Source organism: Rousettus aegyptiacus, unplaced genomic scaffold (assembly GCF_014176215.1).
Source record: "Rousettus aegyptiacus isolate mRouAeg1 unplaced genomic scaffold, mRouAeg1.p scaffold_m13_p_1, whole genome shotgun sequence".
Lineage (NCBI taxonomy): Eukaryota > Metazoa > Chordata > Mammalia > Chiroptera > Pteropodidae > Rousettus > Rousettus aegyptiacus.
The window spans coordinates 9,152,005-9,272,282 of record NW_023416284.1 but is presented as its reverse complement, the minus strand read 5'-3'; the positions used below and the strand labels follow the sequence as shown (position 1 = coordinate 9,272,282).

Here is a 120,278-nt window from a genome sequence, read left to right as displayed (position 1 = left end):
CCAGGCCCTCAGTTCGCCCTCCCAGCACCCCGGGAGCTGGGGACAGATCACCATTGTGCAGTGATAAATGGCGGATCAGAGAGATGCAGTCACTCGTCTGAAGTCACACAGCGGACCTGGATGGTGTGGCTTTTCCCCTACCCAGAGCTCCTCGAACTCCTGTAGCTGAATCAATCAGGGCAATGTTTGGGGGCAAAGCAGAGGGATTTTGTAATATTCGGGCAAGAGATCTGGGGCGACTGGCCTCTCTACCTCCCCTAGACAAAGCACCCCTCTGAAAATCACGAGGCCCTTCAATGACTCGTTAGAATCCTGGGACCCTGTGCTGCCCTCTGTCCCTAGATGCCAGGCCAAGTCAATCCAAAACGGGAGCTCGTGTGCGTGTTGAATGTGGGAGGTGGGGTCGGGGCTTCTGCTCTGCACGGGCCAGGGCCCACTGTCACCTTGGCCACCCCAACCTGTCCACTGCGCACCACCGTAACAGGATAACCGGCAGCCCTGTTGACATCCCAAACCATCTCTGGCCTTGGGCGGCTGCCAGCCACCACCTCAGAGCCGGCGGCAGCCAGCACCGCATGCCCACGCCCTCACCCTCCTGGCTCTGTCAGTACCAGGAATCCAGGAGGCGGGCGGCAAGGCGGTGCGGTGCCCGCGACGAGTCCCTCCCGAAGCCGTTCCCGCCACACGCCGGCCCCTCGGCTTCTCCCTCCTCTTCGCCGAGCACCGGCGGCAGTGGAGGGTGAGGGCAGGCTGGAACCCATCACTCAGGGCCCCGGTTTCCTCTTCTGTCCAATGAGGGGAGCCTTGGTCGCGCCAGTCTCCCAGAGCCTGGAACAGTGCCTGGCACACAGTAGGTGCTCAATAAATATCTGCCGCATGGTGACTGGTTTCTCAACACCGGCCTGTGGGCTGGCTATGTGAGGAGCTGATGAGAACAGATTCCTGGTCCCTTCCCAAGATCCCAGATCGGAATCTTGAGGTGCAGGGTAAGATTCTGTGTTAATTAAAAGTTCCCACAGGTGACTGGGATGCTCTGGCAGGTGTAGGATTGAAGGCATTGGATCACCCCTAAAGCTCCTTCTATCCATGGGATCTAAAGGGAGAGACATGCCCAGAGACAGGGGAATGGCCTTGATGACCTTGCAGGGTCCTTCTGAAGCCAGTGGATGTAGCATATGTGCGGGTGAGGCCTGGGGGTGGGGGAGGGGGAGGGGAACGGTGGGCAGGGGTGGGTAATGAGATCTGACATCCAGGAGCAGTGACTCAGGCCCTCAGCACCATGACAGCGTGTCTGCATTTAGCCACTGGCTCCTACTCCCCTGGCGGGCAGCAGGCTTCTGGGCCCCCTCCCCCTCCCCCACCCTCTTCCCCTCTCACTGCAGTGCTGGGAACTTCCTGGCAGCCCCCTTGGCCAGGGCAGGTGACATGGGCCGGGCATGACTCTCCACTGGAGTGAGAGACCCTTCCTGCTCCAGTTACTGCCTTGGCCCCACTTCGTGGACCACCAGCACCAGTAATTACCCCTGTAGATGGAGCCTCCCCCCCCCAAAAAAAATGAAGCTCTGTGGGAGCCAGAGAAAAGAGAAACAGTTCCCACCTTCAGGAGCCCCCAGTCTAACGGGACACAGGTGAATCCCTGCCCTGGAGGCATTGCGGGTCTGACAGATGAGCGAGGACAGCAGAGAAATCACAGACACAGGAAGACCAGGTCACAGTGCCAGGCGCTGGGGGGGGGGGCGGGCAGAGAGAGGCGGTGCTGTGGGCATCCGGGCCACTTGTCTGGGCTGCAGCAATCAGAGAGGCCTCCACGGGGGCCGAGGCAGGGTTTGGAGAGGAAAGCAGACGCTCGCACTGCAGCCCGGGCAGCAGCGGGGTGTCCGCCCACCTAAAGGGGCCTTCCCCTAGCCTTGCCGCCTAGCCGCACCTGACCGCAGGCCCAGCTCTGCTGAGCTGTGGGCGAGCGGAGAGGGGCTTCTCGGGGTCCTCCGAGCCGGCCTGTCTCCATACACATATGTTCCGGTCAGCCGGCCCCCTGGAGGCCTTTGGATCACGTGCATCTGGGTTCGAACGCCAGCTCTGCCACTTAGACAGTGCAAGCCCACCTTCTCTGCCAGGCTCCGTTTCCCCATCTGTAAAATGGGGGTGACACCTCCTCCCAGAGCTCTGGGGACCCAATGGACCGAGCTGGAAAGCTCAGGACCAGAAGAAGCCCAGCAGGCAGCCCAGCAGTCAGAGCTGGAGTAAGCGACTTCTTCGGGAATCCTCTGCCTCGCACTGAACCCCTCCTCCTCCACGGGCCCAGGCACCTTTTCTGAACTGGACGTCAGGCAGTTGGTTCTCGAGAACATAACCTTCTAGACTTTTAAGGACATTTACCGAGTTACCTGAGTCGGGGCCCAACCCCCAGTCCCGCCTCAGGCTGGTAGCCTTGTCCTCTTGGGGCCCCAAAATGTTCCAGAGTGTGCTGTGGGAGGGAAGACGAGCGTGGAATCTGGGTCCCGGTGGGACCTGGCAGGGGGACAGGTGCACATTCTACCCCCACCCCCCACCCCCGACGCTGTCTCAGTCCTTCCTAAGAGACTCCGTGAACATTATCTGCCCTGAGGGAAGGAGCCTCTCACCCCACACAGGGTCACAGGTAGGGGGCCTCCACCCACGCCTGACCTCCTGACCTGGCATCTCCTGCGATCCCCAGATCCAGGGGTCGCGGCCCCTCTGCTTTGATCCCCCGCCACCCAGATCTTCAGGAGAGAGGGGCTGGGAAACAGAAAGCCCTGGCCGCAAGGAGCTTGTGATCTGATGGGCGAGGCACAGACCTCGAGAGCCCCAAGCTGACGGGGAGATGAAGGCACAGAAACCACCCCCACCCCCACCCCCGCCACCATCACCACACACACAGCGTCCTGGGAACGAGGGTCTGAGGGGCAAGGGAACAGCTCTGGCCCCCTCCCCACAGCCATGCCGGGGGCCCCGGGGCTGGAGCACCCGGCCTGGAATGCTGGGCCGTGAGCTCAGCCTCACGGGCCTGTGTGTGTTGGGCTGTCAGCAGGACAATCTCACTGGAGAAGATTTCCAGCCCCCTCTGGGCCACGGTGAGGCCTAAATTTAGCTGGTAGACAAGGGCCTGGCCCCGAGCCCAGCGGCAGTCGGGCCTTATAAAGCACCGGCAGTCAGGGCTCGGCATGCTCCCCCGGAGCCTGTCGCCCACACCCTCTCCTGTCCGCCCCTGCCCGCCTGGCCAGGGCCCGGCCGCCCGCCCGTGGATGAGCCACAGGACCTCCTCCACCTTCAGAGCGGAGAGAAGCTTCCATTCCTCCTCCTCGTCCTCCTCGTCCTCCTCGTCCTCCTCGGCCTCCCGCGCCCTCCCGGCCCAGGACCCGCCCATGGACAAGGCCCTGAGCATGTTTTCTGAGGATTTCAGCAGCTTCATGCGGCCCCACTCGGAGCCCCTGACCTTCCCAGGCAAGTTCTCCGGGCTCTGACGGGAGGGGAGACTCACGGGTAGGGGACACCTGCTCTGGGGCACCTCCGAGTGTGGCCGTGGCTTTGAGCTGCCAGGAACAGGTGCTGCACAGCTGTGGCCACATGTGGCCACCAGGACAGATGTGGCCGCAGAGACAGATGTGTCCGTGAGAACAGGCGGGTCTCCAAGGAGCAGGTGTGCCTCGGGGGTCAGCCATGGCGCCAGTGGCCAGGTCCTCCCTGGAGCCCTGCAGGGCTGCTTGGGGTTGAGGAGGAGGATGCAGCCCCTACTCCAGGCCTGGAGATGGTGTCGCATACACACGCACACACCTGCCCCCACTCCCCCCCGCCCCCGTACCTGGCGAGGCCCCATCCCCACCATGGAAAAGGTGGGCTGAGGGAGGGGTCGGAGCAGCAGCTGAGGGGGAGGCCAGGCCCGGGGGGCCATGCCTTTCCCCAGAAGAAGGAGCCGAAAACCTGGGTTCTGGGTGCAAGCCTGCCCGGTGCTCAGCTCACCGCAGCCCCCTCCACAGCGCGTTCTGGGGGGCCAGGCAACATCAAGACACTTGGAGACGCCTACGAGTTTGCAGTGGACGTGAGTGACTTCTCCCCCGAAGACATCATCGTCACCACATCTAACAACCACATCGAGGTTCGAGCTGAGAAGGTGAGCCAGCCCCTCCCCCTCGGCACCCAGGCTCCGCACTTACACCCTCGGCCCGCTCCTACGTTCCATCCTGGGACCCCAGACGCTGGCCAGTGTCCCCCCACCCCGACTCCAATCTCCCAGGGCAAACTGGAGACCTTGCTCCTGGAGCTGGTGAGGCTCAGGGCGCATTACTGCCGCTGTCGCCCAAAGCCGGACCCTTTCTTCAGGAGCCGGGGCAGCGGAGGGAGCCACAGGGTACGGGAGGGCACGGTGGAGGTGGAGGGATGCGGGCAGGGGCCACCTGAGGGATGAGGCGCGAGGACGCAGAAGAGACAGTGGCTGAGTGAGGACAGCTCTTCCGGCAGACGGGGGTAGGCGGGGGCTGACCTGCAGGTAAGAGTTCCCTCGCCTGACACCCTGCAAGCCCTCTGCCCTCCAGGGCCCAGAGGCCCAGACCCAGTTCAGAGGCCCCTGAATTGGGCCCAAGGCTGGGCAGAGGCCCTGCAGTTCAGGGTCGCGCACTCCAAACCCGCCACTCCCTCCACCCAAGGGGCTTCGGGCCACTGGGTCACTGAGGTCTCTGAGTCCCAGCTCCCAGGAGGCCTGCACCCTGAAGGAAGGTGTGGCTCAGCTTGAACGGGGATGCCACCCCCGGTGGGCCACAGCCACAGGTGCCCGTGAAAGGGTCTGCCCAGGGCTTCCGACAACCTGACTCATCCCTGAGCCTGGGAGGCCGGATGCCCGGGTGCCCCAGCTGGGGGAGCCAAAACCTGTGAGCACCAGGACCAGCGGGCGCACGTGCCAGCCCTGCCGCCCCGCCAGTGACTCAGCCACCCAGGCTCCTCTGGACGCTATGTGCTGGCCTAGTCATGGGGGCAGGGCCGCCAGCCCGGCCCTGACGGCAGACAACCAATGTGTCTGGGCGTCCAAGAGGGCTTGGCTCTGCCCTGGGCCACTTTCTCCTCCATGCTCAGAAGCCCCGGATTCCGCCACCAAGCCTCCTCTTTCTCTGAGTTCCACCCCCACCTTGTCAAGCCCCTTGCCCCCCATTAGGAGCCCAGGAGTTCCTTTAAGCACCTCTGCACCCGCTCCTGCACAGCCCTCGGCCTGCGGCCGCCAGTGCTCTGAGCGGCCCCTCCACTGGGCCTCCGTACCCCTCAGCGTGCGGGCCCCTCAGCATGCGTACCCCTCAGCGTGCGGGGCCCTGGCTCATCCTGGGGAGAAGGGGCTGTGGTTCGACGTGAGCGGGACGGGGGCAGGAGGCGGCCTGCCCTGACCCAGAGCCCTTCCCCAGCTGGCAGCCGACGGCACGGTCATGAACACCTTCGCTCACAAGTGCCAGCTGCCGGAGGACGTGGACCCCACGTCGGTGACCTCGGCCCTGCGGGAGGACGGCAGCCTCACCATCCGGGCTCGGCGCCACCCACACACAGAGCACGTCCAGCAGACCTTCCGGACGGAGATAAAAATCTGAGGGCCGCCCCCTTACCCCGTCTTCTCCCGACCCCCCCACCTGCTCCCCCACTAGCCTGCCAGAGTTTTCCCAAGCCCCTCATGACAGCTTCCAGGACATCTCAGCCCAGGTTCTAGCCCTGACATCCCCCAGACCCCAGGTGGGTCGTCCCCCCCAAAAAAACTGAGGCCTTCTACTCTGTCCAGAGCATGCCAGGGAACCCCTTGCCTAGCCTGTGGCCCCATATTCCAGATGTGGCCTCTTCCACTTATCTAGCAAAAAAGGGATTAGGGTGAGGGAAGGAAGACCCCACTCTGGGGAAGGGGAATTGGGACAAGCATGCTCTCTGGGCCGCTAATCTCCAGGACACACAGATGGACAGATCCTTTGATCTGTGAAGTCTCTGCAGGGCAGGGGTTGGGGAGGGAACCTGGGAACTCCTTGGCCAAGGAGGATGGGAGAGGCAGAGGGAGATTACAGGCAGAGGTGCCTACCTAAATCAAACTGCCCGGGTGCACAGGGGGGCCAGCGGGGATAGCCATGGCGGAAGCCTTCCCTCTGCTACTCTCTAAGCCCCAAACCAGCTGCCAGGCTACCTGCTCACCTGGTGCCCGATCCAGCCAGCTGTGTCAGGGCAGGGCCACATTTGGTCTGTATATAGTTGGAGTTTTTCCAATACAGCTGGGTCATGATAAACTGTGTGAAACTCCCGCCTCTGTTACCTGCTCTGTTCCCCCAGGGAAGGCCAGGCTGAGGGGTGGGGCTGATCCTCCTCCCTCCCACCCCCAGGCCTGGGCTCCAGGCGAATGTCTCCACTGAAGACAAGGTAACCCAACAGACGTGGGAGAGAGAGCATGGATGGGGCTTGGGGTCTCAAGGTTAGACCAGTGTCTTGCCAACCTGCCCTGTGGCCAGCTGCCTCCCCATCCTCCCCTTACTTAATCTACGAATCTATAGGTTTGGGGTGTGTGCACCACATGCGCACACACACACCTGTTGTCCTGTAAATACTAAGTGTTACCATTAGTTGAAGCCAGATTCAGAACATTCTAAAATCAGACTTCGATGTCCATTTTCATCAATGGGGAAACTGAGTCTCTGAGCATCTGTGTGACCAGCTTGCCCGCTGAAGGTTGGGCACGAACCCAGGAAGTCAGACGCTGCTCTCAAACCGCCCCCCACCCCTCCCTGCATCTTCCTGCTGGAGAATCCCTGAATCATAGACAGAGCCCCCAACCCAGCTGCCTCCTAGTCCCCAGGCCAGAGCAGGAAACTCCAGTCAGCCTTTATTCTGGGGAGCCCCAGGTGTCCCCAATAACCCTGGCTCAGTCTTCCACATACAAAAGCAGAGGTGGGGGGAAGGGTGGGTGGTTCGGTGCATCCTGGGGCCCCCGGAGCAAGTGGCAGAGCCAGACTCTGCTCTCGGAGCCCCTTGGGTCATTGTTCTGTAGAGTGGCCTCTCATCCCTGCCTTCTGGGGCCTTTAGGGGACAAATGGGGGCAGGGGAGAGGGCGTGGGAGGGCCCTGGCATTGTACCCTGCACACATAATAAAAGAGAATCACAGACTTCTGGAGATCACCTGCCTGAAGTTCTCAAACTTGGGGTGGGGTTAGAGGCAGCTGGGGGAACCTTCCTTGAGATTTTGGAGTAGGGGTAGTAGCTCAAGAAAAGCTCAAGACCTCACAGAAATGTGGGTGTCCTTCGGCCTCCTTTCTTGGCTCCCAGACCCATCAGGGCAAGACTCCCCAAATTATTTCCTTGAAAAACCTTTTGGTGCCTTCTCTTTCAATGGCCAGCCGGCCCCCGCCATTATGCGCTAGGCTCTGTCCCAGGGACAGGGACCTCAAAGGTGGGTCAGCAGCATTAAGTCACCGGCCTTCTTAAAACCTTCTTAAAACCACATGGGCTCTGAGAACCAGAGAGGCTGAGTAACCAGCCCAGGGTCACACAGCCCCTGGGGCAGAGCAGGGCTGGAAACTGGTTGGGGTGTTGGCTAGAGTCTGGGTTCTCTCTGGAGGGAACCCCCCCAATACCGCACACCCCATCAGGCGCTACAGAAGTTGGAGTGCCAGGCACTGGCCAGTGCGAGCAGGGGAGGGAGAGGAGGCGCGGTATTTCCAGCCTCCGTGACTCACTGATTCCACTGGGCTATTTGCAGCCCCAGCACTCATCGCCGCGGGTCTGGGGGGAGGAACTAGACCAGCTTCCCCACCTCCCCCGACCCCCGCTTGGGGGTCGAGCTCACCTTGGCCTTCTGACCCCAGCAACGCCTCACTTGGGCGCGGCTGGGGGTGGGGAGCTAGACAACCGGGCTGGGAAAGGAGCCAGCTCCCCACGTGGCCAATGGGGCCACCTCTTTCCCACCCCGACTCCACCCCCAGGCCCCAGCTACCCGCTCCCCAGTCCGCGGTTTAGGGGATGAGGGTTTCGCAGGCAGCGAGCAGCAGCCGGGGACTGGGCACGTCCGCAGTGAGGGAGCCCTCCAGCCAAGGTGACCCTGCGGACGAGGAGGGCAGGGCGCTGGGGACGGCGGGCGGGCGGGCTCTCGTCCGCTCCGCCCCCCAGGCGCCTGGGCCGGCAGCAGCGCTTTGTCTCCTAGGGCCCCCCACCCTCTCCAGGCTAAACATAGGCCTGGCTGCTGGCCCTGCGCCCCGCCCCCGCCCCCTGAGAAGAATAATTATAGCAGCCCCATTCATTGAGAGCCTAGAGGGTGCCAAGCACACTGCTCATCCCCACAACGATCCAGCAAGATGGGTACCAAGAAGGACAGGGAAGTTCAGAGAGGTCAAACAACAGGCCCAAGGTCACCCAGCTTGGAAGTGGCATGGCTTTGGAATCCTTGGCGGTGACTCTGGAAAGCCCCCTGCAGGTCAGCTCTGATCAACATCCCCCACCCCGGGGGTACTAGGAGGCAGCTCCCCCTCGATTCCATCCTGGCATCCTGTACAACGAAGGGGACTCCTGTACCTCACAGCTTTTGGAGCGGGCCTGAGCAGGAGGCAGAGGAGGTTGAAAAGATACCACCCTCGAGAGCTAGAGAGCTGTGAGAAGGTCCAGGTCGGGTGGTGCCTAAGACCCTGAGTGGTGCAAAGGACCTAGAGGGTTCCCTCGCTTTTAAAGACCTAGCCCAGGCCAAAAGCCTCCTCCTCCAGAAAGCCCTCCAGAGCTACCGGCTCAGAGTCAGACAGAGCCCGAAGAACCTTAGGCTCACCACCTTGTCTTGGACAGAAACTCAAACTCAGATGAAAAGAGCACATGTATGGGGGGAAGGAAGACCTTGGGGCCCTACCCACTTGGTCGGCCAGTTCTATCCTCTTAGGGAGTCACTCCGAACTCCTTACAGTATGACGGTATGACGTGGAAACTGAGGCCCAGGGAGAGGTAGGGCCCAGGGTCACACAGCAAGTCAGTGGCAGAGATGGAATGAAGACCCAGAACTCCCAAAGGTCAGGCCAGGGCTTCTCTACTAGACCAACTCCCCAGTCCCTATGGCCACCCTTCCCAGGCCTAGAGGTAACCCCCGCCTCGACATTGTATCCCCCACTCCCACATCTCCCCTCTCCCTCCATCTGCTCCCTACCTGCCGTAGATCCCAGTCCTGCAATAGCAGAAGAATAAGGCCTTATTCTGCCCCCTTGCTCGCAAGTGTTGCATGGGAAAGGAGCTAAGCAAATGTTTGTAGGATTGTTTAAAAAAGCTAACAAGCTTCAATAAGGAGTGGAAGGTAATGCGCAGACTCTGGAGCCAGAAGCGTGGGCTCTGCTGCTGCCGAGCTGTGTGATCTTGAGCAAATAACTCAGCCTCTTTATGCTTCGGTTGCTCCACCTGTAAAATAGTTCCAACAGGATCTACCCGCTGGAATTGTTTTGTAATGCATGTAAAAGGCTTGGCACTTGGTAGTGACGCAGCTCACATGTGCCATGCATTGAACTGCCCAGTAGGGCTCAGCTCATTTCATATAGATTTGGATCCTGATGTCCCCAGCTACACCCATGCTCTCCCTGGCACCATCAAGCCCAAGTCGTGGCTGAAGGGACAGAGGAACTGCCTTGGTGCCTGGGGACTTCTTTCCAGGAAAAACAGGTGAGGACGTTTCTGGGAAGAGCCTGTCTGGGCCCCAGGGGTGGAGGTGGGAGAGGGAAGCCTCTGGAAGCCTTAACTTCCCTCATCTATAAACAAAGAGCAGGCACCATCCTCCCAGGGCTGCTGTGAGCATGTTTTAGTATGAGCTCAATAAATGCTAAGCTTTTGTTAAAACTGTTGTGGTTGTTTTCTGAACAAGGAAAAGTAAGGTTCCGCTCACCTTGGCTCTGCCCTCAAACAAGAGAGGGTCCTGAGGCGCTGGGTGACTCGGGTGACTCGACCTTGCTGGAGGGGTGCCCAAGGCAGGGGCCTCTGGGCAGGGCAAGGTGTTGTTTATAGTCAGCACAGCTGGCTTGGGGCTCGCTGGGAGCAGCCAGCCAGGCCAGTCCCAAGCTCTGGGACCTTCGGGACCTGGACACAGGGACACTCTTCCAGGGAAGTCTGGGGGCTACGAGACTGGGTGGGGGCCCTCTGGATGCCTCCCTGCAGGTCAGAGCACAAAGCAGGGCCTCGGGCCCAGGGGACCCGGAGAGGAGAGTGCAGGACAGTAAATCTGCCCCTTTCTTCTTTCCTTTCTTCCTCCCCTCCTTCTCACAGGATTCTTGACTATTTACTGTGTACTGGGCACTTTAAGGCACTGGCAACTGCTAACTTAAAAATAAAAAGATTCTGCATTGCAATTAAAATGGCCTTGCTGTCAGTTGCTACAGACTTAGATTATTAGGGCACCTTAGACTTCTCATCTTTCATAGGTTGTCAGTAGGCAGTATTTATCATATAACTAACTTTTGGGGCATTGGAACCTATCTGAATGAAGAATTATTTTGTCTTATATTTGTCTTTTTACTGATTAAAATAAAGAATCCTGTCTTAAAAAATAAAATAAAAAGATTTTTCAAAGAGAGAGGGAACAGGCATTTATTCGAGATCAGCAGAGTTAGCTGTTTGAGAAGCACCGATTCAGGCAGAAGTCCCAATAATATTCTGATTAAGAACAAAGGCAAAGAGGTATTTATGAGAAAGGAAAGGGGAGCATTTACATCAGTAGAAGGAAGGCATATCTATTGGTGCGGATAACCTAACAGAGTGACGTTTATTCTAAAGAATGTTTTAATGTTTAGTTCGGTAGCCATCAGTCTGGTGGTTATAACGTCTGCTTTATAGTTGTCTTTGCAAACGGTTCTCTGGGGCATAAGGATGCTTTAGGCCCAAGCCAAAGGTTATTTTGCCCTGTCGTCCAAAGGTTTGAGGTGTAAGATGTGCGAGGCAGTTCCTCTATCACGGCAGCTTTGCCTCTATTTTTAAGTGGCTTTCTTCTTATTATTATTATTTTTATATTTATTTATTTATTTTTCGACAGGACACATACCTGAATTAAGCATGGCTGCCAACCTAGGAACACATTCACTTAACCTCAAATCACCACTGGCTTAATAGTCTTTCATTTATTGATTGATTTGTTCCCTCAGCTGTAAGTCCCTACGGCGTGGTAGGTAGATAAAGCTCTGAGATCACACCACTTCCATTTAAAGCCTGGCGCTGCCACTTACTAGCTGCACGACCTTGGGCCAGTCGCTTAACCTCCCAGAGCCTCAGTTTCCTCCTCTGTAAAATGGGATAACATCTCACGGGATAGTGGTGAAGGGACTAACTGAGCCATTCTCCTCTCCCTGTGTGCCTCATCTCAGTGACGGCCCCGCTCATCTGTTCGGTCCCTCAGACGCTCCTCCATGCTGCCAGGCCCTAGGCTGGGTCCTTGGAAAATATGTATTTTTCCTTCATTTACTCATTCAACAAACGTGCACAGAGCACCTGCGGCATAGAGCAGGGTTACGATGCCGTGACCATGGGTGCATAGTCACATCGTCCGGGATTTGGATTTAGGCTCTGTCTCTTCCTGGTTGGTGACCTCAGGCAATCACTTCGTTTCTCTATGCCTCAGTTTCCTCATCTGTAAAATGGCAATAAAAATCAGACCACCTCACGTGTCTGGTATGAGAGGAAGCGAGGCAGCATGTGGTGCATATAAACATGTCAACAATCATTATTCCGGATGAGAGGGGTGTTGGTTACATTGAAAGTCTGGCTTCTGAAAACCTGGACCCCACTGGGTCGCTGGCCCCAGGTGTCCATGCCCAGCCGGTTCCCGCCCTCCCCACCCAGGTGGGAGCTGAGTGCACTCCAGTCTGAGGATAGGGCGACACCTGCTGGTACAAAGCTAGATCTGCAGCCACAGACCTCACCCTTCTAGTCCAGTGAGTCTTTCTTACTCCAAAAAGTGAGAGGAACGGGGGCGAATGTCATCCAGATTATTCTATCACCATCTTTCTAGTTCAAACCATCACCCCTCTTTTCCTGGACTAAGGTGTGGCCTCCTAAGCTTCTGATCCCAGCACAAGATCTAGAGGAAACTTCTGAAACGCTAGGTCTGGTCATGTCACTCTCTGCTCACAATTTCCAACGGCGCCCGTTTCAGAATAAAATCTAAAGATCTTTCATCAATAAACTAACATGAACTATCATTAAACATATTTATTAAAAAAAATAAAAAGCGAAAACCTCGTCACGGTCTGCAAGGCCTCACGTGATGTAGTCCCTGTCACCTCTCTGGCCTCTGTTTCGTGTGTGTGCATTGCTAGGGAGTAAGCACTTTCACGACGGGGCCTCATCTGTCTTATCGCTGCTCCATCCCAGGGTCTAGCTCAGAGCTTGGCACACAATGGGTGCCCAATAAACACTTGGCGAATGAATGAATGAATGAATGAATGAATACTCCAGCCAGACGGAATGACTCCGTTCCTTCCTCCTGGAACACTCCCCATCCCTGTCCCCTTGCCTTTGTATGACTTACTCACTAGCCAGCTCTTTATTTTTTCTCTCGTCTCAGATCTTAGTTTAGACATCACCGCCTGCAGAAAGTCTTCCCTGATCTCCTCTCCCAGAGTGGGTTAGGCACCCTCCTCCAGCCGCCATGGCATTCTACGTGCCCTGACTGCTACACTTATCGGAAGCTACGACAATCGATAACCACCTCCTTTCTGGCCTCCCCCATCAGGCTGTGAGCTCGAGGACAGGGTCACGTTTGTTCTCTGGATCCTCTCTGCCCAGAAGAGACCTTGCCTGGACGAGAGGCCATTGGCCCTGTGGTCAAGAGCAAGAACTTGAGCACCAGGTGTGGCTGGGTTCTAATCACACCTGTACCAGTCCACGGGGACTTGAGCATGTCCCTCAACCTCTCTGTGCCTCAGTTCCTCAATCTGAGAAATGGGTGCAAAAATAGTGTTTTCCGTACTGGCACAGAGCATATGGTCAATACACGTGAGCTACCAAGTCTGTAGGAACTTGGTAAAGCCAGTCATTGCATAAGTGAACGTTCAGCAATTGTAATCTGAGAGCCTTGAGATGCTTCCTCAGATGGGTTGATTTGGCGTTTCATACAGTACTGTGCGTATCTTAGACCTACACACACCAGTGACCCCACTTCCTCCTGGAGAACGTGACTACCTCATAAAGAAAGGATCGACCCCTCCCCCACCTTTTTTGTTTGTAGCTCTAGGGGTCAGCATGAGCCTGGTATGCAGTAGATGCTCAATAAATATCTCATGTTATTTGTTCGAACATGATACTCCATTCCCCTTCTCTGGTTCCCTTTATATACGGTCTCAGATTGCCAGGTCCCATGGGGTCCTTAAATGTCCCCGTTCTGTGTTCCATGCCGCCCAATGACCTCCACACTTGTATGTGAGCTGAGGTGACAGCAGCCAGGGTACTGCCTGTCTTGGCAGGGCATCCTGACCCCACTCTGGTCTGCCATGGGAGAAGGTGCCAGGCAGGGGGAGGGTGGTTCTCAGTGCCGGCTCCTTCTCGTTTTTTAGATCAGAAAAGCTCTTCGCCCCAGTCACTTCCCATCCCAGCACCCTGTTTCAGTTTCTACACAGTGCTCGTTTTGTCGATGTTCGAAATCATCTTTATTTATTTGGTCGTTTAACCCTTTTCCCCTCCCCTCTCCCCCTACCCACCCCTACTCCAAGAAAGCTGTGGCTTCTTCCCTGGCATTTTGCAGAGTGTGGAATGTAGAAGATGCTCCATGAGAATTTGCTGTATGAATGAATTAGGATCTTTCCACGTGGCTGTACTTTATTCTGCTTCTGCTGAAAGGTTAGCAAAGGTAGGGAGGAAGGAGGAAGTAAGGTGCTCTTGAGTGCACACTCGGCAGCTTCGGATGTCCTTTAGTGGGTCTAATGCTCCTTCCTCCTCGGCTAGGGCATGAAAGACTCCTGCGGGCTGTGGAAGAGGGAGCGGGCTCTGGGAATTGCAACCCTTGGGCACTCGAGCCTGGCATGCCAATCCGCTGCTCATGGGGTCAGGCTCTTCAGTTAATCTGCCTGCCCGCAGACACAGGAGGAGAGGGCTTTGAGAGAGCCTACGACTGTTTCCCAAGCTGAAGACCTTGAGGGCCCCGTCTTCAAGGGACTCCCCTTGGCTTCAGGAGCCTCCTGTGAGCAGAGTGTCCTGCTTGAGGAAGGACCTAGGGCCACAGTCCCTCGGCAGGGTGGCAGGGTACCCCCAGCCTGGGCAAAGTGTTCCCCACCCAGGGAGGTCTCCTGAGTCAGATGGGGCTGGCTTTCTCCACAGAACAAGATATAGGTCTTCATTAGAGGGGTGACAGGTCCTAGATTGGGACTCAGGGCTCTGGGTGGCCCTGGGGGTGCTGCCAGGGAGAGCTGTTTCCCGCGGGTACAGTCAATAATGAAAGTTAGGTGAGCTGTGGGGACAGCCTTCTGATGGTGGGCCGGCTTCGCACCTGGAAGGAAAGGACCAAAGGTTTGTGTTAGCATGACGCGGGATGCTCCTGCGTTAACTCATCTGTTGGTTCACTCACTCCACGAGGGTTTCACTGTGGTTTGGGTGACACATGAGGACGGAAAGACGGTGGGGTCTGAGAGCGTGGGATTCAGCACCAGAGACCTGACTCTAAATCCTGCCTCCCCCTCCCCATCAGCCGCCTGCCTTCCAGGAGCACAGACCACCGCCTCAGAGCCTCTCAGCTCCCCTGGGCTCGGGGACAGCCTGGGCATCTTGTCAACATGCAGGTTCTGGTACAGTGGCTCTGGGGTGGGGCCTGAGGTTCTGTATTCCTAACGAGCTCCCGGGGGATGCCAGGGCTGCTGGTCCAGGGGCTACACAGTGAGTAGTGAGGTCGCGAAGAAGAGGAAGAGCCCCCGCCACCTTGTACAGATGAGGAAACCGAGACTAAGCCTGAGCAGATGTTGGAGGTCCCCGGGCAGCACTGTGTTGCTCCTCTCTCTCCACGTGACATCAGAGCCTCAGAGGACAACATCGGTGCCCCCGGTGCGACTGCCCTGGGAATCCCTGTTCTGTCCTCCCTACCCCACTGAGGGCCCAGCACAGGGAGAAGCAGCCACACACCGATCAATCGATTTATCAGTTAAGCAGGTACCAGAGCGGGTCTCTCTGAATCTAAAGCCTGTGCCCTTAAATAAGAAAGGTTGCAAGTTATCCCAATAATAAACACATTCATGCCCTTAGCTACATGCTCTTCACCATGACACAGGCCCAGGAGGAAGCTTATTATGTTTTGTTAGGTTGGTTAACGCAAGAAATAAAAGTGAAGGCCCGGCCTGAGAATCCTGGCAGCCCCACAGAAGACAGCTGCCCCGTGCCCCGCGCCGCCCCAGCGCCCCCAGCGCCCCCAGCGCCCCCTCGGCCTGTCTTTCTCCAGGACGGAGGCACCCTCTGCCACCTCTTACCTGAACTGATCTCTCGGTCTGCGTCAAGGCCCATGATGTTCAGGCCAGCCGTCTGGTCTCTGGGGTCTTCCGAGGGGGCCATGGCAGCGGCCACAGCTCCTTTGCAGTCTTCCACAGCTTCTTCCAGGATATAGTTCCCCACCCAGGGACCGGGCCTTTCATACTTACAGGGCCCGGATCCGGATCCTCCGAGTGAATTCCACAGGAACTGGCCTCGGGGCAGTTAGGGGATTACTTTGATCCACAGGGTTATGTCAACAAGACTGTCGTTGGATCTTTGGGAGGCTGCCCTTTTTACCAAACAGTGTTTCTTCCAACTTCAGCTGCTTCCCCACTTGGGGCAGGACTCGGAACCTTCTCATCTGGACCTCAGTTTCCCAAATCTCAGTCATTGGCTGCATTACCAGCTGTGTTTTATTATGTTTTCTTTCTTTCTTTTTTTTTTTCCCCCTTACCTAAGAATTATATGGAATACTACTTACTTAACATGCCATTTGTTTTAGTCTGTCTGGGGGACCCAAACGACACTTATTTCTCACAGCTCTGGATGCTGGGAAGTCCGAGATCAAGGCCTCTGTGGGTTTGGTTTTTGGTGAGGACCTGTGTATTGGCTCATAGACAGCTTGCGTCCTTACCTGGCAGAAGGGACAAGGGAGCTCTTTTTTAAGAGCTCCACCCTCATGACCTAATCACCTCCCAAAGGCCCCCACCTCAATACCATCACACGAGGGGGTCAGGTTTTGAAATATTGAATTTTAGGAGGACACAATCAGTCTTAGCATCCTTTAAGTCAAATCAACCGTTTTTACTGAATAAGAAAAATATTTTGAAAAGAAGATTGGTATTGTTTCATTAAACGGAAATAGTATTACTGTAATTAAGAAGTAACTATGTACAGTAGAAGAATAATGCTCACCCCAAGACGTCTATGCCCTAACCCCCAGAACCTGTGTATGTTCCTTACATAGCTCCAGGCACCGGTGCTCCTATGAGGATCTAACGCCTGATGATCTGAGGTGGAGCTGAGGCGGTGATGCTAGCGCTGAGGAGCGGCTGCAAATACCGATGAAGCTTCTCTCCCTTGCCTGCCACTCACCTCCCGCTGTGTGGCCCAGTTCCTAACAGGCCATGGACTGGTACTGGTCTGTGGCCCAGGGGTTATGGACCCCTGGCAAAAGGGACTTTGCAGGCATGATTAAGGGTATTCTGGTTCTGACACCAATTCTGATGTGTGTCTTTTTTCCCCAAGTGACTAAGCAATTAACTCAGTTCTGACGCTATTTACCACAGGTTAAGGGCTCAGTCCTATAAGACTGCCGCCCTCCCACCCCCTTCAGATGTCAATCTCAAGTCCAGGTTCTCCTTGTGCTTCTGATATACAGATTGGAGGTTCCCACAACCCCCTCCTTCAGTTGATTAATTTGCTAGGGCAGCTCACAGAACTCAGAAACATTTTACATCTTAGATTACCAGTTTATTTTTAAAGGTGAAGAATGAGTGAAGAAAGCAAGATGAAATCAGCATAGCTGAACTAACTTAAAATGGAGTCTGTACAGTCAAGTTGACAAAACTGGTTCAGACCAGATGGGCTGAATCATGAGGAATAGATTTGATTTTACGTTAGCCTAAAGACTTAAACTTTATATATAAATAAATAAATTCCTTTGAGCTAAGCTGATGACATACGCCGGGGAGCAAGATCTCAAATGCTCCTGAGGATTTAAACTTTTGAACTTTTAAAAAAATTTTTTTCAATTACAACTCAGTCAATATTATTTTATATTAGTTTCCTGTGTAAAGCACAGTGGTTAGATATTTATATAATTTAAAAAGTGATTCTCCCTGATCGGTCTAGTAACTACTTGGTACTATACATAGTTATTACAATGTTATTGACCATATTCCCTATGCTGTATTTTACAACACTGTGACTACTTTGTAACTACTAATTTGCACTTCTTAATCCCTTCACCTTTTTCATCCAGCTCCCCAAACCCCCTCCCATATGGCAACCATCAGTTTGTTCTCTGTATCTATGAGTCTCTTCCTGTGTTTTTTTTTTTAATTTATTTTCTTTAGATTCTACATATAAGTGAGATCATATGGTATTTGTCTTTCCCTGTCTGACTTTTTTCACTCTAGAGGATAGCATAATACCCTCTGGATTTATCCATATTGTCACATAAACTATTTTTTTAAATGCCAATTTACTTATTTTTCATACTATATATACATATATTTTTAAAATTCTTTTTTATTTTCCCCCTCCCTTCTGGTAACCTGTCACATGAACTTTTTGAACTTTTCAGTTATGCATCAATGCCTGGGGAGATATATAAATCCTGTAGATAACCCTCTGAAGAATTTAGGGAAGAATGTTCACCTGTCCACACCACTGGACATCCATGTTGATGTAAGAAACGTCCAAACCTGTAGAGAATTTTTATGAATTTATTTGAGCCAAACTGACAGCATAAGCCGTGAAGCAAGATCTCAAATGCTCCATGGAATGACAGTTCTGCAGCTTCTTTCACGCATTTGATGAAGGGAACTCGGGAAGAGTGCATGAAGGTGTGAGAGCAAGGCAAGTTACTGGAGAGTTAACAAGATTATGTGCTCTCCTGAGGCTGTTTACCACTTATTTCAAAGACCTGTTAACCTCGATGCACAGAAACAATGGATAGGACTTGCTTAAGGCAAAGATAAACCTTTTATTGAAAAGTTATATGCCTGGGGTGTGACTATCTACCCTGACCTGCCCAGTTAGGAATTTATAATCAGATCAACCTATAAGGTTAATTCACATAGAACCCCTTTTTTCATTCTCATACATTATCCAGACCACCGGACATCTCGATTACCATCTCAGACCAATCCAGAAGCTAAGAATACAGGACTGATTCTTCTCAAGGATGTACTTTTTACTATAAGAACGCTCAGCTTTTCTTTCTTCTTCAGAACTCTCTGGATGTTGCCTAGTCGTGTTTCTGATTTGCAAATCCCTTAAATAAATCTTTGTCATTTATTTCTAGTTAAGCCTCTTGATTCAGTTTAACAAAGGATACAACTCAGGTACGATCAGATGGAAGAGATGCATAGGGCAAGCCAGGTACGCGGAAAGGGACAAGGAGCTTCCATGCTCTCTGAACGCCTCTCTCTCCCAATCTGCACGCGTTCACCAATCCAGAAGCTCTCAGAACCCTGTTCTTTTGGGTTTTCATGAAGGCTTCATAACAGAGGCATGATTGATTAAATTATTGCCCTTTGTGATTAAACTCAATTTCCACCCCTTCTCTTCTCTGGAGTTTGGCTGGTGGGTGGGACTGCAAGTTTCAACTCTAGAATCACTAGGTTGGGTCCCCCCCCCCCCATTCTCAGGTGACCTAGGGGCAGTCCAAAAGTCACCTCATTAACATAACAGAAGAGACCTGTCTGGTTCTCCTCACTTGGAGAGTCTAAGGGTGCTAGGAGCTCTGTGCTGGGAACCAGGACTAAGACCAAATATGTATATTTACATGTTTTATAATATCACCATATCATAAGAATGGACTTTGAGATGGGGAGATAATCCTGGATTATCTGAGTGAGCACAAACTAATCGTACTAGTCCTTAAAATAGGAGAACACTTCCTGGATGGGTTAGAAAGAGATATGACGATGGAAAAAGGCCAGAGACAGATGATGTGAGAAAGACTCAACCTTCCATTGATGGTGTTAAAAGATAAACTGAGGCATATAAAAAATTTTTAAGAGTCTATTTGAGCAAAAATCCATTTGAATTAGGCAGCATCCAATCTAGCAGGTAGAAAGGAGTTCTGAAGAGCTGTACAAAATAAAAGACTTATCAGCAAAAGGGAGCAGGAACAAGGAAGTTATACTAGGCAAAAAAGCAAGTTGGTTATTGCAAGGTTCCTCCCCTTTAGGGGATGGCAGTAGTCAAACAGGGAGTTTCACTGGATTTTGGATTTGGTGAGCCTAGGAACTCAGTCATTCGCATCCACCCAAACATATCCATTTTGATTCCTAAATGCCCCTCATTCTCATTCAGTGCACCTGGGCAAGCTGTTAATACAACCCAGATTACAATTATATTACAATTCAGAGACCCACAGGGTCAGCTCTGTTCAATATTTCGCTATATAAAGCCCTGTGGCTACAAGAGATAAGACACATTTTTTTTTTTCTTTCATGGTAGTCAGGAATGGCCCTGGTTCTCTGATCCTGTCTTGAGCTGAGAATTTAAACCCCACATATTTATTTTTTGAAAGTCTTCAGTGCGATTCTAAATAGCCAGCCCATCCCCCAGCTCTTATAGTCCTTATTTCCACCGCAATGGCCAAATGCAGCAACTGCTCCATCTACCAAAGCCTTGCCTTCATTAGCCACTTTCCCCAAGGCAGTAATATTTATGGTAATAACTCATTCAACTATTTTTTCCCCTGCATGAACTAAACTAAATCTGTATCACCTTCAAATCCAACGCCCTGATTTCCACCCTTGAGGGGCAGTGTCCTACATAAATAGAAGCCTCGCTGGGCTTCCTCTTTAATTAAACTTTTATTTTGAAATAATTGTAGGTTCACGGAATTGTAAGAAACGATACAGAGCGTTTCCCCATATACTTTACCCAGTTCCCCCCAGTGATAAGTCACATCTTACAAAACTACAGCACAATATCACAACCAGGATATTTACGCTGATGAAGTCAAGACAGAACATTTCCATCACCCAAAGGATCCCTCATGCTTCTAGGCTTATTTTAAGCAGAAAGGGATCTAATGCAGAGAATTAAGTGTTTACAAAATGATTGGAGGGGGTGAAAGAACGGTCTCCAGATTGAGCCTCTAGACTGGGCTCCCAGAACACCATAGAACTCACCAATCAGGAGCTATGACTCTTGCCACAGTCAGGAAGATGGAGAAGCAAGAGGCCGCCACTGGGATTAGTGCATTCAAGAACATACCACCAAAGCAGGGCTCCATGGACCTAGATCTGGGACTAGAAGCTGGTTTCCAAGCACGAGAATGCTGAATTTGGCTGTCATCATCCCACAGATCCTTCTGAACACTCATAAAACTGGAGACTGGCCACCATGCCCTGCTGCAAAAACCCTCAACGATCTTACTTGCCAGCAGAAACGAGGCCAATGGCTACTTCCTCACTTATACCTTCTAAATCTTACGAGCTGGCAGAACCCATCCGTATCTGGGATTCTAACTGCAACTGAGTCTGGGAAATAAAATTTTAACTTTTTAGATTCCGGAAGGGTCGGGTGCTGAGTCGTGACTGACTGTATCCAACACAGATGAACACAGAGTAGATTAGTATACTTCGGAAAGCAAGAGGGTTCTTATCAGATTTACTATTGTTTTTCTGCAAAGGAAAGGGTGAAGTCTACTGCTGGTGAGTTTTTTAGTTTCTCTAGTCATTGTGAAGAGAGGACTAGTGAGTTGGCTAGACTTACATTTGTGAAAGTCCCCCTTAAGGCTAGTTGTCATGAATTTGTAGGGAAGTCTGTCTCGTTGGGTACTTTCTTCAACTGTGCTTGGCTGTTTGGGTGCAGGCAAGAGAAAAGGAGTAGATTCACCTAAGGTTGGAACTCTTACCAAATCCATGTGACAGAAAGACAAGGGCACAAAGAAGTTTCCGCTAGTGGCAAGAGTGTTGTTAAAGTTAAGGATCACGAAAAAGAAACAGGATCAGAAGTGAAGAAAGGAGAAAGCTCATGAGGAAGTAGAGAAGTCAATGGCCTGAAGGTGCTTAGAGTTGGAAAGAGGCCACAGAGGGACTGTTGAAGTCTCCAGACACTTCCTGCAATACTCATTTTCCAGGCATTGTCATTCACACCCAGGCTAATCCTGGATCTGCCCTAGGGAAAGGAGTAATGATTGGCTGGAAAGAGAGAAAAACATAATCTTTGTTTTAAACCACTAATGACATTTTCCCACCATCACTTGTAAGATGCATGACAATGATCAATTAATCTCCCTTTTCTGAGCCTCCGTTTTCCTTTTCTCCAAAAGAAGGGGACTAATACTATGTTAAGGTGGGTGAGCTTTAGTGAGATAATGCATGTAAAGCGCTTAACATAGTACCTGACACACAGTAAGCGCTGAACTGGTAGGAGCTGTTACTGTTATATCTGGAATAGAAACCCAAGTAAATGTTACAATGAGAACTATTCCAAGCGCTGAAGTTAACGTAGAACTTCTGGGTAGCTAGGCGCATGCGCCTGTCCGCGGGCCTCAGGTAGCGTGGGCGCTGCGCATGCGGCGGAAGTTGCAGCCGGGAAGCCAGCGAGGTCGGTTCCGCCCGACTGTAACATGGCGGCGCCCTTTGTCTGCTCTGAAGTGCCGTCCCCGGCCTTCTCTCGGCCGTGATGCACCTCCCTCGGCGGTGGGGTCCGGGACATGGCAGGTGAGGGTCAGCAAGCGCCCGGGGCTGGGGGAGTCCCGGGAGCCAGACGGAGGCGGCGGAGGATGGGGCGCGGCGAGACGCCAGAGACGGTTGTGTGGGGGAGGGGAGAGAAATGGAATAGGAAGGAAACTCGGACTGGGGGACTCCGGGGGCAGGAGGGCGCGGGGCAGCTGGGCGGGAGAGTGGGGGGTCACCGTGGGGGGAGCAGGCGGGGAGTAGGCGGGCGGACCGGATGTCCCGGCCCGGCAGAGGAGCGAGAGAGACCTCTCCGGCTGGGTGACACCCCAGCTGGTAGCATCTCCGCCCACGCCTCCCGGCTGTCACCGCCCCATGACCCCGCGCGCCGCAGCGGGTGGGCGTTCTGTGGTTGAGAGGTGGCGGGGTCCCGGGGGCAGCTCACATCCGCCGGCCGGGCGAGGGCACCCTCTGGCCAGGGCCTGGGAGGTGCTGGCAGAATAGGAGGCAGACGCTGCCCCTGTATACCCTTCTTTCATTCATTCATTCGTTCCGCAGACGGTGGTTCAGCACTTGATAGGTTGTGAGGATAGAGCAAAGGATCCAAGCTGTCATAGTGATTACAAGTGTGAACTGTGGAGCCAGGCAGCCGGGCTTCTGGCTCTGTGCTTGCCAGCTGTGTCCTGAAGCACCTTCGGTTCTCGATCTCAGAGATGAGAGTTAAACTAAAGCAGCAGGCTGTGGTGTGGTCCTCCCCGGCCTTGTAAACCTAGTCATGGAGTTGAAATTTCAGGTTAATGGGAAGCCATCTAAGAGAGTCAGATTTGTGGATTAGGAAGATCACTCTGGCTATGTGAAGAATGTGTTGAAGAGAGTGGGTCTTAGAGACCAATTAAAAAGCTGCTAGAATATTTCAGGTAAGAAATGACGGTGGCCCCAATAGGCCAATAATGATCCCGTTTAACGTTTATGGAGCACTCGCTTTGTGCCAGGCTCAGTGCTCTGCATTTGCCTGTGTTTGATGGATGAATGAAAGGTCAGCTTTTAGGGAAGCTGTTACCCTTTGGGTTCTCATCAGATTTTCCACTTGGGTGTCTTTGATTCAGGTAATGAGTGGGAGGAAGAGAACCAAGCTGGAGTTAATGCAGACAAACTGTCAGAAAAGAGTAGCCTGGGCTACTTGGAAATCTGAGGTATGTCTGTAATACTCAAGGATGAAACAAACCAGGAGGTCAGTTTGTCCTTTTCAAGGCTCATCGTGACTCAAATTGCCCTTTCAAGATAACTTTTTCTTTAAAATTGTACAAATGACAAAGTCTTAGTTTGTGGGAGGTTGTTGCTATTATTGTTGTTTTACCAATAAAGACCGAACCAAGTTAATCTCTAGGCAATATTTACACCTTGTTTTAAATAACTACAGTCTTAAAATGCTCCAGCAAAGCAATCCCAAAATATAGTGACTGAAACAAAACGGAAGTTTTGTTCCTTACCCCTTAACAGTCTGGAAGTAGGTCCAGAGTTGGTAGAGCAGCTCACTCTGTTTCGTGAAGTCATCCAGAAACAGGGTTCCATGTGGCTCCCCTTGCTCTTTCTTATGGTCTAAGCTGCCTGTTCCAGCTCCTGCCATCATGCATGTGCTCCATAAGACAAAAAGGGAACGACAGAGTGGGGAGCACACACACACTCCTTTTAAGGTTCTATTGTTTAAAGATACATATTTTTGTAGACTGTGTACCCATACATAGGCATCTGTTATACAGCCAAAGAGTGAATCATGGCTGCCCCAGTGCTGGAAGGAGAGCTGGCTGAGAAAACCTGTTCGGGCCCCTGTGTGCCTAGATTGCTGAGTGGGGTTTGGGCCCAGCCTGAGGGGAAGTCCCCTGCATTGGTGAAGGAGGGCTGGGCCTGCTCCCAGGCAGGCTGATCTGGCTTTGGGTGGGTTTTTGTTGCTTGGTCCCAGGGAGTCCAGGCTTGCTCCTGTGTCCAGTCAGATACTGCTGGGTGCGAGGGATACAGTAAGGCTGGAACTCTTAGCCATATGGACAATCACAGTACAATGCAGGAAACACCATAGAGATCTGTTCAAAAGTCTGGTACACAGAAGGATGACTGGTGTTGGAATGCTCTACTGAGGTGAAGATTTAGAGGGACCATGTTTTGGCTCGATGACTGTAAAGGTCCCCTTAGGTGGAGGCAGCGAGGACTCTGGTGTTGAGTGTGAATCTCCACTTCCCTGGGTAGTGGCACTATGTCCTGAGGTCCAGTTCCTTCATCACTCACTGTGTGTCAGTTTCCTCATCTGTAAAACAGAGATAACATTATCTACCTCACTGAATTGTTCTGAGGGTTTTGCAAGATTAAGCACATGTTTCACAAGGTCTGCTGGGCAAATGTTAGTTACCTCACACTGCAAGGTGCAGGGTGGTTTGAAGCCAGAGAGGCCAGTTAGGATTGCGATCAGGGAAGGCCTGAACCTGTGGGGAAGCCAGGTCGCTGTCCTCCCTTGAAGCAGGAATTATCTGGGTCGTGCATAGAGGATCAGGGACTGCTCTGTGCCCTCCCTATTTCCTTAAGGGTTCCATCGAGTTTTCTAACTGAAGTTGCCAACCTGTGGATTCTGAGACCACATCCTGAAAGGTCTCATGAAGGGTCTTTTGAGAAGCCTTGTCTGAGCCTTACCCAGCCCCCCAGTGCAGGTGAGTTTGGGGCCCCTCCCATGTGATTTCTTAGCATCTTGCATTGGTCTCTCAATGTAGTCTCACTTCGTACTATAATCATAGGCTTCCTTGTCTGTCCCCCGGCTAGACCCCCAGCACCAGCACCAACCAGAGACAGAGAGTCTGGTTTCTCCTGGTATTCCCACTGTGTAGCTTATTTCCTGGAACCTAGCTGGTGCTCAGTAAACATGGTTGGATGGATAGATGATCGCTTTTGATGGACTGAAGAGGAACTGGCAGTTGGGGCTGGAGACAACTCCAGTGTGATGTGGAATTGGCGTGCTGTTGATTGAAGAGAGAGGAGAACCTGGTGGTTTATTCGGTGTCTGGCAGAAACATGGGATGGAGGCTTGGAGAACTATGACCGAAACTATCAGAGGTTAGGTCAGAAGATAGTCTCTCTGTCTTTCTGTCTTTGTCCAGTAGAGCAGGGTCTCTCAACCTTGACCTTGTTGACATTTGGGGCTGGGTAAGTCTTCTTGTGGGCGGCAATCCCATGTACGTTAGCAGTTTTAGTAACATTTGTGGCCTCTACCTGTAGATGCCAGTAATACCCACCTACTTATAGTTGTGACAAGCAAAAATGTCTCCAGACATGGCCAAAATCTCCTGGGGCAGAATCATCCCCAGCTAAGAACCCGTGCAATATAGGATACTAGTTAGGAGCATGAACTTTGGAGGCAGACATACCTGGGCTCATATTTGTTCTTAAACTTACTGTACTTATACTATGTGCCTTTGGGCAAAGTACCCGACCTCTTTAAACCTTGATTTCTTCAGGTGTAAAACGGGGGATAATAACACAGAACCTTATTGGGTGGAATTATTGATGAGGTAATGCATATAGCATGCTCAGTCGAGTCCCTGGCTCCATAATTGGTAACTAACATTATGATGTGTTCATTAGGAGAAGACCCTTGAGAGAGCCAAGAAAGAAAGTGGGTAGAGTAGAGGAAAGTTTGGTGTAGGAATACCTGCACGAGGTATAAAAATCAGAAGGTTCTAAAGAATGGAAAGTAAGTCATCCACCCACACCTGACCCAGTTTCCCTTCCAGGTAGCTGTGGATGGTATCTGTCCTTCTAGAGCTGTTCTGAGCGTGTGTATATATCTGTACATATATCTAAGAGGAGAACCTGGTGGTTTATTTAGTGTCTGGCAGAAATATGGGATGGAGACATGGAGAACTATGACCTAAACTATCAGAGTTTAGGTTAGAAAGTAGTTTTTTAAGAGTCAAATGCACATATAGTGAGCCCTCCCATTTGAAGGCCAAAAGGGCAGCCTCTGTGGGCAGAACCTCAGGGTAGTAGCATTTTGCCACTTGAAAGGTCAGGTGGCCCATTCTCTACTGTCCTGGAATTCCCCAAAGGCTGGTGGTGCTTGCATGAGTGTCACTGAAGTACTAAGACATGCTGTCTGGCAGGGTGGCACATCGTTGGGTGATGGACACCCCAAAGGGAGGAGCCCCAACCTTAGAGAAAACAAAACACTCCAAGTACATTTTGTGCACAAAGCATATTGTCCTGGAGACCATAATCTACTTCTTTTGCTGGCCACGATTTTAAAATGATTGAAATACTGCAGGTCAGGGAGTACGTGTGTTAGCACTGAGTGATTTCAGCATTTGATACAGATGTGTGTTGAGTGTCAGCGTAGGTAGCTGGCACTCTCTAAGGTCCTCGTGGGTATCAATCGCTTAACAGTCCTAGGGCCAATTAAGGCTGACCTCAGTAATGTAATCACTGCCGATACACACCGAGAGCCAGGGCTTGCCCTCCTGGATTCAGACCTGCTTGTTAGCAGTTGGAGAGAGAGAAGCCTTGAGCTTCAAAGGAAGGAAGCGGAGGGCACGGTTAGGATGAGAGTTGCTCGCTCGTGTCCAAACGGCAGTGTGCAGCAGCTCAGAGGTGGCAATTCCAGCCGAGTGGGGACCAGGCCAGAAAGCAGGCTTGGTGGGTTCATTGTAACATCAAAGTCATACTCAGCTTCTGGTTTTCAAGACCTTTTAAAGGTCCGGCAGCAGAACCTGTTGCCCCTACCCCACCCTCACCACTTCCTATGCTGGAACTGATCATCTAAGCAGGCCCTTTCCTGTTTTGGGGGGCCGGCTCCACTGCCCAGTGGGAAGCTGCGTCGCCCCAGCCCAGAGGCCAGGCTGGGGAAGTGCTTCTCATTTCGGTAGCCTCAGGGCTGAGTGAGCACCTGTCAGGGACTTTCCCAGTTGACTGTAACTCAGCTGCCCAGGTTAATGCTTCAAAACGTTGTTTAAAGTCAGAACGTTGTAATTTGTGAAAAAGTTTTCGTTAAATGTTGAGCAGATACAAAAGAATATATACAGTGTAAAGAATATGGATGCAGGAGCACCCATATACCCATCACTCAATTTACAAAAGAGAACATTACACATTACCTTTAGGTGCCCCTCCCTGATCCTGTCCCAGCCCCGCCCCACCCCACCCCACCCCACCCCACCCCACCCAACCCCCAGGTAATCACTGAATTTTTGCCTAATCTTCTCTTTTTATTTTTATTTTTATTTATCCTTTAACACGTGTTTGTATTGTTAAGCAATGTATTGTTTAATTCTGTAGGTTTTTGAACTTAATATAATCATGGTTTTTTTCAGTGGCTTAAATTTTTTACTTAACATTTGTTCTTAAGATTAATCCATGTTGCGTATAGTTGTATTTCATTTTCATTGATGAATAGTGTTCCACTGCATGAAAATGTATTTATCCTTTCTATTGCTGATGGACATTTGGCTACTTTCCAGTATTTTGCCAAGACACAATGCTGCTGTGAACGTGTATGGGACACACATTGCCACTCCAGGGTACATCTCAGGAGAGGAACTGAGTCACAGGCTGTGTGCATCTTCAGTTTGACCAAATAATACCAAACTACTTCCAAAGTGGTTTCCCCAGTTTACAGTTCAACTGAGGATTCTATTTGCTTCACGTCTTCTCAACAATGGTGTTGAGAATTTAAAATTTTTACTAATCCAATGGGGAGTTCAGTGGTATCTCATGTGATTTTGATTTGCATTTTCTTGATTAGTGGGTTGAGCACCTTTTAATATACTTCTTGGTCATTCAGGCTTCAGCTTCTGTGAAACAACTGCTTAAATGTTGTGTTCATTTTTCTGTTGGGTTGTTTGTCTTTTTATTACACAGAGACTTTTTTCTTTTAGTTACTAATCCTCTGTCAGTTATGTGTTGTAACTCTCCACTTCCAGTTTGTGTCTTGCCTTTTCACGGTAGGTTTTTTTAAATGAGAAGAAATTTTAAATTTTAACGTCATTTATCAGTTTTTGAATTTTATGGTTAGCACTTTTTGGTCCTTTTTAAGAACTTCTTCCCTACTTCAAGTTTATAAGGATATTCCTCTATATATTGTCTTCTAAACATTTTGTGACTTTTTTTTTTTTACCTTTTATATTAAGGTCCTTAGTCCATTTCAAATTACTTTTATGTATGGTGTGAGATAAGGAACTGGTTTCTTTTCTCTTTTTTTCTAGGTTAACCAAATTGTCTCAGTACTATTTATTGAAAAAATACATCCCTTTCATGTGGTTCTGTAACATCAGCAGTAGCCATTATCATATATCCTGTCCACAAATGTGTGAGTCTGTTTCTGGGCTCTTTACTATTCTCTCTGTGCCAGTCTCACGCTGACTTAATGCCTAAATTTCTATGTAACGATTCTTGGTATCTGGCGAGGCCTTGGCCTTGGCCTTTGCTCTTGCATCTTCATTTTAGGTTGTGCTTATCAAATTCCATAAAAATTGTTGGGATTTTTTTTTTATTAGAATTGTTTCGAATGTATCACATGTCGATTTGGATAGAGTTGACATTTTTACAATGTTAAGTCTTCTAATCTATGGACATAGTTTATCTCTCAATTTGTATAACTCACAAAAGTCGAACCTTTGTTGTCATTGTCTTTTTTTTTAGTCATTGTCTTTATTCTCTACTCTCAAAGGACCCTGGTACACTTTAATTTCTGTCCTTATTAAAAGTCCTTGGCTTTTATTCTGTAGATGTGCATTTTTTTATTTTATTTTAATTTTATAAGACATCAGTAGTTCAGTATTTATTTAGATTTACTTATTATTCACTACTTTAATTGCTCTCCATTTCTTTTTGCATTTAATACCTTCATTCTGGGATCACTTTTTATCTTCCTGAAGAATATCTTCTACAATGTGAATTTGAGCTGTTGTCTGGGTGCCAGCTAATGGTTGCAGATTCTCGGGGTGGGGGGGATTTTACTGTCCTTCGTGTGGCAGTTTTCAGTGCAGTCTTCTTTCCATTTTGGGCCCCAGCTTTATGCTGGAAGGCACTCCCGTGAGACCTCCCTCCCTCCCGGGCCAGGGGCAGGGGCAGGAAGCCCCAGCCTACTCAGGTCTGCACATGCCCTGGAGACATAGCCTCAGAGCTCCGCCTGCTCTCTAGATCCCAGCCTTTGCTTAAGTTTGTTTTGACATCTCAGTATTCTTTACTCACTTGCCAGTTCTTTGATTCATTTTAAAAGATGAGTTACAATTTTTCTTCAGCGTTTATAGCTCTTTGCAATGAGAATCGGCCGGGGTACCTGGCCCAAGTAATTAAAATATTTCAGAGCTTTAATTTTGTGTTTCATCTGGCAGCAGCAAACTCCAAAGATTAAAACTAAGACTTAGTGATGTTCATTTTGACTTTTATGAGCTGTTTTGTAGCACTCATTAGGATAAGGAAAGGGCGTTGGTCAGTGCCAGTTAATGACAGAATTTGCCATTTGGGGACAGACTAAGGCTCCGTGGGCCTAGTATTCTGTGTCTGTCTGAGGAACTTTTGTCTTTGGCTGAAGTGGAAAGAGCACACATTTTAGAGTACGGTGGATCTGGCCTTGAACGGGGCGTGCCAGTGAGACCTAGATCACGTGACATCATCTGTAAGCCTTGATTTGCTCATCTGCACAATGGCGGGCAGTCATATTAATACCCTTTTCACAGGATATTGTGGGTATCGATGAGGTAGCTTATGTGTAAGTAGCACCTGGCAGGCAGGTAGCCACAGCAGCTATTTCAGTCCTTCCCTTCATGCCTCTGTTGGGGTGGTCTCCGTGTGCCACTGCCCTTTGGAAACAGGGGGCCTGCCATTTCTCTTGCCAGTAACCTCCCAAGTGTTCAGCACAGTAGAGCTCCTTATTAGCAAGGCTGGATTTTCTCTGGGCACAGTCCTTTACCAGGACTGCCAGTTTCCTTATAGCTGGTGAAATAGCCCATCAGATTGGGAGATCACAGCATCTGCACCACGGGGGAAGATCGCAGCATCTGCACCGTGGGCTCCGTGATCAGCTACTCAAATCCAAGCGTTAATTTTTGCCCATCCAATGAAGGCCTCGGAAGCTTGCGTCAGGGTTGCCAGGCTGCCGTCCACGGCTCTCTGCGCCCCTTCACCGGGACGTGCCCTGGCCCACGGTGGAAGTCATTTCCGTTTCTACCAGCCTGAAACTGGAAGTGGTTTCTGCTGCTTTTTTATATTTCTCTGACTATTAGTGAGGTTGGACATCTTTTTTTCTGTATAGAGTACATCGGACTCTTGTATTTCTTCTTTTGTGAATTGCCCGTTCATTTCTTTGACTCGTTTTTTCTGTTGGGAGACTTTTTGTTGTTGATGAATTTTTATAACATCTTTATTAAGATATTCACTTTTACAGTTCACCCATTTAAAAGGTACAGTTCAGTGGCTTTTAGTATATTCAGGATTGTGCAACCAGCACCATATCTAATTTCAGAACATTTTCATTCTGCCAAAAGGAAATGCACCACCCATTAAGCAGTTACTCTCCATTTGCCTCCCCCCCACCCGCCCCCCAGGCCTAGGCAGGCACTTCTGTCATTACAGATTTGCCTGTTCTGGGCATTTCGCATTAATGGAATTGTGCAACCTGTAGTCTTTTGTGATTGGCGTCTTTCACTTAGCATCATCTTTTCATGTTGTGGCAAGTATCAGACTTTTTTTTATTGTCAAATAATATTCCATTGTGTGGACATACTGTGTTTTATGTATCCATTCATCAGTTGATGGACATTTGGGTTGTTTCCATCTTTTGACTATTGTGAATAATGCTGCTGCGAACTTTTGTCTGTAAGCTTTTGTGTGGACATGCTCATTCATTGTTGATTAATTTTTAAGAGCCTTCTGTATATCAGGATCATTAACCCTTATTTACCACATTGGCTGTAAATATTTTCTCCAGTTTATATTTGCATCTGGGAAGTTGAGAAGATGTAGGTAATAGGAATGAAACACAACATTGAGATTTCTGACCTATCTTTTATACCCCTAAGAATTAAGTTTGTGTACTCAGCCTTCCCCACTGCGGGCCCTCCTAAGTGGTGCCTTGGGATTGGCCTGCATGCATTACAGAGCAGTCGTGGTGTTGCGAGTGCTCTCTCTGTCTCTGTCTGTCTGTCTCTCTGTCTCTCTATCTTTCCGTCTCTGTCTGTCTCTGACACTCACTCTCTCTCCCTGTCTCTCTGTCTCTCTCTGTCTCTCTCTGTCTCTCTCTCTCTCCCTCCTCGCTCTCAGGCTGCCTGTCTTAGGACCTGGAACCAGGCAGCACTTGGTGGTTTCCAAGTTTCTCTCTGAAGCTCGCTTCAAAGCGGCTGGCTGAAAAACCGCTGGTTGCAAGTCATCCATCCGTTAAAAAGGCATTCAGCAGCTTTGCTGATTCATCGTTGCTGTAGGTGGAGGGGATTCGAGGGGCGGGCACAGCAGCACTGTTTCTTCAAGGGTGAACTGGGGTCCCAGCCTCTTCTAACCCCTCAGGGCTGCTGACCAAAACCTGCCTTCTAGAGCAGCACTCAGCCCCTGAACTTGAGGAGGCCAACAGTTTTAAAAAGTCATTGGAAGTTGAGACCCTGAATACTTGACCAGTCCTTATTCAGTTGTAAAGTAAGTTTTTGAGATCCTCAAAATATTCCTCTGAAATACCCTCTTCTACTCATTTAGTTTTTTCCAGTTAAGTTTTACAAATTAAAACTGCTTGGAATATACAGTTCAATGTTGGCTTATATCATTTATATACTTTCACATATAGTTCATAGTTGTTTATGCCCTTTATAATTCACGTTCATAGTTGAAAATCTTAAGATTTCCGGTACAGGGAAAGTTATAAATGAAAAAAAAATCTGCTAAATGCTAAGTAAATATCTCATTTTTATTGTCACTCAGACACAGCATGTTATACTTCCAATGCATGCATTTGTAGTCTGGCAGTCTTAATGAAATCAGAGGGGACCTTAGCAGTCACTAATCCTTGTGAGGAAACAAACTCAGACTCAGTCAAGGTGAAAAGCTACAATGAAGTCTAAATATATCCACCTCCAAACAATGGCTATTCAGCCCAAATGTTTCTTTTGCCCTGAATTGTTGATCTCAGCCAGTATCATGCACGACTAATCCTTCCTTTGGAATTGCCCTGTGTTCAATCTTCTTCCTCAGTGACAGCCTCACCCTCACGGCTCCTCCAGAATCATCACGGTCTGGGTAGAAAGAAGGTAGCTTTTGCCATCAGCTCTGAAGCACCTCTGCCTTGTCCTGGTTACTGTTGAGTGGAGTGAACAGTGCAGTTTGCACGGCCTTCTCCTGGTCTTTTTTCAGGTCGAAACTTCATCTGTGCTGGGTGCCTGGATGACTGATGACATTTTTACATCCACTTTTCGAAGCTAGGGCAAGGATTAGAGCATTAGGTTCCCGTTTTCTTCGATAAATATTATCACCATTGCTAGCCTGGGTTGATATGTAGTAATAAGAATGACGATGGCCAACAACAACTTTATGAAGTCGAAACTTTATTGCTATCCCCATTTTACAGACAGGAAATTGGGGTGCCAAGATTTAAGTGCTCTTGCCCCAGGTACTTAGCTAGCTTGGCTTGATTCCAAGACGGGAGTTTTAACTGGGCCCAGGGAGTCAGTAAACTCCCCGAAGTCGCTTGCAGAGCCATGTGTGTGACTGTCCCTGGGGAGGTCTTCAGGGCCATCACAGTGTCGGAGGGGTTCATCTCTTTCTGAAAAGGGCTACCAGTTGCTCTTCTAGGGGATTTTTAATTTTGTCCCCTTAAGGAATTTTTGCTCATGAAGTTTTCTCAAGTGACACATTCTTTGTGGAAATTACCATAATTTTCCATTTCTCTTATGAGTTTCTTTTCCCCTGTTGAGAAGTTTTTAGTCACCAAGTCTTGTAGAAGATGTCTTAACGGTTTATGGTAAATGGAACAAAGAAGCTCTAACTTTGTGGCCTTTTTTTCCCCCCTCTCTTTTTTCTTTCCTCCTTCCTTCCTTTTTTACTCTCTCAGTTTTAATTTTTAAATAAGTAGCATTTACAAATGGTGAAACAAAAAATCCAGGACGGATCTACAGCGAATAGTGTAACTCCTTCCCCTCCCCACCCGTGTATCCCATCCCCTCAGAGCTGCGAGTGTTTTCTTTTAAATGTGAGTAAACGTGAGTAAGAGGTAGGAATTCCCAGCCTGGGTTTATGGTTTTAGACAAACAGCGTGGCCCAGCTTCCCCTAGGAAGGGTCCGGTTCTAACTGTTAAGGGACTTTGAGTCACTCCAAGAAGTATTTAAAATTTTCCAAGGATGTCGTAATATTTCATGGGAGGGCCGCTTGCACAGGCTGCTCCGCAAGATCCATGTGAGTGTGTGTTGGATCCTGGGCACTAGCTAAACCGTCCCAGTGCCGGTTGTCCTGTGTTTCACACCCCAAGGGTCCAGGGCTGTTGGACTTCCTGACTTGGTTTTCGCTTCTGATTGCCCCTTTTCAGTCTGTCCCGTGTACTAACGCAGCCAGAGTGACCTTCAGAAATGTGAGCCTAGCATGGCCCTCTCTTGCTGAAACCCTTAGCACAGCTCCCGACTGCTGAGGATGAACGCTGAGGCCTGGTGTGGCGGGCTTGGTCCTGCGTGCCTGGCTCTGGCCTGTCCACTTTCCCCACTCACTCATTACCTTGTGATGCTGAGGGGTGCTGCTCCCCTCCACCTTGTCCACCATTCGTGCACACCGTTCTTTGTCATGGACCCATACCATTGCTTTTGCTGCGCTCTGCCCGAACATCCTTCTTGCTTTTGGTCATGTGTCATTTTAGATGTGGCCAGGTACCGTATGCTCCCAGGGGCACCCTTTCAGTACTCATCAGAGGGTAGTGAAAGAGTCCGGGTCTTTTTCCTCTGGTGGAAGGTCCTTGAGGATGGGTGCTCAGATAGGCCTGGCCTTAGGCCCGTGGAGCTGCCAGCTCCCCATAAGGCACCTGCACTAGGTAGTGCTCTGCAGTTGACTTTGACATACATGCCCACACTCTTGCTCTCAACACTCCTAGGACGTCCCAGTGCACTTAGAAGAAACTCCAGAGTCTAACTTGCCTCTGAGACCCTGAGTGACCTCAGCCTCTGCTGCTGCCAAGCTCAGCGACCCTCATGGTCCCTGGGCTTACAGCGGTATGGCTCGCTCTTGCACTTCATTCAGGTCTTTGCTTAAATGTCACCTCAGAGGGGTCCTCCTTGACCCTTTTCTTAAATATTAAATAGACTCTGTGCCTGTCTCCTCGGCTTGCTTTTAGTTTCCTTCACAGCATTTCATATATGATGTGACATATTATATCCGTTTAGTACCTGTCTTCCCCTCTGGCTCAGAGCTCTAATTCAGTACCTAAGACAGGCACAGAATAAGCATGCACTAAATGCTTGTGAAATTCTCGTCTTTTCTGTTTCCTAACTTGTGGGCTGAGGACCCTTGGAGAGAGGGGAGAGCAGTAATTACGGATAGTCGTGCCGCTGTATCACACTACAGATTTCGCCTGCTGGGGGAGATTTCTCATCCATGTACATGGAATTGTTTCTCAAATGCATGTGGATGCTGTTGCAATTAGTAGGTTTAAATTCACTTTTCATAGTGGTTTTTGTCTATTATGTTCTCAGTACCAAAAGTACAATTATTTCTAAAGGGTCCAGAGTATTTTGACCTTGAGTTAGGCCAAGGATCACCGCTCTCGTAGGCCCGTTCCCCAACTTTATTTGTAACCGTTTGTGAGCAAGATCCTGGGGCAGGCGCCATAAACAGCTGTAAGGAAGAGGTAAGAAGCAGTCCCACCCCAGCAGTGAGTTTATTAAATTTGGTGGGGCAGACGAGGCAGCCGCCCGGGGTCATCTCATCTCAGGCCGTGTCGGGGTGCCGCCACCGCAGGGAATATGGAGGTGGGGTTCGGGGGATGTCGGGAGAATGAGAGACACTGCAGAGGTTCCCACATGTCCCCGATTTGCCTTTTGGATAGCACGGCCGTTAACTGACCCCACGTCAAGCTTCAGGAGTCCCCAGAGCAGGTATTGGCATCATGGATTCGAAGCTGGCACGGGCGTGCTGGGTTACAGGGCAGCACTTTGTGCAGGGCCGGCCAGTCTTCCCTCTCAGCCACAGTCCTGGAGTAGTGGGGTCCTCTAGGGGTGAGGGAAGGGGATGTCTGCCCCCTCTTCAGAAGTTAAACTTTAGAGAGAGTGGGAGTTGTATAGTTTGAAACGCAAAGTCAGTATGACAGTTTAATTTTCTATTTAGCCATTATTTGGGGGTTTTAAAAAAATGTTTTTTTATAACACAAACTTCAGCAAAGAAAATACTACTGAATCCTGGCTGGTGGGATTATATAGAGGGTAGCAGTGACTTTCAGGGTGGGGGCTGCTGTCCAGTAGAAGATGAAGTATCAGAATTTGGGGCCTTTTGGGAAGTGCTGTGTCAAGTTCGTATGTTTGTCTAAAGGGGAAATTGATTGTAAAAGTTTGAGAAACACAAGCTTAATAGAAGAGCTACGTTTTTGGAGGAGGAAAGTGTGGAAGGGCTGGTTTTGTTGACATTTGCCTCTCTGCCACATTGCACCAAAAAGGTGGGGTGGGGGGGTGGCGTTGGGTGGGTAGGTTTCGTGCTTGCAAGGCTGACTTGCTGTGAACTTCCATTTCTTTGGCCTGAGCTTATGTGTGCTAAGCTGTATACAGGACCCGCCTGTATTTCTAGAAAATCAGGAACCTTGAGCAACTGGGAACCAAATGGTGATTCCTCTCACCTGCTTCAGTTTCCTCACGGCCCCTGGACTCGAGGTATCTGTGTCAAGTCCAGGCCTGCAGCCCGGCGCAGCCTGTTCTGGGGACCGGGGACTGTTGTTTGTCAAGATCTAGGTCTCCTCGTGGTAAGCCAGTTGTTCCCTGGCTTCATGGCTTCCCTCTGTGTGCCAGTTGGGAAACTCTGCCTGTAGTTTAGCACTGGCTAGTAACCTGGGTAATAGTTCTTGTCTGACAGGTGCCCATCGGGCTCAGATAGATGGGGCAGTGCTCCGTAGACCCACTTAGAGGTCTCGGCAGGCGCTGCAGCCCTGACCCGGGACACCCTTGGGGCTTAACAGAACAGTAGCCCAGCATAAAGTGCTTCCCCAACAGAGAAGTCGCTCTGAATGGTTCCTGCACAGTGCCCTTCCCTTTACTCTCTCCCTCTCCGAATGCTAATCGGGCCCTGGGATTTTTCCAGATTGCATTTAGAAGGAGGAATAATGGGTTATCATTATAACTTCTTAACAAGGTCAAGTCACCCAATAGTTACTGAGTGCACCCGAGGGGCCTGACATAAACGGTTATGTAGAAACCATCCGACATGGTCTCTGGCCTAGAAAACGCTGTAATCTGCACCTCCGCTTCCGGTAACAGTGGTTTGTCGAGTGCTCGTCATGTGCCAGGCCTTCTGCCTACATTACCTAACTTAATTTGTAACGAATGGGGGAAGTCATCTCATTGGCCCTGTTTGCCCAGAGGAGAAGCTTTGCTGGAGACGACCTGCTAGTATGGGAGATGGCGGAACCTGGGTTCCGGTCCTACCTGGCCCAACCCCAGAGGTCCTGCTGCCTCCGCGGTGCCAGAAAGGCGTCTCGAATCCCTGAGTCTTGGAGGCGGCAGTGAGAGGCTCGGCGCTCGGAGTAGCTTGCGCTTCGTTCCTGGGTGATCGGACTGTGCCGTGCGCCTGGCACCACGTCGCCTGGCGTGTTGCAGAGACTGCGCATGCGCCCTTTCCTCGTCACCCGCTGAGATCCAGGTTTCGTTGAACTGAGCATGACTCAAGGAGACCGAACCCTTCCCTATGTCAGCAGTCTGTTTACGGATGTTTTGGAACCGAAGGACAAACAAGACGGCCAGCCTCCCTGAACCCCACTCCCTTGAGCCTTTGTGGCTCGGTCAGCTACTCTGAAACCGAAGGCCCGGGCCCCACTCAGCAGCCTGGCCGGAAACCACGGGGTCTTTGTGTGATCAATTGAGTGTGGCACTTGCACCTCACCGTATAGCACCTGGTCTTCCTAGGTGGCCTCCCATCCAAGTACTAACCAGGCCTGACCCTGCGAGATAGGCAGTGCAGGGTGGTCTGGCCGTGGACCTTATTAAGAATTTAGTTAAATTTTGAGAAGTGTTCCCATACAAAAGTGTGCGAAGTGTACATGTTTAGTTTAAATAACACATCTGGGCGTATCCAAGCCAAGAAACAGAACGCGGTCAGTGTCCTGGGTGCCCTTCTCCCTCCCAGAGGAAACCATTATCCTGAACCGTTTTGTTGGTCATTCCCTTTTGTTTGTAGTTTTACCATCTGTCCCGGTTTTCTCTTGCTGTCAGCAAACCCCCTCAAAGCTTAGCGGCTCAGACTCTCAGCAGTTCATTTCTCTTGGTTTTGTGGGGTGGCCGGGCAGGGTTTTTTGCTCCCCCGAGGTGTCGAGGTCATCTGTACGACAGCACTCCCCTGGTAGCTGGCCTGGAAGGTATGAGCAGGTGTCTCATACCAGAGCCATGGTGCCGTCAGCAGGGGCGTCTCGCTGCTGCTCCACACGGCCTCTGCACGTCGGCGTCTCCTCCGGGGCCCCTCCGTATGTCCTCTCCAGCAGGAGAGCCCGGACGTCCTTACAGTGGGCAGCTGGATTCTAAGAGAGCAAAGCAGAACCTTGGGGTGAGGGCCAGGCCGGGAACTGGTGCAGAGCCACTGCAGCCAGTCCTCGCAGGGCCACCCAGATTCAGCCGGACGCTCATAGCAGGGGTAGTCGTCTCTGACAGGGGCGGAGGAACTGTTGCTGCGGGCCTCGGAGACTGGTACCTGTGCCAGCCACGTCGAATTGCTTAGTTGTGCCTGTTTGGAATCACCCTGCAGAGAGGAGGGTCCCCAGGTCTCTCATTTTTTCATTCCCAAATGAATTTCTTACAAGGCAGGCCCGGGCCATGTGCCAGGCCAGGCTGTTGGTCATCAGGAGGACATCCCAGCTCGGACACTGAGGTCTGCACATTAATCAAGGAGAACACCTGAGCAGCTGGCGGTGTCACGGGAAAGGTGCCCGATTGCGGTCAGGAGTCTGCCGGAAGGTCAGGCCCGCGTCTGAGTGGGCAAGTCTTGTGCCAGCTTGGGGTTTAGTTTTCTGTATCTGACATGAGGACTTTGGGTTCAGCGGGCTGTGTGGTCTTGTTTTGTTTGTGTTTTCTGTACTTCTGAGTTTTTAGGGTCTTTCTTAGAAGTAGCTTTAATTAAGGCCCACTTTTATTGTCCTTCCAGCAAAGATGAAGTAAGGAGGGCGGATCCCACACCTGAGTGCAAGCCTGAGCGAACGGCACCACATACCAAGGGCGGGGCGGTGGGAACCACATCTTATTAGCCACGTCGTAACGAGGGGCAGAGTGGCGGTTGATCTCATTATGGTGTGTAAAGTCTCAGTGACCCCTCATCCCATGCTCTCAGAGACAGCCAGCTCCCGCCTACCTGCCCGTGGTGCCCACATGTCCCACTGTGTGGCCCAGGCAGGCGCTTTGTTTTCCTGGGCTCCCTAAGCTTGCCAGATCCTGATGAGTTCCTTTCACTGTAAAGTATGAGAGGAGACAGGAGGCAGAGCGTTGCCGTCCTTCTAGAGCATGTCACATAGGTTTGGGGGTGGGGCGCCGCCTAATTCCAGCTCAGTCCCTCTGAGGGAAGGACCAAGCCCCTCACCTGCTCAGCATGTCACCCTGGGGGGAGAAGGGCCTGTGTGAGCCTTTGAGCAGGCAGCCAGCCGGCGGTGAGAGCTGCAGGCAGCGTGGGGCTGAGCTCCACCTGCCCTGTGCGCGGGCACGTGCGCGCGTGCAGTTATAAAATTCGCAGTGACGCGGGCGGCATTGCTGTGGATGACACCATTCAGAGCTCGGCAGAGCCCTCCCCGGGCCGCGCTCACAGTCCCTGGGAGGCTGATCACAGGATCAGGCTCGTGAGCATGTGCCTGAGCGCCGGTTATCTATTTATGGAAACGGCCTTTTTCTTTCTTTTTTTCCCCTCAAGTCCCTCTCTTTCCTCTCTTGCTTCTTCCTCCTTCCATTTATCCTCTCCCTGTTTTTTTCTCTCTTCCTTTTCCGTCTTTGATTTTGTCAGAACAGATGCTGTCTTAGGAGTATTTCTCTCTTGGGACAGCTTTGCAGGCTGCCTCAGAGGAATTCAGGGCCTCCGGTTTTCTCCTGCGACACCCACATTTGGGGAGGAGCCGCTTTTGGGCGGGCATCTTGCATCGGAAGAGTGTGGTTAGCGCTGGCTGGAAAACATTACTCATGGGCACACAGCTGCTGTCCTCTGTGTGGGGGCGGGTGGGGGACTGGAGGTGCCAGGCCACCATCCACCCTCTCCCAGGGACCTTTACCAGCCTTCCCCCAAGGCCTTTGAAACTGAGAGCACCCCCCTTGTGACCCGGGAGAGCTGGGCTTTGCTGCCCTTCCCTGCAAGCTCTGGGGTGTGTGACAGACAGCATGAAGGCTTGTCGCAGCCTTGGGTCCCTGGCAAGGCCGATGAATCACCTGACCTTTGAGCCAGCAGGCCGCTTCCACCCTGTTGGCCAGGAGTCTTTTCTCACATTTATCTTCCCAGCAAGTCAGGTCGCCTCCGGCTGGAGGGTTCTGCTTTCAGCAGACTCCAGCCAGCTCAGGGGGCCTGGGAAAACTCTGTACCTCGGGGGGTTCAGCGCATGCTCCCAGGTTATTTCTGGGCCTGGGAGGATACTTCCTCCTGGCTTAGTGTTTGGGTTGGTTCCTGGTGAAGGTGAGGGAGCCGGGCCACCGCCAGGAGGAAAGGGTTCGGACCTGACTTAAAAGGGCGCATTCTGAAGCTGATCGAGGATTTGGTCCTTGTGGACCGGGTGGTCCCTCCCTTTTTATACTCGGGAGATATTTCACTTGGGGCTCCTGAGGACATGGAGGGCGCCTGGTGTTTGGGACGCGGGCCGCCCACGCAGACAGGCACACACCTGCCTGCTCACGTGGCTTTTCCACAGCTCTGGCGGTGATGTGGCCCACTCTCCTCTCGCCACCTGCCTCTGGTTGCGTTTGCACCAGGCCTGGTATGTGTTCCCTTCAGGTCCCAGGCCTACCTGGGTCTTTAACCCATGGGACGGGACACTGGTTCTTTCCCGTGTTCTCCAGAAAACTCTGTTTTAGCTTTTACCTGCTCAGGAACAGACAGCCAGAATTCTCCTTTGTGTTCATTCCTGCCGGCCACAAATGGGAACTTGCTTTTACCAGAAATTGAAGACTTAGAGAAAGGTGCCTTTATGAGGTGTCCTGTGTCAGTGATGGCCTTTGGTTCAGTGGCCTTGTGCTGCAGCTGGCTGGTTTGGCTCGGGAGCCGGTTGTCCAGTTGCAGAGGACCTAGCAGCAGAGGGCCCTGCTGCCTCCTACCTTACCTCTCGACTCTGGGGCTGGCTCCCAGCTCCTGGCTCCTGGCTCCCGGCTCCCAGCTCCTGGCTCCTGGCTCCCGGCTCCCGGCTCCCGGCTCCCGGCAATTCCCTGCTTATACCTAGGAGCTCTGGCTACAGGCTCTTATGGTACTAAGAGGGATCCGAGAAGCCGTGCCTTTGCCTGGGAGTTTGTAAGTGCAGACTGGGACCACGGGACAGTCCTGGGGATGTCAGAGGGAGGGAAAATGTGTTTCCGGGCCCCCAGCAGCAACTCTGAACTTAGGGCTCAGAGGCTGGCACCCTGTGACACAGCCAGCTGTCACTGCCACGTTCCCCCTTACTTGATGGAGCCCTGCCCATCTACTGGGTGATTTCTCCCAGTTCAGTAAATATATAGCCCTGCTTTTGAAAAATTCCCAGACACTACAGGGTGGGTAGGCTAGCTTCCTGTCCTTCAAAGCTGATCGGTGCTGCCCAAGCCACGTGAGGGGCAGGAGTGTGTGGCTTTCCTTGTGGCTTATCACTGCCAGACAGCCATACATGGTCACTGCAGCTCCAGGGCTGCAGTATAGTGACTCACCCCCAAGAGGCTGATGTAACAGGGAGCAGCCAGAGCCAGTAATGGGCTGTTGAAACCTGGTGGCTGGAGCCCCAAAATGTCCCCCTCACCAGCGCAGAAACAGCCTGGGGCAGCTCTGAGCGGACTAGCCTCAGAGAAGAGGCTCTGGAAGAGCTGGAAGAGAAGCCACTGCTGCTTATGATTCTGGGCCGGGCCGGGTAGCCTGGCCCCGTTGGATCTCTGGAATGTGATCCCAGGAGTGGGCACTAACTTTTATTTTGAAATTGGTTCTTTCTCAAAAGGAGGACCTGCTTATTTTCCCTAGGAAATGCTGATCTTGAGACTGCCTGGTGTGATGTTGAGGGGGCGGGAAGAGCTGTTTTAGATACTTATTTAGTTAAGGCTCATGCAGTTCTTGCTCACTCTGGCACCAGGCCATGGAATTTTTCTGAGCCTTTTTACTTAAGACAGTTGTGGGATTTCCAGGCATTAAGTGAGGCTTTTGACAGAGGAACTGCGGCCAGGCCAGCCGCTCTTGGGGTCAGGATCAGAGTCCCTTCTTCCCCCAGGGACAGCCTGGAGAGGTTTCTGGAGGAAGAGGACTCCCCAGCTTAAAGCAGTTCCTGAAGCCCATGAACCAGAGGGACAGAGAGGGAGAGACAGGGAGAGAGCGGGAGAGAGATGGGCCGAGGGACCATACACAGAGCCCTGTGGGCTGATTCCTGAAACGCTGAGTATGAAGCATCTGCCTCCCCAAACGCATGTTTCACGGGTGCATGACACAATGAGAAAAATAACAATATAAAAAGGTTTTCATAAAGCCAAATGTACTGACTGAAAGATCTGTCCTTTATTTTAAAATTATGTCATATATTCTTTTTGTAAGAATGTTAAACTGACCATGTCTTTTCTTTTTTTTTGAAATGCTGGCAGCAATCAATGTTTTGTTTGTTTTTTGACTTTTTAATGTTGTTACCTGGCAAGACGCAAAGGTGGCCGTTTCTTGTGGGTCTTCCGGTGCTTTTTGGTGTTGGGAACTTTCCTGGCCGGTTAACCCAGGAAGCTCGGAGCCGCTGGGCTGGTCTTGGCTGGCAGAGGGTACCTGGAGTTGTTTGCTTTCGCGGACTTTTTTTGATCCCCCCGGTCTCCCTGCATTTCTCACTTGGGAGTTTGGGGTAAGTGTTGTGGCCGGCGTCCTTTCTCTGTGCTAACGCGGAGGCTGTTTGGCTCTCCCCAGCCATGGATTTTCCCCAGCACAGCCAGCATGTCTTGGAGCAGCTGAACCAGCAGCGGCAGCTGGGGCTTTTGTGTGACTGCACTTTTGTGGTGGACGGAGTTGACTTTAAAGCCCATAAAGCAGTGCTGGCGGCCTGCAGCGAGTACTTCAAGATGCTCTTCGTGGACCAGAAGGACGTGGTACACCTGGACATCAGTAACGCGGCAGGTACCCCGCTAGGTCCAGGGCCGAGCTTGTTGAGGGCCGGAAGCTGTGGCTGGCCCTGTGCCATGCCAGGCCCTCCTGGGAGTAGCACCTTCAGGCCGTGAGTTGCACCAGGCCTCCCACACAGAACCCATGATGTGTGGGCACCGAACTCCCACCATGTTTTGTGGGCCCGTTTTGACTGGGAGGGGTGGTTAGGGGAGAACCAGCAGGAAGGGCTCGGGATGAGCTCCTGGAGTGAACACAGGAGCAGCTCATTGGGAGGGACAGAGGATGGGTGGGCTCTGAGCCCCCGGCCCTTGCCATTGCTGAGTCAGTCCTAAACTCCCTCATCCCAGCGCTAACCCGGAAGGGGGTGGCAAGGGTTGGGGCCTGGAGGGCTGCCAGGAAGGCCTTGGGAGTGAGGAAGGAACTGGTCATAAATTTGGGCTCTCGACCCAGAATGGCATGACATGGCGAGGTCAGGCAAGGTCATGTTCCCCCATTTTATAGGTGTGGAAACTGAGACCCAAAGAGGTCAGGTGACTGGCCTGGAGGTCAGAGAGAGAGTTTGTGGCAGAGCCCTGATGAAAGCCAGTGCTGACACACTCTGGTTGGAGTGTCCCCCAGTGGTGAGGCGTAGTTAGTGGCCAGGTAGAGAGTGTACACCCTCTCTCATGCCCTCTGTCTTCCATTTAACCCTATTCTCTCTGTAGGGCAGGTGTTCACACCCTCTGTCCCCCACATAAGGTGGGCATTCACACCCTGTCCTCCACGCAGCGGACTTCACACTCTCTGTCTTCCGTATAGGGTGGGTGTTCACACCCTCTGTCCTCTATGCAGTGGACTTCACACCCCCTGTCCTCCGTGCGGTGTGGACTTCACACCCTCTGTCTTCTGTGAGTGTACCTCTGTTTGGAGGCTGTTGTCTGGGCTGAGAACCCCCAGGTTGCCCGCCTCTGCCAGCACAGGAGATGGGGAGATGGTGGCCTGCCACTCTGCTTTTCACAAATCCCTGGGTCCTGCCGCCGAGTGGAGCAGCTGGGTAGGCTGCTGGTGCCAGGCCTTGAGGTGGGTCCGTGATGGCTGTCTGTGTCCTTGGCAGGCCTGGGGCAGGTGCTGGAGTTTATGTACACGGCCAAGCTGAGCCTGAGCTCTGAGAACGTGGACGATGTGCTGGCCGTGGCCAGCTTCCTGCAGATGCAGGACATCATCACGGCCTGCCACGCCCTAAAGTCACTCGCTGAGCCGGCCACCAGCCCTGGGGAGAATACGGAGGTCTTGGCTATGGAAGGTAAGATTATTGGTAGGCTTTCCTGAGCAGGTGGCTTTCGATGGGGGCTCTGCCTCTGATCCTTTGTGTCACCTCTCTGGGTCTCAGTTTCCTCTTCTGGCCTTGCCTGCATTGTAGGGTGCTGGCGAGGGTTAGCCACAGTAAAGTCTGAGGAAGGCCTCTCTGAGGGGCCGTTCAGCCTCCCCCTTCCCTGCCTTTCACCAGCTTCCCCTGTGTTCTGCGTCCCAGAACTGGGCAGCAGGCCTGGTTCAAGGCCTTTGCACGCAGGTCACTCCTCCTGTACTCTCCGCGCCCTTCCTCTGCTCCCCTACCGCCTCAGAAAAGCCCCCTGATGCCTGGCATGGGCCCGATTCCTCGGTGCACTGTCAGAGAACCACACTCCTCTCCTTGTAAGCATCGACCTCTGATCAGCATCATTGTTCCATGGGCGAGGTCTGTCTCCCTGGCCAGCCTAGGAGCCCCACGGGAGCAGCAGCTGTGACTGGTATTCCTAGGCCCCCCAGCAGCCTGGTATGGAGTAGGTGGCCCTGCGAATAATTTGTTGAATGAACAAACCAAGAAACCACTACCACCAGGGAGGATCTGGAAGAGCTAGCAAGTTCTGGGCCACCTCATCCTTCCAGAGGGTGGACACTTGATGGGAAATGGCAGGTCTGTCCTGTTTTATCTCCAGGAGGGGACAGGAGAGCCAAAGAGGAGAAGGCTGCTGCCACGACGCAGAGTGAGCTAGACCCAGCCGGAGGCAGTCCACCCACGGGCCCAGGCAGGGAGCCCAAAGAGGAGCGAGGTGGCCAGGCGGAGAGTGCAGCCAGCGGTAAGTTGTTGCACTGAGGACCGGCCGGCTGTCCCATCACCTCCCAGGGGCCCCAGGGCAGTGAGGATCCCGGGGAAGGGAGGTAGGCTGGCACAGGCAGCTGCAGCCCTTAGCTCAGGTCACCCGGAAGGGCCCACCGTTTGTTCTGGGGCATTTGTTCCCGCAGAGCAGAGGCACAGGTGGCCTGGGCTTGGGCGTGCCGGCCCCACCTCCACCCCAAGCCACAGCCACGACCAGGGCCTGGTCCAGGAGAGGCCATCTGGCCTCCGGACAGAGTCTCAGTTTGGCCTCTGGCGTCCCCACACCCCTGCCCCAGGTGCAGAACAGACGGAGAAGGCCGACGCCCCCCGGGAGCCGCCACCGGTAGAGCCCAAGCCTGACCCCACGAGTGGCATGGCTGCTGCTGAGGCCGAGGCTGCCCTGTCGGAGAGCTCAGAGCAAGGTACCTGTTCCCAGCGGGGGCCAGTCTGCCCCCCACTCGGGCACCCCTCCATGGCCCCCCTTCTCCTGCCTCCAGCTGACCCCACTCTGAGCCACTCTTCCACTTCAGCCCTCGGGCTGACGCCTTTTCTCATTCTTGAATTTGGACGTCAGCTTCGCGGCCGACGCGGCGCTAGTACTTCTGCGCAGAGCACCGGGGGAGGCCTCGCAGCCACGCACCCCCCAGTACTTGGTGGCCGACGGTGCCCTTCCTGCCATGCAGCCCGCCTGCCTGCGTCCCCCGTGGCCCCCCTGCATCCACTAAGCTAAACAGAAGTCCTGGCCAGCAGTCTATCTTGGTGCTGCCCTGGCCAGTGCTGAGACCATTTACCGGTGGTGCCCAGGCATTCGTTGCCAGGCCCCTGCTAGGTGCCCACGCAGAAAGAGGCGCGTGTGAGAGAGAATGTGGCCAGGTGCGCTCGGCCTCCTGGCATTTGCTTGGCTCCGAGGTCACCTCCCTTTGGAGGCCCCTCCCGCCCCCCCAGGCGCGTCAGTGCCTGCCCTTCTCCTGGCAGAAATGGAGGTGGAGCCAGCCCGGAAAGGAGAAGAGCGAGAGGAGGAGGACACCGTGCCTGCTGTGGTCAAGGAAGAGCGGCCGCTGCTGGAGAAGGGAGAGGCCCCCGAGGAGAGCGAGGAGTCAGCCAGCACGGACTCGGGCCACGAGCTGGGCTCAGAGGCCCGGGGCCTGCGCCCCGGCACCTACGGCGACCGCACCGAGTCCAAGGCCTATGGCTCCGTCATCCACAAGTGCGAGGTGCGGCCCCAGGGGCACCGCCCGCCCCGCCCTCCTGCCCCGCCCCGCCGCCGCCCCCTCACGCCCGCTTCCCGGCCCTGCAGGACTGTGGGAAGGAGTTCACGCACACGGGGAACTTCAAGCGGCACATCCGCATCCACACAGGCGAGAAGCCCTTCTCGTGCCGGGAGTGCAGCAAGGCCTTCTCCGACCCGGCCGCCTGCAAGGCCCACGAGAAGACGCACAGGTACAGGGCCCCCGCCCGGCCGCGCATCCCCGCGGGCCTCGGACCCCGGCGAGCCCTCCTCTCTCCTCTGACCCCCAGCCCGCTGAAGCCGTACGGCTGCGAGGAGTGCGGCAAGAGCTACCGGCTCATCAGCCTGCTGAACCTGCACAAGAAGCGGCACTCGGGCGAGGCGCGCTACCGCTGCGAGGACTGCGGCAAGCTCTTCACCACGTCCGGCAACCTCAAGCGGCACCAGCTGGTGCACAGCGGCGAGAAGCCCTACCAGTGCGACTACTGCGGCCGCTCCTTCTCCGACCCCACCTCCAAGATGCGCCACCTGGAGACGCATGACACCGACAAGGAGCACAAGTGCCCTCACTGCGACAAGAAGTTCAACCAGGTGTGTGGGCACCACCCGCGGTGTCCGGCCCTGCGCGCGGAGCGGGGACACAGGTGTAGGGGGGAGAGTAGGCGGCTGAGTAGAAGGTGACCCCGCCCCCCTCCCGTGGGATGGAGTTCTTGACCACTCTGCAGAAGAAAGTGGGAAGGCAGGTGAAGTCATAGTGGGGTTCGGACCAGAAGGATGTGGGGTGGCGATGGTTGTCCTTCCACTGCTGGGATCTAGAACGTTCCATCAGCCTTGAGGAAAGATGGAGCCATCCACAGGCCCCTGGGAGGGCCAAGCATCAGGTGTCCCCTGGTGGGAAGGGCTGCTGAGGGGGCCTGGGGCCCCGTGATGTGGGTGGTCTTCCTGAGCCTCTTCCCGGCACAGGTGGGGAACCTGAAGGCCCACCTGAAGATCCACATCGCCGACGGGCCCCTCAAGTGCCGCGAGTGCGGGAAGCAGTTCACCACCTCAGGTAGGGCCAGGGCTGCCTGGCTGCCCCGTCCCTCCGGTCCTCAGCCGCCCAGTGGTGCCCCACGCCAGGCCCCCCCCTCGGTCTCCCCAGGGAACCTTAAGCGGCACCTTCGGATCCACAGTGGAGAGAAGCCGTACGTGTGCGTGCACTGCCAGAGACAGTTCGCGGACCCCGGCGCCCTGCAGCGGCACGTCCGCATCCACACGGGTGGGTGAGCGGGGCGGGTGAGCGGGGCGGCAGGGCGGGGGCGGGCACGTGGGAGGACTAGGTGCCAGCACCTTCTGCCCCATCTCCAGGCGAGAAGCCATGCCAGTGCGTGATGTGCGGCAAGGCCTTCACCCAGGCCAGCTCCCTCATCGCCCACGTGCGCCAGCACACCGGGGAGAAGCCCTACGTCTGCGAGCGCTGCGGCAAGAGGTCCTGCCCCGTCCGTCCCACCCGTGTTCAGGGCGCTGTGGGGCCCCCGCTCTCCGCCCGCTGCAGGGGCCAGGAAGCAGATGAGGGTTCTGTGGGACCCTGGGCTGATGGCTGCCCGAGCCCAGGCGTGGGTCCAGGGGTCCCCTTCAGTCTAGGAGATGGGGCAGGAGGCCTCGCCCAGCTCCCCCGGGCCCAGGCTTGGGCAGTTCCGTGCAAGCCCCTCTGCCTATGGCTCTGCAGATTCGTCCAGTCCAGCCAACTGGCCAATCACATTCGCCACCATGACAACATCCGCCCCCACAAGTGCAGCGTGTGCAGCAAAGCCTTCGTGAACGTAGGGGACCTGTCCAAGCACATCATCATCCACACTGGTGAGTGTGTGCCCACTTGCCCATCTGTCCTGTCTCAGCCCTGCTCTTGGTTTGGGGTGGCGGGAAGGGAGGTACCCCCAGATCCCAGCCTTGGGTTCCGGCACTTGCTGCAGGTGCCAGTTCAAGTCAAATGAGGGCCCCATTTTCTTAGAGCTTCCAGAAGGTGCAGGGGCCACTGGAGGCTTCCGTGCAGCTCTGGTGGCTGCCCCAGAGCACTTCCTGCTGAAGAAGAGATGGGTTCCGGGGAAGCTGGAGGCCACTGAGGTCCTCCCCCCTCCCCCAATGGCAGGAGAGAACCTTGCCTCCCCCCTCAGGAGAGAAGCCTTACCTGTGTGACAAGTGCGGTCGTGGCTTCAACCGGGTGGACAACCTGCGTTCCCATGTGAAGACCGTGCACCAGGGCAAGGCTGGCATCAAAATCCTGGAGCCAGAGGAGGGTGGTGAGGTCAGCGTGGTCACTGTTGATGACATGGTTACGCTAGCCACCGAGGCACTGGCGGCAACGGCCGTCACTCAGCTCACAGGTGCGGGCTATGGACAGTAGAGGGTTGTTGTGGGCAGCTTGCCTCTGGGGTAGCAATGAAGGGGCAGGTGCCTCCGGTCTTAGGCTCTGCTGATTCTGCCCACAGTGGTACCGGTGGGGGCTGCGGTGACTGCCGACGAGACAGAAGTACTTAAAGCAGAGATCAGCAAAGCTGTGAAGCAAGTGCAGGAAGAAGGTGAGATTGGCTGCCCGGAGTGTCAAAGCTGGTGAACCCTGAGGGTCCTTCCCATCCTGACTATGTCCCCCACCTCCTGCAGACCCCAACACCCACATCCTCTATGCCTGCGACTCCTGTGGGGACAAGTTTCTGGATGCCAACAGCCTGGCTCAGCACGTGCGGATCCACACGGCGCAGGCACTGGTCATGTTCCAGACGGATGCGGACTTCTACCAGCAGTATGGGCCAGGCAGCACGTGGCCGGCCGGACAGGTGCTGCAAGCTGGGGAACTGGTCTTCCGTCCTCGGGACGGGACCGACGGCCAGCCTGCTCTGGCAGAGACACCCCCTACAGCCCCAGAATGTCCACCGCCTGCTGAGTGAGCCGGCATCCCTCCTCCTGTTTATTTAAGGATGGGTGGCCCCGTTCCCTAGAGAGAATAAATTTGATTATTTTCTAATGCTGCCTATAGCTCCCTGTGAGGGTAGGGCGGGGAGCTGGCAGCTGTGGCTGGCTGATGCCACAGAAGGGCTGCTCCACCCAGAGACCGGCTGGCAGAGGCCTGCTTCTTGGGGAAGCCAGGCCGTCCTTCCTGTGGAATGGGACTGGAGCCCTGGGACCTGTGTAAGTAAGCTGGCTGCTTTGTCCGGGTCAGGGTGCAGGCGGCACGCTCGGGGCCAGAGCGTGTGGCTCCATGCACCCCAACCCCTCATCTAGTCTCCTCTTTGGAGGCTTCTCACCTGTTCACTCTGAGGACCCCACCACCTCTGCTGTGGAGCTCAGCTGTGGTCCTGCTGCCCCTCTGCCTGGGGGTTGGGAGCTGGGCCAGCAAAGGCTGGCCACACTGTTTACCAGGATCCAGGCAACCCAGACAGAGCCCAGCTCAGGGACCACTCAGCCAGAACAGCAAGGTAGGCAGAGAGAATCAGGCCCAGCAGGCCAAGGGCCCGGTTCTGTTGAGCTTGTTGGGGAAGTGGGAGGGCTCTGCACACTTCACAGTATCCCTGGCCCAAGGATCAAGGCTAAGCCAGTGCCATCTTTTGGGAACATTTACCTGAATCAGTGGAGTCCCTCCCACCAGGCTGAGGGCCTGGAGGAACAACAGTGAGCAGCCAGGAGCTTTGATGGGGAGGTGGGGGACCCAGCACTGCTTAAACTAGGAGCAGCAAGCAGGGCCGGCAGAGCAGGGAGACCGGAGATGCTGTCTCTGCCCCTTTCCCACACAGTTCACCCTCAGCAGCTGTAATCCCTCACTCAAAGATGGTACCTTCTTATACCAGAAATGTGGGTCTGTTTGGATATTCAAGTGAGACCACCACATCCACGGTCCATGCTCCCACCCCTGCCCAATTCCCCAGCTTGTAGTACGTCCCGCTGCAGGGGAAGTCTGGCCCACCGCCCCGTCCTGTCAGGAGCTACAGGAACACCATCAGGCCAGGCCGTGACACTGCTGCCGCAGGGCCAGCCTGCACCACACCCAGAGAAGAAAGGGCGAGACAAGACACCAAAGCTTATTCAAGATGTTTCTGAGTTTGCATGGGGGCGTAGTTTTACCTGTATCCAAATTTGAAGTGCCTTCCACGTTATCCAAGAACCAGTCAGGACCTTTAAGTGTCACAGATATTTACATACACCACGGCACTGGAAACGGGTTCCAGTTCAGTCTGTGATGAAAATTTCTTTTATACAAGACAGAATGGTCCTTGGGGAGGATTGAGTGGCTGAAACAAAATAGGTCCCATATACGGGGTTGCGGGGGTGGGGGGGGGCACGGGAAGCAAAAGTGGGATGAGGGCTAGCTATTCCCATAAGCCAAGGACACTTGGTCTTCCCACCCAAGTGACCATCACATCCACACTTGACATGTTTTGTATTTTTTAATAAAGTTTGTAATCCAATGGACACACAAAACAAAACTGCGCTGAGAAAAACAGTTTCATAAATTAATAAGTGTTAGGAAGTTGGGGGAAGAGGTCAAGGTCACAGGAAGAGGGAAGCCAGTCTTTTTGTACAGTCTGTGTATGTGTGTGTGTGTGACACTTCCAAATCGCGGGGCAGGGCCCGTGCTGTGATGAAGCGCACTTATACAAATGAGTGACAATACAAAGTCTGAGTATGAAAATAAGATTTTCTCTGAAAACACATTTTTGGCACAGATTAAAAAAAATGTATGTCAGGGGAATTTGATTTTTTAAGTCAGTATTATATATATTTATATATATTATATATTTATATATACACACATCCCAAGTTCTGCATATTCCACCAAGAAAGAAAATCCTTCTGTTTGCTCTTTTCCGATTGTAAACTGTACATTCTGGGTGAAACAGAGATGGTGGTGGCAGGAGAGTTAAGAAAGGTGACATCCAAATGAGCATGGGGAAGGGAGAGGTTGGGGACAAAACAACCCAATGAAATGTTCCTTGACCCCAAGGTTTCAGCAGTGTGAAGTCCTGCGTTAAGAGTCCGTGATGTGTGTTCATGTACACCAAGACATCCGAGAGTGTCACAGCCTGTCTTCACTGTGCAAAAGTCCAAGTCACTAATTTAGTGCAAAGGCAGTTCTGTTTTCTTGTTTCTTAAAAACAAAACAACAAAATTAATTCCACTGCCTTGTTCCTTTTCTCCAAAAAGAGGAGAGAGAAACCCAGCCCCAAGGTGTCTGCGAGTCCATCGGTTGGTGGTCTGTCCTTGGGTTAAAAGTCATGTAAACATACAAGTAGCAGCACCACTGCCCAGAGGGGTCTGTCCGACTGAGCCGGGCAGGCAGGAGGGCGAGGCTGGCCGTCTGGCAGTGGAGTCTGTCCCCTTCGGCAGCTTCTTCCTCCACTTGGCTGGGTTGTCCTGTGTTGTTTTACTGCAGAGCCTCAGGAAAATACACCAAGTGGTGACCATTCAGTGGCTCACACAGACACAGAGGCAATGACAATCATGAGGTGGGGAGAAATGTTGGAGATGCTGGCGAGAAGGTCGGGGGCCAGACGGGACAGGTGACTCTCAGAGAACTCGCAGGGTGGGAAGATCTGCAGCACATAGGCGGGCTGGAGAAGGGGACAAGAGAGAGAAGTGGAACCCCTTGTCTTCTCATGAGAGGAATAATGGTGATGATGGAGTGGGCAAACATCTCCAGCTGGAGGCCCTGAAGAAGCCCAACAGCGAGAGCCAGGTTGAGTCACTTTCCCAACCAGCTAACATCTCCATGACTGTCCACCAGAAGAAAACCAGGTGTCAGAAAACTACCTGGGACCCTCTTCTATATCAGTAAGCTAAAGAAAAATCTCTGCTGTCTCCAACATCCCTCCTTGATTATCTCCAAGATGGGCGATGGCCGCCCCACCCACACACTGCTTGTTTCCTCTATCCAGTCTGCCCTTTGCCCACCTCTGGGAAACTTTCCCAGACTACCTACCCTAGCTGGCACTTGTAGCCCATGCCACCAAATTAGTCAGGCTGCCTGACCAGCCCAGCCCAGCCCCACCTGTGCATGCACTGAGGAAGGACATGGCACAGGGCTGACCTGATTGGAGCCAGGGTTGGGAACGTTGATGATCCCTGCTGCCTGCTTGGCCTGCAGATAGGTGATGAAGGCAGCCTTGAGGGACTCGGTCTGGCTCACGACATCCTCTTGATCACGGCCACAGGGTAGAGCCAGCAGCAGACAGTAATCTGTCTCCACCTGGGATAGAGGCAGCTGTCAGTAGTGATCAGGGGCCTGATCAACCCAGGAGATCTGGCTCTGAAGTCCAAAAAAGCTCCCACCTCTAAAACCACCTTAAAGTCCACCCTCGTATTTATTTGTCGAATAAAAAAAAAAAAAAAAGCCTCATTTCTGGTCTTGAGGCATGTTATACCCCCAGTGGAGACAGAACATGCCCTTTGTCATCCACTCCAAGAATGCCATAATACTGCACCCCATAAGCCAGGGAGACAGGCAGCTGGGAGCCACCCATGCCTTACTTCCTTGGGGGTGGAGCAGCTGCTCACCTAGGCCCTGTCTTACCGTCATCCTTCGGGCAACCCCTTCCAGCTGTGTGACCTCCAGCCGCATCCTCTGGGCAATCCTCAAGGGGGGACCTCCGTCAGACAGGGGCAGAGACCGATGGGCCAAGACATTGTTGCCCGAGACAAAGTGGAGCTGCACAGCAGCTGTGTCGTTCTTGAGGGCCAGGAGACCCTGCCACACGATGGGGTACTTCTGCCAAGAGGAAACAAACAGGAAGTGAGCTTATGGCTAGAGATCAGAACTATGCTAGTCATGGCCCTAGTCAGCAACTTGCTGGGCTAAATCAAGTGGGAATTGGAGGGTAGTAGCGGGGGACCCCTCCCAGGCTTACCTTCAGAAGCTGGACCATATCCACAGGCCTCTGGGAAGTCAAATGTGGAGAGGAGTCTTGTTTGGGGGAGGGCTGGGCTTCGGTATGCAGCAGAGCCAGTCCTGGAGGGGTGCTGGGGCCTGAGGTTGTGGGGACAAATAACGGCTGCTTTGGGGGGGCCTGAGCAGGGAGAGGGCCCGGGAGGTCAGGCTTCATGGAAACAGACACGGGGGAGGGATAGGAGGTCTGGCTTGTTTCTGCCTGTGCCCTCTGAACCTGGCCATGAGGCTCAGCTGGCCTGTTTGCGGGTATGGTTGGGAGGCGAGGCTGCTCTGCTCCTGTCTGGGTCCCCTTCGCTTCCTGGGAGACCTGGGGCATCTTGCTGCTTGGTGGCTGGCCTGGCTGGCTGAGCTGAGAGGACTGGCAGGGCTGCGTGGGCTGGGCAGGCTGTGTGGACTGCACGGGTTGGGCAGGCTGTGTAGACTGTGCAGGCTGAGTGGGCTGCAAGGGCTCACCTTCAGGAGGGGGACCCTGGAGTTGGGCGGGAAGAGAAAGAACAGTCAGAATCTTATGCACCACACTCTGCCCCCAACCAGACAGACCCAGAGAGGGTCAGCTTGGTCCACGCAGGGGCTTTAACCACTCGGTGATGCTCTCGGGCATTCAGGACTGAGGGTTCTCCTAAGAGGAGGTCACTTGTTCCCTCCCTCCCCGTCCCTGCAGGTAGAAGCCACCGCTCCGCCCTCTCCCACAGAGTCCTTTCCTGTGTCCCTGAGCTCTGTGCTGTCATCTGATCCCTTCATGCTGAAATTTAGGAAATTCCTCTTTAAACCCACAAAAAGGATAACATGCTTTAGGGGCCACACTGGCACCTCAACCACTGTTTGCTGATTTGGAAGGCTGATTTTGAGTGCTCTCACCTGAGTGGGAGCCTTGGTCCGGGAAGGTAGGCCGATGGAGGCAGTGGCAGGAAACTGAGCGTGGGTGAGCTGAGCCGGGCCATGGTAGGTGCGGATGTCCCCATATCGGTACTCCTGAAACAGCTCCCCGCTGGAGTGCACGATCTGCACCCCATGGGTCACCACCACCGGCGGGCTCAGAGGCAGCCCCTGGAGCTGGTTGCTGGGCGTGACTGTGAGGATGCGGGCCTCACCGTGAGGGGCTGGGGCGGGGGCCGCTTTGGCATCTGCCATCTTGGCAGATTCTTTTCCTGGCTGCTGAGGCGGCTTGCTGGCTGGCGGCGCCTTCACGACCCCATCTGCGGCCCGGGGCTGCTCACTGACTGCTGTCACGTGGGGATGCACCATGATCCTCACATCCCGGGGCACGGTGTACGGGTGTAGTCGGTACTCGGACTGCATGACCAGCACTTCCGACTGCACAGGGGCTGCAGCTCGAGCAACAGGGAGGTGATAATGCACTTCTTCCTCCGGCGGGTGCTGGGGGGCCAGGGCAGGCACGCCGGCTGTGGCTGGCTGAGGCGTGCCTGCACGCTGTGGGGCCCTGACCTCTATTTGCTGAGGCTGCAGGGGGGCACGAGGAGAGTGAAGGGCCTCCGGCCGGATGCTGTAGGTGATGCTGGGCAGCGTGGGTGTGTTCATCCTCACTTCGCCCTGGGACAGGTGGCTAAGGGACACAGTCTGGGTGATGCTGTGGGGTGGCATGATGACAGACTGCTCCGGGTGTATGCTAGAGATGAACTGAGGCACGGGAATGCCTGCAGCCAGCATGACTGTGGCATTAGTGGGGAGTGCAGTGGATGTGGTGCTACTCGGGTGGCACGCCCTTGGGAATGGGGATGGAGCGGGCCCACTGGGTCGAGGAGAATGTGCATCGGGCTTTGTGGCCGTCAAATGGGAGACAGTTCGCTCTGTCTGGGTGCTGGGTCCCGAGGTGACGTGGTTCACTTCTGCAGGCAGTTTGCTGGGCAGAGCAGGAGGGTGGTGGGGAGTGAGACTGGACCCCAGGTTAGCTGGCTGAAGGACCTTGGTCTCTATTTTCAGGGTGACGGGGTCAGCAAGCTTTTTATTAGTGGTGACTATGCTCGGGGTGAGGACCAACTGGTTGTGAACCAGCACTGGGGGTGTGTTTATGCCCTGGGTGAGAACCTTCACTGTGCCACCCTGGGTGACAGGTGTGGACACAGAGAGGTGAATGGGCTCAGGCTTCTCCAAGGATGGACGGTCAGTCTTGACAGATGAAATCACCGGAGATGCATTGTATGTCTGGGCAGTTAGCACCAGAGTCGAATGGGTGGCCACGTTTGCATAGCCTGAAGGAGCCTGAGGGCCTTTGGGTGGCGGCTGCGATGGTGTGACAGAATCGGGTTTGGCCTGGGACTTGGACACTGACTGTTGAAATTCAATGTCCATTGCACTCGCAGGGGGTATCTGGCTAATCTTGGCGCTGATCCGCTGGGGGCCTTCAGTCTTCTGCCCCGAATAGCTCAGGAGCACGACCCCTTCTGAAGTGTTCACACGCAACCCAGCACCAGAGCCTGTGTCCGCTGGACGCTCGTCGATCACAGACATAGACCCTGGGTGAAACCGACTGTTTTCATTAGCGCTCGATCTCTGCTTGCACTTCGCTGATGGCGCAATCACTGCACCCGACACAGCCACTGCGCCTGTTGTCGTGGCAGTCACACCGCCAGATGCAGCAGTCACCGCGCCCGCTGTGACCGTCACCGCACCCGCTGTGGCACTCACTGCACCCGCAGCAGCGTTTACTGTGCCCACAGTGGCGTTCACAGGAGTGGTGAGAACGTTCACCGGCCCTGTCAGAACATTCACTGGCCCCTTTAGAACGTTGACGGAGCCCGCGGGAGTGTTCACCAAACCTTTGAGCGTGGTCACTGAGCCCTTCACAGGGCCTTTCAGAGCATTCACTGGGACCAATGAGACATTCACCAGGCCGGTAAGGGCACTTACCAGGCCAGTCAGGGTTTGAGGAGCTTGTTTTGCCAGAGTTATCTTTTGTGAATTCTCCAAATCAATGCTGACAGGCATCCGGCTAATAACAGAAGTAATTTTGGGAGCGATGACTGGAGCCACCTTTTCCTTGTCCGTGGCTACTGGAACCTCCGAGGCCTGTGTGTTGCAGGTGTTTGTTACCGGAGCTGCTGGTTTTTCTTCTAAAAGAGGCTTTTTAGATTCAACTGGAGGGGGTGGTGCCTCATGCAGGCAAGGGGCAGCACTGACAGGCTCTGCAATGGCAGTTGTGACACTTGTGGAAGTGATGCCTGTGGCAGATACATATTTGGGGTCCATGAGGATCTTTCTCAGCGTGCTGGAGCTGGTATCAATGTCAGAGGCTTTTGTGTCTGGGGGAAGAGCTGGTGACGGGGTAGACTGAGCCCGTGGCTCCTCCTGCCTTGTGATCCACTCTGTCACCTTAGCAGGGGAACTCTGCTGTGGGATCCCTCCAGAGGCAGCAGGGGGTGGGAGCTTTGCTGTGGTTACAGAAGGAATTGGGGTGGGCATGCTGGAGTCACTGGGCGGGGTCACTGGATCGCTTTCAATGATAGAATGCACCTTGAATCTGGCTTGGGGCTCCTCTTCCACCTCTGCCACCTCCGCTGCCTCCACTGCCTCCACTGCCTCCGCTGCTTCCGCCGCCTCCACCACCTCTGCCGCCTCCACCACCTCTGCCGCCTCCACCGCCTCCACCACCTCCGCCACCTCCGCCGCCTCCGCCACCTCCGCCGCCTCCACCACCTCCGCCGCCTCCGCTGCCTCCACCACCTCCGCAACCTCTGCCGCCTCCGCCGCCTCCGCCGCCTCCGCCACCTCCACTGGTGCTGGCTGTGAGGGAGGAGGGTCTGGGAGCACAGACGCTTTGGTTGGACTCTTTTCTTCAACACCGCTTTCTTGGGACAAATTTTCCCTGGATGGAGTCTTGCTTGGGTCAGATGCACAGGTCTCTGGAGGACTGGCCTGGGGCTTTTCACTCTGCTTTTCTTCCTGTGTAGTTTCTGCGGGTTGGACTGTTGTCCCCTCATCTGTAGGACTCTTGCTTTGAACTTGGTTCGGTTCGGAAACGTGGGTCTCTACAGCAACCCCCGTTTTCTTGTTCGCACTCCGTTTGCGGCGTGATCGAGTTGTCTTCTGGCGTCCTTTGTCTTTCCGAACAAGAGTGACTTGAGCTTCTTTTGAGCCCTTGGCTTCTGGCACCGGGTGGGAGGTTTCACTGCTGTTCCCTCCAGCTTCCTTGTTATCTGCTGGGCCTGTAGAGGGGTCTGGGGCACTGACTGGTGGCCCAGAAGATTCTGTAGCCGTCTCAGTCTCCAAGATGCCAGACACGGCCTCATCGGTTTCAGGCTCCATTCCCTCCTCTGGAGGCTGCAGCTCTTGAGAATGGGGCAGGTCTGTTTGAGATTCTGTAGGGTAAGGTGGAGGTGCTGGGAAGTTTTCTGGCTCCCCAGAAATGTCATTGATGATGGAACCAATGGCTGCAGCCAGTTCTGTTTCACTTGCCTGGTGTGTGGGCTTCTCCCTGTCCTCTGTGGAGAGGCCCTCTGGTGCACCTGTGGCCGCCCCCTTGAAAGCCGCGGATGTCTCGGTGAGCTTTGCGATGTTCTCCACGGCCTGCTCCAGCTCCATCTGCTTGGCTAACTGATTTGCCTCTGGGGACAGTTTAGGGGAAGACAAATCTTCCTTCTCTGGCTCCTTGGCTGGATCAGCTGGACCACTGTTCCCCTGGGATGATAGACCACTCTCCTTTGGGGGGCTCCCGCTCTTCTCAGGAGAGATTGCCACAACTCCAGCTTCCTTCTCCATGGCCAGCCCCACAGGGCCCGCAGCCACACTGGGACTGACACTGGTATCCACATTTTTCAGATTTGCAGATTTGTCTGCTGCTGACCTAGAATTTCGAGATCTTCCTCTCTTTGACTTGGCGTTTTTTTCAGGGGCTGTTTTTTTCTCTGCCACAACTGGGGATGGTTCGAGTGGATTTTTGTCTGTGCCAACATCTTTTTTGTCACGTCTCTGTTCACTTCCTGCTGCTTCTTTATCAGCCTTGGACTTTGTGTTACTTTCTTTCGCATTTACTTGAGGGCTCACGTCGGTGGTAGCCTCAGGACGTTCAGCATCAACTTTCGGTTCATTTTTCCCCCTTTTCCCTTGTGGGCCACCAGCAGCTACTGATTTCTGGGACCGTGGGGACCTCCATCCCTCAGCTGGTTTAAGTGTTTCAACTGGTTCTTTCGCTTCGGTCTCATCATCTTCCTCAGCTCGGCGGCGTGTTTTTGGAGGCCTCCCCCTCCTAGGGGTCGTGGGGGCTGCTGCGGCCTCCTGAAGCTCCCGCTCCAACCTCTTCCTGGTCACTCTTGGTTGCTCGACGGGCTCCTTGACTGGAGAGCGGCTTTCATTGTCACCCATGGTCGCATAGACGCTCCTTACATTCCGGCGCCTTGTGCGACTGAGGGGCAAACTTGGCTCAGGGTGCTCAGGGTCCACGACTGAGTGTTTAGAGGCAGTTCTTGTGATCTTCTCTGCCTCCATCTTCAACTCTAGGAGCTTCTGTGCTTCTCCCCGAGGAGAATTGGACCGCTTGAGTTTTTCCCGGTCTATCCTCTCACTCTTCCTTGTGACGGGCTTCTCTACAATACTTGCTGTAGCTGTCTGGATGGGAGTCTTGGAACGTTTACTTTTGTTTGGCTTTTTATCTTTTGTAGCAACTGGAGGGTCAACCTCTACATCTTCAGAAGCTTGAGGCTGAACCTCAGGAACAACTTCGGCTTTTGGATTTGCAGTGGGCTCAACATTAACAGCTGAGTCTGGCTTTTCCACTTTTGGCTCATCAGCTTCCTCGGGCTTCTGAGTCAGTTTTGAAAGTGGTTGGGTACTCTCAGGTTCGGGATCTACACTGCTCTCCACCTGGGCAAATGAGGCCCCTGGAGTTGGAGGCTTGGCATCCAGATAGGGCAGCTGGTCAACTGATGAACTTTCTCCAACAACTAAAGGAGTCCCGGCAGCATCCTTCTCGGCATCCACTCCTGGGGGCAAGTCTGTTTGTTTAGGCAGTTCCACAGCGATGGGAGCCAGTTCAGAGGTAGGTTTTGCTTCTTCTGAGACAGAGGCCAGCTCCACGGTCTTCTCTTCTGTCACCAAAGACACCTCTCCTGTTTTATCACCAGCTGTTTTCTCCAGGGATGATGATGTGGACTCTGGAGTTACAACTGTCATGCTAGGAGGCCCAGTTGAAGATGGGGTTTTCAGTTCTGATTCTTTATTCTCAGAAGCAGATTCCGGGGTCTTGGGACGATCTTCTGTATCTTCCAGTTTCTCAACCTCTTTGGGTTTTTGGTCTTTTTCTTTTTCTTTCTGTTGCATTCGTGTGAGTTCCATAAATCTGCTATGGAAAAGAACTACTGGCTCTTGAATCAAATCAGTTGTGCTGTTCGCTCCATCAGATGCCTGTCTCCCATAGAACCTACCAGAAATGAAGTCAGAGTCTTCATCTTTTCTCTCCAGATGCTGCAAGCGCTTAGAATCTTGTTCAAAGATCGAGCTGTGTAAAAAACGAGAAGCAAATAATTCTTGCCTTTCCTGTTCTTCTTCTTTATGATCATCTTTTTTATCATCCATTTTTCCTTCTGAATCAGTCCGAATTTTCTTTTTTTTCATGTACCAGGATGGAATAGGTCTTGGAGCAGAGTCAACCTTTTCTTTATCTTTGTTGTTTCGAAAATTAGCAAATCGGGAGTCCCAATCAAGAAAAGACCAATTTTCTTCTCTAGATGAAGAGAGGGATTTAGCTCTTTCAAGCAAAGCCTTAGTGTCTGGTGTGATTGTCTTATCCAAAGCAAAAGAATAAAATTTGTTCCTTTCCAAAGAACTGGAGAGTCTTTCATCTCGCTCACGTAGTTTGTCTTCTCGGTCTCTCAATAAAAAAGACAGTCGAGAGCTTTCATATAATGCAGAGGCTCTGGGCGAGTGGGATTTGTGTTCCCCATCTTCATCAGAATCAGAAGGCACCTCACCAGGTTCCAGGTCACGTACAGACCTCTTTCGAAGGCTGTCTCTCTTAATTATACTGTTTGGGAAACTCACGTCAAATCTGCTGGCATCTTGCTTCATTTGAGAGTCCCACCGATTGAGTTCATCTTCAGAATTCAAGACAGATAGCTTTATTTTGGCCATGTCTGCCATCTGTTCTCTCCTGCTGGAATCATATGGATTAAATTTTAAGGATTCTTCTCTGACTGTTACATTAGAATATGGGACACTTTTTTCATCTACTTTAGGAGACCCTTTTACTGACATTAGCCGAGGGGAGCCTAAAGGGTCATCTTCCTCATGGAAGGAACCATGTCGGATACTGGGAGAACAAACGGTCCTTTCAGAATCTTCACTGATTTGGCGTGAACTTCTGTAATTCCTCTCCCTCTTGGTGCAGATATCAAAATCTACGTGATCCATCCTTTTCTTTTTGCTAGGAGGAGAGTCGTCAGTGACATCTTGAGGGGGTTTACCTACCTCATGAACAAGACTGCGTCTTTCGTATTCATCTACATCTTTTTTAGGACTGCCAAACTTCTCGGTCTTGGCTATTTCCATCTCCATCTGCTGTTTTCTACGACTCTGCTCCATTTGTTTTCGGTAACTCTGTGTGTGATCAATATCGATGCCAATTTTTTCTTCAGTATTTACAGAATGTGGTTTCTCTTGGCCTGATTTACATTCAAGTGTTTCATCACGAAGACTGCCATAGTTTTTCCTAATATCTTCTCTCTCTGGTCCTTGATCATCTAATAGTTGTAGCTGTTTGAGCTGCAATTTTGAGGAAAGTGTTTTTTTTGACTGGATTTCTTGATTTTCCACAGATTCACCTACTGGTTCTCCCAGCCTTGCTTGTAGGTCTGAAGTGGGCCTTGAGCCAGTCCCGACAGAAATATTGGCCAGCTCCTGACAGTCTTTAGGGCTAGGGACTGCATTAAGTCTGTCTAGTTTGATTTTTTTAGATTCTCTTTTAAGAATTTCTTTCCTCACAGGCTTTCTTTCAGACTCTCCTTCCCTCAACAGAATGACATCTCTAGATGATGTGTCAGGCTGCTTTTTTAAAAGTACTCGAGCATCTTCCATCTCTGGACTACTTTTCTTGACATCTGATTTTTGCCTTTCTGCTTTCAAATTGGAATCTGCAAAACGCCTCTTCCTCGCTTCCAGCTTCTCCAGATCCACAGCACTTACCCCATCAGCAGGCTGCTCTGGTTTTAGGTGCTTCCTGGTTTTAAGCCTGCCTTCCTTGTCTACCACTTCTACATGGCTTGCAAGTGCCTTTTCCTTTGGCATTTTCATTCTAACAGATTCTGCTTTAGACGAGTCAGATTTTGTAGGCTCCATGTGAGAAACCTGAAGTTTCTGATCTAGGGCAGAAGACTTGACAGTGTCATTGGCTTTCAGCTTTTCCAAAGGAGTGTGGTCAATAACTTTCCCCTCTTTTTCTTTCACTCGAGTCAGAACCACACAAGGCATGAGTTCTAGGCGGTTTTTTGCTATTCCTTCTTTGTCAGCTTTCTCTCTGCTCAGTTTATTAGAACCCCTTGATTTTTCAGGGCTCTGTTCTCTTTCATTTTCTTGGTCTGTTTCTGAAGACTGAGAACTAGGGGAATGAACTTTTCCTTTTCGTTTTTGCTTATCGGTTTTGTCCTTTTCCACTTTTTCTTTCCTTATTAAGCGTCTCTCTCTTTCCACTCTCTCAGGATCAAAAGTTCGTTCTTTCTCTGTTTTTTCATTTTTTGTATAGCGTTCCAAACGAGATTTGTCAAGTTTTTCGTATCTTGGAGGGGAAAGTGAGCTACAGCTTCCACTTCGATCTGAGGACCGGCTGTAAATCCTCCTCTCAGAATCGCTTGGTAATCTCTCTGACTGTGAGGGAGACGTTCCAGGACTCTGTGGGCGGCGCAAGTGCACTGGACTCTGACTGCGTTCAATTGGCCTCCTCTCATGGTCTCTGTCCCGGTCAGATTCAAATCTTTCACGTTCCCTTTCTCGTTCTCGTTGCCTGTAACTGTATTCCCGAATATCTTGCTCATAAGGATCATTTCTGTAATCCCTGTATTCCCGAGGATCGTCATAATATCGTGACTCATAGTAGTCTCCTTGGTAAGTTTCCCATTCTGAATAAAATTCTCTCCCCCGAGCTGGATAGTCCCGTCTGGAATCCTCAGGATATGTTCCTGGAGTACGAACATTCTCATAATATGTACGATCTTGGCTATAGTCATAAGATCCCCTTCGTTCCTCTCTGCCAAAAAACAAAACAAAACACAAAGAAGATATTCTTTTGTTTCCTTGTTGTTTACACATTAAATCATGTATACGAAATTACTAAGTCCTGCTTCTAAATATCTTTGCCATTATTTAGTCATTAGTTAGACCTACATTGTCCAATAATATGTCCAATGCACATGGCTACTGAGAACTTGAAATCTGACTAGTCTAAATTGAGATGTGGGTACCAAATTTAAATTTGATAGATTTAGATTAAAAAAAAAAAAAGAAGAAATACTTCGATAATTTCTTTAGATGAATTACATGTTGAAATGATAATATTTTAGATATACTTAAATAAAACTAATTTCACTTTTTCTTTTACTTTTTAATGTGGCTACTAGAAAACTGAAAACCACAGATGCAGCTTCCATTATGTTTCTATTGGATAGCAGTGGTTCAAGCCCTTCTTTATTCGTTTAGTGTTGGGTGTTCCAACTTGCGACTAGAGCTGTGGTATTAAAGGGTATCATATCCCCACATTTCTAAGTCTTTCATAATTACTTTTCTGCCGAAAGATATTCTTACCACAACTTGGGAAACAAATACACTGCCTACCTGACACAGTATTTGAAGAAATATATAGAAATACTACTTTTGAACTGCAAAGCCCTTATGCAAATGGCTCACCATTTACATTCCTGAACTGAACTATCATTAGAGGTAAATGTATCAACTATTCAGTGAGATGACTTCCTTCCACTCCGTGGAAAAAGCAAAGATCCTTAAGTTCAACTGCAATAATTGTCTCCCTCTCTGGAATACTTTTCTTGACCTCTGATTTTCCATAAACACTGCTTCCTACTTTGAGAGATAAACTCTATTCAACAGGGATAAATAACCATTGGTAAGAAATAAGAACAAAGCCAGAGCCAGATCATCAGTAAAATGAGTGATTCAAGTAGTAATGTACAAAATAACACCCACACAGTATTATACAAACCTCGAAGACACTGTTCTTTGAAAAATATTTAACGTACACACAAAAGACCTTAATGGACTTTTTATGTCTCAGGTGCTTCTAGACCACTAATACTTTTTCCAGTCTCTTACAGGTAAGAATTCCTGTAAGCACTTAAAGTATTAACAATAACTTTGAACTGCCACTTGAGGAACCATGATTGAGAACTTTTTTTCCTTTCTCTACAAAAACGTTCTTTTGCATATACACATACACATATGTGCGCACTCACACTCATACACAAGTGACCAAGAAAAGCCTATCAAGACTGACTTTCCACCTGGAGCACTGTTGACTTTTTTATCCCTTGGAACATGGATTCCAATCTATTAGTTAAAAAAACCCACCAAAACCTTAGAAGTTTGAGCTTTTCAGAATCTGGCTGTGAGGGACATTTTTCATTTAAAAACCTTCCAACTATTCTATGACCACTAAATATTCCCTAAGGAAATGACTCAAAGAAACATATACCTTCTACGATTTAAATAAAAATGAAGTGGCAAGAAGCAGCAATAAAAAGGGAATGCACTCAACAGGTTTCTAAGCAGCATGATTAGGGTGTGGCGTCCTTGTCACAGAGTGAGCCATTTATACTTTATACTTGAATGCATTTTTCACACACAACTTTTTGTCTAACACATAAGCACAAGAGTAGAGATCTAGTGGTGATATTCCAGAAGACTTAATTAATCACGCAAGCATGTCTGGACAAAGAACTTATCATATGGATGATAGTTTTTAATTTCAAATGTGATAAGCTACTGAAGAACCTGGTGACATTATGTTAGGATGTTTTAACGTATTCAGTCTAAAAAAATAATTAATCATTAGTTCTGGGGCAGTTTTAAGCTAACAGAAATAGCCTGAGTCAGACTGTGAGAACTTAAATGATTGTGAACTGTACTATTTCCTACAAGCAGCAGAAAAAATACTACACACCATGACCAATTAAAAAAAATGAACAAGGAGAAATAACGTTTACTTTTTACATTGCTTAAGTTAACAATTTATATATGTTTTGGCTTACGGACTCACAAATCATTTAAGAGATAAGAAATTAAAACAAAGCTCCTGACAGTCTTTTGAAAGTTCCGTTTTTTAAAAATTGATTGTATGAGCACACACATGGTGACAACCTGGACGGTGTCATTACTAACTATACAGGACATTTAATAGTTTATAATGTATTTCGACATGTTATCATATTTAACTTAAAGCTGGGTAAAGTTATAATCTGGCAAAATAATAACTTTCAAATTGTAGGAACAGTCAGTAAGAAATGTAGATAGGTTACCCCAATTCCCACGAACCTCATTAAAACTGGATTTATAAAAATAAACCTGTATTTCTCTAAGAAGGGATAGAAGGGAAGAGGTTTTTCTGGAATTAAGAGTAGAAAGGGGGTAAAATATGAAATTTATTCCCATGTAAATTATACATATTAGAAACTTTAAAATTCAAGCTATGCTGATAGCTTTAAATTACATACCTTCTTTCTAATAACATTTCATAAAAGTCTCTGATATCTTGACCAGATTTTTCCATGCAGTGATAAAATGCCAGCTGACTTTCTCGATTTGCAAAATCCACCTTCAAAGAAAATGATAGCAAGTGTTTGATGCAAGTTTCACATTTTAAAAACGAGAAGTGTTACCAAATTTTAAAATTATTACCAAAATAGCCCTCTGGATAAATTTTAAGAAAGAGGAATCTATTTCAGTTAAGTGAAACAGTCCTCATAACTGACACTATATTTTGTCAACATTAAATCTCTCTCAATTTCTACACAAATCTTGATAAAGAATTATAATTTAAAGTTCCAGAACCCAATCTAAAGGAGTAGAAAAAGCAAAACGGTAAACTGAAACAATATCTTGCAGGATTCTAGGTTGTCAATTAAATAATCAGATCAACTAAATCCAGTAAACTCTACTATGCATAAATTTGCTGAAAGCAGTTAACATAAAATAAAATACGTAAGAACGTTTAAACTTTACTCACAGCTGGGCCTCAGAGTCACCAAAGCATGATACCAATCATCTATCAGTATCTTACCTTAAAAAGACTCATTTCAATCTAACCATCATAGTTATTAAATTTATACACTACTTCAAGATATCATAAACAGAAGTTTTTAAACCAAAACACCAAAATATCATGCTTTCAGTGGTTACCCACTCTTTAAGGTTGGAGAAAAGAAGAGGAAGAGTGGATAACTAAGGAAGCTACTCTGGCTTGACACTTCAAGGCGCAGAGATACACAGAGATGACTGTGAGCCATCCTGCACCAAGAGTACACACATGAACATCAGGTTCCCGGGGCGTAGAGAAGCACAATTCCTTGAATGAGAAGATTTTTAGGGAATATTCTGTGCTTCCTAGTTTAAAAGACCCTGTGCCCTCAGGTGGCCAATTATAAAAAGTGTAATTATCTCCCTTAAAAACTGAGGCCATATAATGTATATGCTGTAAACTACTCCCCTTGTTGGCAGACTACAAAATGCCAGTAATTAAGAGGGCAGGACCTGAATATGATTTTGTTTTGCTTCTGGTTAGTCATTCTGCATACCTTAATTTTATTCCCACCAATTTTCCTCCCCTTGGTCTCTTTTACGGCTGTCTGTGCATATTCGATTTCATTGTAAAGAACCAGGGCCATGCCTTTTAAGCGGTCAAAAACCACCTGTAAAAAAACAAAAACAAAAACATAAAATTAAGAGCCTCATCCACTAGACTTCGTGTCAGTCCCAAAGACACAGCCAAGGAAAAATTCTAGGAAAAAATTCAGGCTTTTCCTGATGATGCTGTAGTGAAAACATAATAAAATATGTAGGGCCTGTTTAGAATCGTGCATATTGTGGCTTGAGGTAGGCTATTCCTTTATTTGTTTTTCTGTATTTTACTTTGATTTCCATGTTGATTGAGTACTGTACTATACAGTAAATGTTTAATATCAATAGATTCTGTGACCTAAAGCAAAATGACATGTAACAAAACCAATTTTATCAAAGGCTAAGAGTTAAGTTTCTACAGTATCTCATCAACTCATCAACATTATAATGAAGTAATGTTGAATGAAATGCCAGTTATATGAGGACCTGCTATATTAAGTAAGCATTCTTTTAGTTTAGGCTCAAATAAATCAATACCCTTGGCAGAGAGAATATAAAGAGTACTGAATCAACAAAAAATTTCAGTGAATTTTGGTCATAAGTAGTAGTAGCACTAGCCATGTTTAAAACGTGTATTTCTTCAAACAAAAGCTACATTTAAAGACATGTCGAAATTATAAAACATGCCCACTACAGTGTAAATTTGCTTTCAAGGAGCTAAAGCTTTATCCTCACATAATACAACAGGGTCCAGAGACCCGTTTCCTGTTATGTTTGTGAGTGTGTTACATCAACATTGATTAGATAAACATTCTGTTGTGTGAAAGTCCCTTTAAAGTCATGATAAATTTTTTTTTAAATTAAGTTTAATTACATATTAGTATGACTGTGAACAATTATGTAATTAGACTGCCTAATTTTAATGTGAGATATAAAAATCCCTAAGAAACAATCTATTTAACAGTTTATGCAGATTAGTATCGAAATTAATCATCTGGGCTGGTTCAAAAATAGTTCTTCAAAATACTCATATCATAAGCTAGTAAAAGAGATGCAAATGCCCTTCTAGGCCGAATTTTGGAAAAAAAAATTTAATGTATGAGTTATTAAAAAAAAAAAAAAAAGGAAAAGTTGAAATTGAGATTGAAAGGACAGAATACCAAGAAATGAGAGTCAGAAGTAGTTTTAAACTACACACCAAAACCTTCCACCTACCTTTACCACAGGCCCGTATCGGCAGAAATGGCGTGTTAAATATTGATCCGACACATTTGAAGAAAGCCCATCTAACCATACACAGTTCGTAGGCATGCTCTTTCCAAAACCCAGCTGAATATAAAAGGCAAAATTTCTATTAGTAATGTCACCAACTACCGAATTCTGAGAAAACCTATCTTCTATAGAAATCTTATCAAACCAACATCTCAAGTGGGAACCATTTGATTAAAATTAAAAATTTACAAAAAGTAATCCTAGCTGGATAAGCAAGTCTGAATTCAGATTATATATAACAGGATGAGGATGGAGAGATGTGTACCACCTTTATGGTTTCTACTGCAATTTAAAACAATCAGTTATATGCACACAGAACTCCAAATCTTAAAAATCATAATAGTGCAATAACTTATGCAAATTCCTTTACCTTGAGGCGATTATTTCCAAGGTATTCCCCATCCATCTTCTTAATAGCCTTACAAACGCTGGCAATATCACAGTATTGCAAGAATGCATACTGGGGAACTCCATTTACTTTCTTAATATCGATATCCTGAAAAGGCCAAGGGATACCACTTAGTGATATGCCAACAAGAAAATAAATCAGAAACCAAGTCTATATGAGATATATATTTCTCAAGTCATATTCCCCAAAACAGTCTTAGTTAAAACTGTACACCTTAATGAAACGGTAAATTAGTCTAAAAAAGCTACACGACACAGCATTTGTAGCCACTAACTCTGAAATCCTTCCCATGTGAAGTTCTTTGCTGAAGAGCATCTGCACAGCAACTCAAAATTTAAAATTCACAATACCTGTCTTAAGAGAAATTTATGACAATAAAGGAAGACACATTCTATCTGTATATCTCACTGAACAAAGTCTAGTGACTGATTAACATGGTAATCTCTCATATCCAGAATGAACTGGTATATAGATATTTGAACTACTTTGTGAAAATGCATCAGAACACCATCCCTGGATTAAAGAAGCACTCTATAAAGGAACACCTCCATCTCTTTGGAATGCTCAAAACCTGTAGTAATAACAACTGATAACTCAGGTACCACCTAGTTAAAGGAGGTGGTGAAAAACCTGGCTTACACTGAAAATGGTCCAGAGAAACCAGACACTTGGATGGCAAAACTTGTTTTTAAACAACAATGACCTAGGCTATATATTATAATTATTATGATTATCTAAGACTCCTTTTATGGATAACGAGACAAAAATCAAAACCTAAAAGAGCAAAACAAGTAAAATGCATTTAAGGAGCTGTTTGGTGGGTCCTTTATACTCAAAAGTGTACTAAGTAATGGTAAATATTGACTTTGATTTTCACCATTATGTAGAATGTAATAACCTAAGGAAATTCTAGTGAAGAGAAATAGTCTCCAAAGAATACTGGTGGGAAGACCCATTAATTAGGCTCTTTCTGGCACTAGCATAATCTGTTATCAATAAGCAGCAGAGCATATCCCCAAAGTTTGTGTTTCATTAAATTAGTGAAACTCATGAGCAATTGCAAACATGATGAGATTATGTTTTCAAAAAGAATGCAGATGTATCCACCTTACTGGGAAGCACAGCACTAAAAACATGGTAATTGCTCCATTTTTAGCAACCCTGGTGATGAAGATGTGTCCATGTGCCTAAATACAAATTTTTATACTCCTCCAAAATTTAATGCAGCAGCTACATTCAAATAATACTATGTCTGAAAGTTTTATCAATTCACAGACTTGTGAATGCCAAACAGCAAATTAATAGATCACTGTCTAAAGAAAGCAGCAGCTAGAGCCCACATAGGAATGTGAGCTCCAAGTCACTCACTTAGGTAGACAGTAAAGCTGTAATTATAGTATATACTACTCTCACAAAAAATAAAAGAACATTAAAGAAAATCAAAATAATTGAAAAAGGAAGTTTTGCTTGTATATTTCTTTAAATATATATCTTCTGTTTTTTCCTTCACTTTCTACCAACCACTTCTATTTGCTGTCCCCGAGTCCCAATAACAAAGGGTTTAGATCAACCACAAGAACAAATAATGTTTCATTCAGAAGACTAGATTATACAAAAATAAAGATCTTTTGCTTAGATCATTAGTGTACAAGATGGATGGATAGACAGATAAATGGACATACATACACACACCTGAAAGATTAACAACAGCTGCTCCTACCCAAAACATTTTTTTTAAATCTCCAAAGTACAAATATACTAGAGCAATTTCTTCAGTTATTAATATAAAGTCTTAAAAAAGACAAATAATTTCCTTACTTTTTTTCAAAACACTGAACAAAATAGTATATCCCAAGGGTACAAAGCTGCAACCAAAATATTTTCTCTATAAATTACTCAAGTTTTGAGTCATAGGGAACAGAAAAAATCCTTCCATTCCTAAATCTAACAATGATTTGCATAATATAAGAAGTGATTCCAATTAACATTTCAGCACAGAACTGAGCTTCCAGCATGACATCCATGCTCTAGGAATCCTCGAGGTACTGCTGATGTGCCCTGTGGTAACACAATAATCATACATAAATCTGCTGTTTCTTTCTCACGAACATGTTTTCTCTTCCAGATTTTCCTTTTAACCCAGAGACCTAAAGATAGGAATTAAAACAGCAACCAATGGAAAAAGAAAAATAGGGAAAATGAATACAAAAAAGTGTATCTAAACAAAATAAAAACAAATACATATTATGTATTTTTACATATACACATAATAGTCTCCAGTGTGTTTTCCTAATCTTTTAGCAGGAGTTAAAAACATACAGCAAATGAGAAAAATATTCATCACGCCTTCCAAATATCGCCTTCTAAATATAATCTGTACTCTGCTTTATGATTTTTGACAAAGATGTAAAACTTTTTATTGAGAAAAGCAACATACCACAATTTCTCCAAAGCGCTGGAAGATGTTGCGAAGGTCATGATAAGTAGTGGTTTTTTCAAGATTACCAATAAACAGAGTTCTTGTTGCTTTGGGGTGAAATTCATCTATCCTTTCATCCAAAGGGCGAAATTCATTTTCGCTTTCTGTTTCTGTAAGTGGAATGGAGGCAGAGTAAAAAGAGAAGAAAGCGTTTTAATGTGTATTTACACATTATGAGAAAAATCTACATTTAAGAAACTACATCTCTGAAATACTGGGCTCAAGTACTTACACAAGCCAAAAACTTACACACCTTCAGAAATAGCTGCCTCTTGTTAAATCCAAAGCAAAAGAAGAATACAAAGGCTAAAGAAACTTGTTCCAAAAAGTAGAAGGAAGTTAATACTTTGTTTGATCTTTAAAACAGAACAGTGGACTGAATTCAAACTGCTAAGCTGATCTGTTTTTAAAATAATCACTAACACAAAAATAGATTTTAAGCCCCAGCAAAAATGATAACTTTAGCCTAATCTTAGGTTCCAAAATTATGTAGCAAGCTTTCAATGTGGAATAGAAAACTACAATCTGAAATATACATAACTCAGCTGAAATTGTCCGGTTTCATTATTTAAACATTTAATAAAATATTTAGATTTTCTATTTCTCATACTAATTAATATAACCCAACTGTCTAAATGCAGCAATTTTTAGATATAAGAACAGTATCTGTATGAAAACTGACTGAAGTAACACTTATGTAATAACTTCTTTGGGGTTGCGCAGACCTCAATAACAAGCAGAAAGAGACCAAATGACAAAGTTTCTGCTTCTTAGGATCAGAAGCCCTGATTTGATGTCTAATGCAATGATAGGCTTTCTCTGAAGCTCCACTTATTAACTTGGTTTAGAGCACGGACACTCAATGTTTTGTTGATCATTATAATGTAGCCTATATGTTCTCTTTTTTAGTGTAAAACAAAGCCATCCAAAAAAGTTAATATTGAATCAACTTCACCGAAACAAAGTGTTTTAGTGCCAGCCATGAACATTAGTGATACCATCAATGACAACACTGGTGTTGAAAAGGCTCAACTTCTGAGCTGTTGAGTGAACTTGGCCAGAATACATCTTACTCCTGACTGCAATTTGAAAGCTCTAGTGGCAGTTCAGCTTAATCTTACCAGTGTCAACAAAGAATACATATTTTCACAGTGAAAAACTGTGCCCAGGGCTCATACACCTGCCTCCATATTTTCATCATTATCTCTCAGGGGTATATCCCATTTCAAGCCCAACTAGGTTTTCTGGAAATCGTATAACTAAGAGTGCACATATTTAGGAATATTTCATTTTAAAAAGCAGAAAAATTCAAAAGAAAAAAATAATTTAGACACACCTTGGTTCGTACTTCAAAAGGCAGAATCAGAAGGATAAAGCATGATCTGCAACCATTAAAATTTACAACGGCTTCATTTCCACCAAATAGCTCAGTAAAAATTTCAAAATCAGAAATTCAGTTTAGCAAAGAAAAAGAGTGAATTTTGCACATGTAATCTATTTCATCTTCATGGCCAGTTTAAGTATTAATGCCGACATGTCACTGAAAAAACTCTTTCATGCTTAGGAGATTGTAACACTGCATAAAACACAATCTTAGAAACCACCAGGGGCTTAGAGCTTCTCAGAGCTGAATTTTTTTAATTCCAAAAGGTCCTTGACCTTATGACACAATCAGCTTCATACATTTCAATACAAAACATTTATGACTTAAATCATCTAACAGCATAATTCCAACCAAGTCTCCACACTTAGAATCAATTGCTGTCAAACAGCCTATTAAACTGATGTTTCACGTTGTCCCATCTGAGACAAGACCTTCAGCTTTCCTATGCTCAAATCAACCAAACTACTCAAAATCTTCACTGGTAGGTGGTTAAGATCCAACTACATCCGGGGTGTTAAATAATTGGGTAAAATGGTTTTCTTTTTTATAGTAAAAATCTCAAGCTAGCCCACCACTTGCAGATCAGAGGGTCCCTATTGATAATGTCCTTGAATTAGATCCTCACTACTTAATAATTATAGATGGCTCTAAAAATATATATAGATTATATGACATTCTATATATTATTCCTCAAGTCAGTTCTGACCTGCTCCGAATCCATTAAATAAGAACTCCTGAGCTTTTTTAGCTCAGTATAACTTAGGGTAGTACATCCCTAAGTTATAACGAAGAAATGAAGGCATAACCTAGAATTCCCTTTGAAAGATAATATTCCTTTGAATTCCTGTTTTATCACAAAATTCTGCACATTTTGTAGTATTTGGTCTAATACTTCTGTGCCTGTTTTAATACAAAAATACCATTTACACATTCTTATCAGGGAAATTCTATTTTTTCCTCTTGTCAAATAAGAAGAATATTCAAAGAAAATGAGTTATGTTTACCTTATAAATTCCACTCAAAGTCTGAGCTATGTAGTGTGACTGCATAATTATAACGTTTCTATTCTATTCATTCCTCGACAAATGTATTCACAAGTTGCCTTAAATTAGAGATCTGCAAACTTGACTATGCAAATTCTGAACCAGTAAGCTGGGTGGGGTAAGGTCAAAGAGTATGCATTTTAAACAAACATTGCAGGTGATTCTAAACAGAAGAAACACTGACCCAAGGCCATCCCTGAATAGACTTCCTGCCTTACAAGAGGTCTTATAGGTAGGTTCAAGCTAAGAAAACGTCCCCTTGAAATTCTCAATGGGTCACACTCATAAGACTGCTGCTTCTTTGTCACTATCTTTCAAGGTCATGAAAGCTAGAATAACAAATCCAATGTGTGCTGGGCATAACAGAAATAAAACTGGTCTAACTAGTCCCTCATATCGATATAAAAAGTAGTTTGTTTTCTAACTCAGGCTAATTTTGTTTGTCATTCTAGGAACTATGGCTTTACCTCAATCAAGCTAATCCTTTCGAGAAAGTAGGACTCAACAAGGGGCTAAACTCTGCCTTTCAGATTCACATTAAAAGTCAGCATTTCTCCCTTATAGAGAGAACAATTTTTACCCTAACTAATAAATGTTAACTACTCTTTAAAGAAAGAAGACACTGGAAGTGTGTCAATAAAGCTGGAATAGTGACCACATTCAGGAAAATATGTTGCCCTTTCATAGGTTGGAATACAAATTACACTAAAACGCAGCTTCTTTATCTCTTACCTGGCCCTATCCATGCTGTTACTTCAATCTGCATGCCAAAGAAAAGTTTTCCTTTTGATGCAGTCAATGCTTTTTCTTGGTCCTCTTGCTGCCGAAAGAATACCAGACCATACCTCTCTTCTGAAGCTCCATGTATCTGCACTGAAGTCACCTTTCCAAATTTCTTAAATTCATGGAAAAGGCCATCTTTAAGGCTTGTATCTAAATCCCCAAACAAAAACAAGTTGTTCATTTTTTTCATTTAGATACAACCCAGTAAGCAAGCTACTAAATCACTAGCCTGATTTCTGACCTAAGTTATGTTAGCATTAAAACATTAATTTTTCAAATAAAATAACTCTAAAAAGACATTTCAGAGACTACTGTACAATTCTGGAAATAAACTGGGTGTTAGAAAATTTATTATTTTTTAAAACCTGGAGTCTAGTGTAAGGGAGTTCATTCTGCTACTGCTACTTTTAGTTATGTTTAAAACTCGTAATAAAAATTTTACATACATATATAAGAGTTTTAAAGACTTTAGAAAGAAAGCCATACTTCTAGCTTTCTAAACATCATTTCAATAATAAAAATATGTGAGAAGTGACACATACAACGTGCTAAACAACTTTGAGGCTTTTTACAAATGTATCGTACCATCTGGGGGTCTTGTGCTAACTTGCTTCAATATAAAAATTAAAATTTTATAGAAAGACAAGCCAATTTTACCTTCTGTCCATTCCTAAATCACTAAGTAATCTAAATCCAAAGCTCATCAACATTTGTGTCTCAATTTATCTATTCACAAACCTAGTATGTAGGTTTCATAGGCTGTTTAATAAATAATTTAAGTAATCACTAAAATGCACTTGGCTAAGAAATACTTAGTGTGGTCTCTGTTGGTGTGACCATCTACTAACAGTTGTTTGCATATTCAATATGCCTAGTTTAAGAATAACAGTATAGCATGGTCAATTGTCAATTAAAAATGTCAAGAGTAAAAGATTATAGCTTTTCACTAGACTTTTCCATTATTAATGACCTTCTTCATTTAAACTGTTTTTAATATTTTGAAATGGGTTTTCTATCATAATTTTAGGTCCCAAATTACTTCACATAACACAGGACTCCAGGCTAATATAATAAATCTAACTGAAAATAGGATTTCTATAATTTCATCATACCAAATTTCCCCTAGTATCAAAAGTTAATCCAGAAAGCATATTTATTCAAAAATAAACCATGCTTTTCTTTATATAGCATGTACTATGCAATCTTTATGTGTGTATATATATACATGCATATAGTACATATAATGTATGTATATGTATATAATAAGTACAAATAAAACAACATGCAATCTTCATATATAACAAACTAGAAAACCATATAAAGTTATAATAATCACTTGCTTTTTCTTTTTTCTTACATGGCATGAAATACTAATGAAGCACAAAAACAAAGCTTATTGTCACTACAAAGTACGGAATTCAAGTTGCTCAGTCTTTCACTCCCCATAGTAGGAGCAATGGAAAGTGCGGTTTTCACCTGTAGAGCGTACTGGAAGATTTTGAACTTTGATCCCAAAACTTTTACGAGGCTCATCTTTTTCCAAGGATGAAAGCAACTGGGAAGTGGGTGCGGGGACTGCTGCGGACTGAACTGATCGGGCTGGGGAGTCGTCACTCGAACTACTGCTGGAATCGGTGCTGCAGAAGGGAAAGAAACTTTAGTGAAAAGACAAACAGAAAATGAGTCGTACGTAAAAGTTCTTAAGATCAACAAGTAGCAATAATTAAATAATTAATAAGCAATAATGAAAAAGATCTAAATCTTAGGTCTGAAATGTCAGGACACCCTTTCCTTTTCCACATCTATTTCTTTTTTCTTTTTATTATTATTATTTTTAATTATTTTATTTTATTATAATTATTTATGCCTACGGCACTTGGTTTTTCCACATCTATTTCATATTCTACCTTCAGCCATAACAGAAGACAGCAAACACTGGTCTGAGAATGTGGAAGCAAAAACATTCACCACCACATGCCACCTCAAGACAAATGTTTCATTCTGTGCAAAATTTGAACAGTTTTTTTCCAAATGCAAATAAACACACAATTCAGTTAAAGGTAATAATGATATAGAACAGTGGGTATACGGATTTGAATTCAGAGAGCTCAACTCAAATCTTGGCTCAGACATAACAGCTTGTACTCTTGGACAAGGCATTAAACCTCTTGCTAAGCCTCAGTTTCACACATGTGTAAAATGAAAATAATAACAGTAACTATTCTCATATGGTTAAGAATTAAATAAAATGATCCACAGGTTTAGAGTGTGGAATATGACGGCATTCAATAAAGTGGCACTACTCTGTTACTATTATTCTACTACTACCACCTCGTGAATAAATTATTTTTTAGGAAAACACGGGTACCCAAAGTAATTTCCCAGCCAATTTTAATTTAAAACTTTTTGAAGGTCTAATGAAGAAATGTTATGTAAGCTGCTTGAGTCTTGTTAGTTATAGGCTCTTTTCTCTGTGAATGTAGGAAATGAGAGTCAATGAAATTAAATTTATTACTCTTTTCAATTTAATGCAATCCTCAAATGGGGAGACAGTCAGTTGAAAGACAAGGAGAAATAGTACCAACATTGTCAGACTGAGAGAGTTTTTAAACAAGTTTATTATGCCTAAGAACTATATGAGAAATATAAAATTCTCTTTGGTACTGAATGTACAAGACTGCTAAGTTTAGTTCTTTTAGAACCTTCTCAAATAGATTAATAAAAAGAGATTTACAGGTTCTGCTATTTACAAGTTTCTAAAATTCTGCTTCATACTCAACCCTCCCTGTTGTGGAAGCCTTCTCTCTCTTATACATATATATAACTCTATGTGGTTGGTTAATTCACTTTTAAGCACACTTTCTATAGAAAAGACAGTGGTTTTTTGTTTTTGGTTTTTCATTCAAACAGCTCTCATATCCAAGACAATCTCTATATCAGCCTAATTAATATATCCAACCCTAGGATCTGAGGCAAATTTGTTATTGCTTTTTTTCTTTTTTTAAAGTAAAAAAATAAATACTGTAAGAAAACAGGGTGTTATAAATAAGAATTTACACAGCATTCTTTTTTTTTTTATCTTTCACGTGCTAAGACAAAAAAATGAAAACGTTATGAGGTTATCAGAATTTTCTGTAGTTTGAAACAAAGAAAAATAAACCTATGCCAGTAAGAGCCAAATGATGATATCTGAGTTACAAAATGCAAAAGCCTCCAGGTAGAACTGCAAGTCATCATTGTCAGGTCTATAAACCACTAGGCTTCAGTTTTCCCAACTATAAAAAGAGTTGTCTTTTTTAGATCATTCAGCAAAAGTAAAGTAGTGTTACCAGTACTAAGTGAACAGGATACTATATTTTCATTCAAATTAAGAGTTAACAAAATTAATCTTCTGTTTTAGCACAGGAGAAAACCGCTTGTGATATATATTAAGTACTCCAAACAATATAAGACTATTCACAAGGCCACCGGATGACCACAGTATAGAAAATATGTTATGTGACTTATCAGCTTAATTCCAATAAATCATGAAATATCCATCAAAGAAAATAATTACAATACTACCAATATTATATATATATATATATAAATTCCTTAGTAATATTGGGTAAAAACATAAACAAATATGGGCAAAAGCAGAATTTCTGGCTATTTAAATAATTAATGAGGCAGCAAAAACAAAGTTCTGTGTGTCTATCATAAAAATGGAATAGAAGATGATCAACAGTAACGATTTTAAAGTACAAATAGTGATGGAAATCAGATTTGTTATAAATGTCATCACACTCTTGATGAATTCCCTACTACTATACCAAATCTGTACAATCCAATGTAGAATTTAACTGGCAGAATTATCTGCAGACCAATTTGAAGTGATAACTAGAAAGGAGGAAAGGTTTTACAGTGAATTATTAAATGATGAAACGTTACAACTTTTGAGTTCACATTTTGATATGCTAACCTAAACTTCAATGTACATTTCCAGTATAGTCTACTAAATGTACTATGAATTTTAAGATCCTGAATCAACATGGGGACACAGTTTGAGACCCGCCCCCCTCCGCTAAATAATTTTCAATCTCATTATACTGACAAAGTCCCAAGAGTCTAGAATGTGTCCATTTTAATTTTTTTAAAATTCTTATTTTAATATTCACTGAAGAATCCAAAACAGTTCATCAAAACAAGATCTATAGTATTTAACTGTTTCTTAAAAGCCAAAGCAGTTCATATGAAGCTATTCCAATTTAAATTGTCTTAAAGTAGTGATAATTATGAGTCAACTAATACTTTTAAGATAGTAGGCTTTAAATTTACCTGGCCATATCAATATTAAATTTTCAACATCAACTAAAAGTTCTCATTAGTAGAGAACTTGAAATAAATACAATTTAAAAGAAATCTAGTTATACTTTTCCCCTAAGCACATAAGACAATTAAGGCTGAATTGTTTCTTATATGTGATTATAATTTTTAATTAGAATTACTTAGAAAACTAAGCTGATCTGATCAAATAAAATTTCCATTACAAAGAAATATAAGACTAAGCAATGGTTATATGACAATACTTGATAAGCAAACAGAATAGGGGATGCCAGGAGTCTCTTAAACCAAATTATGGTGTCAAATAATCAACTATTCCTGTTCCTACAGACATTTTATACACAGAACTATAGTGAGCACTGGACTCTAAACACTGAAAATGTCAAGGTACTGGGTATACTATTTATAAGATGACTCGGGACTAAATTTGTTCACATACAAGAGTAACATCCAATGACAAACTTCTACATCTGTATCCTGTATTATTTGTAAACATTTGATGATGATAAATACACACTCTTTTTTTTTAAGCTGGGATATTAAAAAACATTTAATCAAATTAAGTTGAGAAACAAAAAAATCTGGCATAATTTTTTAAAAAGGAGCAATTAAACAACTAGAAAACTTTGCAATTGAAACAGTTGGGAGGGCCCATTCATTAAAAGCAAATACAATCTCAAGTGACAATTTTCCAACAACCTTTCTTCTCCTCCATCAGGTAGTTAATAATTTTTTCTCTCTACTTAATCAATATATAAGCTTGAGTCAAGATGCAAAGTAGTTTCCATCAGGCTTGGTGCTTTCATCAAATGTGAGGGGAGGGGAAGTTAAATCATAATTTCTTAAATAAAATGTACATACCAGGTAAGAATCTCTCTACATCCAATTTTTTACAGGTCCCAATTTTCAAGACAATCATATCTTTTTTGTGCAACAGTTCTCTAAATGTGGTATAAGGTGCTGCTATGAGGGCCCCTGGGGTCCTTTTAGGGGGTCTATAAGGTCCTCCCTATTTCAATTACATATCTGTGTGAGACCAGATTTTCTTCATATACCTCACACAAAAGCAGCATAATCACAGTTCGAATAAATAGTTATGAAAATCTAGCTCATTAAGTCAGACATTAAAGAGATTTGTGGAAAGATAAAACAATGCCAATTCATGTCAGTTTTTTGTTTTCAAAAATGGTTATGTCATACTAGCTGGAGATCTAAAATTAAAATCGACTACAGAAGTTGCTCCCCAGAAGCAGATATCTTGAGGTGGACAGCTCTCCCATGATTATGGGTGAAGATTTTCATCTCCATACGAAACCCTTATTCCTTTTGCCTTTTCGCTTACTTGTTTTTCCTATTAGTGCACAGGAAGACAATGTTCCCTCCTTTATTCTGGCAACTATAGCTAAGGCCATAGCTGTGCAACAAAGTCCCTAGACTTTCTTGCTAAAGTGGTTTTAAATAACAGAACTGCTTTGGATTACCTATTGGCTGAACAAGCCATAAGTCTGTGCCATAAGCAAATACTTCCTTTTGTACCTGGATCGATACCTCTGGTATTGTAGCAAATACAAGAAATCAACAAACAGGCTAAATAAAACAGGCTGAGGCTGCTTCAGGTACGTTCTTTATTTATCTGATACCAACTGGTTTGGTTCATAGTTAGCCCTCATTAAGGAACGTATTTCAGTCTCTTGTTATTTTCTAACTGATGACAGTCATCACTGTAGTCCCCTTGATGGGCTATGTCCTCTCAAGGGTCTTAAATTCCTGTCTGCAGCCATCAGCAGTACATCAGATGGTTTAATTGCACTTGGAGACACAAAATAAACGACGAGATGAACAACAAAAAACAATTCTTCCATGAATCTGACATCCTAACCAGTGAGTTTCAAAACAAGAACTTAACTAATAGTGGCCAAGAGAGTGGCACTAATAAACAATTTTCGGTTAATTTCTCATATATGAGAGATGATAAACAAAAGAGAGAAGTTGTTAAATTAAGTAAACGAGGAGGCTGAGGTGGTTCTAATACCTTAGCAGCCTGTGAAAGCAAACCAAAATCTAAACTCATAAATGCCTCAAGGTTAACAAATCAAACCTGTGGACAACCAATCACAAAAAGCCAATTAGGCCTTTCCAAATAAGGTAACTGCTTACACTATAACCTATCAAGTAATTCCCTTGTTTTGCTTCCATCTTTTCTCTATCAGTCTTTCCCCTAGTTTCTGTTGTGGAGCGCTCCTAACCACTTCTTTGGCTCAGCCCAATTCCAAACAATTTTTGCTCAAAGAAACTGCTAAAAGTTTAAAAACTAAGAAAAATTGTTACATCAAATGAATTAAACAAAAATTTCAAATTCAAAGCTTAAATCTCTTAACACAGCAAATGCCAATAGAAATCACCTAAAGCTCAATTATTTAGAAAGGGTTCTGAGACCAGAAAGTTAAAAAAAAAAAGAAAAGAAAAACCAACAACCCTAGTTTAGTAGACAGTCCGATGTGATCCCCATTTCAAATATGCCACTTCTGATGTAATGTGAACTGTCTCTATATTTTATAACACGAGTAAGGAAATATTCAACTGTGTGGTCTAGGAAGACACCTCACTTTGCCTCTCTAACCTTTAATTTCCCTGGTGGGTTATCAGATCTCATGATCTTCCTTCAAAGCGTTTGATACCTCTAGGGTTCTATGACTCTCCACCTACCTCCAACCTTCCATTTGTCTTGGTAGCTCTCAAATACATAACTACAGGATAAAACACATATTCTTCACCAAAGGAGAGCGGACCCTTTACATCTTGCCCCCAGCTGGCTGCTCCTCATTCCCCTGTCATGACCCTCTTACCCTAGCCATTAATGCTCTATCCACATAATAGAATTAAACCAGTTCCTAGTCATGGGTACCTTTAAAAAACATTATCAGATATAAGTTCTTGGTTAAATTAATTCCTCTCTAATTCTTAATTTTCTTATATGTAAATGGTGATAATACCTACTACTTTATGAGAGGCTATGGTGAAAATTTAATGAATGATTATAAAGTACTTAGCACTGCCTAGAGTATAGAAAGCATATGAAAACTCTTGTCCATACCCACTCCTTTTGAAGGCACCTTTCTGTCCCTCCTTGCCTACCCTGACTCCAAAGAATTAGCTCCACTATTTAATCTCCTGTCCTGTAGCTTTTCCCCACCCTATAGTATTCACTGGCTTCTTAGCCATGTGTTCCTGAGCCTCTTTTACTACCACATCTATCTCGAATCCCTTCATTCTGTATCATAACTACTCATTTACCAGTCTCCTAAAAGTCCAGTACTGGATTCATCTTTGTAAACACAGAGCCTAGCATTGTACTCAATGTATAACAGATGTGCCTCCAAGAAATTATTGACTTGAACTGTACAAGTGACTCAAATTAATGCCTAGGAAAGTATGCCAAGTTAATTAAAATGAAGGTATTAACTAAACTCAATATCTGAGTGAAATGAAAATGATAAACTATTACACTTAGTTGCAAACTGCAAAGTATTTTTTTCTTTACTGTTTCATTAATTATTCAAGAAAAATAATGGCTGTTCTAACTAACCAGAACTTTAAGTGATACATATTAATAACCTTACTGAAAAATTACTGATATCTATAAAAACAAAAACTTCATAGATTCTGTTATCTAGAATTTTGTGGAAAATTATATTTAAAAACAAACATTTTCTGGGATGACAGCAAAAGCACTAATAAAACATACAACAAAAAAAATGTGTTAGATATCTAACAAAGTCCAGCATCTTTGAATGCACTATTTTATTTCATTCACAAATCTTATTATTGTGAATACCTATGCCGGCGGCTCTCAATGGGGGCCATGTAGTCCCCAACGGGACCTTTTTGGCTGTCACAACTGGGGGGAGGGGGGGAGGAAGTTTACTGCCATCTAGTGAATAAAGGCCAGGGATGCTGTTAAACAACCTACAGTGCACAGGATGGCCCCCACAGCAAAGAATTATCTGGCCGCAAATGTGAATAGTACCAAAGTTGAGAAGGCCTACATTACTTCTTTGACAGCTTTCCTTGCTTTTGAAAATCTAATATGCTAATTTTAAGCTGCAAATCAAACATGGGGTCCTTAAAAGTGACTTCTCCTTATTACTAATGCATCACTTGGTAAAAATCTTTGAATAACGCCAAAACTCACAGAAAAAAAAAAGCGAGAAGAACCACCTCCGAATATTACAGACTTCTCAAAAGTAAGCTGGGACCTGAAACATTCTGGTGTCACTCAATTTTGGAAAATGTGACAAAAAAGAAAACAGCAAATAGCTTTTCACAACATGGTGTAGCCGTGTCAATAGCAAGGTCTAAGTATTTGTAGAAAAAACTTTTATATTTTAAACAAATGATGAGTAAAATTTACAGTGTAGCTACCCCTACTCTAGTAAGGTTTACACAGATGAAAATGACTCCATTCATATTAAAACGGTTTCTTAGCTCAATCGCCTTTTTTACCTTCAACCAAGGGAAAGTGGTGGCTTAGTATCACAGTCAGATTTTCCTCACCAAAGTACCATGGTTCAGAAGAAATTCGTAAAACTTCGTTTTGTTTTATAATTTCAAGACAGTTTAAATATGCCTTTAAAAATTACACTATAACTCAATTGTAAAAAAAACCAAATAAGCAGATGCAAAAATGGGCACCTTTGGACTTGAACAGACATCTCTCCCAAGGAAATACACAAATGGTCAATAAGCACAAGGAAAGATGCTCAACATGACTACCTGTCAGAGAAATTCAAATCAAAACCACAATGCGATTATCATTCCACACTCATCAGGATGGCTGTTATCAATAAACAGAATACAACAGTGTTGACAAGAATGTAAAGAAACTGGGTCTCTTGCGCACTGCTGGTGGGGAAGTAAAGTGGTTATAGATACAGTAGAAAACAGTATGGCAGTTCCTCAAAAAATCAGAATTACCATACAATTCAGCAATTCCATTTCTGGGTATATAACCAAAAGAACTGAAAGCAGGGACTTGAATAGATGTTCGCCCATATTCATAGTATGTTTAATAGCCAAAAGGTTGACGTAACTCAAGTGTTCAGCAACAGATGACTACATAAACAAAATGTGGTAACTGCATACAATGGAATATTATTCAGTCTTCAAAAGGAAGGAAATTCTGAGATATGTTGCAACTGGATGAATCTTGAGGACACTATGCTAAGGGAAATAAGTCTGACGCAAAAGGACAAATATTGTATGATTCAATTTATGTAGAATAGGGCTAGGGGTAGAGAACGGGAAGTTGTTTACTGGATACGAATAGAGTGTCAGTTTGGAAAGATGAAACAGTTTCTGGAGATGCATGGTGGTGACGGATGCATAATAATATGAATGTACTTAAAGCCACGGAACTGTATACTTTAAAATGGTTAAAATGGTAAATTTTAACACACACATCCACACGACCTAAGAATTAAATACAAAGTGAGCTGTTCTTTTCCTTATTCCTTAGAAAAAGGTGAGTGATTCCAAACTAGTCAGTGTAACAGGCTACCTGCTGCTTTCTGTCAATTAGGCTCTGCTGAATCAAGGGGCCTCTGGACCTGGTTAATTCAGGTAAAATTCCTCAGAAATGATTTCAGAGAAATGAGTCAACTCGAACTGGTGATTCTGCAACTACTGCAAAAGAAATGGGAAAAGCACTATAGGACTCACCTGTAGAAAAGATAAATTAAGCTCTTTATAGCCAGTTAATGAAAAGTTGTTTAAATTCTTCAAACTCGGGATGCTTATTGAGAAAAAACTGTACTGATATTTTAAAAAGCAAAAATGCATTTTTGATTATAAAGCCAAAATTTTAACTTCAATTTTGTTTTGGCCCATAGATTTTTCTATCATTAAAATCTACAAAGATGTCTAATGGGGAAAAAATCTGATTTAAAAAAAGATTAACAAAATTAACAGTAAAACTGACAAAAGAAAAAAACTTTCTCTCATTAGACAGAGGTAGAGCAGAAAGAGAACCACAATCCACCAGCATTAATTTTTCTTTTGACTGCTATCTCAGCTTTTACTGCTGATGTAACAAATCAGTAATTTATTTCCTAAGGATTTCTAAGTACAGTAAAAAATCTAGACCTCAAAAATACTTGTCTTAAAGAGTTCTAGCTTTCATTTATGAGCACTAATAAATATTAAGCATGTCTAAACATTATAGGTAGGTAAGATTAAGAGTAAATAGGTTTAGTATTCATAGTAACTAAAGTGGTGGTAAATTCAACCACAATAATTAAAATAATTGGTTCTATTTCTCTTCCTATTTTGAAGTCCAGTAGTTTACATAAATGAGGGGAGGAATAAAACTATTAAAGACTGCTTTTCAGAAGTACCTTATTTTGACAAAAAATAACTGTAAAATTGAGCTTAAATATACTATATGGGGTTATCTTGCTCACAAAAAGATTAAAGAGTAGCTCTTTGGGATAAAATTATAGCTACTGTTAATGTTTTTAAGCTTATTACTGTCTTTGGGTGGGTTTAACTAGAAGGAACATGGCTAATCTATAGGATGACTGCTGGATAATTAAAACTTATCCCCAAAAGAACCCTGAAGGGACATTATTAAAAAAGAAATTCTGACATTTGCTATGACATGAACGAATCTTTAAAATATAATGCTAAGTAAAATAACCCAGATGCAAAAGGACAAATATTGTATGATTCCACTTATAAGGTACCTAGCACAGTCAAGTACATAGACACAGAAAGTGGAAGGGGTAGTTATCAGGGATTTAGAGAATGAGAAGTTGTCCAATGGACAGAGTGTTCCAGTCAGGGAGGATGTAAAGGTTCTGGAGATGGTTGGTGGTGATGGTTGCACAACAGCATAAATGTACTTAATGCCACTGAACTGTACACTTAAAAATAGTTAAAATGGTAAGTTTTATGTTATGTATATTTTGCCACAATTTTTTGAAAAAATGAAGCCTTACAGTTTGGGCATTAAACACACAATTTGGTGGTTTCAAAACCTACTGTTTTAATAACAATAGCAATAAATGGAAATAGCAATGCTCTTATTAATCTATTACTAAGAATTATGGGCTTACTTTCTGGTGGGCTTTAAGGGGCCCTAAAGAATTATAAGATAATGGACTAGCAGCGATCTTGTCACAAAGTGCTGCTTACCATTTTATATTAAGATTTTTTTGGAGGTAGATATGTGATCAGATTCTGCTACAGATTCTGCTAAGTATAAAATTCATAGTGGGAAAAGTGAAAAAAAAACTATTTTTCTAAATATTCTATGTACAAAAACCCTTGGTCCAGAGTACTTTAAGCTTAAATTCCAAAGAGCCTGGGCCCATAAAGTCATTATATTCTTGGCAATCCCTTAAGACTCAGAAAACCTGTTACTCAAGTTAACTCAAAGCAAAAGGCATCAAACATGCATGCTCCATGAAAGTAATAAGCAGATATAACATGTCTGCCTAAAGAACAAGAAATCCTTCTGTGTGGTGGCACAGCCTTTAGTACACCCACGGGATACCTTATTCAAGGGACAAACCGAGGAGAAATCTAAACTGTCAATATAAGAGATCTTCTCATTCCCTTAAGTGAATACGGTATGCAAAATCATAGATATTTCTTGTACGAAAAACTAAAATGTTTCAAAAGGCATAAACCAAGAAAGTAGACAGATAAAGTAAAAACATGTTGTTAGGGTTTTTTTATGGTTATATACAACTGCTATAGCCTTTACCAAACCCATAAGTAAATCTGAACTTTGGGTTTTGTCTTTTTCCAACTTAACTTTTATGCTAATTAAATTATATATTCTTCCTATCCAGAATAAAAAAGAAGTTTGCCATTGCCCACTTCTGAACCCTGTTAAGGAAGTGCCAGACCCAAGAAGTTAGAAGGCCATCTAACTCCCTACCAGGAAGCCTAAAACTACTATTTAGTAAACTTGTTTATTTATTTATAAATGACTTTAAATTACTCACTAGGAAACTCCAGCCTAAAGTCCTTGCCCTCTGCAGTTTCTTCCAGTGGAAACAAACACAAAGCTACAGTCCAAATGGCTCCAACCACCATGACACAGCACATTCAGGAGGCTAGTCTGCCCTTCTCTCCACCACTGAAAATAACATTAAGGAATCATGGAAGTCCCCAGTTTCAGTTATGTAAATCATGTCTAGAAGCAAGGTGTCTATGAAATGTGTGTTATTCTAATTCCAACACCAGAATTCCACTGTATATTAGTAGATATATTTTAAATCTTTATCAGAAGTATTTGCCATCACTTTTAAAATATCTTCAGATTAAGGTTTTTAAAAAATAAAATAAAAATTACTCTGCTTAAAATAATTTAATTTTCTTCTTGAAAATTAAACTAATTTATTTAGGGGTTTAGAGATGGAAGTTTTTTCAACAGCTAAGACATTCCCTTGCCCACCCAGGAAATCAACAAGCATTTTAGCTTGACCAATACCAAATTTGTTAAAGATGGAATCTATTTCAGTCTATGCTTCAGGCTTAAGAGTCCCAAATAACCTTTTCCATTAGTCCAAAATTTCACAGAGAACAGAAGGTCTTGAGAATTAAAAAATGAATGAATGAATGAATAAAAAGAATGGATTCTATTCTTTAAACAAAATGAAAAGCAATAAATGGATGCACAAATTACTTCATGACTTTGTATCTTGACAGCACTTCCTTCTACAACAGTGCTGTCCAACAGAAATTTAATATAAGCCAAAAACGTAACTTAAAAACTTTAAGAAACTACTTTAAAAAGTAATTGGTGAATTTTAATATTAAGTGTAATATACTCAAAGTATTTCAACATGCAGTCAATATGAAAATTAATATTTTTTGCTATGTCTGCAAAATTCAGTGTATATTTTAAAAAACAGTTCTGTTGAGTCTACGGCCATGCCACCCTGAACATGCCTGATCTCGTTTGATCTTGGAAGCTAAGCAGGGTTGGGCCTGGTTAGTACTTGGATGGGAGACTACCTAGGAAGACCAGGTTCTGTAGGCATAAAAAATAAAAAATAAAAGATTGTAAGCTGACAAGGTCCTTGCAATCTGTGAGGTCAACCAAGGGTTGCCTTGTCTAAAAAATAAAATAAAATAAAATAAAAATAGTTCTACCGAGATATAACTTCACACCATAAAACTGACTCATTTAAAAAGTGTACAATTAAAGGGATCAAATATATGGTAGCTGAAGGAAGCTGGCCTTCAGGTGGTAAACACACAATAGAATATACAGATGTCAAATTATAAAGTACACCTGAAAATTATATAAATGTATTAACCAATGTTACTCCAATAAACTCAATAAAAATAAATAAGTGTACAATTAATGGTTTGGGTGTATTTATGGAATTATGCAATTGTCACCATAACTTTAGTACATCTGCATCACCCCACGAAGAAACCTCATACCTATTTATTAGCAGTCATTACTCCCCATTCTCTTTCACCCCCTGCTCTAGGCAACCAGTAATCTACTCTGTCTCCATAAATTAATTTACCTTTTCTGGATATTTCATATAAACAGGATCATATAACATGTGGTCTTTTGTACTGGCTTTCACTTAGCATGTTTCTGAGGTTCATCTATGTTACAGCATTGATCAGTAATGGTGTACACAAAAGCCAAATTTCAAATGCTCAATAGCCCATGTGGCTACTGAACTCAGTATTAGGCAACCTAGTTCTAAAACCCAAAAACTCCCAATAAACAAGCACATCATCTTTTAAATAACAGACCATGTTAAAGTCACTATAATCCTTAAAAGAAATGCCATTTATGAGCAATAACATTTTATAGAGTTTTACTATGTTTAAAAATAATGGTTATTATACACACACATACATACACACACCATTAAGAAAAACTAATGTCAGGGTGTTATCTTGATAAAGTCACATATTTCTCATTATAATTAGATAGTTCCAATAAGTCAGCAAAATAATTCCTATAAGCATAAATTTCCTTGTTCAGGGTAGAGTGAAATTAGACCATGGTTTCTGAGAATGATCATAGAATGCCTCCAAGTAAAGACAACCCAGAAGGGATAAAAGAGAAGAACAAAGTCATCAAAACTGTTGAGTTAATTTACCATTAAGTAAAATAGACTGACAAAGGCTTCAATCTCATTCTGAAAGTTTAAAACATAAGCAAGGTTCTGGAAATTTACATTTTCTATATAACCCCGGCATCCAGAAAGACAAAAATAAATGTTCTCTTTTATTTTTGGCTTCAGTATTTCTTATTGACTTCTGAGTGTTCTCTGATCAGGAATTAGGCCATGTTTCATTAGTTAACTCCTTTATTTCTCTAAAGAGTCAAACTGAGGAGGCTCTTTATGCACAAACTGACACTAAAAATTTGTAATTGCAGCTTAATTACGTAAGAGTTTGCTTCCAAGTCAAACAAATACAATTTGGCATTTTTAATTTTAAAATGTGTTATTTAGGACTTAAATTTGAATTTTTTGCTAATTTTTAAAGCAACACTTTAAAGTTACATCAAGATTAAATTAAAATTCACAAATAACAGTTCACAGGTTTACTCTAAACCTATTTTCACTCCTTCCACATATCAATCAAACCAAAATACACTACACCCCAGCACAACCCAAGTGGAAATACTGAAAGGCGGTACAGGACAGTTCGTTACTTCAAATAGACTCTAGCTCTTGGGGAAACTTTGGTAATTAATTAATAAAACGAAATTTTAGTAATTCATCACCACCAAGCAGATCATGCTGTGATGTACTCAAGCAGTGGTATGGCGAAAGCTGTTTTTCAAGCCTTAGCTTCTAAAGGACAGAAGAAAGCTATAGTTAAAACAAAGGAGTAATAACAAAGACGATTGGCAACAGTAGAGTTCACACCAGCTTATAGCCCTCAGCTCCTTACTATGTATGAAATGTCTCCTTCCTAGAAACAAACCAGGGTTAACTAGCAGCCACTTCTACCTGCTCCTCCCTGCAGCTTGTGCCCAGTTACAGAAGCTTGCCTGGTCCCTTCACCATGCCCCACCTCCTGAGCTGGAAGCCGGGCAGAAACTCTGGCAAAATAAGGAAGCCTCTGGGAGGTGGCAAGCAGCCAACTCAAACTGGATGTTTCCAGATTAGGCTGGTTTGAGTCACAAACAAGCAGTTCCTCCTAGCTTTCCCCACAATATTTAGACATACTGGCTGCCCAGGCAGCACACAATGAACTCTCCTCATTTGCTCTCAAAGTTAGGTCTACCTAGTTGTCATTTCCCTAGCAGGAAAGGATCTTAAATGAAAGCAAGGTTCCTAACGCAGAGCCAATATGCGTGAGCCCAGCACTTGTTTCCAAAACTGTCTATTCCATATAGAACTCTAACGCTGACAACACCTACACCTCTACAAAGCCTTACTGAAATGCTGTTCTTGACAAAAAAGGGAAAACCAGAAACGGGTCTATTTATAGATCTCTGTAATAGAAGTTAAGCCCATCAGAGCAACTGAAAAGCAAACACTTCTATTTTTCACATTTAAAACAAACAAAAAAAAGGTTTGACGGGCTAATATGACCCCAAAAGACAGGTTGTATATAATTTATTGTTCAATAATAAACTATATGGCAGTCTAGAAAGGAATGTGTTTCAAAAATGTGGGCTCTTCAAGTGATCTCTGCAGTTTGCCTGCCACTGATAGGTATGGAAAAAACAGTACTAATAAAACAAAATTAAAATGTGTGTATGTGTACCTCCAAAGCACACACTGCTAAACATTTATTCTATGCTGCTATACAGCCCCAAAACTACATTAAGGAAGAAATGAGCAAATGCTTATTCTTTTGGAAAGTAATAGGTATTTAATAAGGCAGCTACTCAAAAGGAGGCAAGACTCAATGTACGTTTTAAATCTAATAGTTTTCTCTAGGATTGCAGATACACTAATATGCTTGTTGTTCTTTTTTCCATCAACCCTTCTCCCTCCAAACAGGTAACTTTTTAAAGAGCTTAGATACCAATATTTCAAGGAGGGAGAATATAGTCAATAAAACCACTACTTGGCTTTTACTGAATTCCATCACAAATAAGAGTTACAAATTTCAAGATAAAAACTTCACTTAATAGTTGGAAAGGTCCAGAACAATGCATATATTTTATTCATAACACTAATTTTCAGCAAGACAGTCTCCCTTTTGAAATCTCAAATAATTTCAACTACCTAAAAAAGTAAAAATGAGGCATAAGGACAAAATAACAGGAAAAGAATGGTTGTGAAATCCAGAAATAAATCTTCTATTTAAAGCAATATATGGTATCTTACTTAGGTTTAAGTAAGAATACAAATGAAAATTAGAGGCAAAATAAAGAAACATCCTTTCTAAGAATATTTATCCTTGACTTTGGCTTCTTAAAGGCTTAGATAAAACTTTACTGTTCCTCCTTGAACATCCTCTGAATGCTCCCAAAACACAGACTTCACTTATTATACTGAAAATCAGTAAATATCTAATCACTGATTTTTGCATTTTAATTAGCATAACTTGCGGTTCAATGGTCTCTGGGCACAGGTATCTTCTCTACACAAAACAAAAAATTTTCATTTCAATTTAAGTGATTCCTCGCAAACTGACAAGTATAAACAAAGTAGTGAAGAGGGGAGAGGTTGGTATTATGCAATGAAACCAACTTAATTTCTACTCTGATTTCAATCTTATGCAGCTACAAAAAGAATAGCCAGGGAGAAAAAAAAATCACGGTTTCTAATCACCAATTTCCTAAATATAGTTTAATTTCATTGATATCACTTGTTTTGCAATTAAAAGGCATTACTTTTAGTAGTAGTGGCTTTTGTCTGTGAATACAAACTATTTTGGTCCCGCAAAACATATCTGAGAATAAGAAAGCACAGTGCAACAAAATTTACCTCCAAATGAACCAGAAATTATCTGCCTACACATTATAGATAACTCAGACAAATGTGTTTTTATGATTATACATTGTAACAGTCACTCCCCAAATCGCTAATTATTAATTCCTTTAACATTTGAAAAACCTGACTTTTACTTCATATATACTAAAACTGCTGCCATATCTGATAGTTTCCAGCACTATGATCATAGCAAACTGAATAGCCAAGTAATGAAATGAGCATTCCCTCCCCGAACCAACATTCTAAATAAGCGTACTTACAAAATAAGAGAAATGAAAGGTACACTGTCACTATCACTTTGACGCATGCAATGTCACCATTCCCAATGGTTTCCCCCTTCACATTTTCAGCCTTGTCCAATATTCTTTCACAAGGCTGCAAGATGACAGCAATTCTGAAAGTTTTTCTGCATGAACTTGAAAGGAAATTATCTCTCATAACTAAAATAAATGAACTGCTAAACTTCCCATCGAATCAAAGACAAAAGGACATTTAAATAAAATTCTCACTCTAGGAAATTATAATCTATAATATCTAGACTGTTCACAAAATGATTAGCAGAATTGGTCTCTACAGAAAAAAATGCTTATTAGATTGGGCACTTTCATGCTTACAATTTTATGCTAATATTTCATCAAATACATTATTTAAAGCAATTTATTCCATTTTTTAAATCTAAGAAAGGTTGCTCTAAAATTCAGATTTCTTCGAACAGTTAACTAAGCACAATTTAAAGCCACATAGCTTATTGAAAACCAGAGACAAGAGACAATAAGATGTCACCTACTACAGTTATTTTCATGCAGTTACTTTTGATTACTGTTTTCCCTTTAAGTTTCCATATAAATGCCTATTTCTATGATTAGAAAGAACATAAGTCTGCAGTTGACATATTCTTCAGACAAAGCAACAGGGTTCAAAGGAACAAAAAGGAAAAGGCTAACCAGAAGCTAAAAATTTTTTCATGAGGGCAGAATATGGGACTGCCTTTGATAAAGCTAGAAAGACACACTTAGCTATAGACACCCAGATGAATTACAAAGGAACTCTTACACATACGTAGATTTTCTGTTTTGGATAAACCACAGACAATGTTTAATCCAAACTGGTTCTATTCTTGGAGCTCCAAACAACCTATCTTATTCCATAAATTTGGTGTACAAATATAACAGTATTTGTTAAATAAATGGATGTCTGAATGTAAACTCAAAAGTTAACTTTCACCTAAAAAGAGATTTAGGCAAGTAGCCTATTGAAGGGGAGGAGATGGAACAAGAAAAGGTTTTGGATTATCCAAATCTCAACCCCTCCTCATTACCCTTTCATCCACCCCCTCCCCGTCAAATCATTCAATAAACCTTTACAGAGTGTAAAATCAAGAGCTAGCTCCAATTATAAAGGTGCTAGGAACTCTTTACAGCAATCTGGTGAAGTATACGGACAACTTTTCAGAATAAAGTTTCCAGATGCATAACATAAAATAGATAAGAAAAGGAAACCAATTATCTTGACACGATTATTAAAATGTTTAAATTTTTGTGATGTAGTAAATACATCTTTATTAACATTAAATAACAATACCTAACACTAAGTTTAATAGTTACTTCCCAGTAATAATGACTATAATCTCAATCTTGAGACATCTACAACAATTATAAATTATCAGTGGATTTATATATTGGTTACAAAGTAACTCACACTATTAATACTACTGCTTTGTGTTGTCTGCTTCCATAATGGGAAGAGGCAATGATTAGATTAATTTGTTGCAGGTTATGGAAAAGATGTAATTTTTTCCCCATCCAAATTCAGGGACCCCGAAACAGCCCAATTCATCTCTGGCTGTGATCAAGGTAAAAAACTGAGAAACAAAGCTCAGTCAAAACGACTTTACGATACTCGGAAAATTTATGAGCTAATTTAACTTCAATAAATTCTTCAGTTGCTTTGACCTGCATTAAAAAAAAATTCTTACAACATAAGGAAAAAAATCCAGTTGTAGAAAACTACAGAAGTACATTAAACTTCAATCAAGGACCTTTAAAATGAATGCTTTTGTAAAATGTAGGTATTTATATTTTTCTGTTGAAAGTAAAAGTGACTCCCTAAATGACCAAAACAGAGAGACATATGCACAGAGTTGCATACAGGAAAGTTTATAGCATTAAGCTTGAGTTCTCGTCATTTAAATACTGTGAATAGTTTTGTAGAAACAGTAGGTGTATCGTTTATAAGGACTTCACAACTAGACTGCCATTAATCCCATGTTTACTCATTTGAAATGCACTGCTAGGATTCTATTCACCAAAGCTGTAACAACGAAGGGGAATGGAGGGTGATTAATTTCCCAGTCAGTCATGCAGGCAGAATAGAAACTTGTTTATATAGCTAAAACCAAGCTGTATTTTGTCTACTATAAGGTGTTAACTTTAAACATATTTAAAGGACTTGAAATGTCAATTTCACAATCATTAAGCCTTAAATAGCACAAAAATAACTCATTTCTTCCAAAAGGATACTTAACATTCTAAATCTACATAACATGTCAAAATTATACTTTGAAATTAATATAATTATAGAGGAAAAGAAGACATCTGATAAAAGGAGGCCAAACCCTGGGATGATGGAAATAAAAACCAAAGGATTTTATTTCTGCACCTGCTTCAATCACAATATAATGACCAAATCTTTTAGCTATTTACATCGATTTTGCTTTATCTTTTAACTAAGAATTATATCTCAGTATTTCAACTGTTTGTTGAACACATACTCTGAGAAAGACAATATACTAGGCTCTACAGTATGCACAAAGAAGACCTGTCCTATTGTTACAGGACAGTACTGAAAGGCCCATCATTAAAGTTCATTAGTTTTTAATAAAAGAACATAACCTGATTCTTAATACAATGTCTCTCCCACTTGTCTCTGAGGCGCTCTCACGGTCCAAGTTTTCCATCTCCAAGCTATTGAAATAGCCTAACCAGAATCTCTCTTTTCCCATTCTAAGTCACCAGATGCCTTTTCTAAAAACACATCTCAACAAGCTACCTCCCTTCTCAAAACCCTTCAACAACTCATCTCTGCATTAAGAATAAAACCCAAAATCATTAATGTGGCTAAGTCATTCTAAATTACCTGCTGTTCTCAAAACATTCTTCCACCCACTTGTATCTCTTCAAGTTGTTCTTCTGCCCACAATGTTCTCTGTCTAGCCTAAAACTCTTCCTTCTTCTTGCTAAAGTACTAAATATCCTTCATAGCCCTATGTCATAAAAATTTCCAGTCCTAAGTATGAGTCAGGGAACTGACAGAGAAGGAAATACCCTCTACCATTGTAATTCAGTCTCCATGTAGATTTTCTAATAAGCTCATCCTGCCTCTCTCTGCCTTTGTGTCAGTTACCTTTCGGACCCTGAATATGCAGAAGCACACAACTGTTTCTTCTGATTATGTAAACAGCGCACATCAACTTTGTCAGTTCAAGCTTTTGAGCCTTCAACGCCAGGGGCCAGATCCCAAACCATTGTAACTCCCACCAAATACCCTGAAGGACTTATATTGTGTTTCTCTTCCAACTTCAACACCATAATCAGTTGGCTTTTCAATAAGGTTTTTAATCCGACAGAATGCAGTGGCACCCCTTTAATGAGGTGGGTTTGAGAAAAATGACTAAAACTTGATCATCTTAGACATTTCTATGTAGGAGAAAGTGGGACTTGATGAGATTTTATAATCAGTTTATAAAGTTCAAATGAATCGTCACTCATTTAGGTCAATAATATACCAAACGAAATCAAGAAAAGTTAAGCATTCTCATCCATGTCACCAAGCTGCAAAGCTAGAACCAGAACTTAACTTTCCTGATTTCCTAAACTAAGTGCTACATCTTCCAAAATGTCTGACTTCTATCTAGAGACATGTATAAAATATTTCCATTTATTGTTTCAAATTAGAAAATTTAGGAGGCCTAAAAGGAGCCACTCATAAATTACCTGATCATTTACTTTTCTAAAATTAATTCTAAGCAGGCAATACTACACAAAATTAATTAATCTGGTATTTTAATCAGGTCAAAGACTTTGTATTATATAAATTTAAAATATATACCACCTACACTTAAAACTAGGATATCTAGGATGAGCAGGTTGAGTAACAACAGGAAATGGGAAATGCTTAGACTATCGACATTTGAAGCAGTAATAATAATAGCTAGCAATTATTAAAGGCAGATTTTATTTAACATATGTATCAAGCTAAGCACTTTACATTTTTTTCATTTTGATCTTCACAATAACTTTAAAAAGCACAGTTCTTATAAAAGATGAGGAAGCTGAGATCTAGAGTTTAAGTAACTTGTCCAAGATTACAAAAGTAGTAAATTACACTGTCTACCTAGATTTATGATTTCAAAAGCCACATACCTAACTTCTAAGCTGTTTCTTGTTAAGATTACCTTTAATTTATTATTTTCATTTTGAGAATAAAATTTCTTTGTAAAAAAATTCCCAACTAATGAAATTAACTTACTCAGCCTAGTAAATAGTTACAACTTGCATTTAAAGAATGCTATCCTACTTAAGTTTATAAATTGGCTACCTCCTTGATGTTAAAATGTTTGTACGTTGATTTAGTCATTTATAATAAATGTTTCAAAAATATATTTCACAAATACATTTTTAACCAGTTTTCACAAATTTTCAACCAGAAATTAGAAATAAATATTATTCACCTAAGAAATTAAAAACTTCAAATACCACATTTTCAGTGGCACAAGATCTGCTTCACGTAGTTAAAGTTACCACTTTTCTTCCTTTTTGATAATTTTAATATTGAGCATCTTGAGGATGAAACAGTATTTGCAAATCATCACTTAGCTTTGGGTACTTGACAGAATGCTTAATTCAATAACTACATACTAATTGAAGTTTCTTCACTCATCATATACTTAATCTAAGATTATTCTTTTACAAACATTACTATACTAAAAATCATTAGCACTAATCGTTGACAATTTGTGAAAATTTATTCAACAGTTCATCGTTAGAACAAAAGTCTGTTAACCTACCTGTCACTGCTGGTACTACTGCTGCTGCTGATTGAATCACTACTGGAGGATCTACTCCTAGAGCCGCTGCCGCTAGGGGACCTTGTGGGTCTAGACGCTTGGCTAGCCAGCCTCTGAGGAGACTGATTTCTAGACTGGGATGAATGTGGTGACCGACTCCTGCTGTGCTGGTAATTCCGCTCTGGCCTTCTGCCTCGTACCTCCCGGGTAATATCATCCCTGTAGATATCCCTGTGTACCACACTGGGCAGTGTAAACTGCTCCCGAGCCCTAGGTTCGTATCGGGGGTCATGAACATCAAAGCGGTTTGGACTTCGACTCCGAGAAGTATAATAGAGCCCGTGTTGTAAAGTCCGTTCGCGAGGATCTCTATAGTAATCCTGATCGTAATGTCTTGTCCGATCAAATCCTCCCGTCCCCCGTTCATGGTGTCCATAGGCACTATGTTCATAAGCACGCTCCCTGTTATCTGAAGCCCTGCATTTAGGAGGGGGGAAAAATATTTAATCAATCAGAAAAAGAAAAGCAAAACTAAAAGCAAGTCATGCAAACATTCACTTCAGCATTGTCTTTGTTTTTGCAACTGGTCATTTTATAAACATTAATCTACTTAATAAGCAAACACTAACAAACTTAATATTTTACTTGATTCTAAAACTTATTTTCACGGCTAAGCAATCATTGTTTTAATTGTATATTTGGCTTTCATGACTAGTGTTCTGCAAGTCAGTTGAGTCACTCTTTTATTTAGGAATTTTCTGACTTATATCCAGAAATATACATATGCCATCTCCTTTTCATTTTAAATTTAATGAAAGAAGAAGAGGCTGTCATTTTAATATCAAAGTGTTCTATATCTACCTCAATAAAAAAAACAGTAAACTTTTATTTAATTTGCAAATTTCTTTAAGGCAAAATTTCCTTGATATACATTTTAACAGACATGAAAGCCCTATTATGATGCACGTCCTAGCTGCAGGAGGCCATTTTCAAAAGAAGTCCACAAAAAAATTTTAAGTGTAATTTTTTTCTCATTAACTTTCAACTTCTAGGGTAATTATAGAAATTACTATCTTACACAAATCGTTGTGCCCAAACAATCACATTTAATAAAAGTGGAATCTTAAAAAGAAAAACAAACAAACAAACAAAAACACTTAGGATATCAAAATAGTGGGTTGTCACATGCTATTCTATGGTAAGTTTAACTAAAGAATAAAGGTATTTTTATCTCCTTGTACTATCAAGTTCCACATAATTTTTAAATGCCTATTCTATTATTCAATTTGTTAATGTATTTACTTAATGGTTACAGGAAATATGTTATCTTAGGTTTTAGCTATGCTAAAGTCGCCGATAACAAAATTAGGCAACGTTGGGAACTGTAAGATTCTCTAAGGTTGCTATTAGCTATATGGTTTAACTTAAAATAATTTTTCCACAAGACGTGAATATCTGTCAACCTAAGAGTACAAAAACTGTTGCATGTACAATTACAAACATGCTATGTGTTAGTATTTTAAAACTAAGACTAATCTTACAAAGAAATTTTAAATTCTCTACTTTTGCAAAAAAATAAACAGAAATCACTTCCTAAATTCCTAAAAAGACCATTTCACTTGCATTTTAACTTAAGGTTGAGTTTCCTCTCAACCTTATCTTTGGATCTGTTTTCTATAAAAAGAGATTAAGGAATCATGAAAGATATAGAAGAATTAGAATCTCTGCAATGAGGAATACCTGGCAAAAATCTTACAATTAATACTATGTTCGCAATACATGCCTAGATTCCAAATCTCTCTCATACTCTTCATTTTCACCCACCATTTCACTTAGTAGCAAGCCTAAGTTCCTAGGTTGTTTTTGCTTTTTGTAGTCATTTTGAAAAGCAACTGGTATGGCAAAAAATTCAACAATAATATCTTTCCTACTTAAATGTATTAAATGACTCTTTTTTTTAATTCACTACATTTCTGGAATTTTAATAGATATTTTTCAATATCTAACAAACAAGAGGGTTTCCTTTGAGACTTAAAATTTCATAAATAATTCAATTAGCACCCTATCAAATGTTAATCAGTGAAGGCTGTTATTAATGATAAAACAGAAGCAATAAGCAACAGTTCTGAGAGAATTACTGCTCCGGCAGGCAGATATTTTATAAATTTGCAAAGTTCTTATCTATTAGGAAGATATAGAAAGGCAGGCACAAGAGCTAGCAGAGCTGAAATCTAATAGCTATTCTTTGATTCATCTATTAGTACTAAATACTTCTAGAGTTAGTGGGAAAAAGAGAGTTTGACTTGGGTTAGGAGAGGGGCTAATATACACAGGTCAGGACATACCAACCTTTTCCAAGTGTGGAAACACGACCTATAATCCCAATTAAATCTAGGGAGAGAATTGTGAACATAACTTCCCCAATTTTGGCCCCTCTTATGGGGGTAATCCACCTTCTTTAATGGGCAAGGGTGTCAAATGATATTTAGATGAACCACAAGGAAAAAAAAAATCTTAGTGACCAGATAAAATAATTCCACTGGAAGCAAGCAGTCCCAGACAAAATGTAACTCTCAAACCCCCAGACTTCTTTCTTGAGATAGTAGACAAATACAAATTGATCCACATTCATAAAAATTTCCAGCCCTAAGTATGAATCAGGCAGCTGACAGAAGAGGAAATATCCTCTAGGATTCCACCAAATGAGGGAAGGCACAGTTGCTCGCCAACAGTTCGCCTTTGTAGCCATCCAGCAGTCAATTTTGAATGCTGTATCCACAACTGATCGTTACCATCTGTTCAAAGCTAAAGTATCTTAAATTGGACAGCAACTTGCTTAAGAAGAGAGAGTAATCCTCTTCCCCTGGGCTAATGAAATCTTGACTGCATGACATCCCATACATTCCAGCAATTAGAAAAGAATGGCTATATTCCAGGATTTAGGAACGTCCATCATCTCAAATTTTCCCCATTCCATTAAGGAGTATAATTCCAACGTGAAAACTGTGTAGATCCAAAATGGAAAAATCAAACATTGCCTTCATTCTTCTTCATCCAAGAACATATTTCCAGGTTAAAGTATTGTTTGTAGAATCCAAGCGGTTGAATCATTATGGTCTGCTAGGTTTTTTTGTGACAATCCAATTCATTTGTACACGTTATGTTGTGAAAATTGAGAAGCAGATATTAACTTCTAAAAGAATCTGTAGGCTCTAATATTCCAGAAATATTCCACATAGTACGACCACAAAATCTGTAGCCAAATAGCTCCATCAGGTATAAGGGATATATCCAAGGAAGGCCTTAACATTATCCAAGAGAAGTAATAATTAATTCTAGAAGACAGGTAACTCCAAAAATGATGCTGCCATACAAAATCTTCCACCACTTTATATCTCAGGAGTAGGTATCCAACAAGCTGCAGGAAATATCCTCTACGATTCCATAAGATAACAGCCACTGGGATAGAAATCACTTCCGTTTCCAACCCAAAATAGGAAACATTGAGAATGCCCAAAATTTTAAATCCATCTGGGGCCCCTAAATACGAGTTTCTGTTTCTCACCATATCAAATACAAAATACCTGCCTACAGAAACCTTGGAACTTACCCATCAAGTCTCCGCTCATAACGTCCTTCTCGTGCATGAAGTGATGGTGGGGGGCCATAAGCAGGCCCTCCACCACCTCCTCTGAACCCAGAAACCTCTCTACTACGAGATGTTATGGAAACTGTATCATCCAATCCCCGAGCAGCACTCGGAATGGTGCCTGGTTCATTATAATCCGTGCGTAGGTCTCTATCTCCCATTTTGTTGACTGAGTTGTGAGCTTTCTGTGCACTTTTGATGTCCACAAAATCCACAAAGGCAGCCACTCCTCCTTCAGATCCCCTCTTAGGGAGAATTTTGACACTTTCCACGCGGCCATATCTGGAAAAAATAAAGTCAACATTATTGTTGTATAGTGATAATTTTCCCAAAGTAGTTTTTGAAAATATGGTTATTTTTTAGATAATTTATGTATGTAGGGGGGAAGGGTTTAAAGTGACAATTACATGGCTTTTACATTCATATTTTCCTTTCTTGGAGTAAATATTTACAAATGTTTTAACCACATTATTTTATTACTCTCATTCCTTAAATATAATATTTACCAAACTATCTTTAACCTTTAGAACACTTAGCTGAAATAAATCTCTCAGGAGTTTTTAGGAATTTTTAAAATTAAAAAAAGATACTGAACCCAAGATTGATCAAGGTAATTTAGAAATCTTAAAAGATTTTTTTTTATTAAAGTAAAAACTGTAACTAAAAGCAGCTATTTTACAAATTTCATTTTAATTCATTAAGTGAAAATGATCTTTTTTTTTTTTTTGAAAAAATGAGCGGTTTCAAATACTCCTTACGTGAAAGCGAAATAAAACCAAATGTTTTTTGTGTCCATTTGCAAGTGACTATCTAATTCTTTTAATGTAATTTTTTCCTATTTCACTTTCTTTTCCAGAAAGTTAAAAAAAAACTGTTAAAATTTATAATTTAGGTATAATTAAAATTGTTTTCCATATAAATAAATCTAAGAATATATTTTAATAAACCATATATTCTCATTTTTATTCCACAAATGTTTACTATGCCTATAAAGAAAAATTTTAGGGCACCTTTTATATTTTGAAGTGTATGTGTTAAGTAAGAAATATAATTATTCAGAATCGAAAAATTCATGAAAATTCTACAAATTTCATTAAGAGTTAATTATATTTTATGTACTTGCAATTTGTCCTTTCTGAAAGGCGGGCACAGCACTTTTAAATATAGCACTCTTATTTGCTGACAATCCAAGATCATAACTGTACACTTCCCCTGAAGAAGCCGACATTATCAGAAAGCAGAACTTTTCTTTTTATATCTTCTAGGACAGTTTAAGTAACCTCTCATGGGGTAAAACACAATCATAAAAAAATCCAGTTTCAACAGGCAGCTGAACTAGAAGTAATAAAATTTTGTGGGGTCAATGACCTGATAAAAGGATCTTTTTAATTTGGAAAAAAAAAAAATGACAGAAATTGAAATAGTTCTTTCCATATAAACATTAAAAAATACCTTTCAATGTATTTGACAAAGGACTTTTATCTAGAATACAAGAAACTTTACAATTCAACCTATTTTTTTTTTTTTTGAACAAGCAAAACAATTCACCAAAGAAGATATACAGATGTCAGATAAAGCACAGGAAAAGATCCTCAAAAATCATTAGTCAGGGAAATGCAAATCAAAACCATTTCACACCCCACATGGATGGCTAGAATTTAAAGGGAGAAAAAAAAGAAAAGGACAAGTGTTGGCAGGGATGTGGAGAAATTTGAGACCCCATACATAGCTAGTGGGACTGTAAAATGGTATAGCTGCTATAGAAATGTTTGGCATATTCTCAAAAAGTTAAGCACAGAATTACCATATAACCCACCAACTCCAATATGTAGGCATATACCCAAAAGAATTGAAAACTGAGGCTTAAATAGACATGTGTAAAACACCAATGTTCATTGCAGCATTATTCATAGATGCCAAAAGATCACCATCAAGCGTTCATCAATAGATGAAAAGATAAAGTGTGATATAAACATACAATGGAATATTAAATTAAGATATAACAAGAAATGAAGTTTTGATACAAGCTACAACATGGATAAACCCTGAAAACATCATACTAAATTTTAAAAAGCCAGACACAAAAGGACAAACTGTGAATGATTCCACTTATAAGAGTTATTTAGAACAGGCAAATTCGTAGAGACAGAAAATAGAATAGAGGTTCCAGGGGCTGGGGAAGGGAGACATGAGAAGTTATTGCTTAATGGGTACAGAGTTTCTTTGTGGAATGAAAAACATTCTAGAAATAAATAGTGGTGATGGTTATATAACACTGTGAATATACTTAATACCTCTGAGTTATAGATTTAAAAATGGTTAAAATAATAAATTTTATAGTATATACATTTTACCACATACATACAAAGCCGAGCACTTAAACCAAGGCTGCAGAGGTTTTTCTACTAAAAAAAGAAAGGAAAAGCAGCAGCCACATCGCCATTAAACAAAAACAAAAACAAAAAGCAGCCAAATAATAATACAGGGAAAATATATGTTTAAGTCTAAAACCTGAATAATAAAGAGCTAAATGCAATACTGAAAGAGGGCCGACCCTCGATGCATAGGTTATGCATGCAGAACAAAGTCAAGCCGGCTCCTTCCTCACAAGGGTAGGGCTCACTGTCCTTATCATTTTTATATAAGGAGAGTACACTTTGGAAACAAAACACAAATTCGTCTCCAAATTTGACAAAGGAAAATTTGATCAGGTATTACAAATCTACATCACTCTTCTAAACTGAGAAGACTGGAAACTCCCAAATTAAAAAGCTGCCTAATTCTTCATATCCATGGAAACTAAGCTGGTAAATGTAATGTCCTGATTTTGTCTACTTCCAAAACAGCAAATTTCCTACAGTATTCAAGTATTTGAAATGAAAGTTACCTGACTTTTCATAAGAAAAAAAGCGAAAATAACCAAAACATAATTAGATAGTTCCTTTTTTAAACAATAAAGTACACGTTTTCAGAGACTCTGTGGAATATTCTCCAGTGATGTGTACAAAATATCAATTTCTAAATTTACATGGTCACTGGTTGTGGTAATAAGTTAACTCATTTGTAATTTTTTAAAAATTAAAAAAAAAAGAACATAAAACTAAAAAGTTGTGCTTGATTGCTAGCTCAAGCCACGGTAATATAACAACCTAATAGGTCTATCTTCAAAAACACAATTAAAAAAAAAAAACTAAATTGGTTTGTTTGGTCAAAAATCACCATCAAAAAATATTAAATTGATCAACATACACTGTATTCTTCTAAATATTTAAGAGAAAATTTTTAAATTACCGCAAATAATGCTAGGTTTGCTGAAATGTTTAATCGCTTTTCCACATTTCATAATTTATGTAATAAGCACTAACTGTCCTTAGAAGTTCCCTGAAGAATGCAATTTCAATGTGTTAATGGTCTCAGATTTTACGTTTGAGAACAATGTGATAGAGTGGAGGAAAAGCATGAGAGTAGGAGGAAAGTGACTATTATTATTACAGACTCGATTATTCATTATTTTTTAACAGGCATTGTTCTAGACATGTGATGCATATAGGAAAGCAAAACAAAGATCCCTAGTCTCGTAAACTTTATTTACAATTTCCAATTTCCTGATAGTTGAAAAGATTCCTATTTTAAACATCAACTCATAGGAAAATAACTCCAAAGTAACACAACAATTACATAAAGCTAAAGACCATTAGTATGCTAAAACCCAGTGAATTTTCCCAATATCTCTCCTTTCTAGTAAGCACTGCTTTCAACCATTATGAGCTGGGTTATCGAAAACAAATGCAATCATTAATTTTAATCCTAACTTTTGCAACTGACCCTACTAATAAGCAATAATTAAAAAACGGTCACATACTTCGTTGGCACCCAAGTCCTCCCACCACTACAGTAACAACGTTCCCCAAGTCATTCTTGAAACATGACAGCAGGTCTACTACTCCACTGATGAGATAATACATTCAAATTCTGCATTTACTCCTCCTTTGTCCAATTTACTCCTAGAGTTAAAAGACCACAGCTGTTTACTCACATTACTGCTCTATTTCCAGGTAAAGAGATCTCTTCTGAAGTTACAATGTCCTGCTATTCCAGGAAGAGTTATAGGATTGTAAATATCAGTCTTAGAAGAGGCAGGCAATTAACCTAGACATCCATTCATCTAAAACCCAATATAGCACTTTCCAAAGAGTATACATTTTATCAAACTACCGATGGTTTTGTGTACTGCCCACTTTTCTTCTCTTCCATCCCATCGATAGCCAAGCTATTCCTTATTAAAAAGCAAATGATCAATAAGTATGGATAGACAGAAAGCAAAGAGCAAATGAACATGCCATACGAAATGAAAAAGCCTAAGAGATAAATATTAAAGCTTGGTTGCTCTGCCTATAATAATAGAGAAAACAAATGTTTTTGTTTGTTTTTTATATTATAAAAAGATTCAAAATCATTCCTCTTTTGAACTCAAGTACTTGGGTTATAAATATATCCATTACAACTACCAAACTATCTGGAATAATGCAGTAACATCCACACTTATATTATTAACTTTTTATAGCAAAAAATTTTTATAAAGGAATTACTAACTTATGAATCAACCCACCTGATCTTATATTAGACAAAAAGACTAGTTCCCCTTCTTTATCAGATCTTTATTTTATTTCTTATACCAGTGACTGGAAATACCTATAGTATGCTAAAAGGCAAAATCATATACTTAAGATTGCAAAGTTCTTGCAATCTGGACATAACCAAAGGAGATGCCAGTATCCGTAATATGTAATATGTCTCATTACAACATTTAAAATGCTAAAACCAAAGAAAAACTTCAGTTTTAACAAACAAAAATTAAAACTGTTAGCATGACAATGATAAATTAAGTGAATGATGGTGTTATTCTATCCAAAGACAAATATCAAAAATTGATATAAACCCATAGAAAATGGGGGGAAACATCTGCAAATTATATATTTCATAAGGAACTCTTACAACAATGAGCAAGATGTAATGCAATTTAAAAATGAACGAAGGATATAAGTATACATTTCTCCAAAAAGGACATACGAATGGCTAATAAGCATATGAAATTATGCTCAATAATATTAGTCTTTAGAGAAATACAAACCAAAACCACAATGAGGTACCACTTCACACTCATTAGGATGACTAAAATAAAAAGATAATAACAAGTGATGATTACGATAAGGAGAATCTAAGCCCTAATATATTGCTGCTGAGATTGTAAATGGTGTTGCCACTTGGGAAACAGTTTAGCAGTTCCTCAAAATGTTGAACTTAGAATTACCGTACAACTTAGGAATTCCACTCCTAGGTGTATCCATACCCAAGAGAACTGAAAACATATGTCCACATGAAAAAAGGTACAGAAATGTTCAAAGTGGCATTACTCATAATAGCTCAAAAATATAAACAACCCAAATGTCCAACAACTGATGAATGGATTAAATGAATGTGGTACATCCATTTTGTTGTTCAGCAAAAGGGAAGTTCTAATACCTGCTCCGACATGGATGAACCTCGAAAACATTACGCTAAACGAAAGCAGTCAGTCACAGACTGTATGATTCCATATGTATGAAAGGTCCAAACAGGCAAATTCACAGAAATAGAAAGTAAGCTTACTGGCTGTCAAGGGCTAGGGAGAAGGGAGAATGGGGAGTGCTAATGGGTATGGGGTGTCATTCTGGAGTGAAAAAAAGGTGCTGAAATTAGTGGTGATGGTTGCACAACTCTGTGAATATACTAAAAACAGCTGAATTGTACACTTTCAAAGGATAAATTTTATGCCATGTGAATTATATCTCAATAAAGCTTATTAAAAGACATAGAATGGAACCTGTCATCCTTTAATACAAAAAAAATTTAATATCTCTTTAGTCACAAGTGTCTACATTATCTCAATATAAATCAACTATATGTCACATCTTCTGTAACTGGCACACTTGGAAGACGTTTTCTATTTCAAGCATGCGTGACTGGGAAGATAAGTAAGCCATTAAATGATGACTGCCAAAACCTACTATCTTCATTTCATGGTGATACAGAATTCTTTCGGGAAATTCACTGTGAGATAAATTTATGTATAAAATAAGTTATAAACTATTCTTAAATATTTTTCTCTTCTAATCACTAAGTACAAATAATGACTACCAATGTTAAAAAAAAAACAGACTCATAGAATTCCTAAAGCCAGCAAAAGTTAGTCAACCACAGAGCTGTAGACTCATCTTAGAGAAAAAGATAATGCCCTGAGATGTTTCTCTACTGGAGGGATGGCGGGAGAGGTAGAAAAGGAAGAAGAGAGAGGAGGTATGATTTGTAATACTTTGCTGTTCTCTCTCTTCCACATATATATGTTTGATGTATATTCTTGGGTTTAGGAAAGATTCTCACCATAAAATAAAATCCCTAAGTTATAAAGGAAAAAGCCACACAAAAAAACTGCAGCTCCTAACTAGCAAAATATAGTCAAAATACAAATGAGGAAAAAATACTTGTAACAGATGAGAAATAAATGATTTTCTAAACATACAAACAGTTCTTCCAAATCAAGGGAGACAGAGGCTCAAACAAAAATAGGTAAAATATCTGAACAGGAATTTCTTTAAAAAATCCAATACACAATACACACAAATGGTAAAACACACACACATTAAAAAGCTGCTTGATTTCACTCAAAATTTTGAAAATCCAAATTTTAAAAAAATGTATCAATCACATAACACAAAGACCTAAATTTTAATAATATCTAGGTATTAGCCAGAATATAAGAAAATAGGCACTTTCATAACACTTGTGTAGGAGTATAAGTTAGAGAAATCTCTTAGGAAGACAATTTGACAATAACAAGTACTAAGGACACATCCCCATAAATTCCATTCATAGGAATTTCTCACATGTGTATAATTGCACATGTCTGCAAACAGTGTACAAGATTGATTACTGAAGCACTGCTTATAACAGTAAAATATATGTATATTCCACTTTCTGGCTCTATGAATTTAACAGCTTTAGGTACCAAATATAAGTAGAATTATACAATATTTGTCCTTTTGTGACTGCCTTATTTCACTTAGGGTAATGTCTTCAGGGTTCATCCATGTTGTAGCATGTGTCAGAATGTCCTTCCTTTCTAAAACTGAATAATACTCCATTGTGTGTATTCTGGTTATCACACATCTGAAAAGCACATTCTGTTTTTCCGTTTATAGGTCATGAACACTAGGAATGTTTCCATCTTTTCACTATTGTGAATAGTGATGCTATGAACTTAAAAGATTACTTTTTATATAAAAAACTATTTATTGGTTCTAATTAGAAAGCATTTGAGAAGACTTGAAGACTGAGGATAAGCTTAATTCAACAAAACTATACTCATTTGTTTATTGAATCCATGGTGAGTGTCTAGATTCCTGTTCATGAAAACTTGATGACTATTGAGAAAAGGTAATGTTGCCAGTAAAGCCTTGAATTGAGAAAATTCTTCAGACTGTTACAGGCACCATTATTTTGTGGAAAAAAAAAAATATATATATGCATTATTTTATACCAATCTAATGAGAAACTACTAAGTAAAATTAATTTTTAACAAAAGGATATAGTAGCTCAACTGGTATTTCCAACCTCTGAAAGATTATCCAATTATGAGAAAGAATTCCAAAGATTCTATGATCTTTAGATCCTACTTAGAGCAAAGAGAAAGCCTGGATCTTTGAAACCACCTTAGAAAGAATTCCTAATTCAGAAAAAAGAAGGGAGGAATCAATACTGCAAGAATCAAAATATACGGTGCAGAAATATAGATAATCATGATGACCACTAACTTAACATTTAGATATTTGTTCTCATGATAATTCATGAGTAATTTCATAAATGTATCTGATTTATATAGTACTTTTCTGGGAAAAGCTCAAGAATAATTTTAAATAGTATGCAAATGATCCTGACTAACCATTTCTTAAAAATAATGGCAGTAAATAAATCAATTAGATAAAGAAAAAAGGAGGAAAGCAAGCTGACCAAAAACAAAAAGGGAAGGCTGGAGAGAACAAAGTTAAAGTAGCAGAAGCCAACAGACTGAATAAATTAGCAAAAATCCAAACCGAGAATCCCTAATTTGAATTCGAAGGGCTCTTTGAAAATATGTTTTCTACCTGGTTTAATTAATAGGGCTATTACTTATAGTACAATTGCTGAGAAGGAAATTAACTTCTAACCTAATGACTTACTTCTTAGCACAATAAAAGTTTTTTAAATGACTTTGGGAAATGTATGACTACTAACATTTCACTTGACTAGTGACCCTTATCCTTATTTCATAATGTACAGTTGTTTGATAGAATCAAAACAAAAATGTGATTTCATCTCTTTATAATATACTTAAATTCCATATTTTTCATTCACCAATATGAGTATTTTTGTGAAATCTTTAAAGATTATCTCTACTTCCAGATTAAAGAAATGGGTTCTTCATTATCATTTTTTAATCTTAAAAGGTCTTTGGACTTTTCTTCTCAATTCCAAAGTTTCATGAACTTTTAAAGTAAACATGTTTTCCACTAAAGAACCTTTGCATGAAATTAACCCCATCAAATTATAAAATAAATCACTGTCTCTAACCTAACCATTCCTTAAACTTACTAAACATGCAAATTTCTCCAGTTAACATTTAAATCAGGTTAATTATCATCTCTAAGACTAAAAAGCTTAATCTCTAAGACTAAAAAGCTTTTTTCTGCAAACAAGAGCCTTTTAGGATCCCCTAAGAAAAAAAACGTTTTAAAAACAAATTTCCAGTAAGATCAACACAAAGAAAATCAAATGCCATAACCCTGTGAGACCCAAAACTGTGATGAAAGTTCCTTTTACACATCTACTCTTAGAGTGACAAAGCGAACTTACGCTGAAAAGGATCCGTGTCCAAAACCATTGTGGAAAGGGTTACTTCATAATAAAAACAGAGGTGTAACTGACAAAAACTAGAGTATATACTTATACAACTTAGATTAGTATAACAAAACACAGATACCATTTTAAAAACATTAACTGCAAAATAATTTAAAACTATTTGAAACTTTACTAATACCATTAAAGGCCCGACCCATAAAGGGTATTTTTGACTGAAGAGCACAGTTGGTTAACAGAATGATTCATTTCAAAGTAAATGATACACCAATGTTTTGTATGACGGCCACACAGTATTTCTAGATATTAAACTCTTATAATCCAACTGCTCATTAATGCATACTTTTAAAATCTTCCTAGCATTCCAGTGACCTTTATGTGTTATGAAGAATTGACAGCTATAACCGGATTTCTTAAACTGAAAACACCTTAGAAATCTTAAAATCCAACCCACTCAATTTACCGGAGTAATTAAATATAGTCACTTTAGATAATAAATGTGTTACTGAGAGTTAAAGTGTCTTATTTTGTATACAGTATCACATAGTAATTTCATTTTAGGAGCTTTCTTCTATAAACTTGTGCTTTTCACAACTCTTGTTTTCTTTAAAACTGGGCCCACCTATATAATAAGAAGTCAATGCATATTATGTCATTTAATCGTAACTATGAATGTGATTGAAAGGCAAGTCACTGAAAGAATTCAAGCCAACTGAAAGAAACAACCTTAAAAATCTAAAGATTCCATGATTTCCAGGATAAAATTAGGGGAAAGGGGAGAATGCAAAAACAAAAAGATCTCTCCACAATAAAAACAGCAGTTCTAATCAAATAAATTTACAATGAAAAAAAGGCAGGGGGTGGGGGGTGAGAAATCAAGCTTTTCACTAGACGGACACTATCTTTTTCCATTTTCTAGTCTTACAGTTTTTTGGTGATTTTAACTTTTTTACCTCAATCTTTTTATATTAAAATTAAAATTAGTACTTAAATAGCTGCTAGCATTCTATTCTAAACCTAATGGTTTGTCTAACCCACTGGTTCTTAACCTTTTTGGGTACAGACTGTTATCACAGTATGATGTAACTGATAAATCTTTTCTCAGAATATTATTAAATTAATAAAATAAAATGCCCAGGATTACAAAGAAAATCAATTATGTTGAAATACAGTTATCAAAATATTTAAAAATAGGTCTACTCATGAACTTACAGGAAATACAGAGAACAAAAGGCGATGTTAATATATACCATAGGACAAGAATATAATCAGCAAAACCCACACTGTGAGAAACTGTACAGAATACAGAACAATCAACCTGGTTTCCAACATATTAAGTTGTGGGGGGCGGGGAGGGAGTGGGAGAAAAGGGGGCAGGAGAGAAAGAGAGAGAAAAACGTATAGAATTAAAAAGTCCAAATTTCCCATCAATAAGTAAAAAAACCAAACTAAAATCTTAACTGGTGGTGGTGGTGGTGGTTATAAGGATACCTGTATTGCTTAAAATTCAACAAACTCTACACTTAAAATAGATACATTTCACTGTATGTAAATTATGGCTTGGTAAAAAAAAAAAAAGTATATATATATATCACCAATCACAATTCATATACCTATTTAGAACTTGAGTTTATACCACAGTATTGTGGTACACCTTTAAACAGTCCTCATTATACCACAGTACTGTGGTACACCTTTAAACAGTCCTCATCTTCTAGAGGGAACTACTGAAAAATTTATAGATAAAATAAGATGTCGAGAATCTACTTCAAAACAATACAAACGACACAAACTACTGAAGTATTCTGTGGCTTGTGCCAAGGAATAACTGTCTTAATTCATTAAGGAACCCCTTGGATGGGGTCAAAAGTAGTGTAGAGGAAGGAGAAAAAGTAGAGTATAGCCACTATGGAAAACAGTATGGAAGTTTCTCAAAAATTTAAAAATGGAACTACTGGATGACCCAGCAATCCTATTGAACATATAGCTGAACATAACAGAAACACTAATTTGAAAAAATATATACATCCTATGTTTACTGCAGCATTATTTACAATAACCAAGATGTGAAAAAAACCTAAATGTCCATCTACTGGTGAACTGGATAAAGAAGATGTCATATATAACAGGATACTATTCAGTCATAAGAAAGGAAATCTTGCCATTTGTGAAAAGATCGATGGACCTTCAGTGCATTATATTAAGTGAAATAAGACAAAGACAAGTACTGTATGATCTCACTTATATATGGAATTAAAAAAAAAAAAAAAAAAACAAGAAGCTTGTAGATATGGGTTGATGGTTGCCAGAAATGGGGTGTGGGGGAGGTGAAATGGGTGAAGGAGGTCAAAAGGTACAAATTTTCAGTTATAAGTAAGTCTTGGGAATGTAATGTACACAATGGTGACTATAAATAATACTGCACTGCATAACTGAAAGTTGCTGAGAGTAAATCTTAAAAGTTATAAGAAAAATAAATTTTTTGTAACTGTAAAGTGATGGATGTTAACCAGACTTACTGGGGTGATCACTCTGTAATATATACAAATACCGAATCATGTTGTACACCTGAAGCTAATAATATGTTTTACATCAATTATACCTCAACATAAAAAATAGATTTGGGGAAAAAAAAAGTCAGTAAGGTTTGAGGGAAGGAAGGGCCAGTGCAAAATTTTGCTGAGATACCACACAAAGTGAGTGACTGACACCCAAATAAATGGAGCAAGGATGATTCCTAACATTATTCCTAAGAATAATAATAGTCTCACTTCTCCCTCTTCTGTGCAACTCAGCATATAATAAAGCTCAGACTGATCCAGTGACTGTAAGCTCACATTTCAGCGTCAGTGGTAGCAATAAAACCAAAACTAAAATTTGAAGAGTAGGGTAGCTCTAATCTGCTTTAAAATGGCACCAGAGGCAGGTGATTGATTATTCATCCACAAGTTGTCTTCTATGAGAGAAAAAATTGAGGGCAAAACATGCAAATCACTTCCACTCCCACCTTCCTTTCTTTGCCTTGCCTACCCTCCTTCCCCAAAATGTTGGTTTCCAAATGCAGAGGCAACAGGGGCAATGTGCTCAGAGGTGGCAGAGGTGGGGGAGGCAGAGTGGTTTGGATTTTATAGTTACACTGAGAACATAACTGGGCAAATAAAAAAATATACTGAGAATAATGGGAGTCAGGTTTTTCACTATCTGAGAAGGGATTTACAAACATGGAAATGGGGAAACTAGAAAGAATCCTCATGTATTAGAACATGTGTGAACTCAAAATTTTTAAATATATGATACAGAGGTACAAGTATATACATGTAAACATGTACACATACACGTGTACACACACGTCTCCGAAACTCTGCAGCAATGTGTAAACTGGGCACCCAGATCTTGGTTTGTAAAAATACAATCTTACACTAAAAGAAACCAAAACTTCTTGGAGAAATGGCTGATTCCAGGATTGAGGCAGGGAAAATACAATATGAACATTTGCTGTCCCAGAAATAAAGAAATGCTTAAAAAATAATGGAGAGACATCAAAAGGACTGAGTAGCTGGTGTGAAGGAGCTCCTGCCCACTGGTCAAATCTAGGATGATTTGGGTTTCAAAATAAATAAGCCCTGGACCAAAAGCCATTAAAAAAATAGAAATGAGATTTATCTACAGTAGAATAAATGTAGAAGGAATCACAGTAATAAATAATCATTTTGCAATAATCACAGCAGTTTATAATACAGGCAAGAGTTATCAACAGATGCTGAGTACGTATACACCTTAGATTAGTATATCATAAGCATAATACTAAAATATCTCTCCCATAAAATGCTAATCAAATCAAATGGGGAAACGGTGAAGACACAAACTTGATTAGGTGATCAAAGTTAACATCATCAGAAGTGGGATGGATCAATACTGCTTGCCTCCTTATATGATACTCTGAGAAGGGCATAGAATCACCTTTGTGGGATTCCTGCCAAGAATGCACGACGGATCTGGTCATAAGGGAATGCTGGATAGGCCCAGGTGGAAGGTCATCCAACAGAATGAAAGACCTATGTTTTTTCAGGCACGTGAGAAATTAGAGTAAGAAAATGAGAAACTGTTACAGACTGATGAAACACTACAAAGGCAACACAGAGACATTGTTGGGATGGCTGGCATCATTTGAATGGGGTCTATGTATTGGGTAGTAGTGTCATTATCAATGTTGACGTCCTGACTGGGAGACTATGATGCAATGCAGGATAGTGTCCTTGTTTTGGGGAGGTACACACTAAAAATTTTAAGAGTAATAGGATATCATGCCAGAAAAGGACAAGAGAGTAATGAAGCAAATGTGACAAAATGTTAACACAATTAGAGAAATTTGGGTGAAGGGGCTGTGGGGATTCTTTGTACTATTCCTATTTCAAAATAAATTTTAAATGAACACACACACACAGGAAGGACAGAAGTGGATCTAGGTGTGGAGAGACCTTCATTCTGGTCCATCAAATGCCATCTTTTCAAAGAGGCCTTCCTCATCACCCCTACCCTTATTACTCTCTTTCTCCTTTGTTTTATTTTTTTTCTCATAAGGCAGGATAGGCCATGGTTGATGGTTGTTGGGGCTGAATGATGTGTACACGGGATTCATTTACTATTTTTCTGTGTTATGTTCAAAATTCTCCAGGGTAGAATTTTAAAAATGTATCTACAACACATATCAGTCACATAGTAATATATATGCATTCTTATTAATGCATTAAATAAAAGTATCTAGCAGCAGGTCTAATAGCTATTGTAATTACCAGGTTGTGATAAGCATAATGGGATATCTCCAACAAGCATAATGTGAAATATGAAAATACATTTGATTTACATTGGTGGTGAAATCGCAGGTACTACTCATACTACCATGTGGGTACTACCATGATAGTACTATCTTATAATCAAAGGAAATACTAAATTCTAATAAGAGGTTATTGAAAATAATGATATAATATTTTCCTATCCAAGTTTAAGTACCTCCTCCTAAACTCTGGTCTAACTGGTAATAATTTTCATTGAAGATTTTAACATCCTTTGATATAATAAAGTGATACTGCAAAATCCAAGGTGACTTTTAAATAATAGTGAACACAAAGGAGCCTTTACTACAGATAACACAATTTTTAAAAATTAAAGGTTAGGACAAAAAAAATCTACCACCTACCAATCTATTGATTTATAAAAGGCAAGTCACTACATGCCAAATGTAGTTTGGTAAAATACAAAGTGTTTTTAAGAGTACAAATGTCCTACTTTTTAAATCAAAGAAATAAAATGATGGGTAAAGGTTTTAAAAAATCGATTTTAAAAATTAAAGAAACTATAAATGTATTATATGTAAAAGTATGTACACTGTATAATCATGATAGAAATTTAACCAAGTCAATACAAAGTATAAAAAAATCTTCATTTCATTTCTCAATGTTCTCAAGTAACTCAAACTCAGCATCTAATACACAGACACGAAAACATATACATACCCTCAGAGTTTAATGCTGGACTAAGAATCTAGTACCAATAAAGTGTTTCCCATTTGAATTTTCCCACAAATATTCCTTAACTAAGAATTGGAGTAGTTCATTATATAATAAAAATCTTTAAATCCTAGATTTCAATTCGTCGCTATACTCAAAATGAAATCTTAAGTCATTAAGTCCAAGAATTCACTAAATTTAAGTTACAGTTTTATAGACATTCCATTGTGGGATATTTTCTTTAGATGTTTATAATTTTCAATTTGGCAGACAGAGACACATGTTGGGGGGAAAGGGGACTCTAAATATTGCAGTATTTTTAAATTACATCAAGAACATCTTTTCAGTGCAAAGCATATTTCCTTCCACACATTAAAACCAACTAGATAGCACACAAAATTTATACGGTTTCTAATAAAAGGATTAAACACTCTAATTGGTTTCCACAGTGGAGTATTCTATTTTCTTTCAAACTGTGAGCAGACAAATAACAATAAATTAAAAATAAAAAAAGTAGTAAAGGTTAGAAAGTTAACTATAGAAAAATGTTACTTCAGTCTCCTAGTTCACCAGGCGAATACACGTCTGTTTCAAGGTGATGAACAATACTTACTCCAAAGCATCCAATAATGAAATTTAGAAGCCCAATTTTAATAACACTGAAAGTATTTTCAGACTACAATGTTTAAATACTGTGTACTAGTTAACTGCAGTTTAAACACTACAAATACTTAAAAGTAAAGCAGAGAAATATATAGTTTCCAAACAGATATGCTAGTTTTCATGAAATATTTCCAAGATTTTTTTAATTTAAGCAAAATTTCAAAGTAAGGGGAAACAGATTTGGAAGACTATTTGGAATAACCTTCACATTACTGCTATTTTATAACTTCTAAATAAATATTCCCAAAGCATTAGTTCTCACAAGACTAAAAATGTCTCATAAATCAAGCTTGAAATCTCTTCATATGCATTCCAAACAATACAATGCTGGAACAATCAAGAATCTACAAGAAAGGTAGTTGGGAAAAGATGCCCTCTATACAAGTCAAACGCCATCATTCTTCCTGGCACAGAGCCCTAATTTCCTTCAGTTTGCAAAAGGCCTTCTACTCAGGAAATAAAATACAACATTTCAAGCCTTTTGTATTAATTTTTAATCCTACTTCTCAAGATAATGCTAACATTTGTTAATAGTATTATTAAACTGTACAAAAAGACAATTATGAAAATATCCAAAATTTTAACATTCAAAACCAGAGGTGTTTCTACCTAGAAATTGGCTGAGCTCAAAAGAAACCATGTAGCAATGATGTAGGCTACTGTGAGTCAAATTTGTTTGTCTAAAAATACCTCCAGTTTTAGAGTATATGTAAGGACAAGGAAACTCTTCCATAACACATTGTTCCCAAAGTAAAGACATCTAAATATAACGACATAACGTATATTCCAGCTATTTACACTCAGAAAGCCATTGTGATAAGACATTTAAAATTAGCAAAAACAAAATACATTTTTAAAATGAGTCTGACAAAATTTTTACAGGCGCTGCTACCTTGCTCAACCTCTGCATAATCTTCAACCTATTCTCTAAATTGGGAGATGGATGGTAAGAACCTGAATGTGTTATTTACTTGAAACCTGAAAATAAGAATTTTATATTTTTTAAAGGGTTCTATTCATTTGTTCATTCTTATTCAGGGAGTCGCCTTTACACACACCTCTCTCCCTCTTACAACTAGAAGACAGCAAGCAATTGTTGTATAACTCCTCCCTTCCCCCTTCAACCCAGCTAACATACAAAGGAAAGGACTTTCTCTATTGTGCAAATTCGGTCCCTGCAATGGATCTTTGTTAACTAAAATCTGATTCAGAACTAGTCCTCGTTTAATTTTTTTCAACCAGCTTACTGAAAGCTGTAAAGATAATGAACACAATAGATGTATTCTGATGCAAGAAGGTAAAGCCAAATTTTGAAAATGTTCTGATTACCTTTCAAAGGTTTGGTCTTTCTTTGGCACACAGGGAAAAAGCCAAATCAGCATCCTTCTCCCCCCGCCCCCCCCATCTATTTTTTACCAAAAACATCAAACAAAATAGAAATAATAAAAGAACTGGCTCTGACCTTCCAAACCCCACCACCTCCACCACCATCACCACCATCACCACCTAAAAAATGCCTCTAAGCTGCCTTGATCCCAAAGCTGTCTGGTTTAACCTTAAGGGGGAAAAAAAAATCCAAACACTTACTACAAAAGCCTAATCACTATTATGAGAACATTCGTTTTGAAAATATTTTATATACTGTATTCCCAGTGTATACTTATTAATCCTATAAAACAGTTAATTAATGCTGTAATCAGCAAAGGGAAGAGTAAAAGTAGGCACTTTAACCTCAGCTTTAATTTAGGTATTATATGGTCTTTTTATTCTGATATATACACCAAAAGTGCATATATTTACACTTTCTTTCAGAGCTATCATTCTAGTACAACTCCCTTTCATCTGTTTCAGTAAAATTATTCAGATTTAGTTTCCCTCCTGGTAGTAATCACACATTTTACAAAACATTTCTAGGACAGGGACAAAAAAGCCTTGAATTCCTCCAAGCAAGGTCCATTTAGCTCCACCGCTGAATCAGCACGAACATTTCTAGTACATGTTAAAGGATAAACAAGAAACCAAAAAAAAAAAAAAAGATTACCTGTTGGGGGGTGGAGGTAGGAAGGGGAGAATGGGAACTGGAAATCCCAGTGTCAAGGGTTACATTCCTTAAACCCCTAAGAATGTACTACCTGTTCAAAGAACTAAGCAAATTTGTTTAAAAAATTTTTAAGTCGCTTTTTAAATAAAGGCGTTTCAGGGACACACGGTCTGCTGAGTTTTTAAAATGATTTGCTTTTATCAGTAGCATCTGCTTTTGCTCTGCAATAGGTAAAATACTCCTTTAAATGCACTCGTGAGCAATGTACCAGCTAAAGCATCTTTAATACAGTAACGTTTGTCCAGACCGCTGCTTTTCAAGGCAGTTCGCATTCTGCGCCCCCTCCTCTCTCTCTGTGCATTCTGAGATCTGCTCTGCCGATTCCCACATAAAGTGGGTCCTGGCCGCCATTTTAGAAAGTCATTTACACAAGCAGGACCGCAGCACCATCCACTTAAAACCTTCCAAAACTCCCTTGGACGATTTTCTCATTCCTCTCCCCAACACCCATCTTGCAAAAGGGTCAAACTCCCAGCGATAGGTATGCACTGTCTCTGGAATCTGCATAACGCGAAGCGACACGTCTGGCTACAAGAACACCAAGAGCAAAGTGAATGCTGCAATGCACGTGTTTGCACGTCGTTGCATACAAATTTCCCAGGCAGAGACCTACAGAGAAAGTCCACGGGAAGATGAAGTGAGCACATCTACGCGGCGTTTCCACTCCGATAATCTGCACCTACATGATCTTTCTACCAAAACAGAAGACATACTGGGGAGGGATGGTGGGAGGGGGGTTAAGGGGTGGAGCAGCTCCACGGAAAGTTCCCATCGGCTTCCTAATTGAGCCCAGGGTCCCTCTCCCCTTTAAAACGGGGGACAGACGCGAGCTCTCACTTGCGGCCTTTCGGTCGCCCGGCTCCTCAGCACCGCGTAGTAAACACCGGGAGAGTCCCTGGAAGCGCGCCTCCCTCAGTCCTGCCGAGGACAGCAGGTTATGAATGGCCTCACTATTCCCGGCTCCTTTTCACACGCGGGCACGCGCGGACGCGCGCCCCAGAGATGAAGAAGATTTAATACCCCGGTAACAGCAACCACCAACAGAATCAATGATCCTCCATTTAAAAAAGAGCGGAGCTCTGCTGCCGCTGCTTCCATTTCCTTCTCCCGGCTGCGCCGCAGCCAGCGACGCAATCTATTTTTCCCATGGTGACTCACTAATAAGGGCGCTCCATTAATTTCCTTCGCTCACTCGATAGTAAGAGGAATTAAGAGTAAAACAAACTTAGAACCTTTCCGAGCCTTGAAACAGTAATTTTCGAGGGCGATCACAGATCTGCAACAGTCCTCGATTTGTACCAAGTGTAAATAAATCGTCATTGTCGGCATTTTATAGGGGAGATCAAGTTACAGTACGCACGCATTTCACAAAGGAAACGAGCGCTAAATGCTGATGAACAAGTAAGACGTACTGAGAACAACACTCATTCTTGCATTTCACAGACAGAAAAAAAATGTCCTGGGCAGTTTTTGATTTTTTAAAAAATATCCGTCTTCTAATCTGAAAAGGCTTGCAGCCTTTTCCTAACCACTGATGAAAGAACTCTGGCCGGGAGGGAAACAGCACCCTTCGGAGGCGGCCCCTGCGGCCCCGCGGTGTCCCTGCCCGCGGCTCCCGACGCCGGCGTGAGGCGGGGAACCGACCGCTTGAGGCGGACCTGCCTCGGACGCACCGGCAGCCACCGGCCGCCGCGGCCGGCGACCCGAGGCTGAAGGGAGGGAGAAGGGGCCGAAACGGGCGCACCAACTCATTTTCAAACACCATCCTCTCTCTGCCCGACCCCGCAAAACCAAAACCTGTGCGACCGCCACGTCCCTGTGATCTCTGAGTCGGGGCACCTTCCGTGAAAGGTCCCTAGAATCTAGTGTCTTCCCGGTTCCGAGGTGTTCCGACATTACCCACCAGGACGTTTGTTTCTGTGTAACCTGTCCGCTCGCACGAAACGCTCTCGGGGCGAGACATTTCCGCGCGTCCGCGGGACTCCGGAGTCGGCCGTGCCGGGCGGGCGGAGCGGGGCAGGGCTGGGGGGCCGGGCAGCGGCTCGCAAGGACGCGACCCCACCGCCGCCTCGCCAGCGCGAGGGCACCCTCCCGGCGCCGGCGGCGCGGAGGCCGAGCGACAGCCTCCTCCTCCTCCTCGGGAAGGCAGAGGACGACAGCCGCGCCCGCTCCGCCGAGGCCCAACGCGGCGACGCGGGCCGAGGGGCGGCCGGGCAGCCGCGCGGCCCCCGCACCCGTCCGTGGGTCTGGCCCGGGTCCCCTCACCAGTTCTGCGCACGGGAGGGGCCGGCAACGGGCCAGAGCGGGCAGCGGCGCCCGAGAAGCGAGCGCGGCCCCGGGCCTCGTGTCACTCACCGTTTGAAATGCTCGATGATCTTCTCTTCCCGCACATTCTCCGGTAAGTTGCCCACCCAGAGGTGCCTGGTTTCCCGGACCATGCTGGGCGGTGAGCCGGCGACCGCTGGTGCGAGTTCCCCCTCGCCGGCTTCGTACGAGCCCGTCAGCGCCGGGAGGCGGGCGCCGAGGCGGCGGCGGCGGCGGCTGCGGCGGTGGCGTCGGCAGCGGCGGCGGCTCCTCCGGCTCCCCCCCGTGCAGAGACCATCCCTCTCCCCCAGGTTCTGACTCTCGGGCCTCGCAGCTATGCTCCGCCGCCACCACACACCCGAAGCCGACGCTCGCGCTCCGGCGGCGCATGCGCCCGGGCGGCAGCGGGCGGGGGAGCGGGGAGGAGGAGCGAGCGGGCCCACGGCGGCTGCGACTACGACGGAACTGGCGCTGGGGCAGCCAGACGCTTCCCACCGGCGCGCGCGCCCCGCCTCCCTTGCCTCGGGCACGCGCGCGTCCGCCCTCCCGCGGAGGCCGAGTCGCCGAGTTCCTCCCAGCCGGCGCGCAGGCGCGCGGGGGAGGGAGGGACGCGGGGCCTGGAAAGAACGCTCGCGCGCTCGGTCTCGGTGCGCAGGCGCGCAAGCCGGCCTCTGAGCGGGCGTTCAGTCAGGCCCCCCGCGCTGGGCTCGCAGAGGCAGAGGGCCCCTGGAACAGAGATCCCAGCCCCCTGCCTGGGGCAAGACGGGGCGGGGGGTTGGTTTTGACAGGGCTGCGTATCAAAGAGGCCGCCAAGGCTGCTCTCCTAGGAAAAGCCAGGACACCTTCCCTGCTCACCCTTTGGCCAGCTTCTGACCGTTTCCGGGCACTTGGATCTCCGCCTGCTTGGGAAAGTGTCAGAACAAGGCCGCCCTTCTCACCCCCCAGTTAAGTAATGAAGGCTCAGAAACCCCATCCTGTGTGACGTTAAGCAACTTTATTTTATATAGGATCTTGCTAAACCTTTTGCAGAGTCTTCTTGCTGATCACTACGGTGTACTAGGAACAAAACTGAAATGAGACGGTTACATGTCTGATAGTCTTCCCAGATTTACTATAATTTAATATTTAAGCAGAGTGAGGGATTAGACCTCCGGCCTTTCTAAGCCTAAGAGTTTTAAAGGCCTACGGTTGAACTTTATATAAAGGCCAGTTTACAGAACCCTGGGGGAAATCCACAAAATCAAGGCTACTGCAATGGGTCCAAAAAGTGGAATAGTTTAGAACAGTCTGTGACTCAATTCTCTCCATTTTTTATCTACAGAAATAAAATACCGGAGGTGTGGTACGGTGCTTCCATGACAGACCATATTTTAAATATTTGGTCTCAGTCTCCTTAAATACAAGCCAATTTATCAAACTATGCTATTTTAGAATTGGAAAATATGGTCACTATAGTCAATGGCACTAATACCTGGGGTCGCCTGCATAATTAAATTGTTTCTTTTTCCACAGACTAATTTTCTTTTCCATATAGGCTGTCATAAATTTCTTAATGATTGTGTCAGAGAGAAAAAATAGAATAACATCGACTTTTGTTGGATTTGGTTTAATAGTCTATACTGTACTTACTAAACTTGATCTCAGCAGTTATAATCAATTGAGCTTATCTTTCTTCCCTCTTCAGGACCTTCAGAAGCCTAAGCCAGCCTCCACCTTACACAGTTGCAACAATTATAAGATGTCCTAGCTCACCGAAATGATTTCTAGAATATTGATATGACTTCTAAAACTTCTAGATTCTGATCCAGGTTAATTTAACTAGTTTCTTTTCTATGCTGTTTTCCTGCCTTCTGTTTACATTATTTTGACACACCTGTTTTTTAACTATTTGGGGAATTTTAGCAAGAGGCAGAAACATAAAGAGATCTAGGAAAGTTAGAAAAAGCACCACCACAAAGAGCATCACTCATTCATAATTGAGTTAAGGTATTTAGTGCCACCCTAGAAGTTGACCTTGTCTTCATTCAAATCAGTCATTAAATGAAATGGAAACTTTTGGTCTTGAAAATATTATGGAATTGATTCCTCAGTAAAAGCAAATCAGCCTACATTCAGATTTAAGATTAGCCATT

The 120,278-nt window shown here is 44.1% G+C and overlaps 4 protein-coding genes, 1 long non-coding RNA gene and 1 pseudogene across 12 annotated transcripts; 3 read left to right on the top strand and 3 right to left on the bottom strand.

Annotated features, from left to right (window-relative positions):
* The first annotated feature begins 3,179 nt into the window (after positions 1–3,179).
* Positions 3,180–7,133, top strand: HSPB7 (heat shock protein family B (small) member 7). The gene is made up of 3 exons (XM_016128425.2): positions 3,180–3,462; positions 3,996–4,129; positions 5,406–7,133. Exons 1-3 carry the CDS (start codon positions 3,183–3,185, stop codon positions 5,583–5,585), a joined length of 594 nt encoding a protein of 197 aa, XP_015983911.1. The 5' UTR covers positions 3,180–3,182; the 3' UTR covers positions 5,586–7,133.
* Positions 7,134–13,789: 6,656 nt separating this feature from the next.
* Positions 13,790–15,501, bottom strand: SRARP (steroid receptor associated and regulated protein). The gene is made up of 2 exons (XM_016128248.2): positions 15,420–15,501; positions 13,790–14,452 (listed from the first exon to the last, which is right to left on the bottom strand). The coding sequence occupies exons 1-2, from the start codon at positions 15,499–15,501 to the stop codon at positions 14,025–14,027; spliced, it is 510 nt and encodes a 169-aa protein (XP_015983734.2). The 3' UTR covers positions 13,790–14,024.
* A 5,585-nt stretch (positions 15,502–21,086) lies between these two features.
* Positions 21,087–23,425, bottom strand: LOC118609868. The gene is made up of 2 exons (XR_004953485.1): positions 23,282–23,425; positions 21,087–22,560 (listed from the first exon to the last, which is right to left on the bottom strand). It is a non-coding gene; the product is annotated as an uncharacterized LOC118609868 (long non-coding RNA).
* On the top strand, positions 21,704–48,588 carry ZBTB17 (zinc finger and BTB domain containing 17). 7 transcript variants are annotated; one of them, XM_016128267.2, is made up of 16 exons: positions 21,715–21,836; positions 22,898–22,984; positions 42,049–42,255; positions 43,337–43,525; positions 44,199–44,339; positions 44,656–44,781; positions 45,335–45,573; positions 45,657–45,799; positions 45,878–46,178; positions 46,551–46,638; positions 46,729–46,845; positions 46,935–47,055; positions 47,296–47,426; positions 47,741–47,950; positions 48,056–48,145; positions 48,228–48,588. In XM_016128267.2, the coding sequence occupies exons 3-16, from the start codon at positions 42,051–42,053 to the stop codon at positions 48,509–48,511; spliced, it is 2,385 nt and encodes a 794-aa protein (XP_015983753.1). In that variant the 5' UTR covers positions 21,715–21,836; positions 22,898–22,984; positions 42,049–42,050; the 3' UTR covers positions 48,512–48,588. The 7 variants fall into 7 exon arrangements, with proteins under 7 accessions (XP_015983752.1, XP_036084908.1, XP_015983753.1 ...); XM_036229012.1 differs by having other exon boundaries at positions 22,898–23,022; XM_036229013.1 differs by lacking the exon at positions 21,715–21,836 and adding an exon at positions 22,536–22,708.
* Positions 48,589–49,990: 1,402 nt separating this feature from the next.
* Positions 49,991–118,575, bottom strand: SPEN (spen family transcriptional repressor). Of its 2 annotated transcripts, none has more exons than XM_036229017.1 (16): positions 118,198–118,575; positions 98,602–98,922; positions 94,992–95,468; positions 74,139–74,299; positions 72,612–72,812; positions 69,411–69,562; positions 66,935–67,060; positions 66,508–66,621; positions 65,250–65,363; positions 64,170–64,270; positions 56,122–61,693; positions 53,362–56,022; positions 52,463–52,972; positions 52,129–52,323; positions 51,646–51,804; positions 49,991–51,169 (listed from the first exon to the last, which is right to left on the bottom strand). In XM_036229017.1, exons 1-16 carry the CDS (start codon positions 118,278–118,280, stop codon positions 51,032–51,034), a joined length of 11,085 nt encoding a protein of 3,694 aa, XP_036084910.1. In that variant the 5' UTR covers positions 118,281–118,575; the 3' UTR covers positions 49,991–51,031. The 2 variants fall into 2 exon arrangements, with proteins under 2 accessions (XP_036084910.1, XP_015983757.2); XM_016128271.2 differs by having other exon boundaries at positions 53,362–56,004; positions 56,236–61,693.
* On the top strand, positions 85,916–86,034 carry LOC118605374 (annotated as a pseudogene).
* Positions 118,576–120,278: the final 1,703 nt, after the last annotated feature.

Coding starts and splice junctions, on each gene's coding strand:
- HSPB7 (XM_016128425.2), top strand. CDS start 3,183: ATGCTCCCCCGGAGCCTGTCGCCCACACCCTCTCCTGTCCGCCCCTGC. Junction 3,463..3,995: donor GGAGCCCCTGACCTTCCCAG/GCAAGTTCTCCG, acceptor CCCCCTCCACAG/CGCGTTCTGGGGGGCCAGGC. Junction 4,130..5,405: donor TCGAGGTTCGAGCTGAGAAG/GTGAGCCAGCCC, acceptor GCCCTTCCCCAG/CTGGCAGCCGACGGCACGGT.
- SRARP (XM_016128248.2), bottom strand. CDS start 15,501: ATGGCCCCCTCGGAAGACCCCAGAGACCAGACGGCTGGCCTGAACATC. Junction 14,453..15,419: donor AGACCGAGAGATCAGTTCAG/GTAAGAGGTGGC, acceptor CTTTCCTTCCAG/GTGCGAAGCCGGCCCACCAT.
- ZBTB17 (XM_016128266.2), top strand. Junction 44,340..44,655: donor GGCGGAGAGTGCAGCCAGCG/GTAAGTTGTTGC, acceptor CCCCTGCCCCAG/GTGCAGAACAGACGGAGAAG. Junction 48,146..48,227: donor GAAGCAAGTGCAGGAAGAAG/GTGAGATTGGCT, acceptor CACCTCCTGCAG/ACCCCAACACCCACATCCTC.
- SPEN (XM_036229017.1), bottom strand. CDS start 118,280: ATGGTCCGGGAAACCAGGCACCTCTGGGTGGGCAACTTACCGGAGAAT. Junction 72,813..74,138: donor TCTTCCAGTACGCTCTACAG/GTGAAAACCGCA, acceptor TTGGGGATTTAG/ATACAAGCCTTAAAGATGGC. Junction 51,170..51,645: donor CCAACCCTGGCTCCAATCAG/GTCAGCCCTGTG, acceptor CCCCTTCTCCAG/CCCGCCTATGTGCTGCAGAT.